The 144,179-nt window shown below is 43.9% G+C and overlaps 1 protein-coding gene and 1 long non-coding RNA gene across 2 annotated transcripts; both read right to left on the reverse strand.

Moving 5' to 3' along the window:
• Positions 1 to 2,683: 2,683 nt before the first annotated feature.
• On the reverse strand, positions 2,684 to 59,117 carry DKK2 (dickkopf WNT signaling pathway inhibitor 2). The gene is made up of 4 exons (XM_081925409.1): positions 58,207 to 59,117; positions 10,081 to 10,231; positions 8,408 to 8,557; positions 2,684 to 4,641 (listed from the first exon to the last, which is right to left on the reverse strand). The coding sequence occupies exons 1-4, from the start codon at positions 58,465 to 58,467 to the stop codon at positions 4,391 to 4,393; spliced, it is 813 nt and encodes a 270-aa protein (XP_081781535.1). The 5' UTR covers positions 58,468 to 59,117; the 3' UTR covers positions 2,684 to 4,390.
• Positions 59,118 to 71,180: 12,063 nt separating this feature from the next.
• Positions 71,181 to 76,610, reverse strand: LOC309377842. The gene is made up of 2 exons (XR_014171719.1): positions 76,543 to 76,610; positions 71,181 to 71,324 (listed from the first exon to the last, which is right to left on the reverse strand). It is a non-coding gene; the product is annotated as an uncharacterized lncRNA (long non-coding RNA).
• Between the last annotated feature and the right edge of the window lie 67,569 nt (positions 76,611 to 144,179).

Below are 144,179 nucleotides of genomic sequence, written 5' to 3' on the forward strand. Positions count from 1 at the left end.
GGGAGGATGATGCCTGACATAGAGAGAAGATAAGTCTCAATGATCTGATTGTGAGTTGTTTGAAGTGTGCAGCCTGTGGGCTAAATCCTGATTGGTCTTGCTCTTGTGGGTTGAAGACAGAAAGAAATAAGGCCCCTTTTTCTTCAGAATCAGATGCATTCCATAAGGCAATACTGGGAGGTGCAAAGATAAGGATGGTTGTTTGTACAAATATTTTGCACAAATATTTCCCTGGCCTTGATGTTAAAACATGCTTAAATTCTGAGCCCAGGGGTACACTTAAAACGATGGTAAACAATAAATGATGTTTTCTTATTTGCAGTGCAACTGGGGTTATCTGAAGGAAGTCCATGTTTGTTTGGGAATTAACAACAGCAGTAGGAAACGCATTACTCCTGTCCACTCTTCTCTGTTGGCAAGAGGAATTTCACAAGCAACAAAAGCTTCAGCCTTCCAGCTCAGACTTCCTATTTAGATGGGGCGGCCACATTTCTAGGTGGGGCATTTGAGGGAGGGAGGTGGGAAGGATGTGAGGGCCAGATCAGAGAAAGGAAAAGGCCCTCACTCCTCCTCCATGCAGAGAGTATGTTAAAAATCTGCTGACTGGCATAATTTGCTCCTCAGTGGGAGAGAAATTGGATTAAAACAAAAGAAAACCAGAAAAGGACAGAGGAGAGGAAGGCTGTTCCTATCATTTCACTTCCACCCTGCCAAACCGAGCTCAGTAAGTCATTGGATTTGTCCACTTTCGGTTCTTCCTCCCCAACCAGCAACCCCATTTTAGGGTGACAGCTCAAGTGATCTTTGTTTTTTAATTGTTTCAGCAGTGGAAGAGGACTCTGTGGGTACAGGGAGGGCCTCAGGTGCTGCACTGGCAACGCCCCGAATGTGAGGAAATGAGCAAAAAATACAAAGACAAATGTGGGCAAAGGGACATTTTAATATATTTAATCTTTTTATACATTTCTTTCTAAATTACAAAGTCGACAAGTTGCAAGTATAGTTTGCTGCAAAAAGCTTTCTGTACGAAATATCTTCTATAAGAAAATACATCTCATTAAACATTTCCTGTAAATAAATTACTTCAAATGCTAGTTCTTGCAGGAGAATTATGGGAAGGGCATGCAGAAGCCATCAGATAACGCTTAAATGAGTGGGAGCTTTACTTTGGCTGCGCTGAGGGACACCGACTCCTTCCTGTAGTCTCACAGAGGCAAAAGGATTTCAGATACGCACTTCCATCCCTTAAGGGAGGTCAGAAATGAAAATGTCTTATTGAAACTGTACATTTTTCCAGCCTTAGTCTTGTTTTCATTGCAGTAGAGCCGTGGCAGAAACCTGTAGTTCTCCATGTGGTGAAGTGGGGAGGAAACTGGGGATCTCTACCTCTAGGCAGCACAGAGACAATGGTAAGAGAGGTGGAAGAGGTTTCCCACCTCTCCACTAAAGTAAGCCAATTACAGTTTCCTGTACTCAGCCTTAAAATAAGTCCCAGTGAGATACAGAATTAAGCCTTTGCTTTTTGGAGTTTACATAGTCCTTTGTAAATAATATTATTATTTAGAAAAATATAGGTAAAGGTAAAGGTACCCCTGCCCGTACGGGCCAGTCTTGACAGACTCTGGGGTTGTGCGCCCATCTCACTTAAGAGGCCAGGGGCCAGCGCTGTCCGGAGACACTTCCGGGTCACATGGCCAGTGTGACATCGCTGCTCTGGCGAGCCAGAGCTGCACACGGAAACGCCGTTTACCTTCCCGCTGGTAAGCGGTCCCTATTTATCTACTTGCACCCGGAGGTGCTTTCGAACTGCTAGGTTGGCAGGCGCTGGGACCGAGCAGCGGGAGCGCACCCCGCAGCAGGGATTCGAACCGCCGACCTTTCGATCAGCAAGTCCTAGGCGCTGAGGCTTTAACCCACAGCGCCACCTGTGTCCCTTAGAAAAATATAACCATGGGCATAATCCCTCTGGCCTAATCTTAGTTAGTTTGCTTCTGTTCTTAGCTACTGATATGTTGCTATCAACAGGCAAACTACATGTTGTACACAAATGCTAGAAATGAAGACCTAGCTGTTTTTCAATGAAAAACAGAACCAGAAGGCTGAATTTTCGAATGAAGTTGTGCATGGAAAGAGAGAGGTCAGCCTGCCATTTTCCCACCACTGTTTTCTCGCTCAGTATGCTCCCCAAGCCGCTGGTCCTTCAAATGTTGCTGGACTTCAACACCCATCAGCCCTAGCATGGCCAAGGGTCAAGGAGGATGGCCATTGGTAGTCCAGTAGCACTAGGCAGGCCACAGGTTCCTTGCCCTTGCCTGAGACAGTGTACATTATCCCAAATATTGTGCAGTGGTGTTGATACTAAGGCCTGAGGTCAAAGGGCTGGACCCAGGATATATATGCACTATGCTCTTCAAACTATTTCATTGGCATGGCTTTCTTTGAAGTCCATCAAAGTAGAATCTTAGAATAATTTTCAGCACTCTCCCTAAAGGACAGTTAGTGAAGAAGCCACAGCAAATGGACTGGTTCAAATCCAGTTTCTATTTGTAGTGTAGACACATGCTCCTAGATAATTTTAGGTACCTTCCAAGCCTGTGGTTTGATAATGACATGATAAATCATTCTCCTTATTCACAAATATATGAGAGTTACTTTTTAAAAAAAAATAGAGATAAAGAAAATGTAGCATAAGGCTTGCGTTTACTGAGAAATTTCGATACTGGTTACAAATAGACCATAATTTTAATGGCACATTGTCATAAGGTGACTATGGGAAGCCAGGAAAATATGGCTTGTGGAAAGTGAGATAGCCAGGGAATCCCTTTTTCATTAGACTGCTTCAGATACTTCATTTTCACATAGATACGATCAATCACACTGCTGTTTCAAATGGCACATGGTAGCAGGAAAAACTCAGTCTAGCACACACAGACACACACACACACACACCCCGCCTCCTAGTAGCATTTAAAAAAAGGAATACCATTCTCTTCTCCAATCAACAATATTTCCTGGAGAGTGATCCTACCCCTTTTCAAGGCTCCAATGCTTACACAAATAACACATTTGAAAAATAAGTGAGTATAGTTAAAGAAAATGCAAGAGTGTTAGAAGGGTGGTGGTAGAATGACTGAACAGGTCACCATTCATCTTTGTCAGTCCATTAATACTGTGGCGGTGATAGTGAACACTGGTATCCACTACAGTCAATGGGAATCCAGTAGCAAGTGATAATATCCACATTCCAAATATTTGCAAGTCTGAGTTGTTATATTGTATCATGTGCTGTCATTTGCTGATCACACTTTGGGCCTCCATGTCCATCTTGTTTTCTTTTCATTCCACCCCTGTTGCTGCTGGCATAGGATGCTTCCATTTTAAGTTCTCCAAACCACAGAAGATCTGTACTGAAAGCCCTGTTGATGCTGTTATTTAGTAGTACACACAGTCAATGGACGCTGGATGCCTCCGCCAGAGGCAAAGCTGAAAAATAGTTCACAATACAACCCACAATTCCCTACTATTTACAGCTAGCAGCTCAGCATACAATTCTGCTCAGAATGCATTCATGGACACTTTGCTTTTTTCTCTGTTAGCCCCCTGTGTGCTAGCAGTAAACTGAGACAAAAAGAAGCCATTGGCTATGAAGATGAAATTATTTGGGTGTTGTGGTCCAAATGCTTAACAGTATGCAAATCGAAAACATCATGCCTGCTTTATTACCTCTGTTCAAGGCAGATTTTGCCAGGCACGTGTGTTGTGTGTGTTTGTGTGTGTTTGTGAAATGAGTGAGATTTTTCCATTTGCACTGCAGTCTTCCATATGTAGCCCTTGTTTGGCAGGAGAAGATTTCTCATTCAGGTGACAGCCTTTGGTTGTTCATGGGTAATGTTAACAGATAAAGACATGTATGGTAACTTTCCCCTTGGCCTCTGATAGCTTCAGTTTACTAACATGGTTTTTTGTTCAGTACCCAAGAAGGTGCCGATAGAAAAGTCATTTGGCAAAGCACTGCTTTGTGTTGTAAATATGTCATATAGCAATATTTTACAATCATAATGGGGGGGAACCTAACCACAACCAATGTGGAGAATTCACAAAGCCATACGTCAAACATGAGTTAAATGTCAAATGTCATTGGCGCGGCGCTTTTCCACAAATGTCTGGCAGCATTGGCAGAGAGGCACCACGTCACAAATCAAAGGCCAGCTGCCACCGTATTCACCTCCAGGGCAGAAATATAATTCAGTTTGGGGTGTTGTTTCTTCCCACGACAATGGACACTTTGGCAATTTGTTTCTTATTTACAATCCTTGCATTCTACGATGCTGCAATGTGTACATTTTGCCAGTTCTTCACGGCCTGTGAATGACAGTCTCCCAGTCCACCATCAGATCTTCTGGCACACATGAAGCCTCGCTTTTGAAGAGTAAGTGGCATCTTTCCAGATTTTGCATGACAGCCCTTTGGCACAGTCACATCGCTGGAAAATCTCCAAGCCGTGGGACCCCTTCTTGCGTTGCTTGGTGCACACTTCCCCCTGGTGCAAGACGGGCTTGCAAATTTTGGTCCAGAAATGGCGAGCACAACAAAAGCCCTCAGTGCAGTCGGAAGACCTTAAGCAGGAGTCTCCTTCGTGGCCTAAAGAAAGCAACTGCATAGTTAATATACAGGGAAGAGCACGGAAAGAAATCAAATATGGGCTTTCTAAAAACAAAATTCGCAACACAATATAATTTAGGGAGAAACAATGCCAGAAGTGGGACCAGCAATGAAATTTTGTGCTATAGGCTTGCCCACCAACTGGAAGGCTCCAATTTGGATGACTTTAAAGAGGATTAGACAAATTCATGGCTACTGACCATGATGGTTATGGTGAGAGTGCGCTCTTGTGCTCAGATCCTGCTTGCAGGTTTCTCACAGGCATCTTTTCGACCACTGTGAGAACAGGATGCTGGACTAGATAGCCATTGGCCTGATCCAGCAGCCTTTTTTTATGTTCTTTAGCACCTTTTCCAGGCAAGTTTACTCAAAGGTGACACAGACTTTAATGCTGGTAAGTGTGTCTAAGACTGCAACCTACTAGTCCAATCCTATGCATGTAGGTCACTTATTATTATTATTATTATTATTATTATTATTATTATTATTATCATCATCATTATTATTATTATTTACACCCCACCCATCTGGCTGGGTTTCCCCTAACCACTCTGGGCATCTCCCAACCAAATATTAAAAATAGAAAACTTCCCTAAACAGGGCTGCCATCAGATGTTTTCTAAAAGTCAGATAGTTGTTTATTTCCTTGACATCTGACCGGAGGGCGTTCCACAGGGTGGGTGCCACTACCGAGAAGGCCCTCTGCCTGGTTCCCTGTAACTTGGTTTCTCACAGTGATGGAACCGCCAGAAGGCCATCGGAACTGGACCTCAGTGTCCGGGCAGAACAATGGGGGTGGAGATGCTCCCTCAGGTATACAGGACCGAGGCCTTTTAGGGCTTTAAAGGTCAACACCAACACTTTGAATTGTGCTCGGAAACATACTGGGAGCCAATGTAGGTCTTTCAGGACCAGTGTTATATGGTCTCGGTGGCCGCCCCCAGTTACCAGTCTAGCTGCTGCATTCTGGATTAGTTGTATTTTCCGGGTCACCTTCAAAGGTAGCCCCACATAGAACACATTGCAGTAGTCCAAGCAGGAGATAACTAGAGCATGCACCACTCTGGTGAGACAGTCCACGGGCAGGTAGGGTCTCAGCCTGCATACCAGATGGAGCTGGTAGACAGCTGCCCTGGACACAGAATTGACCTGCTGCTCCATGGACAGCTGTGAGTCCAAAATGACTCCCAGGCTGCGCACCTGGTCCTTCAGGGGCACAGTTACCCCATTCAGGACCACGGAGTCCTCCACACCCACCCTCCTCCTGCCCCCCCAAAACAGTACTTCTGTCTTGTCAGGATTCAACCTCAATCTGTTAGCCACCATCCATCCTCCAACCACCCCCAGACGCTCACACAGGACATTCACTGACTTCACTGGTTCTGATTTGAAAGAGAGGTAGAACTTTCTTCAGTGGAGCCTATCCAGGTAAGTGTGCTTAGGATTGCAGCTTTGATCAATTAAAAAAGACCTCATTCTTTCCCGTCATATTTATGAAGGAAACTCATTGCTGAATGTAGTATATCGCTGTATACAAGCATCTGATTAATTCAGTACGCTCGAATGGAGTAGTTCTGCATCTTGTGAAACTAAAGATTACAAAATGCACATTGCAAAACACTCACATGGCATTTTGGGGTTTTGAGAAATATGTTATAACCCACCCCGAACATTGTTTTTGCCATGGAAGTATGGGATATAAAGAGTTGTAGCCAAAGTTAGTCTGACTGAGAGATGACGCATTGAAACTACTAGACGTGACTGAGGTTCACTAATTTCAATGAATCTTCTTGGAATTGGATTATCGTTGGATGCAACACTCATAAACAAACAAACAAGCTTCCATTGCCAAGGCACGGGACTTCATAAAAGTGGGGATGATTCTTCTTTCAAATCAGGTGGCCACCCAAAGTTAAGATCTGTCTCTGCAGCGGCACTCCTTGGGCTGTTCCAAGTCATCGCTCTCTTGCTTGGTGTGGGTGTCTTGTTTATGTACCAAAGAGGTGCATTACAAATGTGTCATTTGATCCTTTCAAGCTATGTGCTGCACGACTTTTCCACAGTAAATACCGTTTACTGAAAAGGGGGGAGTGGGAGCATGCTGTTTTAATTCTTAAAAGTACACAGAGGAACAGAACGAAAACATGGGGAAATGGGAAGGGAGAGAGAAAAAAATCCTAGCCTAAACAAAAGGCTGCAAATAGTTACATAGGTGGCTATAACTGCAATAATATGCTCACTTTTCAGGGTATAAGCCCTGTAGGATGAAGCAGGGCTCTCTTCTGAATAAATGCACTTGCATTGCAGGACTGCACTTTTAGCTCATTGTGGACACATTTCCAACCACCCAAATTCTGTGGTGCGCGCTCACCCTTCCTTGGCTCCTCTTAGACACTAACCAGTTTATTACAGTATAAGCTTTCATACTCAAAGGTTGTGTTGCAGTACAACACAAGCTGTTACTAAGGATTTGACAATGGGTTCTTTTTGGCTTGGCTAACCCCTAAACAGCATCTTAAAAAGCAGAGACATCACCTTGCCAACAAAGATCCGTATAGTTAAAGCCATGGTTTTCCCAGTATTGATGTATGGAAGTGAGAGCTGGACCATAAAGAAGGCTGATCGCTGAAGAATTGATGCTTTTGAATTATGGTGCTGGAGGAGACTCTTGAGAGTCCCATGGACTGCCAGAAGATCAAACCTCTCCATTCTGAAGGAAATCAGCCATGAGTGCTCACTGGAAGGACAGATCTTGAAGCTGAGGCTCCAATACTTTGGCCACCTCATGAGAAGAGAAGACTCCCTGGAAATGACCCTGATGTTGGAAAAGATGGAGGGCACAGGGAGAAGGGGACGACAGAGGACGAGATGGCTGGACAGTGTTCTCGAAGCTACCAGCATGAGTTTCGCCAAACTGCAGGAGGCAGTGGACAGGAGTGCCTGGCGTGCTCTGGTCCATGGGGTCATGAAGAGTCAGACATGACTAAACAACTAAACAACAACAATCCCTAAAAAGTAGTTCAGCATTGTTCGTGTTCTTCCAATGGCATTTTTTTTATCCCCTTCTTTAAATTGATTTGTTTCTACCTGCTTTCAGTCTTACCGCGGAATATAGTTTTTACTAATCTTTGAATTATTGCTTGTCATTGCATTCATTGTCTTTAATAATTTTGTAAGCAGCTAGAATTTTTTTGATAAATGATAGAAATGCTTCAAATAATTAAATAGAATATATGAGCAAGACCATTCATGGAGTTTGATTTGAACTCAAAGCTACGCTGGTTCACCTGCTCAAGGGAACCCATTGCCAACTGATGTCATGCTCTCACCCTGATGCTCCTCCTACACGTTTACTTGTTTGTTTACCTGCTGTCTCTGAATGAGTAAACAGTGGCAGGAGAAAGGTAGAAGAGGGGCAGCCAGTGTTTGCCTTCCCTTTCTCCTTTCAGAGAAAGAGGCTGCAGCTCAGTGGTAGAGCTGGAAAAGTCCCGCTACTAGATAGGACAACACTGAGCTCAGTGGACCAGTTATCTGATGTGGTATGAGTCCCAGAGGATTAGTCCCAGAGGAAGAGGGCAAATAAAATGGGAAGCCAGATATGGCCACAGGATCAGGCTGTGATTCACTAGACACCATACTGCGCTCTCTCTGTCTCTCTCTCTAATGACAATGTTAAACATTTCACAGCAAAAAGCTTTTCAGAAGACCATCTCCTCAAGGCAGTTTATAGACAACACGGCCTTACCCTTTGTGTGTGTCAGCTTGGTCTGCCCTTTCCCAAGATTCTGCCATCCCAAGTCCTTAGTGGGATAATGATTATTTTTCTTGTTGCGAGGTACTTCCAAGGCTGGGATGTGGGGAGTAAGAATGCTCTCAGTTACTGGTATACAAATACCTAGAAAGATGAACAGAATGAGTTACAATGGAAGGGCTCTTGGGGGAATAATATGGCAGAGGGCAATTTTCACAGAATGACACAGAGAAGAGCCTCTATGCTGAAAGAAAGCACATTTATTTATTTATTTGTGTGTGTGTGTGTGTGTGTGTGTGTGTGTGTGTGTGTGTGTGTATGAGTATAGGAATCATAAAATATCAGGGTTACACCATTAAAACCCTACAGATAACCATTAAAGTGGCTGGCTGGCTGGCTGGCCAAATAAGTAAATAGCTAGCTAGCTAGCTGCAAAGGCATAAAAAAGTCCTCAAGAGACACCTGAAAATCAAAAGTGAGGATGCCCGTTGAATATCTGCTGGAAGAGTATTCCACAGCATGAGACGGGTGGCACTAAATCCCCAACTTAAGTCCAGTTTAAGTCCAGCCAGGTCTCTTTAACATGGCAGACAGCTTAGCATTATTTAGTGTTAATGTTGTCTGAAACACCTGGAGGGCACCATTTTGACTACCCTTGGTATGGTAGATCGTTTTGTATTCGGTATTTCCGCAGTGCTTCACCCAGTCTTGTAAATGCTGGCCAGTATTAAATTTTCCCATCTGGCATTTGGGGGTATTGAGAGGCTTGCCTAAGTCAACCTCATGAGTTTGTGACTGAGATGAGATTTTAATTGTTAATAATAATAAAAATAATTCATTTAAATGGTGCCCATCTGATTGGGTTTCCTCAGCCACTCTGGGAGGCTTCTAACAATTATAAAACTACAGTAAAGCAACAAACATTAGGTCTACAGGATCTGTCTATTGATTCACCTAACAATCAATACATAGGTACTTATATTTGGTATTTCAAATTTGACAAGCTAACCTTTTTGAAAAAAATTAAAAGGTTAATTTTACTTTGTTTTACCATTGGCAAATCAACAGGGCTCGTCCCTTCACTAAGTCTGTCTCCAGTTTGAGAGAACATGCTTTCTTGCCTCCTTTCTGCTGAGAACCCTGCCTTAACAGGGTTTCTAATACAGAGGAGATTAGCCAAATGCGCTTAACAAGTCCCTTTCAGACCTTCATGTTAAATAAGTGAAGGTCAGGGATGAAGGAGACTCACCTGTCAGTACTGGGGGCAGGGTTGATGCATTCACCCCATCCCTTCCCCCCACATGAGCAGGTTGAGTACCTGAAGAGGGCTTATATCTACGATTGTTAGATGAATCCACAGATGGATCCTGTAGACACATGTATTTCAAGTACACTTCATTAGCATATTGATTGTAAAACCCCATGTTGATTGTTTTTATTGTTTATGTAGAGAGTTATGCAGAAATTCTGGTTTAATATGCTGGCTATTTGCCATAATCAACACTGACTGCCCGATCGATCCTGTAGACATCTGTTTTTGTGGTTCTAGACTTCCCTAATTATTGACTGTGGAGTTCTAGAGTATGTGGGCTGAGCGTCAATGGAGTTAATACATTGAGCCATTCATGTTGTTAAAAGGGCGTCAAAGTGCTACATATAGTAGATACCATTGTTGCAGCGGTTCCCAGGGCAGCACATGCCGTCTCTGTGACAACGCTTCTTTTTCCTCCTACAAATCATGCAGGCAGACGTCGCTTGATGGGGACTGTGGCAGTATTTCCCAACTTCACACTCCTTGTCATTGGTGCAAGGGTAAGCCTGGGTGGTAGGAAGAAAAGAATGCAGTGATTCATTAATAATACCTTGCCAAATATAAAATGGAACAAATGAAGAAACAAGTTAGAGTACAACCCAGGGTAATTCCAGATGTGAAACTTGAATGGCATTCAAACTGTAAAAGTTTAATGACACTCCAAGTCCTCGATTTATGACCCTGTAATCTTTATTGGTCATAACTGATGGCACAAAAACTTGCAGTCCAAAAGTATCCTATGTATTAGAAGACTATCAGAGATATGGAAGTTGCATTGGATCAGAAAGCCATTCAGGGTCAGATGGATTGCTGTTTTACTGAAAATATGTACCCACAAATATTTTTGGTGTCCCTTTGTGTTTCTCCAACCAATGGAAGGCAGACAACTTGGGCTGAAAGCATCTTGTCAAGTGGCAAGACTCATTTGCTCTCAGAATTAGTCACCAGTTAATAAATCCATATAAACCAGAACATGACAACAGGGAATTCAGAGTCCAGTCCTTAAACACACACACACACACACACACACACCCCATGCTCTTCAAATTGAATAAACAGTGCAAATTTCACATGTTTCTAACTATTTGATTCAAACTCAAATCTCATGGCTTGCTTTGATAATTTGTACATGGAGGGTAAACAGAGAGTGTCAAGTGGTTTTTCAGAGAATAAGACATATAAGGAAGAAAATCATTCCAGGTTACATACATGGACAGGTGTAGCAAATGTAAGTTGTATTGGTCTTTTCATATTGCTTATATTTTAAAGATAAAACATTACCCCCATGTACAGTACATTTGAACAGATTTCTTTGTATGCATAAAGGCATGGGATGCACGTGCAATACACAGCAGGATCAAAGTGATTCCCACTACATTGGCCCTAAAGGCAGGAAAAAACAAAGTTAATTGTACATGTCCCACTGAAACTAAGTTGTGGTGACAAGGGACTTTAGAATGATATGCCACACTTTCCTAGCAACTATGAAGCCTTATACTGTATGTAGTCCTCAGAAGCAAGTCCTAATGCATTCAACCAGGATTACTCCAAGGAAAGTGTGTGTGAATTTTCAGCCTTTGTTCAGCTTGTAGAGCATCTGGCTTCCAGCAATAATTTTATCCCAAAGACTCCTGGCCACTTATGCTGCCTAGCTTTCCAGGAGCAAAGTAGGATCCAGGAGAACCTCAGGATTTGAACCTGCTGTGACAGAGGGAGCAACCCCAGGGGTGGAGCAAGCTGATTGGGCGCCTGGGGCGGTATGCATCCAGGGGCGGGGCCAGCCACCCGTGGGGTGGGGTGAGCTGGGGCAGGACACTCCATGGGGCCTCCAAGGAGTCTGCCTGCCTCCTCCCACTCAGCTACCCTACAGCTGGGAGGGAAGCAGCAGGTGGACCGTTTGGGGCAGCGCGGAATCTGCGGGCACCCATGCCACGCGTCACTCCCAGGAGAGACGTGTGGCTTGGGCGTGTTGCAGGCCCTACGGTGAGTGCCACCTGGCATTTTGTCACCCCCTCAGTGGTGACACCCGGGCTGGACTGCCCCCACCGCCACCCTTCCTCTGCCCCTGAGCACCCCACCCTGTGCAAGCATAACAACAATACATTCACAGGCTTTAGAATTTTCCATCAGCTTAATTTGTGTCTTGATTCAGCTTCAGATCATTTAGCCTCATCTATTCATCATCATTTTTAGACAGAGGACTAAGATAACAATACCTGAGTATTCAGATAAAGCAATACAGAGCAACTGGTGACTAAATTATTTTATGGCAATATCCACACACAAGGAATGTGAAATTTACTATTTATTTGCCAGCAGGAAGATAGCAAGAAGTCATCTTACAGTTTTTCCACAAATCTTTAATATCTGGATAAATTAACAGAGCTCCCATTATACAGCATGCCTATAATTTAAAAGACCATAATTAATCAGATTTCTCTTTCGTGTATTTGACATGCTTGATCCTAGCTGGCCCTGACCTATGTTTAGAAACAAACGACAAACCACAAAAGCTTTGTATTCATAGATGAGTACTTAAAAGCTATTAACGTTGCATAGAAAATGTTATTAATCAGTTAAGTTCCAGCGTTTTACCCTCTTTGGTTTCTGTACATGGAAATGCCTCCTAATGTTCTCACATAAATCTCCTCCTCTACCAACGAGCCCCGTTTTGGCAAAACATTATAAAGTTGAAACACTTATCTGAATTTATTACAGTGTCTTTGATCTAGAAAATTTGGCAATGAGAACCAGTGGGCTTGTGAGAATCCCAGCAGGGTGCTTCTTAATTTGAAGAGAGCAGGAAACACTATGAGGAGAGTGTAAGAGACACCCAGAAGATTCATTTTTAAAAATATACACATTAAAAATAGAGTGTTTTAAAAAGATAATCTAATTACCATAACTTCTTGGGTTGTTGGCAAGGTCTTGTCATTAACTCAAGAAGCTGAAAAGACTAGATGGATAGATTTTTTAAAAAATATGTGTGTGTGAATGAAAGAAAAATATCGGGGAGGGAGCCTTAACTTTACATTACAGATTTCATTGGTTTGTGTCACTTTATGACCCCCCTCCACTCTCTTAACAGGGTGGAGTTTGATCTATATTCCAACAATCTGCCTGGAGATGCTGGATTTAAGAGAACCAGCTGTTCTTTGGTGGTGTCTCAAACTACTGGGAATATATTAATTTCTCATGAAGCATCTTGATATTCTCATGCAGCAAAAGAAACCAGTCCATATACAAGAGCTATAAATCGTGAAAAAGTCTGTCCGTCTGTCCATCCCCCAATAACCATAAATGAGCAAGCACTGCCCTGTTATTGTCTGCTGGGTTCACATAACTAACTTTATGGCTGGAAATGTACCAAAGAGAAAGCCCCACTGAATTTGAGAAGATTTTCTTCTTACTAGGATCGCACTGCAAATTGTGTGGCAATATTGGGAAAGGGCCCTCTGTGACTATATAAACTTAATTCTATCGAATATTTAGCACCATCCTGTTGTTTTGGTTTTTGTTGTGCTCTTTAAACTCTATTCCTGTATTACTCACATGTAGGGCATTTCCACGGTGACTATGGAGCAAGACAGCACTTTGAGCCCTGTCCCCAATATAGAAACTTCTTTCTGCCAGTGGAGTGTGCTTGTCTGCTGAGAAATGCCAACACTTGCTCCTGTGTAGGGACTCCAGACAAACAATACACCCATGCCATACCTTTCAACACAGGTGTCAACGAGGTGACAAACTAGGGCACTGACTTCCGGGACTGTGCTCCCATGTGAGCCACATGACCTGGGTGAGATTGGGGGGGGGGGGGCTGAGCAGATTTGTGAGAAACTGCAGCTTTGAAGTGGACAGTTAGTGAGTTGGCAAGAAGCCAAGTTAAGCAAGGCTACGTGAGAAAGTCTGCTTGGAGATAGGGCAGCCTAGCAACAGGTGATGATTGGCTAAACGTTTTCCCTTATAAGCAGCATGACACAGTAGTTTGGTGTTGGAGTTCAGTGGTTGGTGTGCCGAGTTTGAATCGAGTCTGTGTATATAGTAACTTGTACAAAGCTGTGCTATACTCTGTATATAATAAAAGCAAATACAAATCAAGTTACCGGTCAGCAAGTTATGTTCCTGAGTCATCATCCTGGACTACACAGACTAAGCAGCAGGTAGCAGAGAGTTTTGGTTGAGATCCATCAACAGGTGAGATGGGGGGCTGAGCAGCCGTGGAGGAAGCTGCTTGGGCGTCTGGGGTGGGGCAAGGGCGGGATGAGCCGCCCATAGGGGCGGGGTGCACCGTGGGGCCTCTGAGGGGTCTGCCTGCCTCCTCTCATTCAGTTGCCCTACGGCTGGGCAGCGGGCGGACCATTTGGGCAGTGCGGAACCTGCGCGTGCCCAAGCTACCATGTCTCTCCCAAGAGAAACGTGTGGCTCAGGTGCACTGCTGGCCCCACGGTGACTGCCGCCCAGCATTTTGTCACCCCCCTCTGTGGTGACACATGGGGTGGACCGCACCCACCGCACCCCCCTTCCTCCACCCCTGCCCCTAAGATGGAAAGAAGATAAAGTCCCTACCAGAGAAGAATGGCAAATTAAATTGTTGGACTATGCCGAAATGGCAAAACTGACCAGAAAGCTCAGGAACCAGGAAGACCAAAACTTTAATAAGAAATGGGGGGGGGGGTTATAATTTATCTTGGAGACCGCTGTAAGCAGTTGAAAACACTAGCAGTATTGCAACAACACTTGTACTGTAATCAGAGATAAGACTATAAAGGAGTATGGATTATTGAAAAAAGATGCAGTAGAAAAGGTTTAACAACAGAAACCATGGAGGGGAAGGTGGGAAGTCCAGAGATTCAGAGGGATCTTTTAATTGTGGGTGTGTTGTGCTATTATTATAATTTTAATTTTGTATATAATAATAATAATAATAATAATAATAATAATAATAATAATAATAATAATAATAGTTTGTGCCCCCCAAAGCACTTTTTGAGAGCGAGTTTGTGGTGCCCAAAATGGCTGCCATGCTCTCACGTGAAAAAGAGAGAGGATGTCCCGGTTTTCCTAGGACATTTGAGCAGTATGCCATGCAACCAGATAAGACCATAAGAAGGGCCATGCTACATTGCCTTGCTGGTCCTGTGTTGCACCTTCCTTGAAGGTTTTTGACTAGCTGGATGAATTCTGATCACATCACTTGATTGCCTGACAGAGACAGGATGTAAGTGTGGATAAGAACTAGCCTTCTGTACAAGGGTAAAATTCACATTTATTTATCCACCCATTTTTTCCCTTGTCCACCACTGTCATGTGGACCCCAGAAGGTTACCCAGAGGAGTGCATGGCCCTTGGGCAGAAAGAGGTTTCCCACCACTGCTGTGCAGTCAGAATTAGAGAGATCAGAAAGATGGCAGGCCTGTTCTTGACATGGCAAGACTATCCCCTGTGGCAGACCTTTCCCGTTCAGGTCACTTGACATAAACCTTCTGAAAATATCTATGGAATGATAAAGACACCAGGCGGAAAGATAAATATTTGTGAGGGAGATGTGTTAGGAAATCAACTCTCTTAAAGTGGTGGGTTACAAGTTCTGCTAGTGGGAACACATAAGCTTTTGAGCTTCACGGAGATCTTTTCCAACAAATCCAACTGTTGTTATTGCTAGTATTTGGAAATGGAAAATAGATTGGTTCATTTTACCACAGACTGGCTGCTGCTTGCATCCAGGACTTCTGGCTTTGCCTTATGACTTTATAATTTCCCTGGGGTGTCCTTATGGTTCATTCAAAGCCCTTGATATTGCAAGCACAACTTAAGATGCTATTGCTAGAGGGCCCTTCTTCATTTCATGTCTAGGTCTCTTCATGACTTGGCTGGCACACAATATTCCTTGAGGAATGATCCAAAAAGTACATGCCATGGCACAGAATGAGAGAAAAACTCCCCAGAGACTCCCTGGAAAGCTTTTACTTCGTATCTGTATTTTAAAACAATCAGATGTTGGAGTCTTGTCTCCCTTGCTAGAACACGAGGAGTGTTTGCGACATACTTCAATTATAAAGAGCTTGCAGTGAAAGAAAGCATATTTGCAAGAACAGTGAATTCAGGGTGAAGTCACAGAGCTCCCCACCCACCCATTCACCATAACCCAGCCAAAAAGTCAGAATCATGTGAGCTGTGTAAAGGCTTCCTCATGGATTAGATTACAAATTATTCCCATAGGGGCAGACTTTGGTCTTTCAAATTTCAGCGGCGCCCTGTGTGAGGCCAAAATTTGACGCCCCCTGCCTCTTACATTCTGTTCTGCTCAATCCACTACATCATAGTTGCAATGCCCAGTGCAGCAGAAGTGGTCACACTGCCCTAAATTCGCCTCTGATCCCCACTTAGGTCACCATCCTATACTCATGGAGTAAGTCCCAATGAGAAGACAGGAGTGCCTGGCGTGCTCTGGTCCATGGGGTCACGAAGAGTCAGACACGACTAAACGACTAAACAACAACAAGTCCCAATGAATTCAATGCTATTTATTTCAGAGTAGACATACAGTCGTACCTGGGATCCCCAATGCCTTGTGAGTCGAACTTTTTGGTTCCCGAATGCCGCAAACCCAGAAGTGAGTGTTCTGATTTGCGAATGTTCTCTGGAACCCGAATGTCCGCCACGGCTTCCGTAGCTTCCGATGGGTTGTAAGAGCTTCCTGCAGCCAATCAGAAGCTGCACACTTTCTGAACGTTTTGGAAGTCAAACAGACTTCTGGAACGGATTCCGTTCGACTTCCGAGATACCACTGTATGGGACTGCACTCTTACCCCAAGACAGCCATGTACACATCGCTAAAAAAGAGGAAATGTGTCACCAAAAACAATAAGAAGAAAGAGGACACAGATTCGTTTTGGAGGTCCGTTCTTAACCTGAAACTGTTCTTAACCTGAGGTACAACTTTAGCTAATGGGGCCTCCCGCTGCTGCCGCCGCCCAATTTCTGTTCTCATCCTGAAGCAAAGTTCTTAACCCGAGGTACTATTTCTGGGTTAGCGGAGTCTGTAACCTGAAGCGTCTGTAACCTGAGGTACCACTGTACAGGATTGCCTTCAGACGGCTCAGGGGTCAGATAACTCCATACCCTCCAACATTTCTCCAATGAAAATAGGGATATCCTAAGGAAAAGTGGGACATTTTGGGATCAAATCAGAAACTGGGGTGGTTTCTCTAAATCAGGTATGCCCCTGAAAAATAGGGACACTTGGAAGATCTGGCAGCTTATTAATCAGTTTTCTTAAAGGAATATAGAGTAATAATGAATTTGCCTCTTATTATAGGAAAAAGTAGGGAGTGTGCTTAATGGTTTCTGGAGACTGGAGGTGACATGTTGACAAAGTACCAAGTGAAAATGAGTCTGATGATCTCAGTTTTGCCTGTGGTGGACATTTATTCCTCTCACAAGACCACATTGCTTCTGATAAAACACAGCTATTTCCTGGTTTTCGTACAGGGAAATAACATAGTTACTGAGCCACAAAAGAACTGACTGGAAACCACTGTGGTTTGTCTAACTCTTATTAGCGGTACGTGATAATTACTTGAATGCCCATGTCTAGTACTATGACTTAATTCCAAAGGACAATCAGGATGACAATCAAGAGAAGTGCTCCTCTTGCAGTGGGTTGCCTAAATAAATCCTCCCAGGAGATAATTCATGGCCAGGAGAAAAACGAGAGAAAAAGCAAACAAGAGCGAAATTATGTGTCCCTTAGATTCTGCAGAGCTGATCACAATTTTTGGGATGCATTTTCAGAGTATGTCTGTACAGCGCATGTTGTTAGAAGCATCAACTACCACCACCATCATTGTCACCGACAGTCACATAATGCTCTCTTAATACCCACTGTGACAAGAAGACTTTCTCACTTAATTTTATGTCATGTCTGAGTGCTTCACCAAAGAGTCGCTGAAAGATGAAGCTTGTCTGTGTACTTTGTTCCCCATCCAGGTTTTGTTTCTTTTAATAATCTTACTGGTCTTTCATCTCTGCTTTTCCCCTCTCCCACCCATCCCCCACCTGCTAGTTAGCTTTTTAGTTTAATCTCTGAGTGGTTATTTATCATCTGGCCTAGTTAGATCTGGCATTTTGAACAGTCAGCATGCCGCTTTGGGAGAACATAAGAATGAAAGGACAGCTCTGCTGGATGAAACCAAAGGCCTACCTAGTTCAGCATTCTGTTTCCCACAGTGGCAGCCAGATGTGTCTGGGGAACCCATACACAGGGCTCAAAGTCAGTAGCCCTGATATTGTTCCCCAGTGACTAGTGTTGGAGAAGTATACAAAATGAGGACTAATAGTCACGGAACAGTAGTAAGGTAAAGGGTAAAGGGACCCCTGACCATTAGGTCCAGTCATGACCGACTCTGGGGTTGCGGCGCTCATCTCGCTTTATTGGCCGAGGGAGCCGGCGTACAGCTTCCGGGTCATGTGGCCAGCATGACTAAGCTGCTTCTGGCAAACCAGAGCAGCACACTGAAACACCATTTATCTGCTTGCACTTTGACGTGCTTTCGAACTGCTAGGTTGGCAGGAGCAGGAACCGAGCAACGGGAGCTCACCCCATCGTGGGGATTCAAACCGCTGACCTTCTGATCGCGAAGTCCTAGGCCTTGTGGTTTAACCCACAGTGCCACCCGCGTCCCTATGGAACAGTAGAACTCCCCTCAAATATCAGGTCAAGCCATCAAGTCAGCATTAGTTTCAGGTTTTGCAGAATACAGTGGTACCTCGGGTTACATACGCTTCAGGTTACATATGCTTCAGATTACAGACTCTGCTAACCCAGAAATAGTACCTCAGGTTAAGAACTTTGCTTCAGGATGAAAACAGAAATTGTGCGGTGGAGGTGTGGCGGCAGCGGGAGGCCCCATTAGCTAAAGTGGTGCTTCAGGTTAAGAACAGTTTCAGGTTAAGAACGGACCTCCGGAACTAATTAAGTACTTAACCCAAGGTACCACTGTACTTAGGCAAGATGCTCTCAATAGGGCTCGAGCCCTGAGTACCCCCATCCAGCTGTCCTTACAATGAAAGCTGGGACAGCTCAGTTGGTAGTGCATGAGAGTCCTGCATTGCGGACCATTAGACTAGGTGGCCCTCGCAGTCCCTTCCAACTCTACAATTCTATGTTTGACATAATTTGTTATTTGGCTACTTTGTCCAGTTCTGAGTGCCTCACTTTAAAAAGGATATAGCAACATGGAATGGATCCTGAAGATGGCGATGAAGATAGCAGAATTGAAAACAAATCCTATGAGGAAAAATGTTTTGTTTTGTTTTTTGAAGGAACAAGGTGTCCTTAGTCTGGAAAGGAGAAGCTAGAGAAAGGATATGATAGCACAAAGACCTGTCCTCATTTACCTCCAGAAGGCAATATTCAATGTTTGCTTTTGAGCTCAGGTTCTGCTTACAGGCTTCTCATAGGGAACTTGTCAAAAAATAGTGTTTTAAATGCTTTCTAAACATGCAACACCAGATGGTGCTGTAGAGCACAAAATTTTTCTATGCAATTTTACATAGGGTTTTTTTCTTTTGTTATAAAGATTTAATTTATGACATATTTATAGTTCCCCCCCCCCCTGTGTGTAGATCTTCCCTGGGTGGCCACTATGTCCAGAATGCTGGACAAGATGGGCCACTGGTCTCATCCAGCAGGCTCTTCTTATGATCATATGTAATGGGCTTAAAGTTACACAAGGGTAGATTTCAGCTGAATGTTTGGAGAAATGGCTTGACAATAAGAGGGGATGGAACCTATGGTGGAACCTATTACCTAAAGGGGTGATGGGCTGTCAAGCAGAGGCAAGACAATAGTCTGCTGGAGATGCTTTAGTTCCGGATTTCCTGCAATGAGCAGACTGCTGGAGTGGTGGCTGGCGCCCATGGAGACTAGTGGGGTGGAGGGCAAGGAGGGCAACACTAATTCAGTTTTTTCCACCATCCTCCCTGCTGAATTCTACAAGGAGCAACACTGAGACTTAGGGAGGGAAGCTGCTTGGCATGGCCACTTCCCCGCCCCCACACACCTTGGCTGATTGTAAGAAGGCAGGAAAGTAGATACTGGCTGAGGGCAGGCTGAAGTCAGTAGGGCAGGGCCCCATTACCCCTCATGGGCCAGCCTCTACTGGACTCTGGGACAAGATTGCCTAAAAGGCCTCGGACAGCTCAAAGTTTTTATAATGTGAAATCTTTTTCAGCCTGGGGCCCAGATTTCTCTCTAGACAACCTCCCAGTAATAGTAATAGTAATAGTAATAGTAATAGTAATTTATTATTTGTACCCCACCCATCTGGCTGGGTTTCCCCAGCCACTCTAGGCAGCTTCCAACAAAGATTTAAAATACATTAAAATGTCACACATTAAAAACTTCTCTGAACAGGGCTGCCTTCAAGTGTCTTCTAAATGTCAGGTAGTTGTTTATCTCTTTGACATCTGATGGGAGGGCGTTCCACAAGGCAGGTGCCACTACTGAGAAGGCTCTCTGCCTGGTTCCCTGTAGCTTGGCTTCTCACAGTGAGGGAACTGCCAGAAGGCCCTCCGTGCTGGACCTCAGGCAGAAAGGTGGGGGTGGAGACGCTCCTTCAGGTATACTGGGCCCAGGGTTGCATGGTGGTGGTGGGCAGGACCAGAGGCAAAAGCAGGTGGAACAGCAAATGTGTGTGGGGGGGGGAATTGTGCAGTAGCTAGTATCGTACATGCCTGGACACACCCATCTCCATCCTCCATCCTCCATCCAGACAAGCAAGCAGCATGATCAAAAGGCATATTCCAGTCAGACAAAAACTCTTGGGGAGCAAACCAGCACTAATGAGAGGTGTGGCCTGGGGAGATTTCATGCCCTCCAACATCCCACTGATTAAAATTGGGATGCTCATTTTTGTGTGTTTCTTAGCTCTTGTGGGAGCACGCAAGACCAAAAAACAACCATCTTTTGGTCCAATGCTCTGGTGTGAGCCAGCTGAGTCACACAAAAGTATGAGACCAAGAAATAAGCATTGTTTGGTCCAGCACTCTGGTGCGAGCCAGCTGACTTGTGACAGAGCAGCAGACCAAAATTAGGACATTCCAGGATCTAATCAGAAGCCTGGATGGCTACTGTAACTCTGGGGTGTCCTGCTCAAATCAGGGAGGTTGAGGGGTATTAGATTTCCAAGGGGCAGCTAGAAAGACTTAGTGGGCCACACTCAACCCCTGGCCTGAGGTTCCCTGGCCCTCCTAAACCCTTTTAATGAAGAGGTGAAGTTCAACAATCTTCTACAGCAAAACGAAGAATAGCAAGATCACAATGTTGATGTTACACCGTACTGGCACTGCTTATGCTCTTCCACTCTGTAGTTTGCAGCGCTGCATTTCACTTTTCAACACTACAAAATCTTTCCTCAGACACCTTTATTTAGCTAGGCATAGATAGATGGAAGAAACAGAAATCTAAATGAAACCACAGCGGCCTTTGTCCCTGCTTCTCAACAAGAGGAACTCACAAAATGCATTCCAGGCTAGTTGTACACATGGGAGATTGTTGTCACATAATCAAGTCTGGTGGTGAAGCTTTTTGGCAAGGTAATGAAGGTGGAATGGGAACATGAGAATGTAGTTTGGAGAAATCACAGCTAGATAAGTGGAACTCTGAAATTAAAGAGCAGCAAAACTGACACACACGTTTATCGGGGCTCCGTGCAGCATACTACACAATTCTACCCATTCATTCCTATTGCAGCCCTGCTAGGCTGGGAGATGGTGACTGGCTAATGGTTGTTCACTGTGCTTCATGGCTGAGAGTCGGACACTAGACCAGGGGTAGGAAACCTTTTTCACCCCAAGGGCCACATTCCCTTCTGAATGACATACCAGGGGCCAGTGCTGGCTGGGCCAGAGGCAGAAGTGAATGGAGCAATAAATATCCAGTGGTACCTCAGGTTAAGAACTTAATTCGTTCTGGTGGTCTGTTCTTAACCTGAAACTGCTAGTGGGGCCTCCCGCTGCCGCCACGTGATTTCTGTTCTCATCCTGAAGCAAAGTTCTTAACCCAAGGTACTATTTCTGGGTTAGCGGAGTCTGTAACCTGAAGTGTATGTAACCTGAGGCGTCTGTAACCCGAGGTATCACTGTATATTTTACGTCTGTACAAGTTGGAATACTGGTCTATCTACCTCAGTTTCTTTACTGAGCAGAAGTGGCTTATCTAGGGTTTCAGAAATGAGTTTTTCAAAGCCACACTTGCAGAGGCTGGGGACATTCTGCCTGCAGAACATGTGTTCTGCTGCTGAGCTACAGCCCTTCTTAGTCCAAGGTAGCCCACACTGGGATATAAATGCAATAATGAAAAGCAGGTCATTTAAATTTTGTGCAAATAATGCTAATTATAATAATTATTTTTGCATTTCAATTGCAATGGTTTTATTAGATATTGTATTGGTTTTTTTATTAGTGTTTTTAAGTGCAAAATTTTACTGGGTTGCTTTAAGTATTACTGCCTGTCCTTAGGTGCCAGGGTGTTTCAAATACATTCAATGAATTAAAATGTGGAAATACTGCCCGATGTGGCATTCTGATCTCGACTGCAATGGCTCTTTTTTCAGTACACTTCAGCCTCTGCTCTTTTACAATAGCCTTTTGATCTGCTTCAGCCTACTGGCTTTCTCAAAACAATATTCCTTGAAAGTTCCGTTTGGGAACTTCGTCTTCCCTCTTGGATGTCTTTGAAACTAGTCAACGTTCAGTCATTTCTTCTTTAAAAAAGCACAAAATCCTCTGGGTTTGGCACAACATCAGACCAAGGGTTGTTCCTTTGTAGAATAAATATCTGTTGTTGTTTTTTTGTTTTCACACTGGTCACTCTTATTGTCCAGTGGGTGGCCCAATTGTCCATTCATCCTTTTGTGCTTATTTACCACCCCTCAGACAACACTGCCTGAAAGAACTCAACTGCCGCATTTTTCAAAACCAAGAAAAGGTTATTGTGATGCAATTTCATTCAAATGTGCTGCTTTATGAATCCCCAAGGAAACAACAGATCAGAGAAGCTGAGATCAGCCTCTTTCCATTCTGTGCCAGTTTTATGTAGCTCCATAAGTCCCTTCCATCTACTTTTTCAGATTGTTAAAAAAAAACCACCCCACAACACCATCTTAATTTTACTTGCCTTTCCCTAATTTTTGCATTCTTTTCTTAAATATGTATTTTTGTATGCTTTTCAGTGTATTTGCACATAAAATATGTCTTACTGTTTACATTTTTCTGTAAAATATATGTGTTGTATCCAATGCCAGGAAAACTCAGAACAGACCCATTGAAATGAATGACTTACTTAGGTTTATTCGTTTCGGTTGGTTTCCTTGGGCTGGACTTAGTTGGGTAAAAACCGTAGCATTTTATGTGCATTTCCTTAAACTAAAAATGCCCTGTAGAATTCAGAAAGTAAATGACAGCTGCCTTCTGATCCACATACAAACCCAGGACCTGTGAATTTGGTCACTCACTTTTAAATGCAGAGTGAACTATATTTCTCCCTCCATTTCTTACAACAATCTCTTGTGAGGGAAAGTGTATATAGATCACCTGTGTAAGGTAATTAATAAAAGATTTGGCTGGATCCCTAGATCCAAAGTGCAGGGCTAAACACACTTCCCAGCAAGAGAGAGACCCCAACTGAGTTTTAACATCACAAAAGCAAGCAGTAGTATAGCATGAGGAAAGTAGGCTGTTAGGCCTTTTAAATATCCTGTTTAGTCCGCAACCAGAGCTTCCCCATTTCTACTCCTCTTTTCATTGAATAGACCAATTTTAAAATGCTTTCTGTGAATCCTGCCACCTGCAGAGGCTCCTGTGAGTGGATGTGTATGGAGAGGCAGGAATTTTTTTATCAATTTCCCCTTGCCCTGAAGCCCCTCATAACTATCTGTTTTGGGTGATTCCTCAACAATCTAGAGGAGCTTTTCAGAAGATCCAACCTAATATCCTTTCCTCTGAACCATCAGCTCACACAAATTGTACTTTTTCATACTATATGCAGCATTGCACATTCTATAAATGACCACACTGTTTAGCAGTATCTGCACCAACAGTAGATGTTCAATAAAATTATCTGTTAATAGAAAGGGACTAGGCTGTACATCTGTGATAGTGTACACTATAACATACATCTAACACACCTCTTTGTCCTGGCTTTTGACACTTGAGCTGTATATTTTTTTTAGAACCCACCTTATTTCCGTAAGTTGTTTTAAACTGTTTTTAATATTGTGTTGTATAGTTGTGTTTTAATGTCATAACCTGCCTGGGACCTCAGGGTAAAAGGCAGGTAATAAATTAAATCATCATCATCCTCTACATTATTCATGGGTTTTTGTGCAAATGTCTATATTCCCAATGGTCTGAAAATCTACTGAATATAAAAATGATAATTATCATGGACTAAATTGCTGGGATCAGCAGAAGTGTTGAGCTGGAACCCACGTGGTTTTCAACAATTTCAGTAAGAAGCGAATTGAAGATATTCATTGTATTATTATTTTTTATGTAATCCTGACCATATGGGGGGAGAAGCCAGTGACCAAATTCCAGTCTCCTTCCAACCCTTCCTCTGCTGACTATTAATTCTGCATTACAAAAGGGGCAAAAGGTCATAAAAGTTGATGCAACTGATTATGAACTCTCTTGCCAGTTCTGAAAATTGTCAAGAAATGCAAACCCCAGAGACACATTGACTTCTCGCTTTCAGTGCCCAAGGCACAAGTGCAGCCGATAGCTTCCTTCCAAACTCTGCTAATTCCAAATTTCACACTCTTGGGATAGTTGAATGAACGGGAAGGCCTGCTACAAAGTCAGACTTCCTAATACAGGAAACGGCTGCTGCTGAGAGGCACGTCTGTAAATCCTTCTTCGGCACTGAGTGTCAGATATCACGATTCATTAGTAATGATTTGTTATATTGTAAGACATCCGTCTCACTTTGTATGTGTAACAAAGCGAGTGAAACACTGATTGCTCTGGGGGCAGGAGGACAGAACCCACATTCACTTCATTGATACAGTACCTGAAGGTCCCTGCTCTTTGATATTCAGGGAAGGTCCTCAAAACTCATTGCTCTTAACACAACCACAGGCTAAGGCAACACATGGTACAAAGGCTTAGAAGCATAGACGCATTATAACTGTATAATTAGAAGGGACCCTTCTTCCAACCCCCTGCAAAGCAAGAATCTCAACTAAAGTATCCATGACGGATGTCCATCCAACCTTTAGCTGATTAACAATCTATGGCCTTTGGTATGTGTTTGTGGGAGAGAGGGGTTATTGTTTTTGTTTTGACTATTTATTTGTGCCTTTACCTTGTATTTTTATGTTATGAACTACCCTGAGATCTGGCGATGAAGGGTAGTATATAAATCTAATCAATAAAAACAATAAACATAAATAAAACCTCTGCTTAAAAACCTCCATCTTGCTCCTTCTTCCACATGACAGCCTTTTAGATATTTGGCTATCACTCTTCTCTCAGTCTCGTCTTTTCCAGGCTAGACAAACCCAACTCCTTCAAGCATTCATCATAGGGCTTGGTTTCAAGACCCTTCATCATCTTGGTCACCCTCCTCTGCACACATTCCAGCTTGTCAATATCCTTCTTAAATTGTGGTCACAGTATTCCAGGTGTGGGCTGACCAAGGCAGAATAGAGTGGAACTATCACTTCTCTGAAGGTCAAACCTATCCATTCTGAAGGAAATCAGCCCTGAGTGCTCACTGGAAGGACAGATCCTGAAGCTGAGACTCCAATACTTTGGCCACATCTTGAGAAGAGAAGACTCCCTGGAAAAGACCCTGATGTTGGGAAAGATGGAGGGCACAAGGAGAAGGGGACAACCAAGGATGAGATGGTTGGATAGTGTTCTCGAAGCTACCAGCATGAGTTTGACTAAACTGCGGGAGGCAGTGGAAGACAGGAGTGCCTGGCGCGCTCTGGTCCATGGGGTCACAAAGAGTCGGACACGACTAAACAACAACAACATCACTTCTCTAGATCTGGACACTATACAGGACACTTACTGTTGATGCATCCTAGAATAGCTGTTGACTTGTGTTAAGCTTGTGGTCCACAAAGACCCTTAGGTCCTTTTTGCATGTACTACTAGCAAGCCAGGTGTCCCTCATTTGTCTAAGTGTCACCTTTCACTGCTTTCATACATCAACCAGCTTGCAAGCTAGATGTTCCAAAGGGATGGGACAGGAAGAGAGCTCAGTAGTAGAACATCTGCTTTGCATGCGGAAGGTCTTAGGTTCAATTCCTGGCAGTGATAGAGAATTATCCCACCCCACATCCATGATACAGTGGGGGAACCCATAACAAACCAGTGAGAACTGAACAGGATCAGTGGACATAGAATGGTGGCTGATAAATTGTAGAAAAATTGCATATGCTAATGTATATGTATAGGGACAAACTTAAAGTTTTGCATCCTCTTCCCTCTAACGGTTCATTATATTTAAATCAGATTTGGAACAGGCAGCCTTTCAAAAAGAAGGCACTTTGAATAGAGGACAGTCCTCTGCAGAATAAGACTAATAATAATAATAATAATAAGAATAATAATAAGAATAAGAATAAGAATAAGAATAATAATAATAATTTATAACCCAGGCACTCTGGGCAGCTTCCAACAAAATATTAAAATATTAAAATACAATATTCTATTAGACATTAAAAGCTTCCCTAAACAGGGCTGCCTTCACTCTGTTTGGTCATTGTTTCTGGTCACTCTTTCCACTGTACTGTGAAGACATGTCCCATATCTCATTTCTTTGTTTAGATCTAGAGACCCATTACAACAATCTAGTTGGTGTAAAGAACATTCCTCTAAGATATTTTCACTTTGGCCTCATATTTTATGCACACAGAGACACTGAAAATGTTCGTTGGTTACACATTCATTGAGGAATGCACAGTAGTATCCTTATCTGTTATATCACATACAGTTTAAGAAGAGCTTTGGGAAAGCTCAAAAGAAAAGCAACAAACAATGGCTTTCATGAGAATCCATTAGACTCAAATCTTGCTTCCAAACAATGATGAGGCTATCCACAGCTGTTGGATACTTGCAGAAACTCTGGGAAATAATTTGTTCTATAGAGTCAGGCCAGCACTTATATTGCCTATCCTGGTGGGAGGGAAATGATACAAATGAATGGAAAAGTTGTAGTGGACCAACAAAAGGACCTCACCTTGCCAAAATCAAAACTATGTTATTAACTGACTTAGCCCTGGAAAAAGAGTCATGGTCTGGACCTAACATAGCCAGTTGCATTGGCTTCCATAGGGTAAGTTAATGAGTTCTAGCAATACAAGCAAAGCCCATTCGTGTGGATAACAGCTTACAGCCCTAAAAATGTAAAGAACACCAACCATATTTCAAACCTGGAAGCATTAATTTGCTAGAAAGGGATAGACTTGGAAATGTTCAGTTCAAAAGCAAGCATAGTCATTTGGGGGCTTAGAATCATTGGGAGTCTTTTTAATTAACAAATATGGGCAGTGAATTACATCTAAGGGGTGGGGGGAACAATGGTCAGTGATTAAATATTCCAGAATAAAGTATCTCTTGCTCTGTCCTGTTACATAGAGCAGTTCTGTTAGAGAGCAAAGCAGTAACAATTACATATTTTTATGATACTTCATGATCTCACACTCCTTTATATGCTTATTCCCCCCCCCCAAATCTTGTGATGATGTTAGATACAGTGGTACATCGGGTTACAGACACTTCAGGTTACAGACGCTTCAGGTTACAGACTCCGCTAACCCAGAAATAGTACCTCGGGTTAAGAACTTTGCTTCAGGATGAGAACAGAAATCGTGCGGTGGTGGCGAAGCAGCAGCGGGAGGCCCCATTAGCTAAAGTGGTGCTTTAGATTAAGAACAGTTTCAGGTTAAGAACGGACCTTCAGAACGAATTACTTAACCCGAGGTAGCACTGTATATATGAAAGGAAAAGAGGTAGTGTTTAAGGTTCAGCTATGCTCAGAACCTGAACCCGAAGTCTCCTGAGATGAGAAGCAAGTGTAGATTTACCCTGCCACAGAGCTCCACATTGCTAGTTACTCGGACAATCCAATAGATCTGAATATTTTGGCCCCAAGTCTGGAGATCTTGGGTTCCTGGGTTCTTGGGCTCTTTGACCAACCCCAGGCTGCAGGAGCAAGAGGAGATGACAAGCCAGGTAGGAATGCCAGAGCTGCCACTGAAGTGCCTTAGCTGCTCCTCAGGCTCCTCAGGAGGAAATGGAATCACATGGAAACACCTGCATAGATCAGAGTCTGAGAGAGAGCAGGGAAAGGGTGGAGCCTCCACCAATATAAGGGTGAGCTGCATCGTTATTGAAGCAACAGCTCTCATCATAGATCCAAGCTCCCGCTTGACCTGTGGAAATGGATAGGTGGCAATTGTATTCCAGCCTAGATGACAGCTGGCATGGGTCCAACTTTACAGAGAACACCTCTCTCTCTCTCTCTCTCTCTCTCTCTTACTGAAGGGATTTCCAGTCCAAGCCTGGTTTCCAAATAAAGAACCCTAAGAACCCAATGAATGGAGAGCAGGGGCACTGAAGTTGCCTATCAACTTGGCAGCAGACTTAGCAGATGGACAGGACACCAGAACACCATGGTATTTCTGTTTAAAGTATAGCAATCATTTCTACATTTGCATCTATATATATACAAATTAACATATGCAAATTATTATGCAAATCTTTGTTCTTTGGTCCCCCTCATTTTGGATGATGCCTTTCTTCTTTGGTGAATAAGTGGTCACCTGATCTGGATATAAATACCTTCAAATCCAGGCCAGTCTCCTATGTCTGTGCTTGATCAGTTCTACTTTGCTATCTCACTAGTTTTGCTCAAAGTTGTTACACTATTTTTAATGAAATTTGCCAAACTCTACACTTCCGACATGGGTGGTCATACGTCCAGATTTTCCCGGACATTTAAGCAATTTTTGCCCGGACACTGTTTACAAGGGTCAAATACCGGCTATGTCCAGGGAATTCTGGACGTATGGCAACCCTACTAGTGTCTTTTCAAGCCCTGATACTTTGTAGGTGAGGACACCACAGACTAAAACTGTGACTTGATCCACAGGGAAAATGGAATCCATGAGCCATTGAAAACTGTTCTCTTGCATGTTTTCCACAGCTTGGCTTGAATGGATTAACAACTTTGTTGTTGTTGTTGTTGTTGCCAGATATGTTGTAAGGGCAGCTCTAAATTTTGGTGTGGGGCAACTTCTATGTCCTAGTTATCCAGGAGGTGTAAAAGCTTAGGGGGGTTCCCCAGGAAATATATAAAGTACATATTGCACGTGAAGTGAGGGGAAATACCCTTCTTCTATTTGTCATAACAGCTTCCTTTCTGGGTTTGTTCACTAGGGGTGCACATCAGATTCGGACAAATCTTAAACCTTCAGACAGATTCAGGGCTGGTCCAAACCAAAGCAGGCTTTTCCCAAGAACCCTGCAGGGGTCTGCGAAGCAATTTGGGATGCTTCAGAGGATTAGACATTGAAAAGACTGCTGCCAGAACAGAAATCTTTCTCCCCAAGGCTGCCATATAAGAAAAATGGCAGGGTTAGGAGAGAAAGAACAGGGAGCTCTTTTGTGACTGGTGCCAAATCAGGGTCTGAACTGAATTTTGTGGTCTGTGCACACCCCTGCTGCTTAGCACATATCCCAAAAGAGCTTGTGCTGAATGGAGGTGGGAAGCTGAGCAGGGTAGAATCTCAACCTTATGTGCGCCATGTCAAATTGGCAATACATTCTTCCATCCATGCCCTGCATATTAAATGCAGATTTTATTTCATCATCGCCCCAACCACATGTGCTTGGAAATAATCTCCATTGACTTGAATAGGATTTACTTCCAAGTAAGTGGGATGAGGATCACAGCCGTAGGATTTTTCCCCCATTTCATTTCCTTCTCTCTGTTCGAAGCCATTTTCTATGTATTTTTTCCCTTTTATGAGCTACCAAATTACATAAGACCAAATGTACCTATTTAGTGAAAATGGTTTCCATTAGTTTGTAACTTTAGCCAAACATTGTTTTCTTTTGAAGGAAGATAATGGAGAACAGGTGGGGATGTTTAGCATCAGGCTGCTGTTTCTAGTATTACATATCATCTGGGAGTCACCAGCAATCTCTGAAAGCTGTCAGGGCTGCTCGAGAACAAGTATGATCCAGAGCACATTCCATACATAAAAAGCCTTTTTGAAAATTTAAGTAGGTGAGACAGGAGAAAACTAGCTGGTTGGCAAAAGGATTTTAAAGTGTCCTTGGTCAAGGTCAGGCCTTCCTTCTGTACTTAAACTAGTCTCCAGTTCTGCAGAAGCATCTCAACATCCTTTCAGAGAGGTAACTAAAATAGATCACTTCATCTTTTGCAGCCTTGAATTTAGAATTTAGAAACGTGAGCAATATCCATGCTACCAATGTGAATGTAGCTAGATTGATGGTCTTCCAGACGAAGATCATTTGAAAAAGATGACTGCAAATAAAATCATCTCCTTGAATGCTTTAAGAAGACTAATCCATCAAGCCCAGGGAGAAGTGTGTGTGCCATTTCAGCCATCAATGGCATCTCTGTTTTCACTATGCTGCTAGTATCCCTTGCTGTCAGCTTTTGGCAGCTTCAAGTAATTGTCCAGCATAACCCATTTTTCATTTCACTTTCAACTTATATACTTACTGTCTTTCTGTATGGCTATACACACGGCAGTTTACAAGCGGGAGGTATGCAACAAAGACCGCATACCTTATAACAATCTGATCCAATACAAATAAGTCATAATTAAAAAATATGACTTGAAAATAAGCAACAGAGACAATATTCAACAACCCAACGGACTATAATAGTACACAATAAAAAATAACCCTCAAAATATCAGCAAATACAAATTAAACAGAAATTCATTCTCAACCACTTCAATAAATCATTACTAAACTATTACCAATTAAAATAACAAGTCACAATACATAAAATATGTTTTAAAAAAACACCCACCACCCACCAGGGCTAACACCTGCCCTAGATCCCACCCACTCACCATAAGATGGCCAAGTCTTTGAGCCATGTTTTAAATTTTTCCACAATTCCCCCAGTGTAGCATAACTCCAAGGCACTGTGAGGAATAAGAAGGTGGGTTGTAGCCATTTGCTGCTGACTCCTTGCTGCTAAGATCTGAGTGGCACAGCTGATAGGACCCGGGATACTAATCAGTTTGCAGAGCCCAAGCAATTCCATATATTAAAGTGTTGTGCTGGAATAGTTACACCCCATCGGAAATACTTCTATGCTGGCTCAACGTACTATTTAACCTGCTTGCCTAAAAATGCATTGTGCTAAGAAGATTGGAAACTGCCTTATTCCAGAATAGCCCATTTCCTTAATGGAGCCCAGTGTTGCCACACTGACTGACGGTGGATCTGCAGAGACTTGGGCTGAAACCTTTCTCATCAGCTGCTACTTGATCCTCTTCACTGGAGATGCCAGGCGTTGAATCTAGGGTTTTTGCCATACAAGACATGTATTTTATGACTGATCTCCAGAAAAACTTGAAAGTCCCTCTGACGTTCCTGATGTTTCTGGGAATTGCTTCTGAAAAGCAACAACTTTAGGACCATTACTTTTCAAGCAATAGCACGGTGTCTTTTTAAAAGGATTTTTTTCTGTGTCAGTGTTGTAAACTGCAAAGCCGCAGTTGCGACAAATATTTTGAGTGTTGGTAGAACATGAGGCTACGGAAAATTACAACCCTGATGTTTAATCTACAGATCATCCATCATGAAAAGTGGGCCATCAATATATACAGTGCATAGTTATGATTATAGCTCTTTAGCCCCAATACTGTATAAAGATTTAGCTCAGCTGGTTTTGTTCAATGTGTCATACGATTAATCATAAAAAAGCAAAACATGCACATGCAACTTCCTTTCCTCCATGTTGCCAGCAGCCTGGCATGTGAGGGTCCTACACAGAGCTAAAGAAAAAATTAAAAATTCTTGGTTGCTACCACTATTTGATGAAAAGTCAGCATGAAAATGTAGGTGGGAGTTAAATATTAGGCAAAACATCTTGTGAAATCTGTAAACCAGTGATTCCCTGTGTGCTGGTGCACTCTAGCCATAAGAAGGACTGAAATGTGCTTTAGGTATTTTTAATCACCATGTTAAATATGCCCACCACTTTCTGCTCCTTGGAGTCAGGAGATCTCCTGCACAACTGATGCCCCGCATGCCCTTTCTCATGGCCAAGACGGGAAATTCCAAGGAGGAACTGGTGATGCAGCCCTGGTGCCCTCAACCAAAATGATCAAGACGTTGCACCAAATGCCCATATATGAGGAAATGGTTTGGAATGCTTGGGGCTTTTCAGTTCAGAAAATAAAGGTTAAGTGGAGGGACAGACATAATAGAGGTATACAAAAGTATGTATGGTAGTGAGGAATTAGACTAGGAGACATTTTATTCCCTCCCTCGCAATACTAGAACCTCAGGCCATCCAAGAAAGACTGAATGGTGGGAGATTCAAAACAATGAATGGGAAGTACAGTTTTTAATATAATGCATAGTGAACCTGTGGAGTTGGCTACCATGACATGTGGTGATAGCCACCAAATTAGTTGGCATTTGAAGAGAATGAGGCATGTTTGAGGAAGATAAAGGCTATATACTACCTCAAGGATTGGAAATAGCATGTCTCTGAATACCAGTTGTGGACAAGTTCAGGAGAGATGTTTTGCCCTTTCCTTCCCAGAGGAAGTTCAGGAGAGATGTTTTGCCCTTTCCTTCCCAGAGGCATCTTGTTAGCTTATATCACCCCATCCTCAACACTTGCAGGCTGTAATTCAAAGATCCCTACACAAACAAGCCTGCTGTGTGCACTAGTGCATGTGAGAACCTTAGAAATGGTTGATGCTACCAGATGGGTTGGAGCCCATCACCTCTTAAAGAGGAGTGAGAAGAAAGAGGGCTGAATTCAGTATTTCCACCTTCTAAACATGGCATTGATGTTACAGAAGTTGACAGCACTGACCACTAGGTTTGTGTATGTATGTGCATCCATTTATGAGGCACTGGCCTGCCATTAAGCAAAGTGAGTTGACGACTTCAGGAGACAAATTTCAAGGGCAGTGGAAGCCACAACCAAGCTGTTCTCCCTAATCCTCTCTGTTGGAGGACAGAAGTGTCCTGTCCCCCTGCCCTCCAAAAGCTAGCCTGCTGCCCCAGGTGTTGTGAAGGATGCTGCCAGTGTCATATGATTAGACGCCCCATCTGGTCAGCTTCTGTATGTGGACTGGGAAGGGAACACCATCTTATCCTTTGCCTCAGGGAGTAAAAAGTCTCAGGCTAGCCCTGATGATCGAGGGACTGCATGAACAATATCCAGATGTTGGGTGCAAGCAACTGAATCATCTGAAACATATGCACAGCACTGTTCTGTGTGATCAGTTACCAACCCAGCATGGAAGTTGCATGCAAAAGCTTGCTTCACTTACTCAGGGAGACCAACTTTAGCAATTGCTTCCACCGGTGCACTGATTATTATTCCACAACTTCTCATGAGTGCTTTCACAAAGGCAGTTTTAGAATAATGCTAGTCTCACCGCATTTCCTTTTAATCAAGCAGAATTACTAATGGCAGGAATGCCAATATTAAACGCTAAGACCACAGTCCAGCCGATGTTAACCTTTTAAATGGAAGTTCTATGAGTAGATAAGTCCTGCTGTGTTCAATGGGACTTATTCTCAAGTAATTGGGTGTAGGATTGTGCTGGGTATAGGATTGTGCTGTTGATTACCTTTACCTGCTTCTATTTTAGTTATAACCTGCACAAGCTCTCATGAAAAGGGTGGGATATAAATAATTACAGTTCTAATTATATTTATACCTGGGGAGCATTTTCCGCCATTGCTTGAAAACTGTGAGGCTGGGCACCACCCATATTTTGAGGGAGGCTCTAGCCCTCAGTTTCCTGCAGAGAGCATCCTAGATAGTCTTCAAAGCTCCCTACAACTCCAACAATTCTTTGGTTGTAAGCCCAGTCACCTTCAATGGCATACATGTGCTTTACTCTCCCATTTTATTTTATTTTAGCTGGAAGTAGCAACTCAGCTGCCTCCAGCAATCCAGCAGCATTCCTGGAACAGAATGCCCCATGTGAACAATACTGCATCACAGAAAAAAGGTCAACTTTGCCATTGCAAAAGAGAGTTCCTGTGATAGTTAATCGCACAACATGGGACAAAGCCATGGCTAGAGAAGGCCAATGCCATAACAAAGCTGATAGCACCACTTAACACAACAGAACTATAACGCTTTCTGGACAAGGTGAACTATCTAGGTCAGGGATGATGAGCATCAGGCCCAGGGGGGAAACATAGTTCTCTGTCTGGCCCTTGGTACTTTCCCCAGGTCATATCCAGAGCCGGATTTAGGGCAGCGCAACCGGTTCCACCACATGGAGTGCTAAGCCTAGGGGGTGTCATGAAGAAGAAGAAGAAGAAGAAGAAGAAGAAGAAGAAGAAGAAGAAGAAGAAGAAGAAGAAGAGGAGGAGGAGGAGTTTGGATTTGATATCCTGCCTTTCACTCCCTTTAAGGAGTCTCAAAGCGGCTAACATTCTCTTTTCCCTACCTCCCCCACAACAAACACTCTGTGAGGTGAGTGGGGCTGAGAGACTTCAAAGAAGTGTGACTGGCCCAAGGTCACCCAGCAGCTGCATGTGGAGGAGCGGAGACGCGAACCCGGTTCCCCAGATTACGAGACTACCTCTCTTAACCACTACACCACACTGGCTGTGGTGTAACAACTATGATGTTAGCAGTGACGTAGCAAGGTCAGGTGCAGAAAATTTCTTGTCACCCACCCCGCCCCCCCCCACACACACACATTGAAATTGCAGTGGTACCTCTGGTTATGAACTTAATTCGTTCCAACGGTCTGTTCTTAACCTGAAACTGTTCTTAACCTGAGGTACCAATTTAGATAATGGTGTCTCCTGCTGCCGCCAGCGCTCAATTTCTGTTCTCATCCTGAGGTAAAGTTCTTAAGCCGAGGTATTACTTCCAGGTTAGTGGAGTCCGTAACCAGAAGTTTTTTGTAACCCGAGGTGTTTGTAACCCAAAGTACCACTGTATTAAAAGAAGGGAAAATAAGATACTTACAGTTGCAAGTGTTGTTTTCTGATTTATTTATTTAACATTTTGTGATGGGAAATTCTTATTTTAAAAACACATATTTTTGCTCCCCATATTTTCACATATTTTGTCACCCCCCTCAGTGATGACATCCTGGGCGGCCTGCACCCACTACACCCCACTTCCCACACCATTGGACGTAGAGAACTGAGCAGAACAGAAGGTGCGGGGGGCAGGGTGCCAAAATCTGTCCTTGCACAAGGTGTGCCTGAAATTTGAAGGACCAAAGTCTGCCCCTGCCCCTGCCATACCCCTTCCCCAGCCACTCTCCCTTCCCTAGACTGCACATCTCATGGGCCTTGCTTCACACCCTCCTTGGGTGGCTTTGCGTGGCTGGTATTTGCCCTGGAATCCTGGTAGTGACTCTAGCTTGTCTAAATGGCAGGTCAAGTGTGGGGGGGTCAGGGGACTAGCCTTCTGTACAACAGTAAAATTTCAATCCATTGATCTGCCACTTTTGCCTATATCACTGCCCACCACTGGCATGCATTCCCTAGAAAGAGGCCCAGAAGGGAATGTGGTCCATGTCAATATGTGCAAGAAAACGCCATGGAGTTGTGTCTATATTAAGATGCTGGCATTAACCTTCTCTGACATTACCTGTTGCAGCACAACCTTTCTTCTCTTTGGCCATCTAGATGAATTTATGACTAACGAAGCAGCCCAATCTATGGCAGCAGAATTCCAGTAACTGCAACCATTTTACCACTTTTGCCATATTACTGCTGTGGCGGAGAAGGCAGTACAGACTGCAAAGAAAATCCAGAGGCAGAACGAGCTACATATTGGTCTTCTAAGCTACGGGCCAACACCACTGATAACAGGATGTATCCCAGCAGAAATGAGAATAGGAGGTCAAATCAGAACAATCCTAGAAAAGAATTTGATTCCAAAGTGACCTGGTCTAGAAACTGTCAGCTTATCAAGTTAAGAGAGGTGATTAACATTTCTATGACTGGTGCCATTCAGTGTGAGAGCTACCATGTTTAGAGCCAGCAGAGAGTTTATAGCAAAGGACATAGACGAAAAGATATGGAAAACCCAGATCATATTTTGTTGAGACTGAACATGGAATACTTAACAGAAACTGTTGATATTGTCTTATTGCAAGAGGAGGCAATCACTAAATGCAAAAGCATCACCTGAAAATCCACTGACCACAATGATACTACTCAGCGTGACACACACTCTGTATGAGTTATTTACCAACTTTTGAGATAAGTTACTACCTGGACTACCAAACATTTCAACATGGTCAATGGTGGTTTCTGCATGTGTTGTAGAAGATTATGAGAGGCATATGGGGGTCGTCAACCTGGGAAGGTAGCCCTTCTATGAGATGGAAAACTCTGATCCTAAACCTCAGCTGCCTGGCGGGATATCTTCGGGAGAAGAAAAGGCTAAGGAGTAAACCCTACACAAAGCTAGAGTCCCTAAGACAGTTGGATGTACCTTGTATGCCTCCTTCCAGCAACTCATGCAGTGAAGCTGGTGCCAAACGTATTGCTCTGCTTTTCTTTGGACCACATCAGTGAAGCCAAGAGTGTGGTCTTGTTGTCTAGGCAGCCCAGGACCTCAATACACATTGTCCAGGCTTGCACCCCAAGGAGGTCACTTTAGTGCTGCGAACACAGCAGTTTGACTTCATCCATTGCCTCTTGACAGATTAACGCCAACAACAATGTTATTATTACTGTTAACTGTCCTCAGCAGCACTATTTGGTGGAAAGGTAGGATACAAATTTATTTGGTGGAAAGGTAGGATACAAATTAGCCTCTCCCAATCCACAATTTTGTTGAGGTTCCAATAGACATACACAAATAGTTTTATTGCTATTTTGGAGTTCAAATGCATTGCACCAATTACTATTAATTTATTAGACTTAGTAATGACTTTATCTGACTTTTGGATCTCAAGGCAAAAATAACACTTTTCAAATACAAGATCTAAAATTTAAAACACAGTAAGTAAGTAGTACCACCTTGAGGTTATTGCTTTTTGCAAAGGCTGTCCCTGAATCTGACATGGAACTTTTAGTCCACTCGGCAGACAAAAATCTGGATTCAATTTTCAAATGCAAGACCTCTTAATTAGGCACTTCAGACAACAAAACAACAACAAACAAACAAACAGCTATAGAATGCCTTTGCTGACGTTGGGGTAGAAGCCTTTTTCAGCTTCGGCCATTATTATTTATTTTGATGTTGGCTTTAGTTTTAAGCTGGTGATTGAAAGTGTTTGGGGACAGTTCTGATTTATAAGCTGTCTTATTTCTAAGACAAAGAAAGCAATCAATTCAGGAAAAACTAATCTTCTTTTCACAGAGATACTGTCTGGAATGCCAGTTCCTTGTTCTGACCCAAGCAGATGGATAACATTTTAAGGAGAACACATTGATTCAGATGTTCCAGGCAAGTTCCCCCCCCCCCAATACACAATTTGTGCTGGTCTCAGATAAAAGTCCATGTATCAGGAGTTTCCTGATACAGGTTTCCATAATAATAACATGAAACAAAACTGTGTTGGCTGAATGCTACCTTTCTACAGAAGGTAGGGACAGAAGCCTTATTCTCTTTAGAAAAATGAACAGCCTTTTTGCTTACTGTGTGTTCTAGCTGGTGTTTGTTTCCCTGTTATTTTCAGCATGTGCACCCCCTAGCTGACATAGTGAAAATGTGCAAGTACTAGACAAGAATTTTAAATCCCACAAGGATTTGAACCACGCTGGTCAGTGTCATTAAAACAAAAACAAGACTAGCTTCTTCTGTACATTCAGTCAAGGGGATATTAGAAAACACGCCTCATCCATGCAGTGATTTGTTAGTGGACATGATTGAAAAGAAGGAAGATAAGACTGCCTGCTCATTTTTATATGACACTATTAAAATCCACAAAGAGCATTGCTAACATTTTCATTGATGGAGCAATTCGTCGTGATTAGTTTCCCTTGATTTTTAAACAGACCAAGTGACACCAGTACATTCCTCTTCCTCAACCCTGAGATGATCTTACCTTCTTCCCAGTTCTCTGCTAATATTTTTTTCCATTTCCGCAACCAGAAGCAGGCCAGCAACACTCCACTATGATCTACATCAGGAGCGGACAAGCTGTGGCCCTAGGATTGCTGGCAACTATTGGCTTAATTTCATGCAGTCCTTGACCTCATTCTAAAAGCCCACTGCAAATGATTAATTCAGACCTATGGCATGAATTCCCTGACCTACTCACACACCTACTCACAACTTGCTGGTCAGAGAGGAGAGGGGGGTGGCAGAGAGGAAGCAAAAAAGGTGGATCTGTCTAGCCCCTCCCATTGTTGAATTCAGCCCCCAACAGATGATCCCCTAAGAAATGTGATAAGCAGTTATCTAGCCTGAATATAGTTCTGACTTATACTGCATTGGACCCAGTATTGTCCACTCAGAAGATGTATTCATTGCCACCCTAATGGAACTGCACCTCTGTGGGAAAAGCCTATTGTGTGTAAGAACTTCTGCAACACATTTTCCTTTGGGTATCTATGAGCAAAACCAGCACAGGTCATTAATAAAACTAGCAATCCCAACAGTGCCCAACCAGGTGAGTAAAAACAAAACAATAATTTAAATAACTACTGAAGGTGTTCCCACTGAATGGTGTCTTGGCCTGTCTTTGGGATGCTGGTCTTAAGCCAGCAGAACATTTGTTATGGTTTAAAGCATTTAATTGAATAATAACTGCATTTTAATGGGTATTTTCTGTTTGTTCCTTAATCCGTTGTTACCATAAGGCTCTTGGGTTATGAATTCAAATGTATTTCCCATACTTCCACATGAATATTTATTTCTGGCTCGGAAAACGAAGCAACCCTCAGAGATCAGCCATTGAACGCATTTTAACAGGCAGAAGGAGGCTAGTGATCAAATCCTTGGCTATACCCCAGGCAGCGTTGCAGAACTCCCTGCTTGTACAGACACACAGAGAGGTCAGCTGATGCCCTAAGATGAGAAGTTCTTTTTGTACTCTGGGACAGAGGAACCCAAAGCCCAGCAGGAACCTTCAAAGCAATGTAGGAGGCATGGTGCATTGTATGTGTGTGATAGAAACCATGAGTTACGATCATCAAACGCAGTCGAAGGCTGTGGGTCTTGCCACATTTGTTACAATTTGCAACACTATTATTGTCTATCTCACCAGGGGACTGTTTCTACCATCCAAGAAGGTCCCCTTAGGGGTTTTTTTGACTCCCCCAACTGTTCTGCCCTGTTTTGGAATCAGTTAGAAGCAGTGTAAGAAAGCAACAGAGGAAGCCTTGGGAGAGATGCTTGGAGAGTTTGGGTTTTTCCTTTTTTTTCCAATGAAGTATTTCTGTAAATAAAAGCTGGAAGGAAAAATACCATGGGGCTGGAAATCTGCAGCTGGGATGTTGGCTGGGGGAGGGGGAGAGGGATTCTAGGGTGGAATGGCGATTATTAGTTTCTTTGGGGAGGGGGAGAAGAAGAAATTAACATATGTATTTATCGTGACTCCAGCTGGAAGGGAAGGGCATTGTAGAAAATGATTTTTTTAAAAGAAAAATCATTATTAAATATATTTATTAAATCACAACTTGTAACAGGAAACTGCAGCTGTGGGAGGGAATGAAAAGAATGGGTTTTTTTTCTTCTTCTTCAGACCATATGCAAGCATTTGCTTTCACCCGGCATAGGAAGCCAGACCTTTCTGATTCAACATCAAAGTGGACAAAAGGTCTACTTCAAATCTACAGTAACCTTTTATTAGCATTCTTAAACTTCCTGCATGCTTGCTCTAGCAGCTTTAAGTAAAAAAACATGGAATAATAGGCCTGAAAGGGAACTCGGACCATTTAGTCCTGGCTCAAGACAGCAACGCCTCCTCCCCCAGAATCCCCTTGTCTCCCACAAGGAACCCATGTAATCCAGGCCCATAATGAACCTTAAGCAGAGAACAGGGATAAACTTGGTGCACACAACATAGAGGATCCCTGCTGAATTGGACCAAAGGTCCAGTGACCCCAACATCCTTCTTCCCACAGATGCCTATGCGAAGCTTGCAGCAGGACTTGCATAGAAACCTAGGACTTGCATAGGAACCTAGGACTTGCATAGGAACCTTATATCAAAGTAAGACCATTAGTCGCCCCAGCTTACCACTGTCTATGCTAACTGGGAGAGGGTCTCCAGGGTTTTGGACAGAGCACATTCCCGGTCTAACCTGGAGATGTAGGGAATGGAACATGGGATCTTCATCATGCAATGCGTGTGGCTTCCCCACTGAGCTACAGCTTGCAAGGTATCTGAGAAGTGGCCTCTCTCCCTAGATCCCATCTTGGTGCTTCAGATATGTGGCTATAGATCTGTTGGCAATGCCACATGCCTCTGTAATAAAGCATGGGGTGACTCAAGCTCATGCTTTTATTGCTGTGCCACCAGTTCTCCGGAATTCACTTCCCTTACTACTGAAGCAAGCCCCAACATTGTCACATTTCCAACATTTGCTGAAAACCTTCACAATCACAGAATCACAGAGCTGTAGAGTTATCTGATTTCTCATTTTCATATATATGTATGGTTTCTTGCACCACTTTGATATTTTAATGATTTTTTTATATATATAAATATTGCTATAAATAAATAAATTAGCCATTGATCCTCTATGAATTTGCTTGATCCCTCTTTTATAAAACCAATCAAGATGGTGAGCACCGCTACATCCCATGGCAGCAGATCCAATAGTTTAACCTTCTGAAAAAGTACTTCTTCTTGTCTGCCCTGAATTTCTCATTGCTAGATAACCCTGGGTTATATAATACTGGAGTATTATATGAGAGAGGGAGAATATGCAGGGTCATTCAATGAAGCTGAATCCCGAGTCTGCCCCCAAGGCAGTCATGATGAGGTCAACTGTGCCTTTCTGAGTTGGAGCGTGTTTCATTGGTGTGGTTGAAATTGCTGTATCCCCGTCTAGAGTCTCTTTAAACAAAGAACTCTGTCCCCACAGATGTGTTGTTAAGAGACTACCCAGCACAAAATAAACATATTACGCAGGCTCTAATCTCTTCAAGGCTCCCTAAGAATGTATTAAAAATAGAGGAGAGGCCCTCCCCACCTAACTTTCTGGCTCTGGGGATCAGTTTGGGCAACATTCCCCATGAAGCAGACATACTTCCACATGAGTTGAGATTGGGAACAATACTGAGGCCTGCATGCTTCCTTCACACCCCATTCCTCCCACATATCATTCCTCATGTGTGGAAGATAATTCCCAAATCCCTCAATAATGTGAGAGCTGTCCTCATGCACTGAAACCTCAATAGTCCCATTCATACGCATGGCCAGTGCTACTGTGAGGCAAACTGAGGCAATTTCCTCCAACAGTGGAGACAGAAGACAGCCAGTTAGCACCCTACACACCCCAACTCACTTGTCTCATTTGCCTTGCTGCCACTCCCACCCTACAAGGCTCCAGTGGGTCAGAGCTGCAGCAACAGCCTTTCATGACTGCAGCTTACCAGAAGGACAAGTTGGGGCCTGGTGGTGCATTTACAGCTGTGCAGAAATGTTGTTGGAGTGTCAAATTGGTTCCACTGGTGCGAGCCCTCACTTTGCCACCTCGCCTTTCTTGGGAAGTGACCATGACACTGCTGCCAGGAGCTCTGGCTGTGGCTCAGTCCCACCAGATGAGCCACTCCTTTTGTATATGGAAGCATAGATTGGCAGGAGCCAATCTGGATGAAGATATGAAGCATGGAAGGGGGAAAGTTCTCTGTTAGTGGGCAGTCCAGGTCTATAACAAGAGTGACATGGTCCTTCCCAACAAGCCTACTTGGTTGGAGAAGAAGAAGGAGAGAGAGAGAGAGAGAGAGAGAGAGAGAGAGAGAGAGAGAGAGAGAGAATGGCACTGGCTTCCTACCCACTACTGGCCCTCAGAATTTATCCCTGGGCTGTTTTGTTTCTGGGTTCCATTCAGCAGAAAGTCCAGGCGTACATGCAAAAATGAATGAATGAATGACATTACTAATGCATGTACTGAGATCAATGACTCCCAGTGGCCTAAAGCAAGATTTTGGTTTCAAACACCCCACCCCCCAAAAAATGTAGGGCAGGAACAAGTGTGCTCTCAGTTGTGGACCCAGCATCTCTGGCACCTCATGCTAACCCCACTGGATTTGTTCTACTCTGGAACTTCTGAATGGAACCCCTGAGTAAAGTTGATCTCTGCCAAAGTAGATTTGCACATTAAATTCAATGCAGACTGCAAGCCCCATTTGGGGCAAGAATCTGCGTCTTGAATTCAATCCTCGGCTGCCCCAGCTAAAGTCAGGGCTTTAAAGAAAGAAGAGAATTAGGAATACACTTCGAATTCTGCCCATTATTATGGAGAAAGCCTCACATTGCAGGTATTCAACAGAGGATGTAAAAATGTTCCATTTTTAGACTTTTGCATAAAAGCAGCAGTATTTCGGGGGACATGTGTGCCAAATTACAGCTTTCTGTCTGATGGGGAAATGCTCCAGGAATTTACTGATACCCTCTGGGTCAGCAAGTGAGTGAGGCTCAAATGTCTTAATAATACATGATATACCAGGTTCATCTGACAGCCGTTGTTTTCTATAGAGATGATCCCTCTGTATTTTACTGCTGACCTTCTGCCCTTCCTATCAGGCAGCCAAAATGCTGATTGCTGAAAGGTGAGCGGCAGAAATGCTGTGCAACAAAAGAGGGAAAATCAAAACCAGAATTTTGGCCCTAGTTAAGTCTGCATCTCTATCTCACACACACAGCTCTCCTCATTCTGAATTTAGGGAGTCTCACCTCACACACTGCTTCTGCCACTAGCACCATATTCCTGGTCAATTGGAAATCGCTTAGATGCTTTTCTGGGGAACAACGTGGTGCCTGAGCTTCTGGAAGGGCAAAATCAAAACAGACACGCAGAGCTGCCGGTCTGAATTGGCACGGCTCTCCCAGCTGCAGAACACATGGGGCACCAGTTTGTCTTCTAAACGTCGGCGAGGCCAGGAAGGGATTCATTAAAGGAAAGAAAAAGGCACAATTCTGCTTGTAACATCCTTACATCCCTGTTCAGTTTTATATAGAAAGCATTAGATCAGTGTAGGAATAAAGGATTATGGGTTGCTGGTGAAAGGGTTGTTTCATGCAGATGAAATGCATCCTGCCCAGCAGTTGTCTCTCAGATTGTCAGTGCAGTGCTGATCTCATTGCTACTGAATGAGGGCTACAGGCCTCAGACTGGCAATCGTCTGGAATACACATATAAAGCATCACAGTAATCTATACAAAAATTCCTGGGGATGTATGAATGACTCTGCATAAAGTGACACAGAATGGAGAGCGTAAGGAAAGCACAACACAGAGACAGACAGAGAGAGGGGGGGGGGTTGTAAGTAGCAATCCCTTCTCATAGTGCTGCACTGGAACTGGAACAGCACATTGCAATGGGGGAAATGCCATAGCTCAGTGGTAAAACCTCTACCTTTTATGCAGAAGGTTCCAGGTTCAAGCCCCAGCATCTCCAGGTAGGGCCAGGAATGACCCTCACCTGAAACCCTAGAGAGCCTCTGCCAGTCAGTGTAGACCAGGGGTCAGCAAGGTTTACCTCACCTGGGCTGGTTCACTCCAGCAGATATCCCTCCATGGGCCGGATCATGTACAGACGTGATTTCCAGGGATGCAAGTCCCCACGCCATGCTGTGCCGGTCTAGCGCAGTGCGTGGAGACTCGCCAAGCTGGCGGTTCAGTTCGGGGCTGACTTGGGGGGCAGTTAAACAACCCACTTGGGTAAACAACCCCCTGGTATAGACAATACTGAGCTAGATGACCAAAGGGCCAGCCAAAGTTAAAACCTTTTTTTTTAGGATTGAGGTTGTTGAGCTTTTTTTACCAGCAGGCTGGATTAGGCCCCCAAAATGGACTTTGGATGTGCCTGGTCTAGCTGGATGTAAGGCAGCTTTCTATGTTCCTTATGGAGTCAAAAGAGCTTGTGAAAGCGCCTCAAGTGGCAAGGTCGTGTCTCAGAAGGAAACAAGCATCACAATACATTTGCAATTTCATTCCCTTTGAGCTTTATTATGAGACAGGCAAGGGTGGGGAAAGAAAGAAAGAAAGAAAGAAAGAAAGAAAGAAAGAAAGAAAGAAAGAAAGAAAGAAAGAAAGAAAGAAAGAAAGAAAGAAAGAAAGAAAGAAAGAAAGAAAGAAAGAAAGAAAGAAAGATAGATTTTGGGAAATATACCGGTAAATGTATGAACATCTCACAGAAGATGAGATTCAAAACAGGGGCAAATAACCCTGAATTCTACTGAGAGATGCCTCAGTACATATTTCTAGACATCAGATATCAGGGATAGTTTTGTGAACAATGCCTGTTGTTCTGTTTCTCTGATAAATTCCGTATCAAAAGATCCAATTCCTAAGAGTTCAGATAATCCTGAAAAATGTCTTGCTATTTGGTGGGATTTTATCTTGCATACTTCAAACATAGCTACACAAGACTCCCTCTCTGCGATATAATGTGAAATCTGGCTAACTTGATAGACTCAAGTACAATACTTTTCTATTGATAAACTTTTCTCAAAAACCCCCTGCACTGCTTTTTTATGTATGCTTGCTGCTTTTTGTTTTGTTTGTATTACCTGCTTTATTTTAATAGAATCTGGGGTTGGGGTTTTTTTTTGGGGGGGGGGGGTTAAAAAAAGATCCAGTTCCCAATAAGTTGTCTTGCAGGTTATAATAATCATAATTACTTGGTCACTCATACTTTTAAATCTGAAACACCAATTGAGAGTAAAGTTCACTTTCAATTTGTTGCAGCTGCTGTGGCGAGGACCCCTTTGGAAGAAAAAAAAATTATAATTTCAAGAGGATTCTTCTGGTTAAAAAGCCATTTCCTTACAAGGGAAGTTCTGGAAGATAGCAAAGGTGGCGGGGGGGGGGGAACAAGCCCAGAATTTTACAAGCACTCCTAAAAAGCATTTTGGAAGCATTATATTAATTCAAACAATTGCAAAAAAAACACACACACCCCAAAAAACATTTTCACTGAGTTAAGGAGCCCTTCCAATGAAACTTTTAATATCGAGTGAATTTTTAACTTAGCTTTTGACAGACAGCTGTTCTGCTTCAGTGAACACATTACCCTTAACAAAACGCACATGAGGTAAAATGTATCACTCGGATTTGCTCTGGGAACCATAGAAAGGAAGGCTGGTGGCCAGTTTTGCTTTGTAGCTGTCTGGAAGCCACTTCAGTGGGGGGGGGGGGGCGACAACCCATGGTTTCCCTACAAATGCACACCCTATACATAGCCCAGCACAAGCTCTCTCAGAACAGTGCTATGCTAATTGAACAGTTTCTTTGTAAATAATGCTTGTTACAAATGGAGTCCCCAGATCCTTCGTGACCAGATCCTGATCTCTACTGTTTCATTTGTTATTGGCACGCGTCCCCCAAAAACCTTGGATGAAAAAGCATTCAGCCCATGAGTGAATAGTAAACTGTTGTATGTCATCTACTTGAGGCTCAGCATCTGGGGGCTTCCCATTGGTTACTGCAGTCATGTGGTGCAACATCTGCTCCCAGACTGGCTGAAGAACTTCCAGCACACTAAATAAATACCCGTGCCAAAATGTGTGCGTGTGGTGGGAGAGAGCTTCTTCTTCTTCTTTTGCAAGACATCTGGGATTTCTGTACACCTGAAGGCCTCCTTCCATATGTTCACACATAACTAATAATATTATCCTACAACAATGGTACAGTGCATATATTTATGAAATGATTTCTCAGGGCTTGCAGAGTTGCTCTGTTTCCTAGGAGAGTCATCTGCCTGCCATGCCTGCTTAATGTCCCATACAAAACCCTCATCTCATTTATATACTTTCTCCTCCTCCACCACCACAAAATATACATTTTCCCTCTTTTTCCAAGATCTCTTTATTCAGTACTCCATAAACCCTCATTTCTTCAGTTGGCTACTAATTCTCTAAAAGAAATAGTGGAAGCTGAGCTGTTTCTTTAACATATTGTCTTCTTCTTAGGTGTGAATTCTCAAATCAGTTCTGTCATAATAATTTTCTGGAGAACCTTTAGCAAGAACAAAGTATTTTCTGGATGGATAACTTTTTGCAAAAGAGCTAGAGACAGGACAACAGATTGTTGGGAAATATTGAGGGCACAAAGAGAAGGGGACGACAGAGGATGAGATGGTTGGACAGTGTTCTTGAAGCTACCAGCATGAGTTTGACCAAGCTGCGGGAGGCAGTGGAAGACAGGAGTGCCTGGCGTGCTCTGGTCCATGGGGTCACAAAGAGTCGGACACGACTAAATGACTAAACAACAACAACAACAACAACATGGCTGTCTATACTGTAGTCACCATGCATTTACTCAGTGTTGCAAGTTCTAGATGTTGCAAGTTCTGGAACACTATGGACTGTGCAAATGAGTGCTTACATCACAACTGGGGAACGTTGTTTGTGCTGAGGGCCATATTCCCTTCCAGGGGCCATATGCTAGTGGTGGGTGGAGTCAGAATCAAAAGTTGGTTGAGCAACTAATGTTTATTTGCTTGCACATCTCTCTCCCTCTCAGGCAAGAGGCATTATCGGAGTTCAAAGACACATTTTAGCCCAAACACTGCATGCAAAGCAAGGCAGGTCAGGGGTATGACTGAAGATAGGCTGCGAGCTAAGGAGAATCCTAGAGGTCAGATAGAGAGGTCTAGAGGGCCACATTTGGCTCCCAGACCTGAGATGCCCCATCCCTGGTTTATACAATCCATAATGATGGTGCGGCCAAAGCATTTTCAGCTCCCGGGAGGGGGAGGAATTTCCAACCAAATATATGTTGACCCATCAACCTCCAGCAGTAGGAGGCATCTGCATGTGCAAGTCAAGAGGTGCACCTTAGGAGGTCCTGCAACGATGCTTAACAGCAAGACCAGCATCCATATCTGACATCATATGGCAGTTGTCATTGCTGCATTTTGATTTCTTTTTCCTGCCTGGAAGTCAAAACAGCACAGGCAGCTGGACCTACACACCCTTTTAATGTATGCAATGTTCCTAGCCTAGCAATATTTCTGGGGCATTATGGGAAATTAGAAAGGGTAGCCAGAGTCCCAGCTAAGAGCTGACTTACTCCATCATCCTGTTTTGCTGAATGGCCAATCAGATGGCTCTGGCCTGTTCTCCCTAAACTACCGGTAGTATTCAGAGGCATGCTGCCTGGAATGCTCCCACCACAGCCGCATGAGAACATCACAGGAGCAGGCTCACCATAGGACACCTTGCCCAGTGCCCTCTTCAAAGTGAACAGAGGAAGCTGCCTTATATTGGGTCGGACCATTGGCCCATCTAGCTCAGTATTGCCTAGGCTAAGTATTGTAGACGCTTCACTGCATCTTTCAAAGAAGGAACTGTCCCAGTCATACTCAGAAATGCCGAGGAATGGACCTTTTACCTGCAAAGCAGATGCTCTACCATGGAGCTGTGGTCCCTCAATCAGGTGTCAATTCTGGAAGCAACATTCTAGTAGAGAGAGATGTACAGGGAACTTTCCCCCTACAAAACGCTATTGACCCCATGGGAAAAGTCAATCAGTGCCACAGCCAATGGGTGGGCAAAGTGGGTGGGGTTTGCAGCATGGCAGGATTCTATAGGGCTCCCACCCCCACCCCCCGTCCCTCTGCTATCCATTTCTCCCTCTTTCCTTGTCTGTAGCTCTCCCTCTCTCACTCAGCATTATAAGATATGGGGAACTGTCACAATACTAATCTATACAATCAAAGCTTGAAGGCTGTGGTTGTCTATGCCTGTCCCATCACCTACCCACCCATCCCATTGTGGAATTGCATTCTAAATATGGAGGGCCGTTATACAGGGGAAATCATTATCATACCAATGCTTTCCTAGTTTAGCTGTATTACTGGTTTGAATTACAAGATCATCCAATCAAGGATGCTCTTATCCTGGTGGGTTTTTGTACATGGCTCAGCCAAGTAGGACTCTGATCTCGACTACAGGCTGGGGCTTATTATAGTAGAGATAATAAAATGCATTATGGTATTTTCCCTTCTTTCAAGTTGCCATATTAAAAATGCAGTAAATCAAAGGAGCCTCCACATGACAAGATGAAATCCCTGGAAGGAAAAGCGAATAGGAACACCAACAGTAAGCAAGGAAGCTTCATCATAATAAACACTTAAGACTTTATAAAGCAAAGCAGAATGGCAAACAGCTCTCACTGCTCGTCCAGAACTGCAATTGCTTCTGGTTTGCATAGTGAAATTTTGCTGAGGTCCCATGGTTAAGGATTTGGAATTCTCTGGGTTACTAATTATTTAAGATACTGTGGTTACATGTTTGGTGTTCAAGAGGGCCTATTATGGCTGTGCCTTCAGGATACTGTGGTCAATTATTCAGTGTTGTACAGTTTTATTTGCCCACTGGTATGAAACTCCAGCTAGGGATTCTTCTCGGGATGTGACAAACTCAGTTTTAATGGTATGCTCCAGCCCAGGGGGGAAATTGTACACAAAGGACCCAAACAGAAATGTTCTGGTTTGGATTTAAATTCTCCACCCACGGAGCTTCCTTAGAAATCCGAATGAATAAATAATAATTGCAAAGATAATCAAGTGATTGATAAATGTAAAAGAAGTTCTCAGATTATACCCCATCAAAAAATTGCATCACATATTTTCTTGGTTTTTACCTAACACTGTCAATGTCTACAGAGAACTAGCTCTAAGAAGCCAAGATGGGCAAGGGACAGGTGAGTGGTTTCATTTCTTCAAGGAGCTTGTCTGCCTCCTCATGTCACAATCATTGAAACTGATCCGTACAGATGGAACAGACAATACTTTACATAGTTCTGCTGGTTGCCTCCAAATCTCTCCAAATCTGACCTCCAAGGGTGTCAGAGCAATGTTCTCTTTGCCAGATGACAAAAGCCCATTCACCACTCAGAAATGCTCTTCTGGACAACTACTTGCAGATATAATGGCAATGAAGACGTTAGCTTTTTCTGCCACCAACCCATGGTAGGCACACTGGTGCAATCTCATCCATGTTTGGTCAGTTTTTGGACCAAGATTTACACCACCTGTGATCTAACTGCTGACCCTCCTGTTTTATCTCACATAGGACACTAGAGTACCAAGGTGACTTACATGCTCCAAAGCACTCAGGACCAATTATGTCAATGGCTCTTCCCATCTCACCCTTCCAGAGTGAGAGAAGAGGCTCAACAGGAACACCAGGCAGGTCAGCTGGCCCGGAAATACCTCCAGAGCATTCAGGAATCCATCGTATTCCATCAGTCTCCCAGGGTGGAACATCTCAATAAGTGTCCCACCATTGAAGAGTGGAGTAGCTGCATTCAGCCTAGACCTCAGACTTAGAATTGATTGCTATAATTTAAATAGAAATACAATGTATATCACCCTAGTGGGGAATACTGTGATCAGGTGATCTGTGTGCCTGTTCAGTCTGCTGTCCAGGTGCTGATCTCAAGATTGCTGCTCTCCCAACTTCTGGTTCTGTATTATTAAACCGGGCCTAAATCAGACTGTTGTCTGTAAAGAAAGACACACAGGTACCCTACTTCAAATGCTGTACTCCATAATATCAGAAGATGAGGGTGTGATTTAATGCACATAATGAATGCAGAAGCAGAAGTTTTGGTCCCTTCCCACCAGGACTGCCTGAGATGAAGCCTTCACCCTTCCACCTATAGAATCTGACCAGATTGGAAGCTGAATTATGCTTCGGTTGCAATGAGTCAGTGTCCTCAACTGTATCCAAGGGCAGCAGGCTAGCTTAGAGGGTGAAGGGCATGGCAGGTGGCATGCGCACACTCTCAATGACCTGAAGCAAATGTCTCATTTGCCCAATGGTGGTGCCAGCATTTCTCTCCCAGCTTGGGTAGCGTCCACTATCAAACTTGGCGGCATGAAAAGGGACTTTTGAGGATAGGTGGCAGAGGTAACAGAAGCAAACCAGGGGGTGCAACACTCCCCAACACTCCCCCAAGCACCATTTTGGCGTATTAATCGTATCCTGCACACTCTGCTTGTGGCAGAACACAGGAAGTTGCTGTAAGCCACATCAGACCATTGGTCCAGCTTACTCTAACCAGCTTTGGCTCTGCTGGATTTCAGAAAGGAGTCTCTCTCCTGGGACCTCGTACCACTGAGCAATGGCCATTCCCCAGAGTGACTGGGGCAGAGTTACACTGGAGCACATTATGCTATCCTGCTGACACAAGTTTCAGGCATTGCAGGGGGTTGGAATAGATGACCCTAGGAATCCCCTTCAACTCTATGATTCTAGGTTTGGTGACTAAGGAATCAGTGCCCAAGCTGGCACTTCCTTCAGGACAACCTGATGGTTCTCTGTTGTCAAGAATCAGGAGGGGTATGCTTGAAAATCTTTAAAAAATCTGGCAAAAAATTCAAAGCACTGTGTAATGGAGCACACCGCTTGCCAGGAAAAAGAAGAACCACAAGTCCAGTCTCTAGACCAGCTGTGCAAAAACTCAGGCCTTTGTTTCAAAAATAGGCATGGCCGAAGCACATGTTATTTTTCAAGGTGTATGCCTGGATTGCAAAGTTTACACCTAAAAATGTAACGTAGGGATATGACAAGCAAGAGCTTGAAAACTCTTGCATCATACAGATACACCTTCTAAAAAGCCACAATTGAGTGCTGCTCTGGTTGTGTATACACTTGGTGGGAAACCCATTTGTCTCATTGCCCACACGTTTGTGTGCAACAGGAATGCAAATGGTAATGGAATACACTACAGACTTTGGCCTGCTCTGATGTGGATTAGCAGTAGCAAACCACACGGAAAAACTGCTGTTCTGGACACACCCTAACAGTGCAGTCCTTTCCACGTCTAACTCAGAAGGAAGCCCCATTGAGTTCAATAGGGCTTACTTTCAAGAAGTGTGCACATAAGATTGAAACCTTTATTTATTTATGAGTTCTTTTGTAGGCAAATTGGTTAATCGGCTTAACCCAACACACATTGAACACTGTTCTTTTGTGTAGCCTGGAATCATTTTTAATGTGCAGGGCAGAATCATTCCAATTGCACTCCAATAATTTACAATGGGATCGCTTTTGGTAGCTTTCTAATAGCTACAATAAGCAAACAAAGCCACTTTATCCCATTCGTTTTGTGCATTTGCCACTTTTTCCAAAGTCTCTCTTTCTCTCTTTATGAAAGGAGGCAACCATCTTAGAAACTAATCATATCAAAGAAATAAAATGTCATAAAGGGAAAGGAAAAGAAAGCGGGCAGAGAGAGAGAATGAAAAAGAAAAGGAAGCCTTGTTCTTTTAACAAACAGAGTTTTGTGTTCCTCCAAACAATATTTTGTAGTCTAAACAAGTCAGGGAGAAGTACTAATCTAATAAAGGTTCATTTGAAACAAAAAATATTTGACTGTTATGTGCTAATTATTTAGGATATATGAAACCGCTCTTCTTAAAGGCAAGACTTCTAGCTTTGAAATCGTTAATGCCATCAAAGCAAATGATCAGCTGAAGAAAATCATTATCAGTTCATAAAAGGATAATCACTGCAGATACTTGCAGGGCTAAAAATACTGGCCACAATTTGAAGGAGTGTCAAGCTATACAAGGATGGCACCCAGGAATACTTAAGGGTGCACCCCCAAAACACAGATCTCAGCCACAGTATATTAAGGTCTGGTCTTTATAGCAGAGATTAAAAAGTTGCTCATATAATAAACACTTTCGCTACTCCTTGGCTCCTCCAAACTAGTCTTTCTAGTCTGTCTATCAAACTTACTTCCCATAATTCTGTAGGTGACAATGAATTTCCTGTGTCCCATCACAGGTTCTCCCTCTTGCCATGGGCAACTCTGGAAACGTCCTTTGCATAAGAGCCTGCTGGATGGCTCACCTAGTCTAGCATCCTGTTCTCACAGTGGCTGTGAGAAACCCACAAGCAAGATTTCAGCACGAGAAAACTTCATGCTCCCGTGGTTTCCAGCAACTGGTATTCAGAAGTATTGCTGCCCCAACTGTGGAGACAGAACATAACCATCATGGCTAATAGCCTTCGATAGCCCTCTCCACCAATTTCTCTAATCCTCATTTAAATCCCTTTAGGTTTGTGGTCATCGCTGCCTCCTGCGGAAGCAAGTTCATAGGTTTAACTATGTGCTGTGTGAAGACATATTTTCTTTTCCCTGTCCTGAACAGGCCCAAGCAGAGTTTGCCTGAGGCAGGAGTCTTGTTAGAAGAAGGTTATAAACTCTTGGCATGATGGTGTAAGTCCAAAAGGCTCCTGGCAGGAGCCCCCTCCCAGTTTAACTCTCCAAGGCCTGGGGGGTGTACCTGGCTGCCCCTGGCACACACTCTGCATGGGCCTGGCCCTGAATCTTCCAACATTTAACTTCTTTAGATGCCCATGATTGTGTTACGAGAGAAGAAGAAAAACTCTTCTCTACCCCCTTTCCTCATCCCATGCAGAATTTTAAAAACTTCCATCACGTTACCTCCTAACTAAAAGAAATCCCAAATGGTACAACCTTTCTTCATAGAGTTGCTCCATCCCATTGATGGTTTTGTCCGCCTTTTTCTGAACCTTCTAGGCTTCAGAACTACAACTTCGAGGAAATAAACCCAACTGATTTCAGCAGAACTTACTTTCAAGTAAGTGGTCTGTGTGATTAGGCAAGTCATGTTAACAAGGCATAATAAAATTGATGCATTGTATAATCATTCTAGCCCCCTACTGCTTTCCGCTCTGTTGCTATAAGTTGCTTCATAGCGGAGATAAAGGGATATCTTTATCCCTTTAGCAGAAACAATGTTTAGCAGAAACAAATGGTTATGTTCTTTCCAGACTGTGTGGTTTCAGGCTTCAGGGTAATGTCTAAATGCTCTCTCTGCACACTGAAAAGCAGCATGTCAAGGAGAAAATTGCCTGCACATAGAAAGACAGGAAAGTAAGGAGATAGTGGAATGAGCTTTTCTACTGGCATGCTAAGTTTGTAGGTCTGGGAGGGGGGAGTATTCATTGGAGGAGAAGCTTTCAAGCTTTTCCATTGTGCCTTCTGTCTATGGAGTAGTTCTCAAACGTTATTCTCTGGGCCACACTTTCAGAATAAAATTTTGTTCGTGCCGCACCAACTTTTTCATTGATAAGAAATATGCTGGGAAACTAAAAGAAACAACTCCTAGCCATGCTTGATTTACAACACAGAACACAACCACTTTATAATATGATCATGGGACATCCAGGAAGAATAAAACAATGCAGCTATATAAGAACATCAATCATTCCCAAAATATAAATGAGCCACTTAGATATGTACCGTAAGTATATAAGAACTCATTGAGTTTGACTGCCCTTGAATCTTCCCGCCATGCTTGCCATCCTCTCCTGCCACACCAGAGTGATGCGCCACACTCAGCGGTAGATGTTGGGCTTTCAAATTTCAGCAGCGCCCTGTGAGGTGTCAAAATTTGGCGCCCTCTTGCCTTCCATTCTAAATCATTGTTGCAGTGCCTCCTGCAGCACCTTCTCACCTCAGCACCCAATGCAAGCGTTCCAGTCGTGCTCCCCAAATCTGCATCTGCCACACCCTCTGAGAACCACTGATCTATGGAATGCCTTGCCAAATGAGGCTTATCAGTCTCCATCACCCTGCCACTTCAGGCAGCATAACTGCCTAATTGTGCTGGCTCAGTTCTGTTGCATATGTGCTGTGCTGGGATTGGATACTATTCATTTAAAAAAAATAAAAAATTGAATGTATACATTTTAGTGATTATATCTAGGGCTTGCCGATCAGAAGGTTGGCGGTTCAAATCCCTGCGACGGGGTGAGCTCCCGTTGCTCGGTCCCGGCTCCTGCCAACCTAACAGTTCGAAAGCACGGAGTGCAAGTAGATAAATAGGTACCGCTCTGGTGGGAAGGTAAACAGTGTTTCCGTGCGCTGCTCTGGTTCACCAGAAGCGGCTTAGTCATGCTAGCCACATGACCCAGAAGCTGTACGCTGGCTCCCTTGGCTAATAAAGCGAGATGAGCACTGCAACCCCAGAGTCGTCTGCGATTGGACCTAATGGTCAGGGGTCCCTTTACCTTTAACCTCACTGAGTTTCCCTTGAGAAATAGGCAATACAGTTTTAAAATAAATAAAGAAATGAAATGAATCATACCCCTCCTGAAGCCTTTCATGGAAGAGTCCAGACTTTGCCACTTGCTTTTGTTGGGTGAACTGACCCCAGTTTACATCAATGATAGGGAGATCCAATACCATTTGCTAGAATTTTTGTTCACTGTGTGAAACCCCAGTTCCAAAACAGCACTGATTTGAACAGTGTTTTCTTAGGAGTGGAACGCCTTTGAAATTATCATATAAATCATAATGTTTGGCAATTGTCATGTACTAAGGTTTTCTTGCATGGCATTATTTTAAACCTAACAGCTGTGGATGCTGTACATTAAAGGCAACTTTCGCATCATCTTTTTAAACTGAGCAACCCTGGTTGCTGCATAAAGACCTTCTTAGGCAATTGTACACAGCGGTGAAGTTGTGAGATTAAAAAAAATATCAGCAACTACAATAAGCAAAGAATCTCAACTTGAAAGGAAAAGATGCTACAGTAATATGGTTTTCACTTATCATCTAAATGGAAGCCCTTCAAGGATCTATCAAGCAGATCAAGGATGTTTGTATATTTTCCCCACCCCGTGATTCAGCTACTTAACTTACACATGAAAACTCTCTTGATAGTTAATCAGCTTCTCCTCAGGCTGTTTTACTCTCACCGTCCCATGATGGACTAAGGAGTGCAATCAGTCAATTTCCCTTAATTCAGTGGACCTCTTGGATTGTTAAATGCATTCTTCCTTTCCGTTGTCTGCATTTATAACTATTTCAAAATAAAATTCCAGGCAAAATCAAAAGGAAAAGGGTTTACAGGAGTTCACTGAAGGCAAGGCTTTTGCCATCATCCTAGCAAATGAACTTTCAGAGAATGAAGTCAATGAATAAACAGAATGAAAAGCAACCATGGCCGTAGCTCTTACTGCTGTCCCAACTACTGTGCTGTACTGGGTATTCATTTATTTGTTATTATACGCACTGTAAATAATGTGCAGGGTGCATAAAATTCCTTCATTGCAGGGGATTAGAATAGAATAGAAGACCCTCATGGTTAAAGTGAAGGCAAGGCTAAGATGGAACTTTAGAGAGGGCTTGGCTCAACATTAATTATCAGTGAAGAGCTTAAAGGGAATGAGCGATATTTTCGGTAGACCTTGAATGGTAGGATTTTCAGGTAGCAAAGCTAGAATTTTCTTTTGTCTGGCCCTGAAGATTCTGGGCAGATGGACTGAGTCATGCTGGATCAATGGACTGACTCTGTATAATGTCGCTTACAATATTCATAAGTCATTTGCTGAATGTAAAGGAGATCAGTCCAACCACATGGGGCAGCATGGTATAAGGCATGGAGATAGAATGGAAGAAGAAAAGGGAGGGAATAGCTCAATGACTTTGTGATGGAATAAGCAAAACCCTCTTTATTTTATGGGGGGGTATTTTTTAAAAAACGCACTTCATTGGAAACCCCACTGGGAGAAAATCCTATCAATATGGTGCATATTATTAGGGTGGTACAAGATCAAAACTTTTTTTGCAATACCTGTGTTTGCTACCTTATCCACCAATGAAGCAGAACCCTTGCAAAGCAAATGATCACAAATACACGGTGACAACTTCATTCACTGATCTAGTGTAACTGTCTATAGTCTGGGCTAAATTCCAGCATTGTTTTCTGACATTCTCAATGGGTAAAAACAAACAAACAAGCCAGAATGCTCATTAATTCTCCCATTAGCTGGCATTACAATCCCTCATGGCAGAATTGCCTGTCTCCACTTACTATCCATCTTAAATCCAAGGCTGGTGGAAATTTCCTTCCTTGAGGATGCCACTTTGACAATTACACTCAGTTGTGAATGGCAACACATGTTTCATACCATCCCATTAAAATGTAATCTACTGTAACATCTTTTGTTAACATCTTTAACCAATGGGTTTGCAGTTAACAGAATGGAGGAAAGGGGTCAAAATTCAGACAATGAATCTGTGACTCACCCCCTCCCCAAATATTATAAATTTTCCTACCTGGTAGCCACATATTCCATCATAAACTGTTACCGTACATCCTATTATTCAGAAGGTACTGTTAAAACGTTAGGAGAGCTGGTCACTTGGTCAGCAAATAAAGTGACTTAGCAAACCTTTCTCTTAAAAAGCCTGTTAAGGATAAAGAGGGACTGTACCCTTTCATTGTTGACTGAATCTTAGCGGTCCAGTTGCTGCACTCTCTGTCTCCTTGTGGCTCATATCAAACAGCCGTACCTTAGCAGCCAAACACTGTCTGGGCAGATCACCACCAATACACAAATTTCTATGCCCTTTGCTTTTTTTGTGGAATGCAGAACACCAAAGTTATTCAAGGCAGGAGGCAAGGGGAGAAATCCCATGACTCAGTAAGAGTACAATGTCCCTAATAATCTCCTGAGTATTGGGAAGATGGGACAGGAGGAAAAGAAACCTTATTGTCAGGCAAACTTGGATGGATTCCTACCCAGTTAGCACCTCCTCTGTGCTTAAGGTTTGACCAAAAACAATACCACCTTCCATTATGAACATCTAAGGGCCAAAACAGACATGGTGCAAGAGATCCATTATCAGATCTCCACACTTAAAAATAAATAAATTAAAAACAGCTATTGGGGTGTGCGCAAATTGCACCAGGGCTTAGAGAGGTGGAAGTAGTAGCAGCTATTATGGAGGGGAGCAGATAAAATGCTCACTCATCCAGTTCCACTATCCCATTCAGTTCCCTTCCCTCAGTTTCGGTAGATCTGATCACAGATCTCCAGAGTTACCTTCGTTTTGACTCCAAAACCCTGGCTAGCAACTGATCTGGTGGTGTGGGGACACTTCAGTAGTGGAATGGAGGTTAGAGTTGCAGCTCCTGTCTCACCCCACCACCCCGCAGATAAACTAGAAACAAGTCTTCTTTCCACAGCCACTAATGTCTTTCTTACTGTGAGTGTATGTGGTGGAGATTTGTTCTGTCAGGGAGCTGAATTTGATTCCTGGGCTCTCCAGCTATTGACCTCTATTATGAGAGTGAGCATTGATGGAGAGCAACAACTATTCTCCTATAATTGGAGACACATTTATATCCTAATCCTTAAGCGCTTAGCAATCAGTCCCACTGATTTCAATCAAGCTGGCTTAGGATCACTGTCTTACAATGTTCTGATTTCATGCTCAACTTTGCAGTTTTGCACCTCTGCCAACTGGTTGCACTAATGTCACACGACAAATAGCAAAACAATGAGAAATTATCATTCTTCCTAGTAGCGCCCACTGTTTCTACTACTGTGTAAAATGTAATACATCTCACATTTCCTCCATGGAGCATAAGGCAACATTCATGAGTCCCGCTCTCCATTTTATCTTCACAACACCCCTGCGAAGTGTACTATTTGTGCACACACACAACAGAGAGAAAACACTGTGATAGGGGCTGTATGGACTTGGCAATCAATACTCTGTTGCCATGTTTTTATTTCTTTATCTTTGGGCTGCATGCAGTGCAAGTCCTACGCAGAGTAGGCCCATTCAAATCAGCCAAGTACCTTAAGTCCATTAATTTCAGTGGGTCTACTCTGAGTAAGACCAGCATTTGGCTACAACCCACTGTTAGCTAGAGATCCCAAGACAAGAGACCCTCCATGTTCAGGAGCAGTCTATCTCTGAATGCTGTGGACGGACCTGAGAGGGGAAGGAGCTCCCGCTAATCCTGAAACTGGTGTTTGTTTGTTTTTAAGAAAAGAGGGTTGGAACTAAGTTCCTGGAGCATCATGTGGGCTGATACAGAGCAGTTTGGTCGCAAGCAGAGGAGCGGGCTGCGCGAACCGGATGGGAAAGGAGGAAGGCAGGGGTGGTATCCTACAGAAAGAAAGAAAGAAAGAAAGAAAGAAAGAAAGAAAGAAAGAAAGAAAGAAAGAAAGAAAGAAAGAAAGAAAGAAAGAAAGAAAGAAAGAAAGAAAGAAAGAAAGAAAGAAAGAAAGAAAGAAAGAAAGAAAGAAGCAGGCAGGGATGGCTTCCTACCTCGCCTTGCCGGTGATAATGCTTCAGCCCCTTGCCCCCCTGGCCCAAGATTTTGCCCTTCTTGCTGCTCCCGAGAGCCAATCCTTGGTGGAAGGTGGTCGACCTGTTGGTGGTCGCCTGCGTCGGCGTCTCGCCCATTAGGGTGGACTTGATAGAGTTCACCTTGGTGCCGTCTAGCTGGGAGCTCTCCACCACCAGGAGCGCGGCCAGGAAGAGTAGAGGGCGCGACGTGGAGAACTGATTCCAGCTCAGCATGATCATCTCCCCTCGCCCCAGAAAGGAAGGCTGACGCTTCTTTTCCGGGGTTTGGGGGTGGGGGTGGGTCTTGTTCTTGGCTTGACTGGTGCGTTTTATCTAGATTTTTCAAAGCACCTTCTGCTGCTGCTTCTTCTATTGCATCGCGATGTTCTTCTCATTCACGGAAGCGCAGGCGATGCACATCAAAGCCCCCCAGATGGCATTTTGGAAAAGACTCCGAGGAGCCTGGCGCGAGAAGCGCTCCCTGGAGGGGGCGGGCGGCTCGGTCCTCGCGGCAGCGGCTGCGCTTCTGGAGAAGGAGGGAGCGAAAGGAAGGCAGTCGCTGCTCGCCGCCCGCCTGCTCCGCCTCTAGCTGCTGCCGGAGCAGCCCGCAGGGCGAACTCCAAGGCGACCCGCTCCCGGTCGAGGCAAGGCTGGATGGATGGCCGGGCCGGCTTAGCGCCCTCTCGCTCGCGCTTCCGTCGGGGGAAAAAGGGACACACGCTCGCCTCCTTCGCGCTTGCAGTTAGCTGGTCCCGGACATCCCGAGGGGAGGCCAGGCGAAAGTCCTGGGTGGGTGCTGGGGGAGAAGGACCCAGTGCGCCTAGCCGGGCAGAAGTGGATTCAAGCGCCTCGTCCGTCCCGTCGGTCCGCGCTCCAGCCCGGTCCCCGGCAACTCGCCTAGCTCTCCTCCTACCCCCTTCGCTTTTATAGCTTCCCCCGGCGCAGTTTTCCCTCCGCCCCCCAAAAGCCGAGCCGAGTTGACAGGGAGGGAAGCTGACTCATACGCCCTCCTCTCTCCCACTCCCCACATCTCCTCCCAAGTCCCACCCGGCGCCTTCCTCCTGCTCCTCCTCCTCCTCCTCTCGAGCCCTCGGAGTACAGAAGGAATAAATAAAACGGTCTGCCCTGTCTCTGTCCGGGTCTAAAGTACCTTCCCGCCTTCGCACTCATCTCTGATGCGGTCTTTCTTCCACCTACCCCGGGGGAAAAAAACCTTTCCTTTAAGAGGGCTTTTAGGGAGGTTAGAGCCCTCGTTTTCTTTTGGAAATGGAACCCCCCGCCTCTAAGAAATGTTGGGGACAGGTCAGGATTGCCAGGCGTCGGGAGGCACAGAACGCTTCCCCGCTTTGCGCTCAGAGCTCTGTGCGAGACCGGAAGCCTGCGAACCTTTGACACAACGTTTTGTTCAATTGGGTTTTCTCGCCGGCGAACACACCGCACAGTTTGATCCGGAATCCGAAAGGCATGGGGTGGGGTGAGGATTTTTCTAGTTGCGCTTAAACTGTAAGGCGTCCGGCGGCACCTGAGAAACTCATAGGTTTGCCTGGCGCATTTCATAGTATATATACCTTCTTCTTTGGCGATCACTCGCCATATATAGATATGGAGGAAGATGTCTCTCTCTGTGTGTGTGTGTGTGTGTGTGTGTGTGTGTGTGTGTGAGAGAGAGAGAGAGAGAGAGAGAGAGAGAGAGAGAGAGAGAGAGATCTGTCTAAGTCAGACCAGACCTCCATGAAATACAAATGATATAAGTATATGCTATTATTCTGCAACCTTTAAAATATATCCAAGTCACATCAGCAGGACTTGGCAGTATTGCTCGCATTACACCTGATATTGCAAAGGGCATATTTCGATATCAACCACCAACCGAGGCTCGCCAGTCATACATGCCGGGCAAAGTGCGCTCTGGTCCTGAGAAGCTGTCGCTGCGATCAAATCTGCTGGCCACCAAACTCCTGCTGCAACAGAACCACGGGACTGGGTCTTGTCCCTGACGCCAGAGAAGACCCTTGGCTTTTATTGCTGGGTGAAGCCAAGCTGAGCCTCTCTCCCCACCCCCACCCGGTGCCTGAAGAGAACCCACCACCCATGATTTCGAATCCATCAAAATATTCTGTTCTTGGCTTAACTGTTCTTGGCTTAACTGAAATTCAAAACGCTTCCATTCTTTGCTTCCGCGGGCTTGTATGGACCAGGTTGAGGAGCCCTTGTTAGAAAGTTATCTCGGTGCCCCATGGGCATATATTTAATATATCCCCGACCTGTATTGCAGGGGGCTGGACTAGATTACCCTCGGATCCCTTTCACCTCTACAATTCTATGGTTCTTTGAGCTCTTATTCAAGGGGAGCTCTCCCGTCCAGGCGGGGAGGGCTCTCTGCATGTGCTCAGAGAAACACACTTCTCTCTCAGAGCCTGGACTATCTCATGCTACAGCGCCCTTCTAATTTTGGTACTTAAAAAAATAAAATAAACCCTGGTCCCCTCCATCTCTTGCTTCGCGAAATCTCTTGTCTGATAAAGTTCTAGAGAACTCTCTAAAGTTCTAGAGAAGTGTCTCCTTTCTGTGGCATCTTTGGCTGGTGAACTTCGGGTTTTGGAGTTTCTGCTTGTTTCACGTGTACCACGGTTGGGTCCAAGGCAACAAGAGATACTGAATCTCTGAAAGTCGAGGACCCCTTTGCCCAGAGCTATAACGCTGCGCTCCTCTTCCATCCGGTAAGCAACTGTAGAGTAGTAGTCCCAACCAATATAATAGACTCTGCTGTCCAAGGGGGTTGAGATCAGAAGGACCATTGGACTGACCTGTCTGTGTGCTGTTACCATAAATTCTTTCCTCTTCCTCTCTCTCAAAATATCTTTCTAGGCAGCGATGGTGGAGTGGTTAAGACTGTCGGACTAGGATCTGAGAGACGAGGGTTCAAATCCCGCTGGGCCATAGAGCTCCCTGTGCGTCCTTGGGCTAGTCACTGCCTGTCAGGTGGACCTACCTCAAAGGGTTGTTGTGGGGATAAAATGCGGAGGAGGAGAACCATGTACACCACCTTGAGCTCCTTAGACGAAAAGATGAGATATACACGCAATAAATCAATAAGAATATATGTTCTAAGAGATGACTGTCCTTGCGATAAGGAGTGGGATGGGATCCGGAGGGGGGGGCAGCCTTCAGCCTTCACCTGCTTTCTTTTTTACTAGATCCCCCAAATGGAGCCAGGTGCAAGACACATCCATTGGGACGAACGTATTCTGAGCCGAGCAATATGAGCTGCAGAACTGAGCGGATTTCAAGTCCTTCTTCCACGCAAAGATCCTCTCCAGCTTTCTTCATTTCAGTCCTTTCTTTTAAAGGGGTGGGTGTGGGTGTGTGATTTTGTCGTGGCCCTTTGCTAAACAACAAGGCTCATAAATCCTTCCCGGTCTACTACAGATCACCCAGAGAAGGAGCGGAGAGGCTGCATTTTCTGGTCAATTTATTTCCTCCCTGTGTAAAGAGGCGCCAAGGGTGCAACCTTATAGGTGTCTTGCTCAGAAGTGAGTGGGTATCCTCCTAACCCCACTTACCTGAGAGTAAGCCTCATTTTCAACAGGACTTACTTTTGAGTAGGCACAGCCAGGACTGGGCTGTAAACCACTGGCATTGGAGGTCTCCTCCGGATTCGCCTGGTTCAGAAAAGTGACAGCATAGGAATCCTGTTGATCCAGGAAATGCCGATCTAAGGAGGATATGAGGACACACACACACACACACACACAACCTCGCAGGACGGTGCTTTTGAAGTGGCTCCGTGGTCCTGAACATTAGCTTTCAACGGGTCCCCCCCCCCCCATTCCTGGGCGCAAGAAATCCCCATTTGTTATCAACCAGAAGCAGCGAATCTGAATCAAATTTCTTCTCCCCATGGGATCTGCCCTGGGTGGATCTGCTTCTGAGTAAACACGCATGGGATCGGGCTACAAGCCCTTGTCCAGAGAAGGATGAGAGCGTTCCTACTCAGAAAGATGGTGCACGGTGTTCAACGGTGCTTACTCCCAAGAAAATGGGTATTGGTTTGCAGCATAAAAGCAGCGAGAAGAAAGTTCTATTACATTTACGGGACATATTTCGCAGGAGATACGCAGGGGGTTGGACGAGATGAACCCTGAGACACCTTCCAACTCTCTAATTCTTTGATTCTTCGGGGGGGCATTTAGACACCCTTTGGACTGATGGTTTACACGTGTCAGACAGACTAGGTTTAAGTGCCTATATGGTCATGGTCTTTACTCCCAGGAAAGAGGACTGAGGGGCGCGATCCTTTTGCAAAGATTTATGCGGAATGTGGCGCTCCGGAGTTCCTGCCCCGAAACACAATCAAAAATTTCTACTTATCTGGGAGTTTATGCTTCTCTGTGTGTAGGCGCCTCTCACACAACCAACACCTTGTGAAGACGAAAAGGAAATGTTTCATCTGCCTAGAAGAGGACTGATAACTTGACGGGCTCTTTCCAGCTGAGACCGGCAGGAAGGAAGATAGCCAGGCAGAGACTCGAGCGCCGATGTACAAACAAGGGACATCTCGACGTTTTTCTTTGATTGGGTTTCGGAGTAAATTCCGCTGAAGTCACTGGGATTTATTTCCAAGTCTTCCTGCTGTGATCGAGTGGAAAAGATTTCGACTGGCAGAAAAAGTTCACACGGAAGGCCTGGGGAAATGTAATCTTCCTCAAGGCGGGGGTGGGAGATTTTCCAGCAGCCTTTGCCAACCTGGTGCCCTCCAGATGTTTGGCACTACAGCTTTCATCAGTCCCAGCTAACACAGCTGGGGAGTACTGAGAACATGCGTCCCCACTCCCTCCGGCAGTCTGAAGTAGGACAAATCCATACACTCTCCCTGTAACCAAGAAATCTGATGCCCCCATGCCACTATTATTCTGCTCCCTGTGTAGGAGCAGAATAATAGATGTGTCCAGTAGGAAGGGACCCTGAGGGATCAACTCCTGACTGGAAACCAGTAGCGTAGCGTGCGTTGTCAGCACCCGGGGCAAGGCAAGTAATTTGCGCCCCCTAACCCGGTAGGGGCACAGAGCTGTGAGTGTGAGCGCCCCCCCAGATGTTGCGCCCGGTGCGGACGGCCCCCCTGCACCCCCCATGCTACGCCACTGCTGGAAACCACTGTGGAAGGATGTGTGGATCCAGAATTAGCCTCCACAGTCACTTATGGACTCACTGTTAAAACCGTGTTTATGGAAGACACTCTTACTTGGCTACCAGTGATTGCCAAAGAAAGAAAGAAAGAATGCAGGAATCTCAACTTGATCATACATGACAGATGGCAATCCAACCTCTGCTTGAAAACCTCCAAGGAAGGAGAGTCCACAACATACAGAAGAAGTCCACGCCACTGTCAAACAGCTCTTACTTTCAGAAAGTTATTCCTGATGTTTCTCTTGACTTTCCTTTTTTGTGACTTGAATTGATTGGTTCGGATGCTAGCCTCTGGAGCAGGAGCAACCAAGTTTGCTCCATCCTCCATGAGACAGCCCTCCAGGCTATCAGATCTCTTCTCAGTCTCCTCTTTACCAGGCAAAAGATAGCCAATTCCTTGCCCCAGAAAGTGGAGTAATGGCCAGGAATGATGGACTCATCATTCCAGCAACATCTGGAAGATCAAATGTTCCCTACACCTTTGCATATATTTCATCTCCCACTCCACACATACACACCGGCAAAAAACAAAGTTCTTTGATACCATTGCTAAAAAACAACAACCCCTATGCTATGGGTATTGATAACAGCATAGTAATATCAATGACAGCTGCAAACTAAACAACACTGGAGCCCAACTGTCTGTTCAGAGTTCTCAGCTTTTGCAGCTGGAGTCAGGGCCCTGCCCTTCCAGACCAGCTGCAGAAAGTCCTGCAACGCAAGGGAGCAGGTCTTCCAGGACACACAGCCAAAATGGCCTCTGAAGCCCTGCAGAGCTGCAGCCAATCAGTGTAGCAGACTGAGTGGCGTAAGGCAACTTCCTCTAATTATTCAAAGTTCCTTGGCTTCATAGTGAAGGACAAGGATGTTTGATTCATATTTGACAGATGTATTTATTTACAGAAAGGGGAGTATCAGCTAAAGTTTGCTTAGTTAGTAGTAAACAGTGTACTTGGCCTGGGAAGATCGAGAAACATTTTCATAACAACTTGGCTTAGATATATGCAAATCTATTCACTAGTTTTAGGCTTTTGTGAAATCTAAACCACACCAAAATGTGAGTGATGGTTTCAATATTCTACATGGTTGCTGTTCTCATCATTCTTATATTCTGCATGGAGATGTTAAATTTCAAGATGGGGAGGTTATGACAGGTCACAAATACCCTTTTGGCTTCACAGAATCACAGCAGGGGGCACATGGAAGTGATCAATAAAATATTTAAAATTTAAAAGAAACTGGAAAATTGGGTGAGAAACCCCTTTGGGCATCATTGTTTTATTGCTATGACAGCAGCAATTCAATTTAATTAAAAACTTCTTTTTTAATGGATAAATTTGAGGAGGGCCTCAGAGGGTCACAGGAAAAACTCCACAGTATCACAGACCCCCAGGATACAGCAAGTTCCCAGACATGGAGAAATAGTGACAGCCATGGACACTGTCTAAGAACTGAGGGTAGTGGGTTGGGTGTTAAGAAAAGATGAAAGTTGGCTGTCAGCAGTGGCAAACGCTCCATAGCTATCCATAATATCACCTAGTGTCTCATATATGTTGAGTGGAAGTGAGTGGGACTGGAGTGGAGCTCCTGAAAGGAAGGAAGGCTGACCCACTTTCCACCACCAAAGGAGCCTTCTCATCAAAACTGAGCAAAGCCACTCAAAAGATGCCTTGCAAATAGCACCACTCTATTCTGCTTTGGTCAGACCACACCTGAAACACTGTGTCCAATTCTGAGCACCACAATTTCTGGGCACAAGGATGCGGATAAGCTGAAACGTGTGCAGAAGAGGGCAACCAAGATGATCAAGGCTCTGAGAAACCAAGCCTTATCAAGAACGGTTGAAGGATCTGGATATGTTTAGCCTCGAAAATAGAAGACGGAGAAGAGATGTGATAGGCATCCTCAAATATCTCAAAGGCTGTCAAATGGAAGAGGGAAAAAGTTTGTTTTCTCCTGCTCTGGCGGGTAGAACTCAAACCAACGGCTTCAATCTACAAGAAAGGAGATTCCAACTAAACATCAGGAATAACTTTCTGACAATAAGAGCAGATTGACAGTGAAAGAGTCTCCTTTGGGAGGTTGTGGATTCTGCTTCCTTGGAGGTTTTTAAGCAAAGGTTGGATGGCACCTGTCATGGATGCTTTAGCTGAGACTTCTGCATTGCAGGGGATTGGACTAGATGCCTCTTGGGGTCCCTTCTACAATTCTGTGATTCTATTAAATATCTGCCGGAAGAGGTTTCCATAAAGCAAGTGTCCAAAACACGCTATCCCATTTTATTTACACTGTTTCTGGACTTAAAGACTGTGAATTCCTTTTATCTCATTGACTCTGTCTACTCTCTTCAGACAAAGACTTCAGCTCCGAGAAGCTGTGGAAGTGGAACCCCAATAGTGAATTTTAATCACTTGCCCTAATGCCCCCCATAGGCACCTACGTTCTTCTGCACTCAGATCTAAACGATGCAGCAGATTAAGTAGCTTCCCAAGAGTCCTTGAGCCTTAAAATTCCTTTTCCTCCAGAAAGGATTTCCTGCTCTTGAGGGTGAATTCCTCTGAAGAGCATCTGACCATCTGTAAGAAACATCTTACAAAGTAATGCTTTCTAAGTATTTCTGAATGTGGGGTGGCATTCTAAATTTCTAAGACACTGTGAGGGATTGGATCAGAAGGAAGACTGACATTATTGGATGCTACGTGGAAACAGTTGAAAACTTTAGCAGCAAATCCTAGCCAGATGCAGGCTGTGCTGAGAAGGAGGTGGAATGGGGTCAGAAAAGGCCTCCAAGCTGAGTACTGGTAAATTGACATTTGTCACACACATAAGGGACACGGGTGGTGCTGTGGTCTAAACCACAGAGCCTAGGGCTTGCTGATCAGAAGGTCGGTGGTTTGAATCCCCGCAACGGGGTGAGCTCCCGTTGTTCAGTCCCAGCTCCTGCCCACCTTGCAGTTCGAAAGCACATCAAAGTGCAAGTAGATAAATAGGTACCACTCCAGTGGGAAGGTAAACAGTGTTTCCGTGAGCTGCTCTGGTTTGCCAGAAGCGGCTTAGACATGCTGGCCACATGACCCAGAAGCTGTCTGCAGACAAACACCAGCTCCCTCAGCCTACAGCGCGAGATGAGCGCCGCAACCCCAGAGTCGTCCGCAGCTGGACCTAATGGTCAAGGGTACCTTTACCTTTACACACACATATAGTGTAGAAAGAGTTGGACTCAGGCCTGAAAGGATTGGGGTTCTAATCCCTGTGCAATCATTGCATTCTCCTCCTGCATGTGCAGGCCAGGCTCAGGTGAGACAGAGATAATTGGAATCTGAACTATAGGCTGCACTTCAGGCTGCAGATGGGAAATACCATTTCTGAATTACTGTTACATTAAACAACTTCCTGCATGTAGGAAATGAGCATGCCAGGGAGAAGAATTCAGTATAGTCTTCCCCTTGATATGTTAGATTTTTACTTATAAAGAGTTGCATTGGGGTGTTTTTCCTCCCCGGGGGAACATTCAAAAATTGAATGCCTCCTACGGAGCCTGAAGTGGAGCACTCTATTGCAGGGGTGAGGAAACCTCTTCAGCCCAAGGGAACTTTGCAAGGGCCACATGTCTGTGGTCAGATGGGACATGTATTTTATTATAATAGGCTTTGCTTTAGCAACACAGATGCTTCTGTACATGTACAACAACAGACATCTCTTTAACTTCTATCCAGGCAAGTAAGACGCAACATCTCAGTTCAAGGACACATTTCAGATGGGGATGGGCAAATCTGCCAATTTCAACTTATCTCAATGTCTCATTTTTCCCCTCCCCAACGTAAAGTGTGTGTTTTTATATGTTATTTTCACTAATATATGCTTTATATGCACAAGTTAGGGATGCGGGTGGCGCTGTGGGTTAAACCACAGAGCCTTGGACTTGCTGATCAGAAGGTTGGCGGTTCGAATCCCCATGACGGGGTGACCTCCTGTTGCTCGGTCCCAGCTCCTGCCAACCTAGCAGTTCAAAAGCACGACAAAGTGCAAGTAGATAAATAGGTACCGCTCTGGTGGGAAGGTAAATGGCGTTTCCGTGTGCTGCTCTGGTTCGCCAGAAGTGGCTTAGTCATGCTGGCCACATGATCCACAAGCTGTACACCGGCTCCCTCGGCCAATAAAGCGAGATGAGTGCCGCAACCCCAGAGTCAGCCACGACTGGACCTAATGGTCAGGGGTCCCTTTACCTTATGCACAAGTTACTAATGTATATGTGTTTTTGCTCACGTTAGCGGGCCTGAGAACTGCACTACAACATTTAGAGAAGTGTGAATCTCAAAGGATGGCTGTGTTTTGGTTCATGGATGGTTTCAAAAAAAATTGTGAATTAGATCAGTGAACTGAATCAAATCCTTCCCCTAATTCCAAGAAGGGAAATACTAGGGGAGGATAAAAAGCAGGACTGGTTAGGAGTGTGGCCTTGGAGAGAGAGGGTGTTGTCCTGGAAAGTTCTGAGGGCCAGATACAAGGGACAGTCACCTACCCCAGGTCTGAAGTTCCCTGCCCCTGCCCAGCATACCACCATAGGACTTCAGCATCTCACTCATCTTCATGGGAGGGTGTATCCAAACATCATAGTCATAATAGACCCATTGAAATCAATGGTCCAGTCATTTAAGCAGGCCAACTCAGAGTATGACTAATGTTGGTGATCACTCTGTTGATTCACTCTGGTTTAGGCTTTATTACCATTAGGAAGTCAAATCACTTAAATGCAACCATACCTGACTTACACAAGCATGAGGTCATTTTTTTTTCTTCCGATCCTGCATATTTCCCCCTTTAAATAAACAACATTACCTGCTCTTAAAAAATGAAATCTGTTTTTCATTCCCTGTGAAGTTTCGGAGACAATGACTGAATGAAAGACGTTGTATAAAAAAAATAAAGGTGTATTGTTCAGTGATTCTGAAGCTTTTTTTTACAATTTTCCTTTCCAGCTGCAATGAATTTCTGACATCCCATTCAGCAACTCTTATAAGCCATATATAGTAAGAGCTCATCCCTTGACGTATTCTCCCCAAAGTGCTCCCTTCGCAGTTTTATTTAATTACCAATTGAAAAATATATTGTAGGTCATAAAGACATTCCCCGGTTGTCCATAATAACAGTGGACCAAGCAAAATGTGTGAAGAGAGTATGGTCCTGGTTACTTATAGGGAAGAGGAAGGAAATTTCTATGCAACTAGCAAATCTGGAATGAAGTTTGGGGGAGGGGGTGCCCAGTTCCATCACCTGTGCCTCCTTGTTGAGCCTCATTGCCTCTGGAGCCAGACCAAACTACCGTCAGGACTCCCACTTCTTTATTGGCATTCTAAGTTATTTAACAGCAGCCCAAGAAACATCTACTTTTGCATCTGTTGTGCTTGCCTCCCCATTTTTCCTACAGCACCCATGTCAGATATGTTTCCATTTATGGCTCATACAAAATGGCTTCCTTAACCAACAGCCTTCTGAATCAGGCCACATTAGTCACTCTGCAGTCTATGAAAAAGATTGTCAATTTCCTGATTCTTCCTGATGTGTGTCACTCGGTTACAGGCATGGATATTGATTTGTCATTAGGAACTTCCACAACTCCCACAAAAAATGGGATGATTGGGACATTTGAGGCAGCATTGTTCTCTTGCCATCATTCCTGGTCAGAAACCAGGAATTTCTGACAAATACAATCAGCGACACTTGTCCCACACACAAAAGCAATTATTTGTATCAGAGATGTTGTGTCTAACAAAACAGTAACATTACTTCAAACATTTAAAGGCAAGGCTTCATGATGTCATTCTACTAACAGGAGTAATGCATTGACTGACTATGCATCATAACCATAGTGCAATCCATAAGCAATTTAGGCTGCCATACTTATGCCGAAGTTTGTCCATTCTATAAGCCAGCTAAGCATGAGAGCACTAAACATTAGTTTTAAATGCTAACTTGGAAATGGAAGCTTTGTTCTTGTTGCTGTTGAGACTCATTTAGGATCACAGTGTTTTCAAGAGTGAGTAATCTTTTTTCACTTTTAGGGTAGTGTACCCTCAAGGGAAAGTGGCCAGGGGATGCAAAGCAGTGGTGGGTGTGTCAAAAGTTGGCAAGCACCCATGTCACCTTCATCCAGCCATTACATGCACTCATTCTCACTCCCATCCATCTATCCACGGGTAATGCGGGTGGCACTGAGGCTCTTGGGCTTGCCAATCAGAAAGTTGGCGGTTCAAATCCTCATGATGGGGTGAGCTCCCGTTGCTCTGTCCCAGGTCCTGCCAACCTAGCAGTTTGAAAGCACACCAGTGCAAGTCAATAAATAGGTACCACTGTGGCTGGAAGGTAAATGGCATTTCCATGTACTCTGGTTTCTGTCATGGTGTTCCATTGTGTCAGAAGCAGTTTAGTCATGCTGGTCACATGAGCCGGAAAGCTGTCTGTGGACAAACGCCAGCTCCCTCGGCCTGAAAGCGAGTTGAGACCCACACCCCATAGCTGCCTTTGACTGGATGTAACCATCCAGGGGTCCTTTACATTTTTACCATCCATTCGTCCATCCATCTTCATTCACACAAATACAGAGTCATATATTACAAACTCCCCAGTTCATCATCATCACACATCAGTCTCTCTCTTCACCACCCCTCTCTCCATTTCTCGTTTTCATACTAATTCACACACACATTCATAGAATCATAGAATTGTAGGGTTGGAAGGGACCATTGGGGTTTCTAGCTCAATCCCCTGCAATGCAGGAATCTGGAGCTTGAACCCACACCCCTGAGATTAAGAGTCTCATGCTCTATTGACTGAGCATCATCCATTTCCATCCCATGCTTTCTTTCCCTCCCATTCATATAATCACATAATTCCCATTCACATTCTCTTTTCCTTCCATGATGGGTGAGGGAATCAAAGCTTCATTTCTCCCCTCCCCCAGCCTAGCAAGGAAATAAAGTGAGATGCTAGGGCAAGAAAAGAATGATCTGTTTCTCCACTGGCATCCTAGGAGCAGAAAAAGAGGCTTCTCTTTCTCTAAGCTTAGCAGGGAAGAAAAGCGATCTGCTGGAGCAAGAATAAGGCAACCTATTTCTCCATAGGCAGCTCAGTTGCCATGTCGGCTGGTACTTGATCAAAAGGAGATTTGGAAGATGCTGGGGGGGGGCATTGGGGGCACACAGAGTAAGTCAATGGCTGAATGTGGCACATGGTGTGCTGTTGCCCACCCTGAGTCTTTATTGTATTGAAGGGAATGGACTGAACCGAACCATGGAGTTTTCTGAATCGAGTTGCTTATGGATTTCAATTCCTGCACACTTACTTGACTTAATAAACATGCATAGCATCAGGCCATTAGCCACTTTTGACTTCAATGCAACTAGAAGGCTGTAGTGCAAGTAATTTGTCTACCAGAGTAGCTCTTCTTGAGATACCACCCAACCTACAGAGTAGGTGGATTGCATTAGCAGAACCTTCACACATATTAAATATGGACTCCAATTGCATGGGCTCCAGTTCATATTAAAGGTGCAGGGTGACAGCAGAAATATAGATGAGCTGAAGGTTTTCTTCAGTGCCCACCACATGTAAAGGAAACATGTTGGGACTGTATGTGAATAAGACCTGTATCGTGGCATAACCTGGCCAAGCAAGAAGATGGATCAGGTCTCCTAACATCATTCAGCCAACAGCCTGAGAGTAATGAACATTAAAGATCTAGGCAGGAGGCCTAAAGAGTCAAACGGTGATTTGGGTCCTGAGAGGACAATATTATTGCAATATCTCTCTTGTGCTCTCCCTTTACACTTTCTTCGACTTTTCTGCATTTCTGCATGCTTTCTTCTAGTACATCTTTCCATGTTTTCTTGCTCATTGCTCTTCACAGTCCTCTGAAAGAATAAAATGAACGAGACATTGGGGAAGGCTGTCTGAATTGCCTGTTTGGGGAAATGACCCATATGAGCTGGGAGAAAGGGACCAATTTACATCAGTCTAGAAAGATGTGGTTTAGGAGCAAATTGAAGTGTTACTAGAAGTTTTAGAGCAAATTATATATATATATATATATATATATATATATATATATATATATATATCCTGGAAGTCAAGTCCAAATGAAGAAAACAGAAGAGAGCATAAACTCTGGCAAGTTAAATGAAGGGGTGGGGGAAAACCTATAAAAAAGCTGGTCAAGAGGGAATTTTTGGTGTAACCAGCTAAAAAAAGACATAAAAATGAACAATACGATTTTTTCCCGTAAATAAAAAAAAGCTGAATGCAGGAAACTTGCCAGAGAGTCAATGAGACTAGTAGACCACTCAAACACTCAAACACTGAAGAAAACGAAAACAAGTAGGATACCAGTATGTTTATATCCCATTTTTCTGTTATATTTACAAAACTTATGCCTGATCATTTCTATGTCCATGCTAATCACCATGCTAATTTAAGAGGTGTTAACTAAACTTGTCACCAAAATGAAATATTAAATATTATGAGTGGTATCCAAGGCTTGCACAAGCTGCCTTCCCTTTATTTCCCCAAATTCTTTGCTCCCACGGTACTATTCCTCCCACACCTCCATGTTCTTTCTTTAGGATCCCTGTGTAGGTTGTTGTGAGGATAAAAATGGTGGGAGACAACTACATATGCTACCTTGAGCAATTTGGGGGTGAGGGGGAATGTGAATGCAACAGATAAATAAATAATAAAACCCTGCTACCTTGGATAACTGAGCTTGCACTTAGCAGAAAACATTCACTTGATACTCTGCAACTTCATATTGGTAAGCTTGACTTCTGCCACAGGCACCAAACAAACCATTATGGATTTTGGGAAATGCAAAGGCTAACAGCAAAGAAACTGCAAAGCAATACCCTTGCAATATACACCTGACGTGATTTTCACAATGCTTCCCAACCAGTTAAACCAACGTTCCCCAACCTGGTAGATACTGTCCAGATGTTTTGAACTACAACTCCCATGATCCCTGACCATTGACCGTGGTGGCAGGTGGTGATGGAATCTGGAGTCCAAAACCTTTGCAAGGCCCTAGGGTGGAAGGCTTAAGTTGAAGACTTACATCTCTAAAATCCAGAAGCCCCAAAAAGAACAAGACAAGTTTTCAATGTCAACTTTTCAAAGAGAAAACAACAACCAAGAGTCCCATGGCCTCCAGTTCGACCAAGTGGGCTTTAGTCCACAAACTCTTATGCCTCAATGAATATGTTAGTCTTTAAGATGCCAAAGGACTCTATTGTTTTTGCTATAATAGACTAACATAGCTATGCTTCTGTAAATCATGTTAAAGTTGTTTCATGGAAGTCTAACTTCTTATGGCAAACAAAGACAACCAGTAATTCATTTGAGTGGAAGACCGGGGGAAGGGAAGCCTGTCAGTAAGGTATCATACCTTGATATATGCCAACATTATGAAATACAAATGAGGAAATATGCTTTCTGCTCCGCCAACCCACCAATTTCCCTCTACATTATGGCAATTGCCCCTAAACCAAGCAAAGCAAATGCTTTTTAGCTCTCTGTTTCCACCCAACACCACAGTATGTTGAAAACACAAATTCTAGACAGGAGAACTGTCATAAGAAAATGGTCTCCAGCCCAAAGCCAGAGATTTGGTCAGTTTTTGCCTGTCGTCCCTGGAAAATGCTGATTGATTATGATGGTTGGTTCTGATAGCTTCAGTTCCAGCTGCCAACAAACACCTCTTCTGATATGAAAGAAACTGAGGTCAGCGAACAAAGAAAGGAGTGTGAGCAGCAACTCAGCAAATTATTATCATCAATATAGCAATAACTATACATTTATGGATCACCTTGTATATGTGCATCAAAATGATTTACAAATATAGAAGTTGGGTGCCACGCCACTCTCTGCCAAGAGATAGCAAGGTTCCAGGGGGTTCCAGGTGAATACCTAGAGTTTGTGCACCTTTGGAGAATTGAAGGTGTGGTGTGAAGGCTGTCATAACTTTAAGAAATAGGATTTATTCACATATTTGTACCTTCGGTCTGCATGGAGGGAGTCCAGATCTCACAGCACGGTCATTTCGAGAGGGGCTTGTTTTCCACAGCAGTTCTGCACTGGAATGCAAGGCATCTCTCCCAGCCAGCCTTCAGCCGGTCTGCCCAAGATGGATCCCTTCCTTTTGTTTCCCCCTTTCCTTCCCAACACACCTTGCTCTAAAGACTCTCTTTTCCCACACGCCCTATCACCATGGCAACTTCTGTCTGCCCAGGCCCAAGATTCCTCTTAGATGGGGTGTCAACACCTTTTGTCATGTTAATGTGTCTATCCAGGACTTTGAAAAAGTCAGAACTTGCCAGAACTCAGTTCTGGCACCTCTCAGGTGGGTGCTATTGCAATTCTAAGAGAATGAGGGAGGTGTTCACGGTGGTGAGTTCCAGCACCTCTTTTTCTATAAAAATAGCACTGCCTCTATCCCAGGTGAGGCACTTGCTTGGAAGGAAGCTCAGCTTGTATTTTTCCACTTCCTTTCAATACTACAAATAATCAAAATCCTACCATTTATTAATTTCTAGGATTTATGGAGGTTCCCCCATCTATAACTCTCTCTCTCTCTCTCTCTCTCTCCCCCTCCCCCTCCCTCCCCCTCTCTCTCTCCCTCCCTCCCTCCCTCCCTCTCTCTCTCTCTCTCTCTCTCTCTATATATATATATATACATATATATCTGAAGACAGGTTTTAAAACAATACAAAATGAACATCTAGGGCAGAGACCTTTTCATCCAGCTGGAAAAGCTTGTTGAAACAGAAAAATGTCCTCGATTGTTTCCAGAGTATATATCCATATATTCATTATATTTCAGAACACCTCCTCACTTTTCTACAAACATGCACTCTGGTAACAAAGACAGCAATTGTCTTCCTCTTTCTGCGCTGCTGTTTGAAAGCACATCCTCTATGAATCCAATCCACTGTGTTTTTAATTCCCTTTCAGAAAGGCCTAAAGAAACCTGAATTTACTTTCCAAGATTTAATTAGCCAGTTCCTCTGTATTGTATGTGTGTGTGTATACACACACACACACACACACACACAAGCTCAAAAAAGGCTGGGAAACACAAATGAAGAATGCGTGGGTTTTGGCTGAGAGATTAGCCATGCTTTAGTAATCTAGTGTGCCAAACTGTTTCTTATTAATGGATCATGCAAGCTCTCCCCAGCAGCCCCCAACCCCGCCCCACCCCACCAAGTCTGCCACTTTCCCAACATATCAATAGCAAATGTTCTGTGAAACGCAACTTTTTCTGATGGAGCCCACCCTGACTTTTATTGTGTGATCTTAAGCCGCCATCAAACGTTAATATCAGACGGCGAGGAGGCTTTCTGTTGCTGTTAAAGGAAACAATTCTCTTTCTTTTATAAAACACACACACACACACACTCTTAGAACATACAGTTTAACCAGTGCTTTCCCCCTGGGGGTACTCGGGGGTATGCAGTAACAGCACCTTTTTTTCTAGAAGAAAAGCACTGAGTTTAACACAAAAAATAGTTAGATTTGTTCTGGGAAAGAACACAAAAGGATATTGCCCCTCATTGCTGCAGCACTTTGCCGTAGACAGTTGTTGTCTTCAATGAAACACATACGGTTTTTCCCCCAGTATAAGCAAAGTAGGTTTTATTCAAGTTCTACTCAGAGGAGACCCACTGCAATTAGTGAACCTAATCTAATACAGTGGACGCTCGGGTTGCGAACGTCATCCATGCGGGATGCATGTTTGCAACCCGCAGCAGCACGTCTGCACACACGCAGGTTGCAATTTGGTGCTTCTGCACATGCACAAAGCACGATTTAGTGCTTCTGCACATGTGCAACTGCCGAAACATGGAAGTAACCCGTTCCGGTACTTCTGGGTTTCGGCAGGTCCGTAACCCGAAAAAATGCAACCTGAAGTGTCTGTAAACTTAGGTATGGCTGTAACGTGCATTAGCTTCACTTAGTCTACTCTGAGTAGGACTACAGTTGAATACCACACACATTGATACTGAAATGTTTGGAGGTGGCATGCAGAAGGGGCATCTAGAAGCACTTAGCACTGGCTACTAATTTAAAGGTAAAGGGACCCCTGACCATTAGGTCCAGTCGTGGCCGACTGGGGTTGTGGCGCTCATCTCGCTTTATTGGCCGAGGGAGCTGGCGTACAGCTTCCGGGTCATGTGGCCAGCATGACTAAGCTGCTTCTGGCGAACCAGAGCAGCGCACAGAAATGTCGTTTACCTTCCCGCCGGAGCGGTACCTATTTATCTACTTGCACTTTGACATGCTTTCGAACTGCTAGGTTGGCAGGAGCAAGGACCGAGCAACGGGAGCTCATCCCGTTGCGGGGATTCGAACCGCTGACCTTCAAATCCTAGGCTCTGTAGTTTAACCCACAGCGCCACCTGCGTTCTTGTGTTAAACAACTTGGTTCCTTAAGGACTGCTTGATTCCTTATGTCCTGCCTTGATTGCTGAGGTCTTCTGGTGGGGCACTTTTGGTAGTCTCACTTGGCCCTGTAGTTCAGCTGGCCTTTACTAGGGCCAAGCTTTCAGTGTGGCATGCTCTGCCCTGTGGAACTCCTTGCCAATAGAAGCTTTGCTGTCTGATAACACGTTGCTTTCTCTTTTGTGTTAAAGCAAGAGTGTGGAAGCTTTGGCCCACCAGGTGCTGTTGGACTGCAAATCGGACTACAATTTTGCCTCAGCCGTTGGCTATGGTTGCTAGGGCTGATGAGAATTATACTTCTCATCTGGAGAGCCAAAGGTCTGGCATAAAATAATAAGTACCCATTTTCACTATACATTTAAAGTAGCATCATACCACTTTAAAAGGTCATGGCTTCTCCCAAAGAATCCGGGGAACTGTAGCTTTTTCAGGATGCTAAGAGTCATGGTTGTTTTTATTAATATGCATTTATTATAGTTTTTTTAACATACTGATTTTAATGAACTTGCATTTTAGTTGGCTGTAAATCACATTAATGTTCTTGAATAATTGGTGGTAAATATATATGGATAGATTGCTTCCACGGCAATCTATCCATATATATTCCATTAAGAGGAACAGAAAATGTGCAAATCTTACCCATTTCCTTTTCCTTGTTCAGATAGCTAGGTAATACATCAGACAGGAATTAGCTGCCGACATCCCACCGAAAGACAAATTAGGAATGTCTGCCTACTATGATAAATCCAGACCGCCTCCTTGAGAAATGTTAACTGAAATGTTTGTGACAAGTGCAGGGGAAACGGATTCCAAGGTATAACATCCAAGCAACTGTCAAAGACCATGGTTAATCAGACTGGCAACTTTAAAATAAAATGGGGTTCAAAAGGGATTTGCTTAGCAGAGGCTAATGGTTTTTCTAAAGGAATGATCTGAATGACATGGTGTACCCTGACATTCCCAGTAGGAGGGCCATCATGTGTTCTACTTTACAGAGGCCATCATCTATTTTGAGGACTGTTTGAGGACAGCATCCTGCTTAAAGGGCTTCCTAGCCCAGGTTCAGTTTAAAGATAGGTTAAGGGAGACCAGAAGATGCCCATGGACAGCAGAATGATGAAGCACTCCGATCACCAGGTCAGTCTTCCGGTCTACGCCATTTTATTCCTATTTAAATTACAGGAATTATTTCAGAAATCGCACAAATTAGCACACGCAGATAGCATGCAAAACCGTGTCCATTTTTGCCCTCTTTTATATCATGCATTTCCTCTTTTTTGCCCTAATCGTCCATCAGACCTGTCCAGTTGAACAACCATTTTTCATAGCATCCCCTCTTAACTATCTTCTGGCAGGTCCAGTGATGTTGACTGTTTTTATGAATGGCTTGGCTCTGAGAGAGCTGACTTCCCAAGCCTGGAAGGAAACGTAATTTAGTATCCAGCTGCTTATGGCTTCTTCATTCATGCTCCCAGAAAGAGATGGCAGGAGTGGTACCCTAGCGGGTTGGAATCATTCCATTAAGGACTCATGAAAGAGCTTATTGCTGCAGAACAATGGTTGCCAACATGTGACCATTCATATGTTGTTGGGCTGCAACTCCCATAACCCCTGAGCATTTGCCATGCTGGTTGGGGTTGATGGCAGTAAGAGTTCAACAATGAAGGGCACCATATTGGCCACATTTGTTGTTGGAGGAGGAAACAGCTTATAATCATGGAATGAAAATGGTGCTATGAAACACCTCCCAGGGACCAGGACAAATCATTTTGTGGACAAACATGACCCATTAGCTAGCCATGCTTTATTTGGATTGGGTTATACTTGTCAGATTTCTTAACTTTATTCATTTTGTTTTACAAGGAAGCAACAGAACACTACAATGTAGCATTTTAAAAAAACACCCCAGGCTCCTTATTTAAAAGTGACTAAAATCATCTAAAATTCTGTCATTAAACAAATTACTAAATCTCTCTACATACTGTAAGAGGGTTCTTCAAATTTTCTTATTATTTTATTGGTTGGTTGTGTATTTATAATATGGTGCATCAGTGAAAGTCATTCCACTCTGCTTGGTTGCTCAGCAGCACTTCTGCCCCTATGGGCTAGTTTTTAACATTAACAAAAATAACTCTTGCAGACTGAATGATCTCTGCTGTGACACTTCCAACAATCCTGTGGAGCTTCAGTGAGACTGGGGAAATGTTTGCTGGAAAGGAAAAAAAAAAACCACCAGCTTTTTCCTTGTGAATGATAAAGTAAGTGAAACCCTGAATCCATTGGAAATTTAAAGAAATCCTCAATTGTCCTGAGAATGAGGCAGGATAATGGAAGCCTTTTTCCTGGAGTAGAGGGAACCTTTTGAGAAAATGATAGGATAGATTTCAGCACAGCAGTAGCCCCAGCCAGTATGGCCAATGGTCAGGGATGAATGGAGCTGAAGTCCAATAGCATTTGGAGGCCTAAAGGTTCCCCTGTCCTGAGATAGAGCCTATATAGCTCAGTCGGTAGAGCATGAGACTCTTAATCTCAGGGTGATGGGTTTGAGCCCCACATTGGGCAAAAACATTCCTGCATTGCAGGGGGTTGGACTCGATAACCCTTGTAGCCCCTTCCAAATCTACAATTCTATGAGTCTATGACTGTAAACAATTAGTGCTTTCTCCCCACTAGCAGAGAGGAAAAACTATGAACATACAGTTGCATATTTTTAGACTGCACACACATGAAGATGCTGGCACATGTTGGATATGAGGGGGGAGAGCTATGTCTGATTGACTCAAGATGTTCCTTTCTCCCTTCTTTATTACCTGTTGGTATATAACAATATTTCCTAAAAGTTATCTATGAGCTGCATATGCTTGGACTGCTAGCAGAAGTTTTGAGCCAGAGCCCACATTCCAAACACCCCAGAGTAGAAACGATCTGATAGAAGCAATCTAATGGGGCTGTTTAGATCTTGTTCTTGCATTTCATCCATCACTGCTGGCTGCCTTACAAATGCATCTCGGCCCAGGAAGACACATCCCATGCATGCATAATTAACACGGACTTTCAGACAAATGAGTCGAAGTCTACCTGGTTGGAAGTACCCATCCATTTCCATCTGAAGCCCATTATCTCCCATTTTCAAAGCATCTCATCATATGGAGGCACTGTGGAATGATCTTGAGCATCTGAGCAGAGCAGCTGCCTGGTCATTCCTCAAAGTTAAATGTGCAACTGCCCTGATTGTATAGACAAGAAAAGAAATTGGGGTCCAATTTCCACAGAGGAAGAGGTGTGAAGGTAGATTGCTGCCATCAGGTAACCAGTGTAAACCTCCAAAATCATGGAAGTGGAGAGGGTGCGGACCTGGTCCAGCCAAGGATCTGCTGGATCCTAAGCCTGTCCAGGTAACGGCAATGGACTTGATCTAGGTTCATCTGCTGCACTAGCCTGGAGATGGCACAGCAAAGAATGAGGGGAAAACATTCTGGTTGGCACTAGCAACAGAATTTTGATTGTGGTGGTAGCTCTGCCACTCCACTCCACTTCTCCCAGTTGGAAGTTAGAATTGCTTCTAAAGTTACCTAATTGCTCCATTAGCAGAGACGAAGCAAAATAAGCTGCAACAACGGACGTATGGAGGATTCTCATCCATCACCCTTTCTGCTGCTACTCATTGTGTGTAAACAGAGGGAATTGCCACCCTCATATCTAGTTTGACTTTCAGTATCATTAATATAGAGTACTTATTTTCTGATGAATTGGTTGTGGCCCATTGTGACACCAACAGAAGTGCCTTTTATAAGGAGGTGTGCAGCTGCAAGGATAGTAGATCTACTCTAAAGTTGAAAATCATAAGACGGTGCCTGAGAATTATGAGACAGCTTTTGAAAACACATCAAAATAATGTGATTCAGCTTTGCTCTACAGCCATGAAGACTAAAGACTTGTGTTGCTTTTAAAAAAAAGAAAGAAATGAAATGACATTTTACAGGATTGTAATTTAAAGCAGGCTTAGGGGGTCTTTTTCCTAACAAGGGCCATTAAGCCACATTAAAATCAATTGGGGGCCACACAGTCAGTCAGGGCCTGGCTGGCTTTGATGTACACCACTGACAGGGTCAGCTGGTTCATTTTGCATCTTCAAAGCTCTCCTCAGGCTTTCACCGCCCTCCCTCCCTATCATCCCATCCACCTTGTTCCCTCTCTCTCCTTCCCACCTCAAGCAGGACTCGGGGCAATCCAGGCATTTGAACGAGCAAATTGGGCTGGCTGACAGTGGACCAACCCACATTTTCAAAGGCATTTCCATCGTCCCACCCAGCCTTTTATTTGGATTTCAGTCATGGAGGGAGAGTACACATGGTTGGGTGTTGTTACCCATTGGAGAGGTGAGTGCTTTTAGGCAGTGGTGACCAATATGCCCTCCTCTAGCCAACCCTTTCCAGGTTGAAGCAAGTATGGGGGCAAGTATCGAAAAGGTGGTGGCAGCAGCAGGACAAGGCAAGGCTCCAATTCACCCCAAGCAGTGAAACGGGATGCACCACCCCTGGGTCATAGGTTCACCACCTTTAACCTAAAATCTTTATTGTGGAAAACCGAATCTGGTCAGCAGACTGAATCCTTGTCTCCCCTACCCACTAAAAAAAATTCCTTCCAGTAGCACCTTAGAGACCAACTAAGTTTGTTATTAGTATGAGCTTCCGTGTGCATGCACACTTCTTCAGAAAGTTCATACCAATAACAAACTTAAAGGTAAAAGTAAAGGGACCCCTGACCATTTGGTCCAGTCGTGACCGACTCTGGGGTTGCGTCGCTCATCTCGCTTTATTGGCCAAGGGAGCCGGTGTACAGCTTCCAGGTCATGTGGCCAGCATGACTAAGCCACTTCTGGCGAACCAGAGCAGCACACGGAAACGCCATTTACCTTCCCGCCGGAGCGGTACCTATTTATCTATTTGCACTTTGACGTGCTTTCGAACTGCTAGGTTGGCAGGAGCAGGGACCAAGCAATGGGAGCTCACCCCGTTGCGGGGATTCGAACCGCCAACCTTCCGATTGGCAAGTCCTAGGCTCTGTGGTTTAACCCACAACGCCACCCGCGTCCCTAATAACAAACTTAGTTGGTCTCTAAGGTGCTACTGGAAGGATTTTTTTTTTATTGTGTTTCGACTATGGCAGACCAACACGGCTACCTACCTGTAACTCCCCTACCCACTGTGGGCCATGCTTGACAGGTGGGCAGAATCACCCACCTGTCAATCACCAGAGATCATTGTCACATCAGGCGACTCCTTTTTGTCCACACAGTTTGCAATCAAACTGTGCAGGCAAAGCTACAGCCCGTGAAGATAAGTGCTGTGCATGGGACTTTGCAGACTCCAGCCATCAGCCGATCATCAAATCTTGCATAGTCCCATGAACAGCACTCTGCAAGTGCCAAGGACCAGCTGGTCATTGCGTTTCGCAAAGGCACATTCACAGTGCTCCTCAGCACCCAGCAGTTATAGAGCTGCTCAAAATCACCGCTAGGGCACCTCCACAAGGCAGTCAGTTCCACCATTCTGCTGCCCCAGATCAGTCCTAATTCTTTTCTGCTGTTATTGTTGGCCAGTGTGGTTTTCACTCAATTTTAGACACATTGAATTTATTCCGCTCTGGCTTCAATGTGCGACAATAACATGTGACTGAATCTCTGTACCTTCCCCCTAAAATAAACAAACTGTAGATGACTAGTCCAATATGATAATAATCAGTATGGCGTGTGTCTGGGCTTTGAGCATTTGTTTTCCATGTGCATTTCCTTTAAATGTCAAATATCACATTTCTTGTAAAAAAAAAGAATGCTATTTCCCAGCCTTGGGATTCCCATGGTATTGTTGCCTAATTCCTCATCCCGGAAGACACAAATAGGTATTGGTTCAGCAAGCAGCTAAGTTGCTTTTAATGCTCAGTGATGGGTCACGTGTTGGGACTGAGCATTTGGTTGTGTACACATTACTGTTTACTCCAGCTCCAGTGCATTCCCACTGCTGGTGTCTGAGGCCAAGTACACATGCTGTTAGCCACAATCTATATCTACCTTGCAGTTTTCTGAGAAATGTTGAAGTATGATGTGTTTTCTTTCAAAGCAGCATCCATCCAATTTGAAAATGCAAGCTGTGATTAAGCTGGGGTGTATACATTTCAGACAGCTGTTGCACATGTGCAGATGATGGCTTCATTGAATAGAAGTTCAGGGTGGCCAATTCAGGTGTAAAGAAACAAATCATGTGAGAACACGATGCTGGACTAGATGGGCCATTGGCTTGAACCAGAAGGCTCTTCTTATGATCTAACAACAACAACAACAACAACAACAATTTATTTATACCCCACCCATCTGGCTGGGTTTCCCCAGCCATTCTGGGCGGCTTCCAACAAAATATTAAAATACAATAGTCTGCCAAACATCAAAAGCTTCCCTAAACAGATAGTGCAATTTATTTGAAACAAGAATTCCACACACTTAGTACTGAAGTCATAATGCTTCCCAAACCAGTGGTGGGAGCACACTCAGGGCTTTTTTGGAGCCAGAACTTGCTGGAACTCAGTTGTGGCTCTCAGGTGGGTGCCATTGCCAATCCAAGAGAATGAGGGAGGTGATCTGGCACCTCTTTTCCTAGAAAAATAGCCGTGAGCACACTGGCTTAGCCAGTACTGGGTTAGATCAAGGGTTGGGAAGCCTTTGGTCCTCCAGATATGTGACTCTCCAACTCCCTTGGCCAATGGTCAGGGATGATGGGAGCTGTAGTTTAATAATATCTGGAGTGGCATAGCTTCCCTAACTCTGGACTCAGAGGACCAATATTCTGAGTCAGTACATGGCAGTTCTGCATATTCATTTCATATGGGAGGTCCTGCTCAGGGCTATTCTCTTTGGGAAATGAAGGTGCTTCAGATATCTGCTGTTCAACAACAGCTAAAACAGTTCCAGTCTCAATGACAGTAACTCCATTACCTCACACTTCAGAATCTTCCTGCTATAGTCGAGGTCAAATGGCTACTTTTTCAAGGGAGGCCTTTAAGAATTAAAAATGGTTCTTCCTTACCCACAGCATATCCACGAGGCTGATGTCTGTTTTCCCTAAAAAAGGGGCTTCTGCAAGGGCCAGATCAGAGAGACAGAGAAAGAGAAAGAGAGAGTTCTTTGCTTCTCTGCAATATGTATATGGGAACCGATATCTAAATGTACTAACTCCCTTAAGTCGTATAATTCATTTATACATGGGCCCTAAGCAGGCCATTTTAAATGGAAAGGGCTGCCTTAATGGTTCGATGCTCTCCATTTCTCGCATGTTTTCAGCATAACTAATTTCTGCTCCAACTCCTGCTTGTCTCCATAGTGAATGCAATCAGAGAGATATTTATCGGTGGGGGGAGAGGCAATGATCCATTACGTAGATTAAGTCCCCACTCCCCATTGACCACTGCCTCTGTGGATCACAGCCAAGGGATAAAGCCACAGGAATCTCCTATTTGTTTGTTTACCAGAAGCCAGATAAATTGCACACATGCACATACAGCCTCGCTTTATGGGCCAATATCCACACATGTGTGAAACAAAGAGCCATAAATATGTCAGCGGTGTGGGGCTCCCAGCCCCTCTTTTTCACAGAACGTAGTGAACATCTCCCGAAACATGCAGAAGTTTCCCATTCTTCTTCCTTCCTGATTGGTGAAGCAATGATTGAGTAGCCTTCGTGTCAAAATCCATTACAGTCATTTGCTATGCTGACTGTGTAATTTTGGCACTATCTCCTTATGCTTGTAAGAACATCTTTTTGTAATTTCCGTGCTTACGGTTGCCTGAAGATTTGGACTGAGTGACATTGGCAGGGTCTTAGTCTTAGACTCTAAGAATTCCCACCTTCCTCCTTTGGCCCTACTACCGACTCCTTGGAAATTGGACCCACGAATCGCACAAAAGAGAAGCAGCAGCTATTCACTCAGCTGACAGTAGAACCGGCTGACAGTCTGCTCCTGTGATCACTGAAATAGTCGTGCATGGGATGGGGTGAAAGAGCTCCTGCCTTGCATAAGGAAACTAATACTTTAAAATACCCCCAAACTAGTATCCAATTCAGCTGATAGCAGCATTGCTGAGTTGGTGCTTCTTCGTCCAGCTCAGTGGACCAGTGCTAAATGTTTTGCAGTAAGAAGCAACATTCTGCACCGCCTCACCTGTTTCCTCAAGAATAAGACCCTCAGATGCATATTTTCCTCCTATATTTTCATTCCTGAGTACTGGAAGGAAAGTGCTCTGGCGCAACCCTGCTGATGATCGCCAGAGCACTGGACCAAAAAACCAGGACAATCTGGGATCCAAACAGAGGCTTATGTGATCTGGGATGTCCCACTTAAAATGAGACACTTGCGGTGTATGCTGTTGTGCCTAGGGGACTGTGCCTCCTCCATTCACAAGCAAAGTCTCAGCCAATCCATGAGGGTCTTACAAAGTGAAAGATCTCCCTCTCCTCCCAGGTGGTTCTGCAGTTTCAGGAGGGTTGGAAGCTTCCTGGTCCCAAGGTGGAGTCATTCAGTCATCCACCTGACTGCCAGGCTCTGTCCCGGCTGAGGTTCTGCACAGGCTTCATTCTCTTGACAGTGGTGGGTTGGGTTGAGGTGGACACGAAAGGGAGAAAGTGCTTCTCTCATTCAGCTTCCATACAGGCTTCCTTCTCTTGGTGTTGGCAGTGAGATAACGACACTCACAGCACCAGGAGAATTCAGACTTCCGGTTTTTGTCCCATTCTCCCTGATGCTTCTCGCCTTCCTCCAGTATACCATGGCGGAGTGGTTAAGTTTAATTCTAGAGAGCCATTGTGGTGCAGTGGTTAAGAGCGGTAGACTCGTGATCTGGTGAACCGGGTTCGCGTCTCCGCTCCTCCACATGCAGCTGCTGGGTGACCTTGGGCCAGTTACACTTCTCTGAAGTCTCTCAGCCTCACTCACCTCACAGAGTGTTTGTTGTGGGGGAGGAAGGGAAAGGAGAATGTTAGCCACTTTGAGACTCCTTCAGGTAGTGATAAAGCGGGATATCAAATCCAAACTCTTCTTCTTTCTCTCCCCATAAAAGTCTCATCTCTAAAATAGCTATGGCCATTTCATGGGAAGTTCTCAGCCCTGCTCACTCTACCCTTGCCGTCTTGAGGTTGCTCAGGCTGCCCCATCGCTGCTTTTTCACATCACCAAAATGCATATGAACTAACTTCACTTCTAGCTTAACCCTCAGTGGAAAGCCAATTCCTAAAAACATACCTGCATGGAAGATGGGCAAAGACTGAGGCACATAGCATCCCCTTCCACTTGTGGGAAGGGACATAGCTCAGTGAGAGAGCAACTGTCTTTGCATGCAGAAGGTCCCAGGTTCAATCCCCAGCATCTTCAAGTAGGGCAGGGAGAGACCCTGACTGAAATCTGGCTGCCAGTGAGTGGACCCAATTCTGAGATAGATGGACCAGTGGTCAGACTCAGTATAGGTGAGATTCCTATGTGCTGCCAAGCACAATATCCATGTTACTTATAGACTGCCAAGCACCGGAATAGTACTTGAATTATAGGGGTGGGAGTGTGGGGGGGGATATCCCCATTTCTTTGGGGCTTGCTTCATAAGCTCCTGTTTTTAGAAAGCTGCATGACTGGCAAAAATTGGCAGGGGGTGGGCACAATGTAAAGCCTCTGGACCCTGTACTTTTTGTACTAGACCATAGTAGCAATACTGATGAGCTAAATGAGTCACTTGGTCCTCTTTTCTTTTTCACAAGACACAGATGTTGAGACTGTGAGCTGCAATGGAAAAGCAGCTAAAAATCACTGCCCACCCCACACAAGCTACTTGCCTCCCTTCATGTAAAATAATGGGACCCCCGGTGTTTATGTCACTCCGTGGAAAACAGCTTGGGAGAAGTGATTCACATCAAAAGATGGGGCTGAAGGGAAAGGGTTAAAGGAAACTTCACGCCCCACACCAATCTTCCACTGCAGATTGCAGCCTTTGCAAAAAGGGTTTTTGTAGGAGATAAAAAGAGAAAGAGAAAATATTAGGGTGGTGGTTGAGGAGAGATTACATGCAACTGAGCATCCTATGTGGTTTGACCCTGGTGCGTCTGGGTTTCTTCAGAGCGAGTTTCATGCGACTGCCTTCCTCCATAAAAGGACTGTTTGGAAAGAGTCCTCTGCTTTTCTTAAAAGCTTTAACCACACTCTGCCACACATGTTCAAGTTCTGAAAAGAGAACACAAACTCCCGATGCTTGGGCAATGGATATATTTCTTCGGCTTTGATCTCTATGCATCTAAATTTTCTGGAGTTTTCAAAAGCACTTGTCCTTTGTCTCTCCTTACCCATTTGTCAAACATAATTTCAGCTCAAGGCATGGGCCATGGACAACTAGATTTTGGGGTAATGTTCTTTTTTTTAAAAAAAATCCTATTCATATTACTTGTTTGTCATGAGTTTGGTAGTGAAACTGTTCTCCATTCTTCCACATATGGGATGTGAAGTAGCCACTCTGAAGTTGGAGACATTCGGTCTACTTCTTTGGACTGTCCTAGACCTCAAAAAAGCGCTTCAAGAATGTGTGGTAAATAAGATTCAGACTTCAGAGTGTCTAGTTGCACTGGACAACACAAACAGGACTAAAACAGTTCATTATGCAATTTCCATCCTAGATAAATCTGGCAGGTGCCTTCTCTTTGCACTTCTAATTGAAAATGCTAATTCAATTAGCTTTGTGCATAATTTGTGTTGTGTTTATTTTAGAATGCAGCCTCTCAAAATTTACATGTTTTGAGGTCTAAAATATGGCCCTGGGCACAGCAAATCATATACTGTTTTTAAATTAATTTATCTTAGCATTTTTAAAAAGAAATAACAAAATCTAAACCAACAGCATCAACACCAAACAAACATAAATTGTGACAGAAGGATCAGCCAAGATATTGAAAGCCGCTGTCCTGAAGCGGCCATTTTGTCTGTCCCAGCCTCCATCTCAATGAGCCCCTCAGTGAGACTTCAGTTCTATTTTCTAATAATGCTTTTGTGGGCTGGGAACGGATTGTTATCTTTGAAGTCTCACAAAGGATGGCATTTTAATTGGCACCACACTCACCACAATGTAGCACGCATGTTTCTCATTTGCCTGCTGTCTTAAATCAGCTCCTATTGATAACTGAAGCATAAGGGACAAGTTGTAAAAGAAGCTGCGTTGTAGTTTTAGTCTGTCGATTTTATTCAAACAATGGTCCTCAGGTCAGTTCCGCTCTCTGAAAAAGATGAAGACTTCATGATGGGTCATTATGAAATGATTAGGTGAGAAATTTTGTGGTAGGTTTCCCACCCACCCCTCAGACAGGAAGCAGAAATTTCTGAACCAAACCTTCCTCAGTTTGATTGGGAAAGAGTTAGACAAGCTGGAGACAGTCAAGAGCTTTTAAAAGAGTTGAAAGCTGTTACCAGGGTAATTTTGTTCTGTCCACATTTTTAAGTGAACCAACCTAATTTATACCTCCAGCTTAATGCATGGAACAGGACCATAGCTCAATGGTAGAGCATTCGCTTTGCATGTAAAAGGTACTAGGTTCAATGTCTGGCACCTCGAGGAACGGTTGGAATGGTGCAACTAGGGTTGGACGTCTAGGTGAGAAGTTCAGGGTCCCACAGGGCATGGGACATCCTCCTACTATGGCCACCTGGAGAGCAGCAGGTCACTGGGGCAGTGGCAGACAGGCCTAGCAACATCATGTGGTCAAAAACAGGCATGAAAGTGCCCAGCAGGTCACACAAACATCCTTTTGGAGATGGCTCAGTGATAGAGCACATGTTTTGCATGTGAAAGGTTTCAGGTTCAATTCCTGTCATCTCCAGGTAAAGCTGGGAGCATCTCATGTCTCAAGCCCAGAAAGCCATTGCCAGGCCGTGTAGACAATACTGAGGTTGATGGGGATGCAGGTGGCACTGTTTTCTAAACCACTGAACCTTGATGATCGGAAGGTCAGCAGTTCAAATCTGCACGACAGGGTTAGTTCCCATTGCTCTGTCCCAGCTTCTGCCAACCTAGCAGTTCAAAAACATACCAGTGCAAATAGATAAATAACGGTGAATCTGTGTGCTCTGGTTTCTGTCAGTGTTCTGTTGAGCCAAAAGTTGTTTAGTCACACATGAGATGGCAAGCTGTCTGTGGATGAACGCCGACTTCCTTGGCCTGAAAGCAAGATGGGCACCGCACCCATAGTCGCCTTTGATTGGACTTAACCATCCAGGGGTCATTTACCTTTACCTAAATATCTGTAATATTGCAATATTTGTAATATTGACAATATTTTCAAGGAAAAAACATTTCCCATTTTATTCCTATGGCCATAATGGCACTGTGATGTGACTTCAGAATTTTAAAGTGCAGATGCTCTGTGTACTTGTTTCTTTTTTTAACCCGTGTATTACCTGTGCTGGGGACGCGGGTGGCGCTGTGGGTAAAAGCCTCAGCGCCTAGGACTTGCCGATTGAAAGGTCGGCGGTTTGAATCCCCGCGGTGGGGTGCGCTCCCGTCGCTCAGTCCCAGCGCCTGCCAACCTAGCAGTTCGAAAGCACCTCAAAGTGGAAGTAGATAAATAGGGACCGCTTACCAGTGGGAAGGTAAACGGCATTTCCGTGTGCTGCGCTGGCTCGCCAGATGCAGCTTGTCACGCTGGCCACGTGACCCGGAAGTGTCTTCGGACAGCGCTGGCTCCCGGCCTATAGAGTGAGATGAGTGCACAACCCTAGAGTCTGTCAAGACTGGCCCGTACGGGCAGGGGTACCTTTACCTTTTATTACCTGTGCAAAGGATATAGCCGAAACAACAATGCCTTCCTGAACCTGCAGAAAGACAAACTGTAATCTGACTGTTAAAAGGTGACAATTTTAACAATAGCAGGAATGCAGATATTGACCCCACCTCCCCTGCTGCTAATCATTATCATTTTATGGGAAAGATTTAACCTGCCTGTACATTCCACATTCCAGGCCTCTTGTGTTTCTCAGAGTTCCAAAAGCTTTAGCTGCCTCCTGTCAAAACCCTCCAGACTTTGATCCAATCTTCTGCATAATGACAAGGTGGGCGGTAAAACAGAAAAGACATACCCACCCCCAAAAAAGTACAGCAAACACATGGAGGTGACTTCTCTGATTGCACATTTAATGTAAGACACTCACCCCATCAGCTCAGTTTGATCATTTAATTGAAGCAACTTTCCTCCACCAAAAACAGGAATCTCACCATAAGAATTTATAGCTAACTTGAAGTGCAGTAATTGGAGAAACTGAGTATGGAACTCATTTCTTCAGGAGCTGAGAATGACCATGGATTTTACCATCCATTAAATTTAACTACTCCATATAAAAAGTTAAAAATATCCACAATCCCAAACCTCTAACACATAATTTGCAAGTGAAGAAGAAAAAGTATGTCTTTGTGTATTTTACACAATATCTTTGAAGCGCCCAAGACACCATGGTGATAACTGTGGGTAAAATGCTAAGACAAAACCATAGATTCTTCTTTGACACCAGTCCCAAACAAATAAATGACTCATCAAGTGATAAGCTTTTCCTCCATGAATTTGCTTGGCTGTCTGTATTGATAAAGACATTACAGTTGTACCTTGGGTTACATACGCTTCAGCTTACATACACTTCAGGTTACAGATTCCACTAACCCAAAAATAGTACCTTGGGTTAAGAACTTTGCTTCAGGATGAGAACAGAAATCGTGCTCTGGCAGCACAGCAGCAGCAAGAGGCCCCATTAGCTAAAGTGGTGCTTCAGGTTAAGAACAGTTTCAGGTTAAGAACAGACCTCTGGAACGAATTAAGTACTTAACCTGAGGTACCACTGTACTTGACACACACTATTGAATCTGCAGGGTGATCAAAAGCAAACCCCTGGCTCCTTGGCACCATGCTTCATGTCTGAGCAGAGCCTATAACACATTCAGTTATATATGCATATTAGTACTGAACACACATTCAGTAACTCCACCTGCTGCAATATTCCTGATTGTGTAGACGCTGCACTGCAGAGCAAGCCAATGCACACTCAACTTGCACATCTGTAGTACATCAAGGATAGAATGTCTCCCCTGTGTTCTTTGATCACACAAGAAGGTTTGTCTGAATTGTCCTATTGTGGTGAAGGGATCCAAGAATGCCAGCCCCCTTCTAATCAGCTTACCTTTAACCAGAAAGGGGGTAGAACAAATCACTGGCCTGAACAAAAGTCAAAACTAGTGGGTGGATGAGTTGGTTTCCCAACAGGATTCAACAAAAAATGGCTATCTAGCTTAGCATGCCTTCTTTCAAAGTGGCCAAGCACATACCTTTGGAAAGCAGCACATGAAGGCAATAGCCCACAATCGGTATTCAGTGTCATAATGGGTAGATCCACACCATAAGTTTAAAGCACACCCAATGCACATTTAAAGCACATCTTCCACATAGAATCCTGGGAATGGTAGTTCCCCCCCCCCCTCACAGAGCTACAATACTTTCTGCCCAGGAGAATCCAGTTGACCAGCCAGTCAAAAGTCATATGGTCCTTTGATGAGAAGCTGACACCTGCAGTTCAGTGACTCACCACACGGGGCAGCTGCTCACAGATTGCAGCACCAATGGGTCCTTCCCAGTTCGTTAGAGGAAGTACTGTGGGAAGATGGTTGACATGTACAACTGGCTCTTTGACATACACTGTCTATGATATTTGCTCTTTGCATAGCATTGTCATGTCTTTCTTAATGTTGTAAACTGTTTCAAGGATTTCAATAGAAATTAAATCAAATATATTTCTTCTGCGCTCACTGCTAAACCTCATTTTCCTCCCTGCTGATGATTACAGTCAAATGTACCCTTTAAATGTGGTCACTATAGGATAGTTTATCATGTGAGACACATATGCTAAACAAATACTTCATTTGAATATAAGATCTGTCATTTAACACACCAGGATGAAACACTGAAAACATGGCTTTGAGCTGCCCTACTACATAAGGTATATCACCCTGTGGAGGTACATTCGGATGACATATGTGCCATGGTTTAAAACTGACATGTTAAAGTTAGCTTGTGGTGATGAAGGGCTGGTTTACATGTGATGCTTACCACATGGAGGCTGATTTAAAATCACTTCATGTGGCCACATAGTAAGCCACACTTGATGGCTTTATTGTATTTAGTTAGATATGATATCTTAATCATTATGTAGAAACAAACCCCATCAGCTGCATACACATGACATTTTATTAGAGAATCAATGGAGACTGAGTACTTTCCCCCCCTATTCAGTCCATGAATAATCTAGATTTTTTTGTCCCGGTTAAAAGCTTCTTGAGAAGCTGGTTTCATTGTGAAAACAAAATCTCATTGCAGATTGATTCTGCATTACCCTACAGTGTGTCCATTTTAAAACCGACTAACACAGATGGAGGCAGTCCCAGTTTCTCAATGATGTTGTGGGTGAGCCTTTACCAAGATCACAATCCCTGCTTCCTTCTTCATCCACTTGGGATGTGCACAGGGAGAAAAAGAAAGAAAGAATTATATAATCAAGAGCAGGGTTTTCAAAAATGCATCAAGTAACCAAAACCACCATCATGGGCAGCAGGATCTAGACTCAATCTAGACTGAAACCAACATGTTGAGGGCAAGGATGAACCATTCCAAAATGAAGAATCTTCTGCTACAGATGTCCTAGTGTGTATGGAACCTAAGTGTCACGTAGAAGGCTGTTCAATCATCCAAAAGCCTATCCAGCAATTGCCTTAGCTGCATGGAATGAACATTGCATGTGTGGAAGAAATTTTCCATGTACGTAAGTAGAGGATCCCACCCTACCAAGGAGGAAATTTGGGCCTATAGGTCCACCTTCTGAATGCCTGAGGCAGCACTCTGTGCAAATGCCATTGCACAGAGAACATCTTCTATAAGACATATACACATGTGCATTCATACCAGTAGGATAGGGTGAACAAACATCCATTCAGTGTGACATCCAGTATCGATGAAGGTATGCATTGCTATTCATTTTTCAGTGTCAATGACAAAGAGTTTTCTAATACTTCAACCAATGCATACAAGTATCAATTGGTCAGGACTCAAGAGAAATAATTGGCATGGTTATCTGATTACACACTAAAACATCAGTTAAAAACTAATTCTACCATGATATCCATTATTATTATTATTATTATTATTATTATTATTATTATTATTATTATTATCATCATCATCATCATCATCATCATCATCTCTGCAATCCAGAGAGAAACTCAGAACAACAGTTGTAACAATCCTCAAACTTTTCAGCACTTCAAATTTGATTCGGCATTTTTCTCTTGCCAATAATAATATAATCCTTTTGGACATTTAGCATCATACATATTGGCTGTTTCTTTTTGGGACTTTGGTGCTTTTTTAAATATAGATATTTCTGCAATTTTGGTCCCAAAGAGAAAAACATTTGTGGAGCTGTTTTTAATTATAACATTCAACACAACTGTTTAAAGCCAATGCTCCTAATTTACGACAGTGCCTGTTAATTTGCAACACTGAAGTTGTAGCGTTTAAGTAAACATTGCACTTCTGGATGACAGATAGCTAAACACTGAAATAAAACTTCAGAAAACAGCACTGCTTCTAGAGCTTTCAAACAGCTTCCAGAGCTTCAAAACCAAACGACTTTCAGATGGTCAGTTGCTTTTTACATGTTATGTGCCCACTGACTGATAAAATATGGGGAAATATTTTATAATTGTCATACAGAATATTCTTTAATGTCTCCAAATCCTAGAGCCAAGCGCTAGAGTCAAAACAGTCTTAGAATTGGAAAGAACTGAAAGCAAATTCAAAGTGACAATTTCAGATCTTAGTTTTGTTAAATGTGGGACACCGCAAAGAAGATAAATCATTGACTTTGCAATCTAATCCATTCAAATTTCCTGGTGTGTCACAATTCTGAATCTGTTCATAATCTACCACAGTGCGACAAAATGCCTCAGGCTTTTGTTCAATTTAGGAAAAGAGGGGGTAAAATATTTTCTAGCAGTGAGTACCTGGTTGCTATCCCACAGAAATCATCTTACCTGGTTCCCAAACCAAACACGAATATACTTAGATCATAGGATTAAGGGAATTTTGTACACCTCAGCACATCCTTGTGAATGTTAAAGATCTTACGAATCTCTTGGTTTTCAAGGGAACCAACTACAGAAACGTAACAAAGGTCTGACTGGCTGGATCATAAGAGCACACTTCACTGCAGATCAAATTGTTTTGCGCATCTAAGGGCCTCTTAAAATTTGTGTGTTGAGGGTTTTTTTTTTGGCAGATGTAATCTGCAACATGTTATTGACACAATAAGAGTGGTGGATTTAATGGTGCCACATTATTGCTATCCGGAGGGGCTACTGAGTGACGAAAATGGGACAAAAATAAACATTGGTTGGATTTTAGCATGAATTTGTAGGATAATAATAATAATAGTAATAATAATAGTAATAATTTATTACTTATACCCCAGCCACTCTGGGCTGCTTCCAACAAAATATTAAAATGAAATAGTCTGTTAAACATTAAAAACTTCCCTATAAACAGGGCTGCCTTCAGATGTCTTCTGAAAGTCTGGTAGTTGTTTTTCTCTTTGACATCTGGTGGGAGGGCATTCCATAGGGCAGGTGCCACTTCCGAGAAGGCCCTCTGCCTGGTTCCCTGTAACTTGGCTTCTCGCAGCGAGGGAACTGCCAGAAGCCCCTTGGCACTGGACCTCAGTGTCCGGGCAGAACGATGGGGGTGGAGACGCTCCTTCAGGTATACTGAGCCGAGGCCGTTGGTCAGCACCAACACTTTGAATTGTGCTCGGAAACGTACCGGGAGCCAATGTAGGTTTTTCAAGACCAGTGTTATGTGGTCTCGGTGGCCACTCCCAGTCACCAGTCTAGCTGCCGCATTCTGGATTAGTTGTAGTTTCCGGGTCACCTTCAAAGGTAGCCCCATGTAGAGTGCATCGCAGTAGTCCAAGCGGGAGATAACTAGAGCATGCACCACTCCGGCGAGACAGTCCGCGGGCAGGTAGGGTCTCAGTCTGCGTACCAGATGGAGCTGGTATACACTGAATGGAAATGAAGCAGTGTGGCCACTTCAAAACTTTTGCTGGAGCAAACAATACCACCCCAATAGCATCATGAGCCCAAATCATGAATTGAGGGGCCCTTCACTGCGTCGTCTTCTCTGACTGATTCCCACTCCTGTCAGGGCTCACTTGCCATGAGTCAGCGCCGCCATCTTGGTTCTCACCGGCCTGATCAGAGGCAGCGAGCACGGTCTCTACCTTTGCATTCTATATGACAAGTGCCTCATGATCTTTTGTTAATATGCAAAGTGCTCCAAGGTATATTCTGCTCTTTTGTACCCCTCTCCAACCATGCAGATAGCTTTCAGAAGCCACTGAAGAATCTGGTTGTACCTGCCAGTTGCAGAGGGTAATAGATCAAAGCCCAGGGTCATAGCCACATGGACCAGGGGTGAGGAGATGCCCCCACTTCAGGAATATCATGAAGCACCACCCCTCTCTAGATGTCCATCTCTTCTTTTGTGGTGATATTAGGAAAGGTATTCAGGTAATATCCCATCTAATTGCTCACCACAAAGTGTTACAAGTGAGTAACTTTAAGTTTATTAGGCTACCTGTAATGTATCTTTTGGCTGTTCTGCAGTAACTCCTTGTGCCCTTAGGCCCTCAAACTGCATGGCTGTGGCTTGCCAATGCTGTTATCCGACTGCAGTTCAATGACTGCTGAGAGGCAACCACACAATCCGTAACTAAAGAGAATATTGGAGCATTAGGAATGCTTTCAAGAAGGAGCCTGACCACCACAGATCTAAGTCTCTCAGACACCTTGCCGTCAGGAGCTCAGCTTCTCCTACCTAGCTTTATCCTGTTATTAAATGCTTAAGTCTAATTCATGATAGCTTATTTATATCTACCCAAGCACACCCTACATGTCAATGTTTATCCCCAACTCGAACTGATCGAGGACAAGGTTTAAGTCTCTCATCCTTTGAGTTTAGACTCTGCCAACAGACCACATGGTTGCCGTGTCTCAAATGCACAGCTATGCACAAATGCCAGCAGTGGATCTCATGAGTATGCATCAATTTCCATGGCTGATTTCTTTTCAAGATGTCATACAACTTTCAGTGAGATACCGTTGCTACTGGTTGACACAGAAAACAACACAGCCACCCCTGATCACTGTTCATTTTGTTGTCTAATAAAAAATATCTTACTGACGTCAATGGCTGTTTGCCCCAGGAAGAACTCTGAAAAGAAGTTTAAAAGCTGGTTTATTATAACTGGGAAAGGTGCCACTGACATCCGCAAAGGAATGGGGACATGCTCCAGAAAATAAAAGGCAGCCTCTGGTGCTGTGAATCTGTTTTGTTTTATTCATGCTTTGAAACTATTCTTTCCCCCTACTACAGAGATGCACTACAGTGAATTCCCAGGTCTGTGTTGCCTTGAATTAACAAGGAGCTTATGTACATATTATGGTGCTACTGTGACTGACACCAGAGCCTAGGAAAGGAATCCTACCATACCCAATACATCCTGGGCATAAATTACCTTCCGTCAGTCCCTTCTAAACCTTTGCACACTTCCGTATGTGATTATGCTTTTGTTGTTTGGATCAATGGGAGAGGAAACTACTGTACAGTGGTACCTCGGGTTACAAACACTTCAGGTTACAGACTCTACTAACCCGGGAATAGTACCTCGGGTTAAGAACTTTACCTCAGGATGAGAACAGAAATCGCGCGGCAGTGGTGCAGCAGCAGCAGGAGGCCCCATTAGCTAAAGTGGTACCTCAGGTTAAGAATGGTTTCAGGTTAAGGACAGACCTCCGGAATGAATTAAGTTCATAACCAGAGGTACCACTGTATAGCAGAGAAGATAATACTGACAGATAAGGGGGAAGCAATGAGAGAGCAGGAAAGGAGGAGAAGCCGATACATGTGGACTCATCTGCCTTCTTCAGCTCTCAGTTGTCAATCTTGCTCCTTGATGCTTCAGATGTTGTCTGTCTTCATTTCTTTCTGCTCAAGAACACTGCAGGAGCTTTCATATCAGTCCATCTATCACATAAATAAAATGATTCTTTTTAAGGAAAAAGCTGCTCTTAGGGTGGGGGATTGTACCTTGGGAATACCACAGAGGCTGGACAATGGGTACCACACACAGCCAGCTTCTATTGCAGATAGAAAGCTGGGCTGCAGTGAGACACCTTCAGAGTGGCCTCCACTTCAAAATGTTGCATGTCTTTTCAGTTCACTGCCAACTTTAACAATAAAGTTCTAATACGGACTTAGTAAATAATAATCTACAATATTCATTCATGAAACTGCATGCACATACCTTATGTAGCATGTACTAGCTATAGATGTTTAGGCTTAAATCTAATGTTATTGATACTCTGAGTCAGGGACAGAAAGACCTGTCGGCTTTGTTTTTCTAAGTATCTCATTTTTTCCAATATGGAATGCAGTTCTTCACATTTCTGCAGCAATTGGCAAAAGCTATCTTTTTTTATTCAGCATTGTAAATGTGAATTTCTCCTAATAAACACATTTTTGTAAACAGTTTTGATTAATACACACATTTTTGCAAACACATTATCTTAACATGATGCATTTTTGTATATTTACTTTAATGCACACTTTCCCCTAATACTTTTGTAAACATTGTTTGGTTAGACACCTGCATCACAAAATTCAAATGTGTGAATTAAAAAAAATAATGGCTGAGTTTTGGTTCTCAAAGTGCTCCAGAAAGTGTGAATTTGATAGATATATATTCAACTGTAAATTGAATCAAATTTCTCTCGCAACCCTGCTCAACGTAGACTTGTTGACATTAATAGACATTACTAACAGCGCCATTAATTCCAATGAGTCTGCTCTTTGAAAAGGATTATTGGCTGCAACTCTCGATACACATTAAGAAAACACATGTCTTTCTTATTGCATTTCATCTGCAACCAACCTGAATTTAATAGCAAATATTTAAACAGTGGACAATTTCAAGCAATTCTTTTGAACCTGCTTTCAAGCAATTCTTTTGAACCTCCACTTTCCCAGTTCCCAGGAAGAAAATAAAGCTGTATGGCTGATTTTATTCCCCCCCACCTCCACTGCCCCATTGTCTCAAGGTCATTCAGAAGACGTTCACATTGACCCGCAGTTAGGAACAAATGATTTAATATTGGGCTACAATACTCTGGCAGAAGTGGTAGGAATTGCGGAATGAAAGTGTAGTAGAAATGAAATTCCATCCCTGCCTCCTGGAGGGAGTAGAGATTCCATCCTCCTGGAGCCTGCTCCCATTTATGCTCCCCCCACCAAGTTCTGAAAAAAATCCCATTAGAATCCACATTCCACAAATATATCAAAGTGATATTAATACATTCTTCACATGACTGGTGGGAAGTGGGGAGGGGAGTCTAGAGAGGAACAGTTATCTGAAAATATGGAGCTGATCCGGGACATCTTGTGCCTCTGGCATGCTAGATTTCATTTGCATCTTTAGCCAACTAACATCAAGTCACACAGGAGACATAGCTGGTGGATGTTTATGGGAAGGTCAGTGGAAGAATGGATGCTTAGCATGTAAAAGGTCCCAACTACAAACCCAGCATCTCCAAGTGGAACTGGCTAGGAGTGAAGCTCCTTTCCAAGAACCAGAACATTCACACAGTCCTGGTATGCCATAGTTGGGCTTATCATGTTGTGTGAAACAAGCCACAGGCAATTGTTAACCTAAGTCTGCAAAACAGACAAGAGAAATACAGTAGAAAGCCATGCAGGTTTTTTTATCGCCTGCTTTTTGATCTACGAACCTATACACATTAACTTGGGAGAGAGTAAGTCCTACTGAAGTCAATAGCGCTTACTTCAGAGTAGGCAGTATGCATATGACTGCAAAAGAGAAAAAATGGCCAAAAAGAGAAAGCAAATTTCGTTTTCTTTTCTTCTGGCTATTTGAAAGGACAGCTTCCAAAGTCTTGCCATTTGGTGACCTCCCAAAAGCAGGCAAATTCGAGGCAACATGTTCTTTACATCAGACTCTGGGCAAAGAGGCAGGGGTGAGGCTGAGATGGTCAATATTTGGTCTGGAATCATACCATTGACATCTGCTAGAAAACTTCAGTAATAGCTGTTAGAACACTGCAGCCCAAAATGATTTTTGGAAGTGTCTTTGGGCAATCTGATGCAGGTGTGGGAGAAGACTTTTATCCTGGAGCCAAAATGGAAAACTGAAAAAGAATTAGTGACTGTAGCTAACTGGAAGAACTAGAGCAGGGGGTAGAAAATCCTTGGCCATCCAGATGTTGCTGAACTACAATACCCTCAGCCCCAGACAGCATGGCCAAGAAGAAGAAGAAGAGGAGGTTGAGTTTGGAATTGATATCCCGCTTTACCACTACCCTAAGGAGTCTCAAAGTGGTTCACAATCTCCTTTCCCTTCCTCCCCTACAACAAACACTCTGTGAGGTGAGTGGGGCTGAAAGACTTCAGAGGAGTGTGACTAGCCCAAGGTCACCCAGCAGCTGCATGTGGAGGAGCAGGTAAGCGAATCCGGTTCACCAGATTGCGAGTCCACCGCTCTTAACCACTACACCACACTGGCTCAAGATGATGGTCAAGATGATGGGAGTCTAGGAGGGGCCACTAGGGGCGCATCGGAAGATGGCTGACAATAACATCTCTCCGACCCACACGAGGTAATTAAGAGGCTGTGATGGGAGTAAACAGCCTCCCCATCCCAAGCATGTGGGGGGGACTGCCCTTGCCTGCTGTGCCCTATACCACCCCTGAATTTGGGGTGGGGGCACTAGGCAGAAAGCCCTTGTGCAGATCTCGGCGCTCCTGGACGCTGTCTCTGATTCGCGCCTCTAGCTACAGCGACTTCAAAAGAAACAATTAGGTGGAAGCTAATGCACATATTTCAATGATGAATGGGGAGTAAAGACTGCTAACCGAAGAGATGTCTGAGAAACAAGATGGGTCGGAGGAACAGGAATAAATCATGAGAAGACACACCAAGGCTCGGTATGTTTGGCAACGGGACTGGATGGGGGGGGGACTTTCCTTTCTTTTCTCTATGTGATTAACCAAGAATCCCCCCCCCCACAAGTCACAAGTCAGAAATGCCGTTTAAATGACTTAAGTTGTGGATTTAAGACTGTGTGGAGATAATTTTCTAACCAAAGCATGTTTTAAGAAGATCGTGGAAAGCATAAGAGCTTTGGAATGACGCAGCAAAAAATAGCGTCGCCATATTGGCAAGTTCTGTCGAAAGACTTATGTCTGGGAGGAGGAACAGATCTGTTTTCATATTGTGGGTGAGCCTCCTCAGAGGGACAAAAGAAGGCGACAGTTTTGCGAGACTAATGATGGAAAGAGTGCTGTTATTTATGAAAATGGTGATATATGGAAACCATCTCGATATGATGATTGGATGAACTGAAAAATTCACACAGGATTATAATTGGTGTTTACCTGCTTAAGGAGATTATCAGAAGAGATCATAAAGAAAAAAAGAAAAATATATGAACAAGATGAGATGTGGAAACAGCAAGATAAGACTGGATAGAATTATGAACATTATTTGGACAGATTTGTGGATATTAACGCAGCAGCAAGAAGATGATCGGAATCCCCCTTCGGAAATTGAAATATGGGTCCCCTCAACAAAAATTTAAAATTCGGCTTTGTAATTCAGAATTTATGTGATGTGATTTGATTTGATTTGATTGGTCGGTTAATAAAAATTATTTTTTTAAAAAAAGATGATGGGAGTCTAGCTACGTTTGGAGAGCCATAGGTTCACTATTCTGTTTCTAGAGCAGGGTTTCCCAAACTTGGGCCTCCAGCTGTTGTTGGACTACAACTCCCATCATCCTTACCTAGCAGGACCAGTGGTCAGGAATAGTATTCCAAAAACAACTAGAGATCCAAGTCTGGGGAACCCTGGTCTAGATTCAGAGAAGTATATTTTGCTTCTGCCTTCTGAACATCATCAATTACAGTGGTACCTCGGGTTACAGATGCTTCAGATTACAGACACTTCAGATTACAGACTCCGCTAACCCAGAAATAGTACCTCGGGTTAAGAACTTTGCTTCAGGATGAGAACAGAAATTGCACAGTGCCGGCGCAGTGGAGGCAGGAGGCCCCATTAGCTAAAGTGGTACCTCAGGTTAAGAACAGTTTCAGGTTAAGAACAGACCTCCGGAACGAATTAAGTTCTTAACCCGAGGTACCACTGTAGTCCATTACCCATGAAATGTGTCTTCCGTTAAAAAGGAACTCAATCAATCATAGAATCATTTTCCCATGTAAGCAAACAATTAAATGAAAAATGAAAATGAAAAAAACTTCTATGAAATGTAAATTACATTTTCCCTTGTTCTGGGCATTGTAGTTGTTCTGGATTTCTTCATTTTATGAAACAACGGCCCTGAAATTTGATTCAAATACATGTCAGTCAGGCAAAAAAAAAAAAAAATCTATTAAAATATGTGTATCCGTTTAATCTAATTATTCTTCTCTGGCAGAACTGTAACCCACTCTCTAATTCATATTATTTTTATTTAAACAACATGTTGACTTAGGAAAAAAAATCCTGAACTGTATTTGCATATTTAAGCATCTGGATGCTACTTCCCTTTTTATATGGCTTAGGCCAGGCTATCTAAATTACTGAGAAACATAAACCTTCAGTGATACAAAATGTTTATAACAATATAACTGGACAGAGAATAAGATGGGGGGGGGGACACCTCCTGTATGTTAACAATATAAACACTTTGCTACAGAAGATGTGAGCCACAGAAACAATGACTGATCAGACGGAGAATAAGGATGGATAATATTAGTTTTGAATTTGAAAAATAGCCAAAAATGCAGAGACATGAATGAGGATGATTATCTCTAGACATCTGGAACATGGGAAGTCCCCTATATATGTATGTGTATGTGGATTATATACCGTATTTTTTGCTCTATAAGACTCACTTTTCCCCTCCTAAATAGTAAGGGGAAATGTGTGTGCGTCTTATGGAGCGAATGCAGGCTGCGCAGCTATCCCAGAAGCCAGAACAGCAAGAGGGGCTGCTGCTTTCACTGCGCAGCGATCCCTCTTGCTGTTCTGGCTTCTGAGATTCAGAATATTTTTTTCCTTGCTTTCCTCCTCCAAAAACTAGGTGCATCTTGTGGTCTGGTGCGTCTTATAGAGCAAAAAATACGGTAATTGGTGGTATTGTTTTTATTGTTATTTGGACTGATTTGATTTAATTTGTCATTAATTGGAAGATTGGTATTGAAAATGAATAAAATTTTAACAAAAAAACCCCAAACCCAAAATGTTTATAACAACTGCTTTCTTTTTTGCTATAGAAAACAATCAGCATGGTATTTGTATGAGCAAGGAATATTAACAAATGCAAAAGCAAATTGTGTGCTATAGTGATGTCACTAGTACACCAGGAAAAATGTAAGGAGTTATTTCAGTGACAGATGAGCCCCAGCCTATGCATACAACATTTAACCATTATAAAACTGAAAACAGAAAAGACAGACAGCTTTGTTGTGGTTAAAAACCATGACTATCTCAGAAGGTGGTGGACTTTCCTTCCTTGGAGGTTTCTAAGCAGAGGTTGGATGGCCATCTGTCATGGATGCTTTGGTTGAGGTTTCTGCATTGCAGGGGTTGGACAAGATGATCCTTGGAGGTATCTTCCAACTCCACAATTCTATGGTTCTATGATTACATAAAACTAGAAAGAAGTTACATTCAGAATGCAGTAGTTGAAGTGTGAAATAAAGGCAGATAACAGTGGGCCCCTTGTCATAAGACAAAATTATTTTGGAGTTAAAAAAAGCAATGGGTGTTGAGGTACGCTAATTCAATTGAGGACTGAAGGGTATGTTTCCTTAAATTCAGTAATAAAAGGGGTGGGGGAATGTTTCATTTGATTCCTGCTGTTTTTGAGTACTTGTGAATTAGAAATTCCATATAAGGCATATGAAGAAATGACAACATATTCAGAAGGTAATCAAATTTAAAAGTTAATTAAACTGGGTTTTTTTTAAAAAAAAAATTCTGTATAAGCCACTTTTTAAAGTTTACAGAATTCTCATGTATCTTGAAATGCATGAAATAACATTTCCAAAGTAAAATGCCAGATAATAAAATGAAGTTACATTTGCAGGGACTCTCTTGTTTATTCAATAGAAGATAAAAAAAATAATACATACATCTACACAAATAAAAAAATCTAAAAACTCTATTGAATTAGTACCAGTTTTGTGATGGAATCAAGTAGTTGGCACTTTCTCACTTATATGGTGGGACTGTACATATGTCCAGGGTTATTGGAAGAATATTGTAAAGGGCTATGAGTATATATGATATTCCATTGTGACCGAAAGCTATATTATCAGGTTCCTTAAAGAATTCTTAAGAGTGGATGGTAGATGTTTGGTGAGGTTGAAGGTTTCTTCATTATTCTACTAAGAGATAGAGATAGAGATAGAGATAGAGATAGAGATAGAGATAGAGATAGAGATAGAGAGATAGAGAGATAGAGAGATGTTGGAATGTTTCTCAAGAGAAGAAAAGAGTTACCTATGACATGCTATTCTTATGAAGCAACTGCCTTTTTTCAAGCACTTCTGAAATGACATTTGTAATCAAGCAGGGACACTAAATAATGTTTTTTTCCTGGAATAGCAATAAGCCAGAGGAAAATGTTGGGTGAAAAGTATTCACCTAGTATTAAGCTGTAACTAGGTGGAGACTGTTTTTCTTTTACTTGGCTTAGCATCAGTTTTGTGTTATTCTATCTTCTCTATGTTAAAATACAATAATAAATTGAAAACATTACCCTAGCTACATAGAGCCAGTTTCTCTTGAGTAATATCTCCGGAGCTGGCACATTTAAGTGACACGAGCACATAAAATTCAAATAACACGACCACATGGCGAGGTAGGCCATATGGGTCCCAACCACAAAATTGGCACCTTGGGTGTGGAGTCAACGGGGATAAACCCAAACCATCGCTCCCCCACCCATGTGGTTTGGCTATTTAAACATTATCCCAGCTGTATGGGAGTCACTCATGAACAGCAGCTCCCATGAGGCTAGGGTAATGCTTGAAGAGCCCCACAGTTAACTCACAATAAAGTGATGAGAAATGTGTCATATGTTTTAAAGTTCTTCCTTTATTCGTTAATTTTCATCAAGTGACTTCAAACAACTCAAACCAAATGTTGGCTTGATTCATAGGGTAAGTAATTCAAGGGCTTTTCAAAGACTCAAAGACCTCCTTCTCATAAGGTTCTTTTTTAGTTAATTAAAATACATACAATATGGCATTTAAGAGTGGAAAATGTGTGTGTGTGTGTGTGTGTGTGTGTGTGTGTGTGTGTGTAGTGGAGGCAGACATACAGACAGGATGATGAGTGGTCAATTTGATGGGCAGGGGCTGTTTGGGGATGGAGGCTACCCATTCCACCCCATACCTCTTCATATACCACCCCTATAACTTTTGAACTCGACATTCACTTGTGGTTCTGTTGCTGTGGATAGAAGGTCTTCTCCTAGGTTGGTGAAACAAGAGCTTACTGCTCACTCCTTCCCCTCTTCTCGCCTTTCTCTTTCTTCAGTGCTGACACCAAGGAAGAACATTGTAAAGGGGAAGGTGCACAGAGCCAGTCTACTGTCTCTAGTTCATCATTTTCATCATACAGTGGTACCTCGGGTTAACAACTTAATTTGTTCTGGAGGTCCGTTCTTAACCTGAAACTGTTCTTAACCTGAGGTATCACTTGAGCTAAAGGAGCCTCCTGCTGTCACTGCACCGCCGCCACACGATTTCTTGTCTCATCCTGAAGCAAAGTTCTTAACCTGAGGTCTGTAACCTGAAGTGTCAGTAACCCCAGGTACCAGTGTACTTGAAGCATGACAAAGAACCACACAAACAGAAGAATTAGCTTTTATATGGATTAGATAGGTATCCATCTATCTAAGGTAATATATAATGTTGCACCGAATATGCCAAATATGGTTAACTAGTAGGGAGTGCCCAGAAATTTGTAGAAACAATATATATATTGTTTCTGCGCATATATATATATATATATATGCAGGTTTTGGTGTCCTCGGGTGTCTTCCCGTGTAAAAGTTGGGGTGTCTAGGCGACGTTTCGACGAGGTCTCACTCGTCATCTTCAGGCTGGTGCTTTCGGCTTCTTGTTACTGGAACAGAGCAGGATCTCAGTGTTTGAGTTCCTATAAATACTGTTGAGGGGGTGTGGTGTATAGCCTCCAATGTTCTGGGCAGAGAGGAAGTTCCCAGGCTAGTGTGCCTTTTCTTCTTTTGTTCCTTAATTACTTGAGGGATATCTTGAGTGATTTCTTGAGTGATATCCTGAGTACCACTTAGGTGGGTCATTAGGTGTGGATTAGTTGCTAAAGTCTTTGTGTCTTGACCTCTTGAACTTTGTGAAGAGTTTTTCTGAGAAGATGGCTGTACTGCACTTAGTTGTGCTCTGGCTTGGCTTCGTGTATAGGGGCGAGCTGTGGTTTTGTGGCCTGTGTCAGCCAGATCTGTGTAGGGATTGCAGGGGGGTGCAGCATCCGGAGGTGCCACCATGGTTTGGCTACTGGATGGTGTCTGTAATTTATCTGTGGAGAGGGTCTGGGTTTGGGTCTGGTGTGGTTGATTGGTGATAGCGTTCTGTGTGCCTCTGGATCTGGTGTCAGTTTTTGTGGGGAGGGCTAATTTCCAGATGTCTGGCAAGCGGGATGTGTCGTCACGCTTGTTCATGTTGTGAGGGTGTTTCTCTATCTCGATGGCTTCCATGATTATTCTCTTGTGGTGATGTTCCATGTTAAAGAGCAATTTGGAATCTGCAAAATTAATTTCGTGTCCTGTTTCTTTCATGTGTTGGAAAAGAGAGGAAGTTTTTTCTTCTTTTTTGACGGCATTCTTGTGTTCTGCGATACGTGCATTTATTCGTCTGTTTGTTTGTCCAATGTACGTGGCTGGGCAGACTTTGCAGGGTATTTCATAGACCCCTTGGTTTTCCAAATACCCTGCAAAGTCTGCCCAGCCACGTACATTGGACAAACAAACAGACGAATAAATGCACGTATCGCAGAACACAAGAATGCCGTCAAAAAAGAAGAAAAAACTTCCTCTCTTTTCCAACACATGAAAGAAACAGGACACGAAATTAATTTTGCAGATTCCAAATTGCTCTTTAACATGGAACATCACCACAAGAGAATAATCATGGAAGCCATCGAGATAGAGAAACACCCTCACAACATGAACAAGCGTGACGACACATCCCGCTTGCCAGACATCTGGAAATTAGCCCTCCCCACAAAAACTGACACCAGATCCAGAGGCACACAGAACGCCATCACCAATCAACCACACCAGACCCAAACCCAGACCCTCTCCACAGATAAATTACAGACACCATCCAGTAGCCAAACCATGGTGGCACCTCCGGATGCTGCACCCCCCTGCAATCCCTACACAGATCTGGCTGACACAGGCCACAAAACCACAGCTCGCCCCTATACACGAAGCCAAGCCAGAGCACAACTAAGTGCAGTACAGCCATCTTCTCAGAAAAACTCTTCACAAAGTTCAAGAGGTCAAGACACAAAGACTTTAGCAACTAATCCACACCTAATGACCCACCTAAGTGGTACTCAGGATATCACTCAAGAAATCACTCAAGATATCCCTCAAGTAATTAAGGAACAAAAGAAGAAAAGGCACACTAGCCTGGGAACTTCCTCTCTGCCCAGAACATTGGAGGCTATACACCACACCCCCTCAACAGTATTTATAGGAACTCAAACACTGAGATCCTGCTCTGTTCCAGTAACAAGAAGCCGAAAGCACCAGCCTGAAGATGACGAGTGAGACCTCGTCGAAACGTCGCCTAGACACCCCAACTTTTACACGGGAAGACACCCGAGGACACCAAAACCTGCATTCCTGTACCCGTGAAAATCTACGAAAGCATATATATATATATATATATATATATATATATATATATATATATATATATATATGAGATTAATTTCTAAATATGAGCAGTTGTGCATGCACACACACTGTTGTTCAGCACTAGAACAGATGCTTTGTATGCAGTTTCCCAGATCCCAGTTTCAGTCCTCTGCATCTCCTGGTAGGACTGCGAAAGACAGCTGTCTGAAACCATTGAGAGCCATTGTCAGTCACTGTAGATTCCTGAGCAAGATAGACCACTTAGTATAGGCAGCTTCCTGTATGCTTTCCCAACATATCCACCAGTAAATCCCAGACCACATTTATTTAACTGTTGGCATTCGCTGGATTGTTAATCTTCTTGAAACGTATCTGGGATTGTCTTAGACATTCGCAGTAAGGCAGATAGCTGGAGTTGTAATCATGACTCTATTATAACACAGGAAAGTTCCAAAGCAAACAAGATCAATTCGTACAATTTTGGAGCTTGGTCTCCAAAGCTAAATTTATCATTCTTTTAATTTATTGGAACATCTTGTGACTTGTAGTTCAGCTTCACATTGAATTGTATTTTTATGTTCATCAGATAAACAGTTGCTTCCCCCACCCCCCAGCATTTGTTTCTTGTGTGCAGGATGAAAGGAAATGAGGGTATTATTGGATAACTGAAACCTTTAATTTTAAAATGAATGTTGACCTAGAATTTTCAGGTAGGCATCATGAATTAACTGCAGAAACACTAGTATTGAAATTCTCAGAAAGGAAACCAATGATTGCTGAATTTACTTAGTAGGGGTGCACACTTAGTAGGGGTGGGGAAAATATTCACAGATAGAGGGCTCTCATCATATTTCTTAACAGCAAGAATAATTATATGTAGGAATTACATGGGTGAAATGTGCTACGCATGTATACATACATATACTTACATGTCATGCATGAAAAAAATAATATAGCAAGGAAACTGCCCATTGGGTGGTTTGTAATTACTATTAATATATTAATACAAAATGAAAAGGGAAGAGCCATAGTTCAGCGGTACACCGTCTACTTTGCATGCAGAAGAGCTCAGGTTTAACTCCCCACATCTCCAGGTCAGGATTGGAGCATACCCTGTCTGAACCTTTGAGAACCATATGAACTAAAATCTTTAAATATCGAAGAATTGTCATGCTTCATAAAGTTCTCCTTCTGGCAGCCCTGGAATCAAATCTGTGATTTCCTTGGCAGAAAATCAATACGATCAATGTGCTTTGTCATTTCCAAAATGCATCTATCTATCTATCATCTATCTATCAACTATCTAATTAAATTATCATTAGAATGATTTAAAATGGAAAACAAAAACATAATGAATGGCATGGAATTCAGGGGGTGGGTGGGCAATGACTGAAAACAAGAATGTAAAAAACGGGGTGACCCAGATATTTCCAATTGCATTTGACAGCCTTTCAAAAGTGTGAGCCTTCTTCTTCTCAGGTTTGTCTCAAAACACTTAAAAATTTCAACTTCACTTACAGACTGCTTGACTCAGACTATAGGCTTTCATGCCCAGGACATCTGCTTTGATGGCTGTGTTGTTGTTTTCCTAGTCTTGGCTATTTATGTTACCGAGGAGCATAAGTTGGTGAAGGAACACACAGTACGTATAGGAGTGCTGTGATTCTGCTACTCTTAGAGCAGCAAAGTGAGTACAGCTGGGAGGGCGTCAGCTGGAGTCTATTCTGCCTTTTGCTGTAAAAACAAAATTTGTCAGTTAAGTGCAGAACTCAGATGGGTACGTATGCAGAAAGAGAGGCCCCAGGATCCTAGACACAAATGTTTGTGCAACTTCACACCTCACTTGGCGTCCTTCTTTAGCAGGGCTGCAGCTGCGACATTGACTCCTACAAACCACTTTCAGCTGACTGTTGATTCTGCAGGAATCTATAGCAATGCAGCACAAACATGAAGTTTGCAGAACTCCTGGCAGGCTTTTTGTAAAGGGGAAAAGGAAAGGGGGAAAGCAAAGAAAAAGAAGTCAGCTTTGATTTGAAGAGTTTGAGATTTGAGTGTTGTTGGAAATGGGGAAAATGACTGCTCCCCACATCAAATGGGGGGCGCCTTTTGCGTGGTCACACACAGCCCCCCAGATCCCAGTGGGGCTCCCGGTAGTACGGGCTGGCTTCGCCCTCCCCAGGCTGGATACCTAGAGGGCTCCGCCGAGCTCAGCCAATCGCCCAATCCTGCCTGGGGAGACGTTGCCAGGGGATCGGCCAGGTAGGGGGAGGGACCAGCAATGCACACCAAATCTATCATTAACTCCAAAGGAAAGCTGTGTGAAAACAAATTTTTGCCCTTCGGTTCATTATATAGTGAGGTGGCCACCTAAGCATTGCCGAAAAAGAGGAAATTTCTCATGTATCAAAAACAAGGGCACAGATTTGCATAAAATTAACATGTGCTAATTTATTTGTGTGAATGCAAAATTACAAAGAATTACTACAATTTGAACAGAAGTGCAGTACATAGAGGGAAGTGCAGTCCCTATAGAGGGAAAGTCTGCAACCAGCTGACCGGTTCGGTTGCAGATTTTTGATGAGCAGCTTAAGGCCTCTGACCTCCCTTCTGATATTTCTTTAAACCATACATGAGCTAGACAGCACTGCAAACAGAGGACCATTCTCTAAAGTAGGACACATGGCTACTCTGTTATGAAATGCAGTGCACCGAGAACTTCTTTATTAGCACACACACATACACTAAAAGAGCTATCAAAGGACATTGTAGTGTTTACTGGGTTAACTCAACACAGCCCTTCAAATTGGGAGGCGTCAGCTCAGTTTCAAAGACACATAACAAAAGGCTGCAGAGTTGTGCTAACTTTTGAACTACCAGTGTTGATTGTGGCTTCAGAGTTGAGATCCAAAGCAGCTGTACTGTCTGAAGCAGATTCAAGTGTTAGTGGAACAAACAACCTTGTGCAAACAAGCCTTTGAATGAAACATTCAGAACACTTTCTGCACCATATCAAAAGACTGATCCACACAACCACTTGAGAGAGGATACTTGTAAATCCACAGCCCAGCTTGCATCAGGATCACCTCTTATCAAACACCCAGAAAACCACCCACTAACATTCTCTGTGTTGTTCAGATGAATAAGGCAATCAGCATCGTAGAGACATCACATTGGAAGTCACTATGCTCAGTTCAAAATTGTGTGGAATTGGCTTGGCTTGGCTTGCCAAGCTAGGAACTCCATGAAAATTGCAACCATCATTTTGTGTGGGAAAGAAGGTGGTCTTTAGGACTTGTCTTTGGGGCACTCTGTTACAAAATCATGTGAACTTTGATCTTGATTGCAAAATCGTTATAATTGCGATGGCCACAAAAATTAATACAATACTTTCTTTTGAATCACTACCTCTTGATATGAGAGTCTTGCTTCCCCCCTGAAAGACTATAGAATTTAATTCACTTTCATTTGTATGCAGTAAACACTGACACCCAGTGGGATGTTAGCTAAATGACTACTGTCTATTTTTATCAAGTTTCTGCTTCAGGGAATAGACTAAGGGTGGATATGCAGGTGCTTGCAATATGTCAAAGGACTGGTTCAGCCATCTGACCTGGCAAACCCATAGAAAGGAGCAGGCACCTGCTTCAGAAAGAACACACCTTGAGTGATGGGAATGACCCTGTGTAAGGGTTAGGGATTTGTGCAATGTTCACCTGATTTCCACCATCCTTCATATCAGTCAACATGTGACTATGTATGCCAACTCTGAGCTAATATACAATAGCATATGCACAGCCGTGGGTACATGCATCCATCACGTATGAGTCACATCAAAAGACCAATTTATTCCAGCACCCTGTCATCACAGTGACCAACTCATTCCCCATGGAAAATCCAGAAGCAGGAATTAAACCCAACAGCACTCTCACTCCCACTTGCACTCCCCAACCACTGGCCTTCACAGGTATACCACCTCTGATACAGGAGGCAACAAACGGTTATGACAGCCACATCACTCTAGATTTGTCCAACCCCCCTTTTAAAGCCATCCAAGTTGGTGGCCATTGTTACACCTTATGGTAGCAAGTTCCTCAACTTAACAATGAAGTGCTGACTTTTTATTTCTTGAGTTTTGCAGCATTCCGTTTCATTGGACGATCCTGGGTTCTAGCATGAGAGGGAGAAAAGCATATCTCTATCCACTTTCACCACAACCTGTATAATTTTATACATCTTTAGTATGTTGTCCTTCGCTCGCCTTTTTCTGAACTAAAAAGCCCCAAAGGTTGTACTTTTCCTCTTAGGTGAGTTGCTCCAGCCCCATAATCATTTTGGTTGCCCTTTTCTGAACCTTTCCAGCTCTACAATCTCTTTTCAGATGTAGAATTGTACACAGTATAGTGGTACCTCAGGTTAAGAACTTAATTTGTTCTGGAGGTCTGTTCTTAACTTGAAACTGTTCTAAACCTGAAGCACCACTTTAGCTAATGGGGCCTCCTGCTGCTGCTGTGCTGCCGCCGCGTGATTTCTGTATTCATCCTGAAGCAAAGTTCTTAACCCAAGGTACTATTTCTGGGTTAGCGGAGTCTGTAACCTGAAGCGTCTGTAACCTGAAGCGTCTGTAACCTGAGGTACCACAGATGTGCCACAGATTTGTCTAATAGCATTTTCCTTTTCAAGCTCTTTCCTAATGATCCTGAATGTGGAATTTACCTCCCCCCCCCCCTTCCTCACAGATGATGCACACTGAATCAACATCTTCATGGCACTACAATCCATCACAATCCAAATATCTCTTTCCTGGTAAGTCACTGCTAATTCTGACTTCCTAAATGTGTATGTGAAGTTGTTTGTCCCAATGGCTATTACTTATATTGCTCATATTTGCCATTTCAACGCCTAAGTTCGATTCCACTTTTCACTATATGAAAGATTTTGCTGCCAGACTGAATGTCAAGACTAGTCCCTTGTCTTCACTTACATTTCCCAAGGAATGTTGTTCTCCGTTATGCGTGCAGGTGGCCAAGGGAGAATGCTATTTCTGGTGCCTCACACAAAGGGGATATGGATTGTGTTTGGAAACCTGATATCTTTAGGTATTACTCTTGAAAGTGATCCCTTCCCACGTAGATGAGCGATAAGATTTAACATGGTTAGAAGAAACTGAGGACCTTGGCCTCAGTTGGTAAGTGAACACGTGAATGTATACCAAAGTCATTGCCTATTTAAAGATGGCAGCTAAAATTCAAACTCATTGTCATCTGCCCACATGAGCAGCTTTTTATTTATGTCCATTGGCTTAAGGATGCTTATGATGATATATTTATGTATCCCTGCTTGGAAAGCTGATTCAGTTCAGCTTCCTCAAATTTTTGGGATGACAGACGTGGACTCTCTGTTGTCTAAATATATAGAATGGTCTAGTTTTTGCATATATTTACATCTTCACATCTAAATAGTGCCATCTCTGTTAAAGCCAAATTAATCCTAGATATTAACCCCAATTTATCTACAGTGGAACCTTGACTTACGTACCGATCTACTTACGTACAATTCCAGTTACGACCTTCAGTAGGTGCTTCAACTTATGAACTTTCCTCTAGATACGAACAGAGGCCTTGCCAGCATCCCAGAGCCTGGCCAGCCAGCTGTGGAGCAGCACTGAGGCCCTTGCTGCCGGGGAGAGGGCCCCCATCCCACTCCCAAAGCTGTGGAAGAGGTGCTGCCTGCAAAAGGCACAGCAGGGCGCACTGCAGCCCAAACCCAGCCAAGGAACTAACCTGAAGAAGTCCAGAGAAGAACCTGTCCTGGCAAGAAAAAAAGTGACCCTGGCCGAAGCGAATCAGCTCACCCCACCCCCAGCTTGTAGCCAAGTAAGCCCACCCATCCTCAGTGCACGTAAGAAAAAAAATGTGAATTTTTTTCATCTACAATACTGTCTTATTTATTTTATAGCACAGTACATTGATTATTGCCTTCATTTTATGGATCTATGGTCTCGATAGACAGTAAAATCCATGTTAAATTGCTGTTTTAGGGGGTGTTTTTCATCGTCTAGAAGGGATCAATTCCTTTCTCCGTTACTTTCTATGGAAAAGTGGTGCCTCTACAGTGGTATCTCAGGTTAAGTACCGGTACTTAATTAGTTCCGGAGGTCCGTTCTTAACCTGAAACTGTTCTTAACCTGAACCACCACTTTAGCTGCCGTCACACGATTTCTGTTCTTACCCTAAGCAAAGTTCTTAACCTGAAGCACTATTTCTGGGTTAGTGGAGTCTGTAACCTGAAGCATCTGTAACCCGAGGTACCACTGTAACCCAAGTGGTACCTTGGGCGTATGTAACCCAAGGTACCACTGTACTTATGTACGTTTCTAGTTTTGACGGGACCTCCGGAACAGATTATGGTTGTAAGCAGAGGTTCCACTGTATTTGAGTTCCTAACAACATAGCTCTCTGTATATTTACTCATACAGCTAGGTGAGTATGAACAGGAATGTAGTCTGACTCAGTAGGAAGTACCATGTTATCCTAAATAATATAATAAAAGTATCAGTATAGGTCAAGAAATGGATATGGAAGAAGTTCTACCATAATGTTTTGATGAAAGCAGCTTCTCTTTCTGGGACCTTCTGAATTCAAGGCATTTAAGCTACCATGAGTGTCTTCCAACAACAGAATAATCAGGGTCCTCTCCACAAACCATAAAATGACCAGAGAACCACCTAGGTGATAACCTGTCAGCATAAACTATACAATATTCCATGTCCTGCTACCACACAAATAGTAAGAAGAAAATTTATGACTGTACAAAACAGGGGACCAACAAACAGCTTTCTGCATATCACCACATCTAGGGAACCAGTATTTTCCAAAACCACAGAAGACACATCACACAGCATGTTTATTTTCTATATTGAGAATCAGACAGTTTTTGTGTGTTTTTTTAAAAAGTGAAACCAACATTTGTACTCATAATATTATCTCTGAATAGATTTGGCTAGCATGGAAATGGTGGGATGAGATGGCAGTTGATATGGAAAAAGACAAGAAATTAGCTATCCAGCATATAACTAAATTGCTCTAGCTTTTAAAAAATAATAATACAATGAATTTGCTTTCTTACATGTATCACATTTTCTGATTTTTTGCTGGTAATCTAATTATTGTAATTCCTGGAGCGCTTTCATGTTCCACAAGAACTATGGAATTCAAATTGCTTGAATTTGCATTTCAAGTCATTCTACATTTAGCTTTGCATAGGAAAATGTCCTCAGGCATTTGGACTTAATTATGACAATTTTAAGTTAACCATTAGCAATGCCTGCTTGACAGAACAACCCTATGCATGTCTCCTTAGCATAAAGCCTCATTGAATTCAAGAGGCTTGACTTCCAGGTAAGCTTGTCCAGCATTGCATCCCCAAATTAGCGGATATCAGGGCCTATGGCCATTCCCATTCTTTCTGAAGGCATCTTGGGTCCAATTCATTCAATATGTTTCAGTCACACCTTCCTAGCTTAAGCACTATCATACCTGCCAACATTTCATAGTTGAAAATAGAGACATGCTTGATGTTTGTTACAGTCCTATTCTCATACTGCAGATGACTTAGTGTGCCCCACCCCCTTCACAATTGCACATAGTTATGGCGAAGGGGCATAACTCAGTGGTAGAGCTTTGCATTCAAAAGCTTCCAGGTTCAATCTCCAGACAGGACTGGAACCAATCAGTGTAGACAATGCTTATTTCAATGGACCAATGAAATAAGACAGCTTTCTGTGCTCTTCGCTGACAGTTGTATTAATTCAGTCTTCCGCAATACAGCCTTATCTACTTCTTTAGAAGCCAAGAAGATGATAGTTCTTCTGGTTAGGTATATACGCGTAAAAAGTAATTGTCCTTAAAACCCACTGTTTGTACAGGGCCTCAGCAACCACAGTGTGAAATGGCAGGCTGACTATTCATGCCTATCAGTTTACCTACATGTGCACATATATCCACTCAGACAAAGATATAACTTCCAGACACTAGGGCTGCCATACGTCCGGGTTTCCCCAGACATGTCCGGGAATAGCTCAAAAAAATGGTGTCCAGGTGGATTTTTGCTGAGTTTGCAAAATGTCTGAAAAACCCAGAAGTATGGCAAGTCGGGCTATTTTTATGGGGGGGGGGGAATCTTTAAAAATCAAATAAAAGGCCCAAATTTTTGGAAAGGCAGATGTTCGCCCAAAAAGCTGCCCAGATTTTCAGTTTGGGGACTATGGCAGCCCTACCACAGACCCTAGCAATTCACACTAACAGGGTTTTTAAACAAGGTATCCCCCCAATACAAACTATGGGTTGTTATTTATGATTGATTGGTACCCAAGGATTGTCCCTGATAAATACGAATATTGGGAGACATACAACATATGAACTAGGCAATCAGACTTCGAACGTCAACAATTTCTGCACTTGTATCTGGGTGGGAAAATCCATTGCCTTGATTGTGTAGGCAATGGATGCATTGGGGCTGACACATCCAGCATAAACAGAGGTTCACCTGCAAAAAGTGTCAAGGTTTTGTGTCCAGATAATATAGAGGGCCATGGCTCAGTGGTCAATCATCTGCTTTACATGCAGAAGGTCTCAGTTTCAGTCCCCAGGATCTTAAAGTAGAGATGGGAGAGATTCCTGTCTGAAACCCTGGAGAGCCATGTTGCCAATACTGATCTAGATGAACCAGGGTTCTGATTCAGAATAAGACAGCTTCCTGTGTTCGTATTTAGTTTATCAAGCATTTTTACCTCCAAAATAGTGTCTTACCCCTTCGTATCTGCCCAGTTCTCCCCTCCCTTTTATTCCAACAGGTTTTGCACAACAATCCTGATTCATAAGGAGCTCCAAACAGCTTAAATTTGGCAATTACAGTACTCTGCATGAGTTCCAAGAAGTCTGAAAGGAGAAATGAATATCTGAAAGTGAAGAAAGCCTTCTGAAACTTTTATTATTATTATTATTTGAGGGAGCTTTGAACTTCCATTAAATAGTGGTCTGGTTAATGTTTGTGCATAAAGATTGGAGGAGGGGGGCTGCTGGAGGAGGTTCAATTGGTTAACATGACCTGGCTTCTACATCTCAGCAATATAGCCATATATCCTGGAGCGCCAGTGGAGATAATTAGAAATCCAAAGAGTTGGCTGATAGAAAGAAATGATGCAAATGAAGATAAGGTTGTCTTCCTTGACGCACCAGGGATCTTTCAGTATTAAAGTGAAGTAATTCAATAGTGTCAAGAGCAACCCCTACTACCGTAAATGTTAAAAATCTCCTGGAAAGATTTTTCAGCATCATGACCTGACACTTCTTTGGAACTGAGCGCCGCTATTGGCAAAAGGGGTCTTGCTTTAGCCTCTGCATAGGAAAAGCGATCTCATTCCTGCGTTAAAAGTGCTGTCGGAAACACAAGCAACCTACAGCGGTGAAACCTGCCACTTCCATTTGGTAACAATAGACCAGACGTCGATTTTTCCTCTTATCAGAGGCCTCTGGTCCATAAGGATTACTGGCGCCTACTGAATTTTCTCCAGGGATATAACGCAAAACATCTGTGCTATTACTTAACAGCAAATCAATAAATTAAATCAAAGTTTTTGTTCCTTCTTTCTGCTCACCATTAAAGACATATTTTGCCATTCCCCCCCCCCCTTCTCTTCATTTTTATAACTTACATTTTGCTCGCAAGTCTCGCTATCAGTCCCTCAGAGGCGACATTGCAGGGAGGGACTCTTGAGTGAGGTTCAAATATTTGCCCAGGGATAGAATCGAGATTTAACTGCAAAAAAGAAAGAAAGAAAGGGTGTTTAAAAAAATCTTTTCACTGTAGATACCAGATAACTTGAAAGCAAGGGTTGCCAACCATTTGCGGCTCATGTGTGTAGTTAGAATTTTGGAAAGATGCCATGGGTATCACTGTTTCTGGGTGCTTTTCTGTGCCCTCTCATAGATCACTTCCCCCTGACAGATAGAAAGACAGAAAGCACACAAAGAGACACCTAGAGAGTCTTTGTTTTTCTAAAGAGTCTAGATAAAAGCCCAATCTGACTGTATGAAAATAGATCCTCATGAATTGGCATGATTTGGCAAAGGATCCCTCCAAAAACCATCACCAAATAAAGCCTACAATGGTGGATTGTGTCTGCTGCCCACAGTGGTGGATTGTTCCGGTATCTGAAAATCAATGAACCAAGGCACAGGTTTCCATGGATCTTCATGTATTTACATAAGATGACAATGAAACCTCCAACAATCAAGAGGCAACTTGATGGCAGTTTTGGAGGGATCCGTTGTAAAAGTTTTGAGGATCCATGCCTTGAATTCACATTTTTGCATCCTGGCTGGAAAGGATTGGATCCATAATTTTGACCATTCAGACAGTGGAGAAAGATGTGATCTGATGACCAGACTCCCAGCTCGGTCCCCTTCCATTGGCAGTGGCCAGTCTGAGCCTTTAAGGCCCATAGAGCTGAATGAGGAAGTGAGAAAGCCCATAGAGCATCACTTTTCAAACTTCCTTCTCTGCGTATCTTGGGGAGTTAGGAATAGCCATCTCATGAGCAAGGGCGTAGTAGGCAAGGCTCAGAGCCTTTGTGAGTGCCAGGGGGATTCCTCAAATGCACCGTGTTGGCAACTTCAGAGCTATAGCAATATGCACAAGACATTTTTAAAACAAAGAAATTGATTTAAAGGGCTATTGCTTAGATGTTATATGAAACAGGGGAACATCAATAAATTCTGACTTTTAGATGAAGTAAACTCCAGAGTGTCCACATTGTTTGAACAGCGAACCTTAACACGTTTTTTCATGGGAAAGTCTGTTTATGGGGGACTTGTCAGTCCCAATTCGTACAAACAGGCAGTGACACTCACTGCTTTTTTCTTTCCTTTTTTCTAAACTACTTTTATGGAACCCATGCATTGCATTAGTAAAGAGGATAATTAAATATTTCATTAAAAGCTAGCCTTTGAACTGTTCCTTAATGGGGAAAAGTGCATTATGTAGTTTCTCATATGATGATTAATATTGCTTATACTAGCCATTTTGTTTCCCTCCCGGGGGGCGGGGGGAGGATCACCATCCAAGGGACATCTGGTAAGCAGAAAGGGATGGAGCAAAATTTGTTCAGGAAGAGGTGAATAGAGGGATGGGTGCTTTCCAACTGGAGAGTAAATTCAGGATCCAACATAGAAAGCTCTATACCAAAAAACAGCCAAGGCATCAAAAGCAAATGTGCTTGAGTTGAATCCTTCATAACCTAAGATACAGAGATGTTCAGTCTGTCTAAAGCATGCTTTTATTATGTTTGTTGTCTTTTCCCATGAAAAATCATGCCATATTTATTTGTTAGCTATTGCTTTTTTTGGTGGAAAAACGCTGACAGGAAGCAGCAATACGACAAACAAACAGGGTCTAAACACGCAAACAACCTGTATCCTGAGATGAACCCACATGGTAAGACAAAACATTTCTATTCACTGATAGTTATGTGCCACATTATGGGAAATAGAAATATAGATGGAAAACAGCTGGGTTCATAGTAATTACTGATGTGCATAACCTTATAAAATTGCTTAATGACACCTCTGTTGTAATGTTATTATTTACGTAACCCAAGCCATTCTGCTATTTTAGGGGTTGGGAATTTAGCTGCAGATAAACACATTTGAGACAAAAGGATAGAAGTCGAGAGGTATCAGAAGTTGGAAGTCAAGTTAAAAGACAATCACTTCACTCCAGCAATTTTACTTGCGTGCTGAGGTCCCCCAAAACATCCCCAACCCAATAACTCACACATCACACATAATTTTTGTTTAAGGTTTTTGGCATAATTTTGGCCACAACTTTATTTATCATACAAATCATGAGTGGTTGCGTAGGCATTGGTTATGACTAGCTATCCCCCCCGCCTTGGGGGATAGCACTGACTCCCGGATTCCAGCGTGAGTCAGTGTGGAGGAACACGGTCAGGGCGACTGGGGCTGCGACACAGACCCTTCAGTTCCTCCCTGCCTGCTCCTTGGGGTCTTACGCGGCCCGCACCCGATTCCAGGGGTTTGGACAAGGGGATGGTAAGCCCCAGAATTCCTTTAACGGAATTCCCATTTTGCAGCAGCATTGGAGGGGTAGGCACAGCCAATCCATACCCCTCCACCAACCAATTTAACCAATGCCTAACCGCCAACCTTACAAGTTGTGACGATTTGCTACGCAGTAGGCAAAACCCAATTGGCACGCACTAATCAGCCAAAAGGTAAATTCCTACCAGGCCCCCGCACCAAGACGAGCGACCCCATGACAGGCATAGCAAGGTCAAAGCAAAGCCCCAACAAGGGAGGGCGGGCGGGTGATCCGGTGTCCACAGCGAAAGAGAAAGGAACGAGCTGTGGACCCAGAATAAATAACCTCTGATCCCTCCCATAAATTGGCAACATCAAATTTGCCCCGGTAACAACAGTCAACCAATCCGTCCCCAGCCTCTTGCAACATCCGGCTGGCAGCTAAGGATGTTTTTCTGGCCCCATCCGCAACACGTGCTCTCTCTTAGTGAGAACACGCTTTGCGTGCTGAGGTCCCCCAAAACATCCCCAACCCAATAACTCACACATCACACATAATTTTTGTTTAAGGTTTTTGGCATAATTTTGGCCACAACTTTATTTATCATACAAATCATGAGTGGTTGCGTAGGCATTGGTTATGACTAGCTATCCCCCCCGCCTTGGGGGATAGCACTGACTCCCGGATTCCAGCGTGAGTCAGTGTGGAGGAACACGGTCAGGGCAACTGGGGCTGCGACACAGACCCTTCAGTTCCTCCCTGCCTGCTCCTTGGGGTCTTACGCGGCCCGCACCCGATTCCAGGGGTTTGGACAAGGGGATGGTAAGCCCCAGAATTCCTTTAACGGAATTCCCATTTTGCAGCAGCATTGGAGGGGTAGGCACAGCCAATCCATACCCCTCCACCAACCAATTTAACCAATGCCTAACCGCCACCCGAGCCCCTATGCTCGCCGCCAACCACTCACAAACCAAACCTCACCTTCAACTTGGACACCACCGCATCCAACCACACATCATTCCCAACTGTAGAAAGATGAACCCCATCATCCCTGAATAAATCAGCAATCCTAAAGGAAATCATAGGATGAGGAATCACCAATCCACCCAAGCTCACCACCAATTTGCCCACCGCGGAATTAATCCGCTTCCTAACCCTCTCGGTGGACGCGGGGCATGGACTACCCCGCCAGATGCGGCGCTGCAGCAACTGTGACCAAATCAGTGTGGAATCAGGCACCATAGCCGCCAGATCCTTTAAGTCCTGTAAAATAACCATGCGCAGCACAAAGCAAGATGAAGAAACCAAATCATTCTCCCCAAGCTGCACCACGATCGCCGAAGGAGGGCCAAGCCGGAGAACACGCCTTTGCATGAGCGGTAAGAATTCCCTCCAGCGCATCCCCCTTCTGCAAATCCAAGACACCTGTACGTGCTGCGGAAGGCCCAGGCAATCTCCCAATCCAGACTGGCGAGCTCTGACAGCGGCCCAATGCACAATACTGTGCCCCACTATCCAAATACGAATAGTGGCCAGACCTAGGGTTAAAACAGAAATGTAAGTACACAACAACACGTCATTTCCGTACGTATGCTCTGAATGCCTCCGACCTCCACCGGCCCAAGTTTTTAATTCTTTTAGCCGACAAACCCCAGTGGGCAGCTGTCGTAGCAGCACCAATCCGGAAGGAGTGGGGGGCAAACTCAGAGGCAGCCAGGCCACAAGCTGTAATAACTTTACGCAACACCTTAGTGAATTGATGCCGCCCCAACGGGTGCCCATTTTCGTGAATGAACAGGGGCCCCTCACCTTCAGGCCGCAGTGCCAAATACTTTCTAAGATCCTTTACTGGACAAGGGCCCCTTTCCTCATTCGCCGGGAGCCGGAGGAAAGCTCCTCTACCCAGCTGGTCTGTTTTTGAATTTCTCACGTTCAGCTGCAGGTCAGTCGCAGACAAACTCACGTCTTGCAGCAACAAACCCCTAGAGCCTCCATCCCGCTTTGGCTCAAGGACCACCTCTCCCACTCTCAGGGCCCCAAAAAAGGCTAATGAGAAGGCTGCGGCAAATAGTCGAGCCTCGAACTTAGACCAACAGACGCTACGTAATTTACTGTGCATCTGTGTCAGCAACTCAAATGTGATGGGCCGCCTGGGAAGAGGCCTGGAAGGAGTGAGACGCCCCCATCCCTCCAAAGCTCTGCGCACCACAAACTTCCCACACGGGTCCCTGTTAAAATTTGCCCTACTAAAAAAGGAAATCGCTGCCGAATGAAGTCGCAGCGTCCTAGCCGCCCGGCCCATCTGGAATAAATGGGCCAAATACCTAAGAACCTGAGATGTAGAATGGGGGGTGGTCAATACCCCATCGACCGGCTGACCATTAAACAATAAAAAGTCAGCCCAGGCCCTTTTATATGACCGCAAAGTGGATGGGGCAACAGATGCAGCTACTCCCTGTACAACTAATTGCTGCCAAGGTTCCAGAGATGATCCGGGAAAATTTCCGGACGGTCTCGAGCCACTGGCGCCAGGGACCTGAAGCGCTCCATCTGAAAACGGGACAGAGCATCAGCAATCTCATTAGATATGCCCGGAACAAAGCGGGCAGAAAATACAATGTTAAAACGCAAACAATGTAAAACAAAATCACGTAAAAGTGCTGATACCCTAGGAGAACGTGAAGACTGCTTGGCTAACACATTCACCACTGCCTGATTGTCAGACCAAAAACAGACTCGATGGTCCTTGAAATGCTCCACCCACAAGTGCACAGCCACTACAATGGGAAAAAACTCAAGAAAGGTTAGGTCCCGAGTTATAGCTTCCCCACGCCAGGCAGGAGGCCAGCGCTCAGCGCACCATCTGCCATCCCAAAACAGACCAAACCCCAGGGACCCCGCAGCATCAGAGTGTACCTGAAAGTCATTATGGAGGTTCAACGTATCCTGCCACAAGGATACTCCGTTGAAATCCTGTAGGAAATCCAACCAAATTTGAAGGTCCAACCGCACCTGACGAGTCAAGCGCACCCTATGCTGCGGGGCCCGCAGGCCTGCAGTAAGTCTGGCCAACCGGGAACAAAACGGTCGCCCTGGAGCGACCACCCTACAAGCAAAATTCAAATGACCTAACAACGACTGCAGCTGCCGCAAGGTGACCTTCTTCAAAGGAAGGAGTTCCTCAATAACCTTCTTTAAGTTGGTTATCTTATCTGCCGGCAAGCTGGAAGTCTGGGCCACGGTATCCAACCAGATACCCAAGTAAGTCAACTGCGTAGAAGGACCTTCGGTCTTCTCCGCCGCCAATGGAACACCCAGCTCCTCTGTTAAGGAGGCAAAAGCCTGCAGTAATACAACGCAGTCGCCCGTATCATTATTTGAGGCCAGTAAAAAATCATCCAAATAATGAGTGACCCCTTCCAGACCAGTTCTTGTACGCAAGGCCCACTCCAAAAATGAACTAAAACACTCAAAGGCAGCACAGGCCACGGAACAGCCCATGGGCATAGCTTTATCAAAATAAAATCCTCCCTCAAACTGAAAACCCAGTAACCAGAAATCATCTGGGTGGATAGGAAGCAGCCGAAATGCTGACTCAATGTCGCATTTGGCCAATAACGCCCCAGGCCCAAACTTACGAATCATCTTGATCGCGTGATCAAGAGAAGCATACTTCACTGAACAAAGCTCCGGGGGAATTACGTCATTTACTGACGTGCCTATAGGATGTGAGAGATTATGAATGAGGCGGAATTCCCCAGGAGCTTTCTTAGGAACAATACCCAAAGGTGAAAGGTGCAAATTGGAAAAGGGGGGAACAGAAAAAGGACCGGCCATGCGATGCAAAGCAAGCTCCTTTTTGATTTTCCTGCGAGCCACCTCAGGCATGTCCTTAACAGATTTTTGGTTAACAGGATTCCCCGCCATAGGGGCAGATGCTACAGGAATCCTGAAGCCCAGGGAAAAACCTTCACGCAAGTAGGATGCCGACTTCTTGTCAGGATATAATTCCAATAATGTCAATAAAGGCTGCAGCCGCACTGGCGTATAAGCTAAGGAAGACAGGATACTACTTTCCGGCTCCAGCTGCTGGCTCCTGGGTAGCAGCTCTTGGGGGCTGCTGAGAGCCCCCGCCTCTACGAAAGGGCCGCCGCGCCCCAACACACACCGATGCCGAATGGTTCCCTGAGCATTTCTCACACAAGTGGGAGTACCTACAGGGTAGACGCTGGCATACACCCTTATTAAAATCCCAGCAAAATTTGCGACTCGCCCTTTGCGGGAGGGTCTTGAACTTCTGCAAATCAGGGGCCTTCTTATCAATACGCGGAGCCACGTAAGTGGTCCAAACATCCAAGTCTTTCCGATCCCAGCGCGCAGTAGGGATCTTAGCCGCCCTACGTCTAAAATTCTGATCGTAAGACAAGGCAGCGGCCTCTCCAGCCATCGTGAAGGCCGATCGAACTATAGTCTGGTACACCCATAAGTGCAAAGACCTCTTAGGATACGCTGCAGAAATGACGCCAGCGAAAACTTGAAAACTATCTAGCCAGCGCTCGAAAGTCCTATCCGCTTTGGCTAAAGTCGCCCGCTTTTTAGAAGCAACAGGTCCTTTCTAAAGGCTCCCGACCCTCGATCGGAGGGGCCAAACTAAAGATGTCAACATAGCGCCCATTCAGAATCCTGGAGCGCAGCTTGGAAGACAAGTGGGCACCCGGGATAATATCCCTAGCCGAATTAGTGGAAACTTTTATATCTGGCACTAAAGCACCATCCTGGCATTCCTGCACCGCCCCATACCTGGCCCTGTGAGAATTAGCCCTCCGCTCCCAAACCCACTTGGGGAGCCCAGAGGTCTCACCAAAGCCCCAGTAAAGCTTCAGGGAAGCTTCCTCATCACTACTGGAGCTCTGAGAAGATGTACCTGTAGAGGAGGACGAAGTGTCCTTCCGCCTTCGCTTGGCGCGTTTTCTAGAGCTCTTCTTGTGACGGCGATGCCCACCAGAAGAGGCCTTAGGTGGTAGCGGAAGGCTGTCCTCAAGCGAAGACTCCGATGCCGCATCTGGCTGCACAGTGCCTGCAACTGACTGAAAAGAGACAACCTGTGAAAGACCTGAAGCTGTTATACCAGACCCAGAAGGCTGCATAGGTGAACCCCGCACAGCCCGACCCCGAGTAGATGCCCTTCTCCTGGCTCCACCCCTAGCAAGGCTCCGCCCCCTGTGTGCGGCAACCTGCAACAAAGGTAAGTCCGGGGACTGGGCCAACTGCGCATCAGATAAGAAAACCCCAGTTGACACTGGCTCTCCTTCTTCTTCGCTAGATGACGTGACAGGGGAAGAAGCAGCCATCGGAGGAGGCAGACCCCCCGCGGAAGTCGATGGCGTTGCATGGCGGCGCAGCAAGCCTTCCATCTCAGCCTCCACCCGAGCCAAAGCAACTGGGTCATTTGCCAGGCCAGAGACCATGGATTGAATGCGCTCAAGCGACTGGCTCGGCACAGGCGAACGCAAAGCCTGAGACGGGCCCCTTATAGGTCGCTTTGCGGAAGGAGCGGGTTCAGGTCTCCTCGCTGACTTCTTAGGAGCCATTCCTACTATTGGGGAAGAACAAAAGAAAATAATATAATTAACAGGCGAAATCAAATAACTCAAATAAAGAAAACAAAATTAGTGAAAATAAACAAATTGAATAATAATCGATAATTAACACAAATTGACAAGTCAATAAATAGTCACCACTGATTATAACCTGGTACAATAAAGGGGAGGAAATTAATCCACCACCACTGATAAAACAGGCAGGAAAAGCACCCTGCAATTACCGGAACAACCACAAGGGGCCACCAACCATGAGTACAATGCTTGCAATTGCACAAAACAGCCACCAGATGTCCCACCACCAAAATCAACAGAGGCTGCAATTACGCCGCCTGGCCACTAGAGGCCGCTGCACAGAGAACGCAGACAAAATGGCGCTCCCGCCAAAATTGCTGCAAAATGGAGGGTCCTAAGGGAGGCACCAACCAAGAAGCCCCACGGCCCCCAGGCAGCAGGGGGGGGGTGGCAGGCGGCCAAAGCGCCCAGGCAGCCACAGGCCCAACCAAGGGCACGCACGCAGCGCTCCCAGCCTGTTACGGAAGCCAGGAGCGGCAGCGCAACGACGAGCAGGGAGGCCCCGAGAGGAGGTAAGACACCGGGCTCTCCGCCCGCGCTCACCGCAAGCCGCCGAAAATAAAGGGAGGGGGAAGCGCAGCAGCCCGCGCCGCCACGCCGAATGCCGAGGCCTACCCCGCGGCTGGGATCGGAGGCGGCGGGCTGGCCCAGAAGTAGCGGAGCGACCACGCTCCGCGAGCGAAAACGGCCGGCGGGAGACCGGGGTCCGGCAAAGGCCTCCAAGCCAGTCCCCGCTCCGGGTTAATAGGGCTGGGAAGGAGGAACGGCCGAACTAGGCCCAAAGGGGAGGCCGCTGCGACCTCCGGAACCCCCAGGCCTCAGCGGAGGGTAGGCAGCACCCCAGTCCCCAAAGGCCCAGAAAGACGGTGACCGCAGGGGGATGCAGGGAAGGGGCCGGATCCCCGACCCAGGAGTAAAGCCCGGCCGAGATCGGGCCGTTAGCCAGGGGCAGGAACCCCCCCCTCCCCCAGGAAAAAGCCAAATTAAATTACCAGGAACAGGGGGGGAGATAGGAGGCAAGAATTTAAACGAAATGATTAATAATAAGAGTTGAAGAAGAAAGAAAATAAGAAATATGGAATAAAAGGAGGAATTTTATACAACCAAATCTCCCGCTGAAAGCACTCCGGTGATGATCCGGTGTCCACAGCGAAAGAGAAAGGAACGAGCTGTGGACCCAGAATAAATAACCTCTGATCCCTCCCATAAATTGGCAACATCAAATTTGCCCCGGTAACAACAGTCAACCAATCCGTCCCCAGCCTCTTGCAACATCCGGCTGGCAGCTAAGGATGTTTTTCTGGCCCCATCCGCAACACGTGCTCTCTCTTAGTGAGAACACGCTTTGTGGTGCAAACCAGGTATTATATTGTGGCATGCATGCAACCACTCAGCAAGCTAATAATCTGTATTGTCCTCTCAAGAGGCTCTCCTTGGTCTCAAATGTCACATTTGGGGGCAAGAGGGTGGTGGCCAGACAGCTTTAGGCATGCCTGGAGGAAGCTAACTGAAACCCATTTCAGTTTGGCTTCAGTACTGAAGCAGCCTTGGTTGCCCCAGTTGATTACATTTATCAGGAGAGGACAAAGAAAATGCATCCTTGTTGGTTCTCCTTGATCTAACTGTGGCTTATGACTATGGTCTTCTCCTGGGTTGGCTCTGCAAATCACGAATTTGCAGGAATTTGGAGGTACTACATTACAATGTTTCTCCTCTGTAAGGTCATGATCCTGTTCAGGGGCTTTACTGACACTGCACTTTGACTTAGAAGGGGGTACACTACCGAATCACTGGATTTGCCTTATTACATAGTCAATGCACACCCCTTATCCAATAAGCAAGTATAAATTGTTCCTTCTTTTGCCACAGTCCTACCATATGTGCTAAAAGAAATCCAAAATCAGCCAGTAAAGGAGGAAAGAAACAGTAGGGGGGGGGCAGTAATAAAAATGGTGATGGAACAATATTAAAACTATACCATCAATTGTACATCAAAGGCCTTAGGAAGGTTCCTGGAAAAGGTAATCATTGTATTTCTTCCTTTTTTTCTTGCCGTGGAACTAATCTGATTTTAAAAAGCAATAGCCCTCAAAACTCATTAAAAATAAAGCCACTTAACTATGGGGTTTTTTAAAAAAAATTATGTAAATATCTGCAGTAAGGTATTATACATGGATTATCACCCACCATATGGTTTCTTTAAAAATAAAAAGTGTTTCCTATTCTAATGCACTGCTATAGTTCTGAGGGTTGTTGTTGTTTTCAGCATCATAGCATTATTTGCTGCTTTGTTTTGCTGTCTGTTTTAACAACCCACTTGATATAGTTTGGGAAAAGGAAGCATAGATTTCTTGAACCTGTATAATCTGCAAAGCATATCCACTACAGCACCCTTCCCCCACCTTTGGCCTTCCGGATGATGTTGGACTGCAACTCTCACCTTTCCTGACCATTCGCCATGCTGGCTAGAGCTGATGGAAGCGGAAGTCCAATAACATCTGGAGGTCACCTGGTTGGGAAAGATTGCAGCCGAATTTGGAAGCAGCCTTAAAGTTCAAAGCACAGGTACTCAAAATATAGAAATTCAGCATGCCTGCATTTGCCAGCATTCAGTGCAGGAATTACCCTTTCCCTTTCTCTTCTGAGTGAAAGCTGTCAGAACTTGCTTTGTAGGGAGCACGGATCGGAAGGGTTCCAGACTTTGTTAACTTATAGGCCTGCTTTTAACTATTTGCAGGATTCAAACAGGAAGGACAAATCATGCCTGCTTCATGCTTACGATCTGGTCATCAAATCCAAAGGGCTGTGAGCCAGTTAGGTTTGATTGTTTCTTTGCTGTTCTATGTATCCAAAGCAGGTTGAGGATATTTCCAATCGCTTACATAGAGAATGGATTTGTTGCTGTAGAGCAGCCATGTCCAACTTGAAGTTGACTGTGATCCACGATCCAATATAAAAACTGGCAGTGATCTACCACCCAGGGATGGGTGCAGGGTGGGTGAGTGCTGGCTGCTTCCCCTGAGGGGGCAGGGATGGGTCAGGGTGGGCGAGCACATGCCTATGGGGCAGGGGTGGGTGCACGCGCAGTGTCAAAACAACCCCTCCCACGAGAGCAGCTGAAGAGGAGGCAATACTGAAGAAATGAACCTATGCTGCCAATTCTCATAGTAGCACATAAGAGGCACACAAAATGCTACCAAACCATTCCATGTTCTAAATCTTATATTAATAATCCAAAAATTGAGAGAGCTATGTGTCCAATTGTGATATCTAACCCTTGAGCGCAACATCGCCAACACTTCGTTTGATCAAACTTACCTTTGTTGATATCTACAGGACCCTGGCTAAAGGAACTTTAAAGACTGAATCTTCCTTTTGGACACAGTTTGAATGAGTTTTCTGTTTGTGGCTTCTGTAGTAGATCTTGTACATAGCTCTCAATTTTGGTAGCATTTTGTGTGCTGTTTATGTGCTGCTTACTTTATACTGGTCTACTACAAGGAGGAGGCAGTGGCTGCCCAGGCATGTCTTCAGCGGAGGGCAGGTAAAGATCAACCATGCCAGGATCTACTGATCGATTGCGGTCGACGTGTTGGACATGTCTGCTATAGAGCACTAGCAAATTGCTGTTTGTGTACAAATATTGTATGGTATATTCAGAGAAATTTGCACCAGAATGCTGATGAATTTTCATGATGAACAACAACCCTTAGCTAACAGACTGCAAGTGAGAGAATGACAGGTTTGCCCATCCCTACTTATATTACATCATCGTGTAAGGATCTCTCGTGTATGACTGGGACATAGTGTCATTTGAGCATAGGATACTATTAGAGAACCTTTAACTGAAGAAGACTGTAGCTCTTTATACCTGAGGCCTCACACATGCAAAATGGATGAGCTGCCAAAATGAGATACAGAAGCTTGCCAGATTTCAAAGCTGGATTCTTATCCATAAGAAACTCTAGCAGGACAGTTTCCGAAACTCTTCCAAACCACCTTGAAGTAGGGAATTGTAAATTAAGCTACTGACATTAGAAATAAAATAGCTCCTGACATTTACATGGAGCCTAGATTTACATTCTCTATATTTTCCTCCCCAAACATACCACGGATGTCTTGCTTGCGTAGCCTTTTCATGCCAAAGAATTCCACAGGATGTTCGACTGGAGGTAGAGAAAGGAAGTCAAGGAATGAATGGGCTCCTCATTGTCATTCCTATGAACCAGGGGTCCCCAAACTTTTTGGATCAGTGGGCACATGTTGTGAGAGTTCTGGGAGCACCAGTCACAAAATAGCTGCTTTGGGTGATGTGGCATAAGACAAAATTAGAGAGCCAACCGCCCAAGAAACCTGTATGCTTGTCATGGGAAGTCAGCTATGTGCAGCTGGTCCTGATTGTGAAGATCACAGAATATTGTTCACATACACAGAGAGGGGGGGGGGGAGATGTTGTTGCTCTCTAAAAACAACAGGGAAGATTCTTCAGTACCAGGAAAAATATACATGCCGGCCACACCACACTCTCGTTTCACAGAAATCACCTAGAAGTTACCTGTACATTTTGCCCCATAGCTTTCTTTCTAGAAGGGCTAGAGACTTCATTTTTTAAACAAACGAAAGCTTAGAGTCTGGAGCACCTTTGCCGAAACAGTGATAAAAGCCTTCGTGGGCACCATGGCACCCATGGTGTACAAGCTAAGCAATGTGTGCAAAAATGCATATACTGGGGTGAAGTGTTCAGAAAAATAAATTACTGAAAAATGCATTAAAATGCGTTGCATTTGAGGAAATTGCTGGGCAAAAATGTTCTACATATAAAATTGGTTGGCTTGTAGTTTATGTATATGTAGCAGGCTAAAAACAGCTTGGAAGCACACATCGTCTGTCTCATTCACACACCACTAGGATTGCTTACAAAAGCAAAATAAAACACACAAGGAAAAAGGTTCTTTACTTGCAGTTACTTCATATTCACAAGGATTTTAGTGGTGTGCATTGGGAAAAATGCACACTAAATTTCTGGTGAATTTTCATGGGGACTTTTTGCGCAGTGGCTCTCCATGCTTTCCGACAAGACTCTTGGAAATGCCAGGGGCTGACCCTAGGACCTTCTGCATGCAAGACAGATGCTCAACCAGGCTTAAGATCTCCCCCTCCTATTATATTCATACTGTATTGTACATTTTCTTTGTAGCCTTCTCTCCATAAAAGCAGGTGGTACCCGACATGAAACAGTTTGTGGTTCACAAATACTGACTGTGGATGATCTCTTGGGTGGGCTGTCTGTCTGCTTCTGACATGGAAAAATCCCAAAGACCAGTTCCATGTGGGTCAACACTTGCTTGGACAGCAAGACAGCGGAAATGAGTCATGCAGCAATTGAACTGATCCCCCCTCCTTGCCGCTCGCAAGCATCTGTTCTACACGTGTTGGACAGATTCTCTTTGTCTCTTGTCCAGCAACATGTGTGTGAACTCTACTTCCCCCAGAGAGTGGAGGGATAGAGGAGGAATCAGTATAAAGAATTGTAGGAAGAAAATAAAAGATTACATCTTGTCAAAACATAGCTTGCTCTGCTCTTGAAATGTTGCCCTCATGAAGACAGTTGCAGCAAACAGTTAGATGACTGTAACTCTAATACACGTTTATTACTCCTAGTTGTGTCTTTTAACTGATAGAGTGATGGAGAAATATCATCACTCTCTATTGCAAGTTGTCCAACAGTGAAGCATTGATGTGTCTAACAGGGCTAAACAAAACTTCAACGGAGGGATTTAGACAAAATACATTTTCTTTGGTTGTGTTCCCTGGTATGTTGCTTATGTGATGGAACAATAACTGGCAGCTGGCAGCAAAATCACCCAGATGTATTTTTTATTTTTATAAATAATACTTATTTGAAAATTCCAAAATTTCACAAGATCAGCTATGTTGTACTAGACTATCACAATATTCAGTAAAATATTTCCAGTTTTTAACAAAAGCACACAGACTCTTCCCCTGCCTTTCACAATTGTATAACTTTGAATTTTTCAACAGACATAACATACCACTCAGTTGCTGCTGGAATTTCCCTTATTTCCAGTACAATCTACGACATATTTTGGAAAGTTGTTTGTTTCTTTGTTATACATTTGGACACCTCGTAAGATATTGTTACCAAATCTTGCATGCTGGTTCCTGTGATTAAGGAGTGGATTTTTTTTTCTATGTTTGGATACAGTTGGGTGCCATTTTGAATCAGGATGTTGGTCTTAAACTTTCAAAACTGCTCTGATTTTAACCACAGATTTCAGAACTCCACTGATTTCTGCCTGCACTATTTTTGCTTCTTAGAATTCCCGAGCAATGCTGGGTAAGAAGCTGTTACTATATCAATTCTTTTTTTAAAATCTACACTTTATCTTTAGTGTATATCAATAAGCAAAACATTGTTGCCCAACATTCACACAAATGTATACTTTATTTAATGCTACTATCTATTTCCCCAGATGACAGGCCTACAAACAATATCCATGATCATGATTTTAATTCTTCCAGCTGCTATGATCACATAAATGGCTACTGATCACAGCAGATTCAAAACTAAAGAGCAGGATTGGATCACAAACTGATGTAAGGAAAGGGTAAATATGTACAGCTGATTTATTAAGACAACAAATATGACACATTTTGGCCTGGTGTTCCTTATTTTTCTTTTGTTGAATTAGGCTCAGTGGCATATGACCAAAATATATGTTGTAGACTCATCTTCCAGCACTTGGACATTTTTAAGACTTCCCCTTATTACATTTTTTTTAAAGATTGATCAATTGCATCAGAAGTGATACTGAGTTGAGTAATACAACAAAACAAGTCAGTCAGGGTAGATTTATTATGCCACAATGATATAAAATGGGGTGGGGAAAGCCAGCCTACTTAATACTGCAGTACTAATCCAGAACTACATAACCTTTCATTCTAAAGCAAGAGGAATGGTTAAGCCATGAGCAGTGGAGAGTCCAAGTTCAATTCTGGGACCTGGATTAGATTGCAGGGTACATTCCAGATTTCCCAGTCTGCCCTGATTTAGCAGAACCAGTTTATTCCAAGATCTACAAAGTAGAACACAGCAGTTGTGACCTACTCAGTTCTTAATTTTGTGCATAATGGTGACAACTGGAGGAGTTGAAGCCTTGTGGAAGGCAATAATATTACAGTAGCATTGCATTTATTTACAAGGGGGCCGCATCACCAGTGCTGATGTAACAAAGATTGAGTGAATGTCCCAACAAATCCCAAGGCTAATTTCTGAATACTTCTGCATTATTGCGAATGTCTTCACACAGTAAGGATTCAATCTCCTCCATACCAAGCACTGAGGTCTAATTGATTTGTCAATCAGTCTTTTACATATTAACACCCTTTACCTCTAGCATGGGAATTGTGACACCTTTCTACCTCACAGGATGTTTCACCAATAAAAATATTCAAAATAATTTGAGGACTGAGACACTGCCATCAGGGCAGCTGTGCAAATACTTTTGTTAGACCCCATACTCTTCAACAAAGACCACCCAATAGGATTGTATGGGTAACTGCCATAGGCCACTGTTCACCTGAACTTAATTGAGTAAAGACAAACTAGGTCATTTTCTTCCACAAGGAATCCCCTGCATTCCCCACCCTCCTTCCTACCCAACCTTCTTCTCCCCACCAAAAACTCTGTTATTTTTTCATTTCTTGCTGATCACACATCCAACATTCTGATACTGTACACAATGGAAATTCTCTTGGCTTTCTGGAACTCATTATAGGTTTGATACTTTCCTACAATATCAAAAGGCACGAAACAATGGAGGAGGGGGGCCTTTCCAGCTGTCGCCTTGAGTTTGCAATTCAGTGTTGAATGTTAGGAAGGAATTGCATTTGGTGAATATCACTTTCAGACTATGCAGAGCAACACTTCATTATCCTTAGGTCAACCCTCAGGTGTCTGTCTATGCCACTGAGTTGTCCCTCATGTAATGTTAGCATCGGTAACCCTGTCAAAAATATATTAAGCTTTATTGAGGTCAGAAACCGCACAAATGAAAACTCTGACCATTTTTGATATCTTTACAGGGTGATACAAATGTGTTTTGGTGGAAAGGAACCCATTGGCCAAGAATACACTAAATATCTAGCCTGCAGCGAAAATAGCAAGATGCATTAGTGTGGAGAGAAGCCAGGTAGCACAGCTTACAGACAGCATCAGTTCATTGTTGGGATATGAACTTGTTGCAGGCCATTAATCAGGTTGGTTCGCTGGGATCTCTCAAACACAATTATGTGATGTATGCAGAAACATAATATATTTCCTCTGCAGTAACGTCAGATTGGCTCTGTGACTGGAGCTTGGAATGTAGCCATTTCCTTCTGCTTCAGAGTAAATTGCAGCTTAGCTAAAGTTTATGCCATACTCTGTTAGCTAAAATACTTTCTTGCTTTTTTTTTAAGGTAGATAATAGATTTGCAAAAATGTAGCCTTTGACTGATCTGTTATAGCCACTGGAACAGCTTTTAAATTTACCTGCCAAATCGGTAGGATACTCTTTGGAAGAAAAGAGCGTCTGGTGCTCTTTTTAAAAAGAAGAAAGGTAGCAGGCTCTTCTAACTGGCAACCAGATTGCCCAAATGTCCAGTTCTGTTGGGTGGGACGTTGCATTGAGACGGCACACACAGAGGAATGTGAATAGACTAGAAGAGGAGCTTGCTGCCATGCGGCTGTTCTCCTCCCATTCTGCCTGCTCATTTTTTCTCTGGGTTACTGTTTGAAGGGGATACCAAAGGGTACCAATGAGAGAGTCATACAGAAAAACCATTTCACTCTTTCCTCAGAAACTCAAACAAGCATTTACACTGAGGCTTGAGTGATGACGCACATTGATTCAAACAGAGTCCATTAATTAAAAGGTGGCAATTGGACAGATATTTCTTTGTTTAAATTTACTTTTTTTGAAGTAACTTGTCACTTGTCTTTTTTCGACAGTGAGCTGAATGCATTAAAAACATCACCCAACACATTAAAGGCCATATCCAACATACTCAATCTAGACTTCTTGTGCTAGTGGATGACAGAGCTTCAAGGTTATTGTGTTTTTAATATTCTGTTGGGAGTTGCCCAGAGTGGCTGGGGCATACAAATGTTGTTGCTGCTGCTGCTGTTGTTGTGCAGCAAAGGAATCCATTGCAGCAGTTGCAGTAGTAGATGGTTCTTGTGGTGCTGTCCACTGCACAACAGTCTTTGGTAATGTACTTGTGCTTTCCCTTGTGCAACAAGCTTCTGGTTCCAGTGCAACAAGTATACTGCTAAGTGACTTTAACTTAACACTACCCATGCCCTATAAAATTATTTAAAATATGTATCAAATAACAGAAAGCATCAGTCATGGAAGAACAGAACTAAAATAATAAAAGAGAGATAGAGATAGATTTGTTAACCAGATAACAACTCTCTGTTGAACTACAAGTTGTAGTCTAGTAGCACTAACTACACCTGCTCTAGTCTAGAGATGGAGAGACTTCTGAGCCCCCCACCCCAGGTCTTGTTGGATTCCCAAGCCAGTATGACCAATGGTCAGTTTCCAACTTCTGGAAAGCCACAGGTCTGTCCATTGAAACTCTTGTCTCTCGAAAGAAAGAAAGAAAGAAAGAAAGAAAGAAAGAAAGAAAGAAAGAAAGAAAGAAAGAAAGAAAGAAAGAATGCTAATGTGCATTCAGTGCTCGATGCAGGCACCTTTTGGCATGCTAGACACACAACATCATCTTCATGTCTTCTACTATTTGTGGACTATTTTTACTACTAATGGAAAGCACAGTTTCTGAAACAGTTAAAATGGGAATGCTAAATCCAGCTTTAAGTGGGAGTTGTGGGATGATAATTTAATGAGAATGCCATGTGGATGCTAAACAACAACAAGAACCCTTGCATGCATGTGCAGAACCTCTGCAATCCCCAATATACTACAATGTGGGAACCCCTTGCATGCCTGCAACTGCCTTTAGTAAAATGTGCCCCATAAGGATGCGTGTGTATGCTGATGGGCATGAAATAAGACAACTGCAGCTGTACGATCCAAGAAAAAATTAAGTAAATCCTCCTATTTTGCAATCGAGGGAGAAGAAATCCTAAAGCAAAACTAACTAAGCCCAGCTAGCTTTAGCTTTTGATGTTGCCAGATCAAGCATTTCCCACTCCCCCGTTTATGGTTTGTTCAGAATCAAAAAGAACATCCTGATAATAAGTTTGTTGGCTTTTTATGATTCCCCCCCCCCCTTGATTTCCTGTGTGAACATTAATGCAATTAAGAAGGCAGCATCTGAAACTTAAGCTCTTCTTTCTGCAATTACACATTTATGAAGAAATAAAAGTTCTTAGGGCAGAACGATGAAGTTGGAATAAAGCCATACAATCCATGACAGCACTGACCTTGTCTCTAACTAATTTCAAAGCTCCCTGGCATGCTCATCACTTTGAAGAGGTAGTTGGATCAGTCTGACTAGTGGCAGGGCCTTCCTGGATCTTGTGCTGACTGTGACTGTTTTAACCAACGTACCATTTCAGGACACATTCATCACAAAGCTCAGCTGAATTTCTGATGCAATTCTGAGAAATGTGCTCTTGCACATCTTGTGTTTTCAAATTCATGAAAAATCCGCACATCACTTGAACGTCAGATCTCAGGAAGCTCCAAACGTGTTATAGTTCAAAGCTGAACTTTTGTATCACACTTCAAAGCGGAACTCTTAAACTCTTGAACATTGTGGTGGCTAGCTTTCAGTAGGCACAAGAGAGAGGTGTACAGCCAAGAGAAAAAGAGACACAGACAGACAGACAGACAGACAGACAGACAGACAGACAGACAGACAGACAGAGGTGTGTACAGCCTACACACACACACACACACACACACACACACACAGAGAGAGAGAGAGAGAGAGTATGAATATATATATGCTTGCATTTTTTATACTACTGTCTTTGAAACTCTCAACTTGCCTCGAGATTCATTGCATGAAGACAATGGCAAATATTTGTAAAGAAGTTTTGATATAGTAACTGTTTGAATTTGCTGTCAAAAGGCCATTAGTGTAGGATATTATTGGCAATAGTATTATTGCTGTACAATTTCATTAGCTTCTAACCATATATATATATATATATATATATATACACACACACACACACTTGTTGTTGTTTAGTCGTGTCCGACTCTTCGTGACCCCATGGTGACACTCCTGTCTTTCACTGCCTCCCACAGTTTGGTCAGACTCATGTTTGTAGCTTCGAGAACACTGTCCAACCATCTCGTCCTCGTTGTCCCCTTCTCCTTGTGCCCTCAATCTTTCCCAACATCAGGGTCTTTTCCAGGGAGTCTTCTCTTCTCATGAGGTGACCAAAGTATTGGAGCCTCAGCTTCAGGACCTGTCCTTCCAGTGAGCACTCAGGGCTGATTTCCTTAAGAATGATTGCGTTTGATCTTCTTGCAGTCCATGGGACTCTCAAGAGTGTCCTCCAGCACCATAATTCAAATTCTTCGGCCATCAGCCTTCTTTATGGTCCAGCTCTCACTTCCATACATCACTACTGGGAAACCATGGCTGACAGATCGTGAAGCTGAGGCTCCAATACTTTGAGAAGACTCCCTGGAAAAGACCCTGATGTTGGGAAATATGGAGGTCACAAGGAGAAGGGGACGACAGAGGACGAGATGGTTGGATAGTGTTCTCGAAGCTACCAGCATGAGTTTGACCAAACTGCGGGAGGCAGTGGAAGATAGAAGTGCCTGGCGTGCTCTGGTCCATGGGGTCACGAAGAGTCGGACACGACAAAACGACTAAACAACAACAACAACAAAGTAGCAGGTGCCCTTATTGGCTGTGAACTTCTGTGGGAAAACCACTCTGTCCTCTGCTTTCTCCTTAAATTATACACTATGTTTAGTTCCATTTTTCCTCAAGAAATTGTTATCAGGATTTCTTTTCTATCTGGACTTGGTCTTGAGTGTGCTGGCCATCCTAATCTGCCAAGATGGCCACATCACTCCCATGCACTCAGACTATGCCCCTGGTTTTGTTACAAAAGTGTGCAAGATTGGAGAAAGGTGGTAAGAGAATTGGTTTAAGGGGAGGTAAGGTGTTGGAGGAAATGTACAGTCTCCACCCCCAACCACACGCCCAAAAGCACTCCTTTCCCAGAATTCAGCACTGGTCTTGCTTAGCTAACAATATGTGATGGGATCAAAAACTCAAAAAACATATTATTGCAGGTCTGCACTATACCAAGCAAAGTCAAGATGTATTTGAACTGATACATTCTTTTGTGTGTACAGCCAAACCACAAGATCAAAAACCTGTGATTCCGCAGCCCAGTAATGAATGATATGGGCTATTTACTGGATGATATTTTCCCCATCGTAGCAGCAAGATACTCCATTGGAAAACATCTGGTTACATTACAGTGCAATGGTATTTCATGATAATGAGGTCTATCAATCATCGCTATGATCACCCTACGTGAAATACTCGAATGTTGCCTTAGAAAACTAAGAATGATGCTGTTACTTCATTATTTGGAGCAATTATCCTGACTCCTGACTAAAAAAAACACCCAAAAAGATGTTTCTGTAAAGAAATTTGAATAAATGAAGTGAACACTTTTGTTCAGATTACTGTGAAAGGCTGGAAACTGCCCCATGTTACACATATGGGCAAAAATGCAACACCATACAAATGGAAAGTAAGTAGGTATGAAAGCATATCACACAATTTTATTCAGAGTTCAATATAGATTTATAATTGTCACCATAGCCCAATTCAGCCAATGTAAAAGGAGACTGCATAGAGGCAATACAAATAGTTTGGCATTGTTCAACAGAATGGTATTGTAGAGATAATGGGTTGAATCCAAAGCGGCATTAGTGAGATTCCACTGATACAACCACAGTTCTGTTTCCTCTAACCACTCCAAAAATATCTTCCCTGGAGGGTTCCCAAACCCCCAGAGCTGATTTTGAGGGCCCACTGAGAGTTTCAGGGGAGAAAGGAGGAAGGGGATGTCCTCTGTGCCTCGTGGGCTAATGGAACAAGGGCATTGGATGCCACCAAATATAAGCCATGCCTTGCCGTGTGGTGAATAATAATCCAAACTGCCAGATGATTTTCAAGCTTTTGGTCTTCTTTACAGACAGAAATGTCGGGGAAAGGGAACTAGCTATAGCTCCTCCAGAGTCTGATAAGACAATTCAGGCTTACTTAGATCAAGGGTCATCTTCACATATATTCATATTAATATATCGTCTGTAAGCAAATTTTCCTAGCAATACACACCTAATGGACAAACCAATGAGTGTGTGCCAGGGAGGATGGCAAACTTCACACCACAGATGGACCAGCAGGGGGCAGTTCAGAGAAAGAAGAGTGATAGTCCCATGTAGGCAGTTCTGTGTCTCTTCAGACAACTGCTTAGGGACTTCCTGGCAGCTGCCTCAGCCACCGGTCACCTCTGCCATCCACCATCCACAGGCAGAAAACCTCGTATAATCAATGTGCTTAAAGTATTTGTACATGTTTTGTTTTTTGCTTGTTTTTAATCATTTTATGATAGGGAGTGTGTAAAATGCACAATGTGTCCTGTAGTATATTGTTTCCCCTCACTTTCATATTGTTTGCTAGTTTTCCTTGGTCAGGAATAATTGATTTCCCTGTCCTTTTTTGTTCCTGCACATGCACACACATCTGCAATCACTATCCCATTGTGGTATTTCCTCATGGTTCAAATTGTATTTGTGTGTGTGCGTACTGCACCTATTTTACTGCATCTGTAGGAGAATGGTGGGTCACATTGCTGTTTCCAACTCAAGTGGCGCTTTACCAGGACAAAGCTGTTGACTGGATGGAGAAGATCCTAGGGCCATCACAGCTTTTCTGCTCTATGGCTGTCCCTGTTACCAATCTAATAAAAGAAGAGACTCAAGAGCTTAAAAAAAAACACCAAATGTGCTGCTGCTATCAAGCCACCTTGTAGGGGAAATATAAGGGGTATAAATAAATATCTTATATTAACAACAACAACAACAACAACAACAACAACCCCCAAGTACTGAAGGGGAGACTGCTGATGGCATACTGAGGAGGGATCCCTCTCCAGCAATAATGGACAGACATCCATGGTACATGGTTGACCCAGCCAGACATGGTTGTCCCAGCCAAATAGGAACACTTTTTTAAAAAACGACTGCAGCATATGATCACCAACAGCTTCTATTGCTGACTGGTATCTTTACTCATGTAGGCTGTGGTTCTGCACACAAATACTCAGTGATATGGTCGAATGAAGTCCATGGGAAGCTGGGCCAGTTCACACCATTGCAAATCAGCCCTCGGGCCTCAGTGAGTTTCACATGCATTTCTGCTAACCAAGGCATAATGCCTAAAGTGCTCCATCATGGAGCCAGATTGAGTTCCAGCCCACAATGATGTAACTTTTTGCATGCACCTCAGAACATGGTTTGAAAATTAACCTGGCAACACGACTGAGCAGCCAGGAAGCCTGTTCAGTGCACACCCAGCTGTAATGACTATTGAATTCACCATACTGCCAGGGTCAATTTTTCGGTATGTTAATTGACTCTTCATTCCAAATGCGTTGCAACTCTGCAGATACAAATCAATCTGCTTCATCTGCATTCACAGTAATGAGCTGCATGTGGTGATGTGTATTGGACAATTCTGCTCTGCTCTCTTGACAAACAAGGCACACAACAAGATTTGTGGAAACAAAAGCAGGAACAACTCTACTTGTGCTGTCTGCACATGCATATGACACAGAGAGAATATTATTCCACTACACACACTGCATGGAAAGTGGCTATTTATAATGTGACAGACAAGCCAGGCTCACCTTTTGCATTCAGGAAAAGGCAGAGATTCCCATGGATTGTCTGATGAAAGGGGTTGAATGTTGAAACTAAGGCCAGATGGAACACTGTCCTTATCCCATGCAGATCTTGGTGGAAAATGGTCTTTTGCCAAACAAATAAAAGCAAGAAATACTAATTATACCAGCATTCGTAGGACACCTTGCCAAAATTATACATCAGCCTTGGCCTTATTTGGCATGGAAAGTATCGGAAGAAGCATCAGAGCAGTTTTATTTAAGCTTGGCACAAGTAGAAAAGTTCATAGGAATGGCTGCTATGTCTAGCAAATGCAGGCTGCTGTTAAAAAACACAATTTAAGGGTTCCACATTAAGCTGTTAAATCCCAGGAAAACTTGTTAAGAGCTGGCACCATTTCACCTGGATGTGAGAACAGAGCATTTTTGGAGTGTGTTAGATTCTGTTGCCGTAGAGCTGAAGTCCAAAGGTTAGCATCAGTTGTGAGAGACCACCAATAAATCACTCTTAATAACCATCCTGTTCAAATAGTAGGCAAGTGAACATCCTTTTTTAAAAAAACAAATACTAATCAGAATATTCCATGGCTTGAGTTCAGAACATTTTAACATGTCAAGGTTACTCCATAGACATGACAATGGCAGGTCAATATGTTGGAGGTGGGGCATTATACTCACCTCCGACACTGGCGTTGTGCAATGCCAGGTCTATAGGCAACAAAACCGCCACCCTGCGAGACTTCTTCACCTCGCACGGGGTTGACCTGGCTTGTGTGACGGAGACCTGGGTGCGCGAAGGGGAAACTGTTCCATTACGAGAGATGGCGCCCCCGGGTTTCTCTGTCCTCCACCAGTCGCGGACTGTGGGCCGGGGGGGAGGGGTGGCATTATTAATCCGAGGAGATTGTTCTTTCAGGGCTCTACCGTCGCCATCGATCCCCGGCATTGAATGTGTTGGCCTAGTGTGGGGCTCCGAGGAGAGCTTGGCTGTCTGGCTGGTGTACCGGCCACCTAGCGCACCAGCAGCCACCCTGTCAGGCCTGCTGGAGGCGGTGGCCGGCTGGGCCTTGGAGTTCCCTAACCTATTGGTATTGGGGGACTTCAACACCCATGCTGATGCCATTCCCTCCTCACAGGCACTGGACCTGGTGTCTTCCATGGCGACACTAGGGCTCTCCCAGTTTGTGTCGGGCCCCACACATCAAGCAGGCCACACGCTGGATTTGATCTTTGGCGCCGGTATAGATGTGATCATGTCTCCTCCAATGAAGGTGCCATGGTCTGATCACTACGCACTGAAAGCCAGGATTGATTTTCCACCCCCACCCTGCTTAGGTGGTGAGCCAATCTGGGCTCGCCCGCAGAGGCTGATGGACCCTGATAAATTCCGTCAGGCCTTGCGGGACCTTGCTCCCCCTGGCGACTCATTGACTGAGCTGGTTGAGAGCTGGAATATCCAACTCCTAGCAGCCATCGATGAGATCGCACCTAGGCGCCCTCTGTGACCCCGCAGAAACCGGGCTCCCTGGTTTACCGAGGAGCTTCGGAAAATGAAGCGGGACCTCAGACGGCTAGAGCGAGTATGGCGGGGTGCCCGTGACGGAGCCTCAAGAACATCTTATAGGGTTTTTATGAAAACCTACGAGATGGCAGTGAAGGCCGCTAAGAAGTCCTACTTCTCGGCCTCCATTGCCTCCGCTAGCTCTCGCCCGGCGCGATTATTTAGTATAATTAGGTCTTTAACGTCCCTTGAAGGACAGCCAAATTTAAATAACAATTCGGCACACAGCTGTGAGGCATTTGCGAGCTTCTTTGCGGAGAAGGTCCTGTTGCTCCGCCATGACCTCCCTGCCAATTTGGCTACAATAAAGGAACTGGAGGCCCCTCGACTGTCCTCGGGTCCAGTATTGGACCACTTTGACCGGATATCCCCAGCCGATGTGGACAGACTCCTCCAAGCTGGAAAGCCCACCACCTGTCCCCTTGACCCGTGCCCGTCTTGGCTGATTAGAGCGTGTCCAGACGAGGTGCGGGCCCCCCTGGGGGATATCATCAATTTGTCCCTTGGCACTGGGATATTCCCAGGGGAACTGAAGGAGGCAGTGGTGCGTCCGCTCTTAAAGAAAACATCATTAGACCCTTTAGATCTATCCAATTACCGCCCGGTTTCGAATCTCCCATTCCTGGGTAAGGTGATTGAGAGAGCGGTTGCTGAACAGCTTGGTAGGTTTCTGGATGAAACATCGGCCCTCGATCCATTCCAGTCCGGCTTCCGTGCTGGTCATGGGACCGAGACGGCTCTGGTCGCCCTAACAGACGATCTCCGCAGGCAGCTGGATCGAGGCGGGTCGGGGCTGCTGATTCTTCTGGACCTGTCAGCAGCCTTCGACATGGTCGATCATGAACTCCTGGACCACCGCCTTGCCAACGTGGGAATCCAGGGCACAGTCCTTCAATGGCTGCGCTCGTTTCTCTCTGGTCGGGGACAGAGGGTGGCACTTGGGGGGGAATTGTCATCGCGCCACTCCTTGGTGTGTGGAGTGCCTCAGGGTGCGATTCTCTCCCCAATGCTTTTTAACATCTTTATGCGCCCCCTCGCCCAGCTTGTCCGGAGTTTTGGGCTGGGTTGCCATCAGTATGCCGATGACACCCAACTCTATCTGTTGATGGACGGCCATCCTGACTCGGCCCCAGATACACTGACCAGATGTCTGGAAGCTGTGGCTGGATGGTTACGTGGGAGCCGGTTGAAGTTAAATCCTTCTAAGACAGAGGTCCTCTGGCTGGGACGGAGCGATATGGGACTGAGGGGGCAACTCCCATCTCTTGCGGGGGTGCAATTAGTGCCAACATCGTCCGTTAAGAGTTTGGGTGTAATCTTCGATAACTCCCTCTCTATGGAGGCGCAGATTACAGCTATAACAAAGGCGGCATTTTTCCATCTCCGCCAAGCTAAGCAGTTGGCTCCTTATCTCTCTCGCCCTGACCTAGCCACTGTGATCCACGTGACGGTCACCTCCAGACTGGATTATTGTAACTCGCTCTACGTGGGGCTGCCCTTGAGACTGACCCAGAAACTCCAGCGGGTGCAGAATGCCGTGGCGAGACTCCTTACGGGGTCTTCGCTGCGAGATCATATCCATCCGGTATTATACCAGCTGCACTGGCTCCCGGTGGAGTACAGGATCAGGTTTAAGGTGCTGGTTCTCACCTTTAAAGCCCTATACGGCCTAGGACCCTCGTACCTACGGGACCGCCTCTCCTGGTATGTCCCACAGAGAAATTTACGGTCTGCAAATAAAAACATCCTAAAGATCCCAGGCCACAGAGAGGTTAGGCTGGCCTCAACCAGAGCCAGGGCCTTCTCGGCCGCGGCTCCAATCTGGTGGAACGCTCTGTCACAAGAGACTAGGGCCCTGCGGGACCTGACATCTTTCCGCAGGGCCTGCAAGACAGAGCTGTTCCACCAGGCCTTCAGTCAGGGCGCAGCCTGACCCCCCTCCTCTGGCAATCGGCAATCTACACAGAATTTGCTTGATGGTTGCCATTAATTTGATTTTAATTTGATTTACTTAATTTTTATAATGAATGTTTTTAGAATGTCGGATTATTTGATTGTTAGCCGCCCTGAGCCCAGCTCCGGCTGGGGAGGGCGGGATATAAATAAAATTTATTATTATTATTATTATTATTATTATTATTATTATTATTATTATTATTCAGCCATGGTTCAAGCACTGGGATACAGGCTTAGCTGGAAGTACTGGTGTGAGGATCTAGAAGGCTGATGCTCTCCCTGGGCATCCCATGTTGCAGACAGTGGCTACACAGTCACAAACTAGTTGGTTTCCTACCTGGGAACGAAGGGACTCTTGTACCATGACCAGTAACAGCTCACAGTAAGTCCTACGACTTGCAGTTGGGCATCATACCTCTTCTCACAGATCAGCACAATGCAGCATGGAAACCCATATTATTATGAACATACAAAGCAGCCTTATATTGAGTCAAACTACTGTTTGACTGGCAGCTGTTCCCAAATCTAAAGCAGAGGTTTTTTTCCAGGTCTGCTCTCTGAAATCCCTTTAATTCAGGGATGGTGAATCTGTAGCACTTCAGATGTTGATGGGCTATAATTCCTATTATCCCTAACCTTTGCCAATGATTGCTGGGGCTTATGGGAACTGAGTTTTAGCAACATCTGGAGGGCCACAGGTTCCTCATCCCTGCTTTGACTGGAGACTGAACCTGTGTCCTTGCATGTGAAAAGTATCTGCTCTGATACAGAGCTGTGGCCCTTCATAAAGTTAATATTTTTCTTCTGTGTGAATGTATCTTATGCTATCAGTCCTTCAAGCCTGGTGTTGTCTGCCTTGGTTCTTCCCTCATCATAACTGCAGTTGCCACAGAGGTTGACCTCCATCCCTCATGCAGGCAGCACATCAATTCTATTACTGAGCAATGAGTTGTCCTTACTGTACAGCTGTTCTTCCATGATCCACACTCTGCCACTGTGTCCTCATCATGTCTGACCTGCACTGATCTTAGTGCTACTGACAGGCTCACATAGAAGCATTGCCTTATGTTGTTCTGAAGCATCTGCAAGATTGTGTGTTTGATCTATGTATGGGTTTTATTTTGAGTGATTTTACTGGAATGTTACTGCGTGGTTCCTGGAACTGTACACAAGCGAGACAGAAAACAAATGACGGAGTCACAATTCCTCCTTCCACATTTACAGCTATGCATGCTTGGGAGGATGGATCATGGCCTATTGAACCCAAATAAATGAATAGACCATTTTTTAAAAGTTAGCCTTTCTGTGCTTAAGCCACGTTCTAAAAGAAACAAAGAAAGATCGCTCTAAACAACGCTGTTGGTAGCAGGTGCTGTTTTACGTACATAGATGGATTTTGACCAGCTGTTTGAATTTGCTCTCTTGACTGCCTTTTGGTGGAAAAATGTGTAGCCAATAAAAACAAAAGCCGTAGAATCTTAATAGCTGAGTGTTTTATAGAAACCATGAAATATGGTTTATCTGGAATATCTTGACAAACCAAATCCTAGTTGGGTTACCTCAGTAAGGAACTGGTAATTTTTCAGCTTGCTACAGAGAACTTATACACTGTAGATTTTCACTAGGGATAGCTGGATACATTGTTTTGGAACCCAACCAATTCATACATTAGCCCAAACACAAACCAATCCTTTCCATATTTCAGAATCTATTTTCAAGTCGTTTCCTTCAGCAGTCCCATTCCACACCATTTCTCACATTCTCACAGTGGCTTTTATAGAGGAGTTTTTTTGGGGGGAGCAGAAAAATTGAGTAGATGAGGGATGAGCGAAACTGTCAATGTTGCTTTCTCATTTTTCTAGTCATCAGTTCAGCATAGTTCTGCATCAGTATGTGATTATATATATATAAACA

Source organism: Podarcis melisellensis (genome assembly GCF_964234715.1).
Source record: "Podarcis melisellensis genome assembly, chromosome: 9".
Lineage (NCBI taxonomy): Eukaryota > Metazoa > Chordata > Lepidosauria > Squamata > Lacertidae > Podarcis > Podarcis melisellensis.

Excerpts from the sequence above, each read along its gene's own strand:
- DKK2 (XM_081925409.1), bottom strand. The coding sequence starts at position 58,467 with ATGATCATGCTGAGCTGGAATCAGTTCTCCACGTCGCGCCCTCTACTC. Across the intron at positions 10,232-58,206 it reads ATTATCACCGGCAAGGCGAG|GCTTACCCTTGCACCAATGA; the intron begins GTAGGAAGCCAT and ends CCTACCACCCAG. Across the intron at positions 4,642-8,407 it reads CAAGCTGACACACACAAAGG|GCCACGAAGGAGACTCCTGC; the intron begins GTAAGGCCGTGT and ends TGCTTTCTTTAG.